Here is a 110,773-nt window from a genome sequence, read left to right as displayed (position 1 = left end):
TCACTGTTTTATAAATTTGTTAAGCGCCAACTCCAGATGAGTATCATATACATCAGCCGTTACTGACTGTACATACCTTATTTGCAGTCACTGTGATTGGTAGTTTACAATACAAATGTGTGCATAATCATTGAGCTTTCCATTTCGTTTCATTTGGATAACCCTTAGTTAAGATTTACTCGTTTTATAAATCTTAAGTTGTGAATATGGAAAGAAAGCTGCTTACTTCTGTTGTTTTTTCCATTTAAATGGCTTCACCAAAGGAAAACCTAAATCATATTGGATTTTAAGAAGTATGCTACAATCTATTCTACTATGTAAGATGTGTCTTTTTGATTCTGTCAATCCATATTCACTTTCCTTTCCAAATATATGCATCATCTTAAAGCACCTAAAGAATTAGCAACTGCAATGTTAGGGAACAGTCCACAAAACTACCCTTTCTTTAGGGGTTTCAAGAGCACCCTCAAATTTGATAACTTGCTTTACAAGGACTCAGTTCATTGAAAGATGTTATAGTCACGATTACAGTTTATTACAGGGAAAGAATACAGATTAAAATCAGCCTAGGGAAGAAACACACAGGACAGATTCTAGGAAAGTAATAAATGAAGAGCTTCTAGTAGACCTCTTCTGTGGAGTCATAGACTTGCCTGATATCACTGTCTGATAACATATAGTACTGCCAACCAGGAAAGTTCACCCAAACCCTAGGGTCCAGAGTCTTTACTGGGGCTACATCAGAATGGCATGCTGACCTCAGTTTCTAACCTTAAGAAGTTGAGCTGAGACTGCTTGATTTAAGGTTTCATTCTAAATCACGCTGTTACTATCTAGCTTGGTCCAAGGTCCCCAAGCTAACAAAGACATTTCTATCAGGCATGTAGGACACTCCAAGGGTATAGAGATTACATCCCCAAAGCCAAGAGCAAAGGGAAGATCTTCTTTTGGGCAAGTTTACATTCTTTACTACACTGTACCTTACCCTCTTCTATGTGTGGTCACTGCACTAAAAAGCCCTGACATTCCTTTTTACCTTACTGAGCTGAACTGCCACATTATGATATTGACAAAAATGTAACTACATGTAGATTTTTGTCATTAATGTGCTTTCAATACTGCTAGACTTTGATTAGCATAGTACTTGGGAAAAATCCATGTATTTGAAACCAAGCTAAGATTCACAGCTCAATCTTATTCTAGTATCACAGGTAGAAGGTCTTCTTTTTCTATATTGGTCTTCATTGCTGGGTCCTATTTTGCAAAATACTGCTCAGGATAATCAATCCATGACAGAATACTTTGTTTAAAATCACAATGAAAATCTGGCATTTGAAATACTACCAATATACTTCCAGAAGATGATTACTGTACCTTAAGAAAATTACTCAGGAGCTCTTTGAGTTTCCCAAGCCTGCAAAAATAACTTCCTAAAACTAGCTAAAAACTGAAGACTGCTACCTTTTAAACATCAGCTGTTAGTGTTTCTAAATCATTATGCTTTAGATCACTCCTACTGCACAAAATACTGATTTGATATGTGTGCATGTAACAATGGAATATCTCATTATCCTTTTCTTTAGAGGCACAGAAACTCCTAACTACATTTTTGGTTCAGTTACCTATCATAATGTCCTGTGCTGTATAATTTGTAATACATCCATACAAATGGTTGATTTCAGAGTATAAACATTTAAAATCTTGACAAAAAAAATAAATGTTATATTGGGAACAAAGACTATATTTTATAAATGAGAAATTCTGATATAATATTTTTGAAAAGAATCTTAGCAATATTAAAATTAGTAAACATACTTTTTCTAATGTTGAAGATTTCTTTTAGAAAAGCATTGACATATTTTTATAGCTTAAAGAGAAAAACATTCTCCTTTGAATACAAGCACCAACAAAAACCATTATCCAAATAAAACAGAAAATACATTTTGTCTAAAAATGCCAGAATTTTTAAATTACGGTATAATATTTAATGTAAGTAGTTAGAAAATATATTTCATCTAAAAATGAATGCCATAATTTTAATGAGGGTATAATATTTAATATAAGTAGCTAACAGTGCTTGCTTCAGCAGCACATATACTAAAATTTAAACAACACAGAGAAAACTAGCACAGCCCTACATAAGGATGATACGCAAATTTGTAATATGAGCGGCTAACAAAATTCTTATGGGACTACAAAACATATTTGACACTGTTTAGCATTATTTTCTGTCTTAAAATCTTAGAACATTTTTGCTAATAGAAGCAACTGCACTGAATTTGAAAATAAAGAAAACACAGCAGGAGGCAATTAAACATACTTTATCCATAAATAGATCATAATAATCACCATGAGAATTATAGACAGTAAATTTACATACGTATTTTTCCAAAACTTGAAGATAGATGTATATCTTGAACATTAGCTACATATGTGTTTAAAGAAATATCTATGTAAAATTAATGTATACATTAAAATTAAAATGTTTTAAAACAAGCCATAAATACTTTTACCTTGTGCTTGGCTACATATTCTCATTCCTTATTACGTTAATGAAATTCTGAACATTAAGTAAAATGCTAAGACTCAGGCTGAAATTTTAGAATATTAGTCGTTCTTAAGGATTTCCTGCCCTCCAGTGGTATCTGCCTTAATATTTTCACTGCACCTTTCAACATTACAAAGACACATTGCTTCTACATTTACATTATGAAATTATATCACACTGTATGGCAGCATCTAATTTTTTTTCCATTACAGGTTCACTGTCTGTCTGGACCCATGCATCACATCTTGCAACCTGTAGAATGCAGTTATTACTGGTTATATTCTGCGAATTGTGTGCTGAATTACACTGAGACTGTGGAAACCGATCTGTATTATCTTTCATTGAGAGGTGGTGAAGATTCTCATTTTGTTCATGAATTTTGGCATTGTTTTTAATAATTCCATCACATGGAGGTTTTGGCATCCTTTCTGGATAAAAATTACTAGTTATTTGTCTGGTTCTGATGGCTCTCCTATTTGATTCTTCAACGTGCTGCGATATTTTATCTTCTTCTTCAGATAGCTAAAAGAAATTCAGTAATTTTGCTGTAAATTTTTGCTTAAATTTCTAAAAATCATTCAATCACTTCAAAGCATTCTAAAATTCACACTATAGAAAATTTAAAATATAGAAAATATTGGCAGGCTGCAATTCAAAGCTGGTACACCAACAAATAGTCTTCAAACATTAATCCACTGCTTCCAGAGATTCCTCAAAAAATTAAAACTAGAACTACCATATGATTCAGTAGTGCTACTACTGGGCATTTAATCAAAGAATACAAAAACACTAATTCAAAAAGATATGTGCAGCCCTATGTTTATTGCAGCGCTATTTACAATAGCAAAATTATGGAAGCAGCCCAACCCAAGTGTCCATCAGTAGATGAACAGATAAAGAAGATGTGGTATATATATACCATGGAATACTATTCCACCAGGAAAAAGAACAAAACCTTGCCATTTGCAACAACATGGAGGGACCCAGAGACTATAATGCTAAGTGAAATAAATCAGAGAAAGATAAATGCCGTATGATTTCACTCATAAGTGGAATTTAAGAAACAAAAAAATTGAACAAAGAAAAAGGAGACAAGCCAAAAACAGATGCTTAACTATAGAGAACTGATGGTTATCAGAGGGGAAGTGGGTGGGGAAGATGGATGAAATAGGTGAAGGGGAATAAGAGTACACTTATCATGATGAGCATTTAGTACTGTATAGAATTGTTGAATCTCTATTATACACCTGAAACTAACATAAGACTACATGGTAATTATACTGGTATTAAAACTTAAAAAAATAATAACCTACTGCTTCCCCGGAGGTTATGGACTTTTAAAATAGCAAGAACAATAATCCTTGTATTAAAAATGCAGAAGAGCTAAGAAAGGAAAAGGGAATTTTGTCTGTTCTCAATCCTCATAATAGGCTACATCATCCCCCTACCATTTCACACAAAGAATTGACAAATAAATAATTCACTCATTGACTCATTAAGTTCAAAAATATCTAGATTCTATCTTTTATGGGTCCAGCTTCATGAAAAGTATAATTTAAGGAGAGTATCAGCTAATGGAAAATCAAATCAAATAGACAAAAGAAGTTAAATAAGAATAAGTATCTTAACTGTTATCTAAAAAAGTTAAATTTTAAGAACTTTTAATAGGTGTAGATTTCAATTTGCTAGTTCGAATGTTTCAACTTCATGAAAAATTTTATCTTTTTTTTTGAGAGAGAGCGTGCGTGCAAGCAAGGGAAGGGCAGAGAGAGAGGGAAGCAGAGGATCTAAAGCAGGCTCTGTGATGACATCATCGAGCCCAATGCAGGTGAGCTCATGATCTGAGCCGAGGTCGGGTGCTAAACCGACTGAGCTACCCAAGCACCCGTTGTTTTTGTTTTGTTTTTAGAGAAATTTATCTTTAAATTACTGAACTAACGAAAGTATTTTTTACTAAAATTCCAATATAAAAGTAATGACTGTTCTAGGTTTAAAAAAAAAAAAAAAAAAAAGCAAAGTTAACATAAAAACCCTGAAATAAGGTGTAGGCTGCAGTAGACTGGCACTAAAATAGAAAAAGTAAGCCCAAAAAATAACATTGACATTGGCTGGGCACAAATTTGAAAAAACAAGCTCAATACATTTATTCAAGAAAATAAATATCCATTTAGCTTCTGCAACGTGAGTGAAGTAGACACGGTTGCTGCCCTCTTAAAGCATACATTCTCACGGGTGGAAATAATACTAATCAAATAATCATGCATATGAATATCTAATTATAAATTGAGAAAAGCCTTATGAAGAACAAGTATGAAGCACTCTGAAAGCATAACTGAGAGGCTAGTTTAGATTGAGGAGCCAACGAGGGGCTTTCAGAAGAAGTGACATATTTGAACAGAGACTTAAAAGATGAATAAGAGTAAGACAAAGGAAATAGGATCTACAAATGCCCTGAAACAGAAAAGAGAATGATAAGCTAAGAAAACGAAAAGTCAAAAAGTCAGTACATGTGAAGTGTGGTGTAAAAGGGAGAACATTAGAAGTTGGAGATGTAGCCAGAGGCCAGATTACACATGGCCTGTAGCCACCCTAAGAAGGTTAGATTCTAAAGTAAAACATAAATCCACTAAATACTTAAACACAGAAATAACACGATTCAACTTAGGTTTTCAAAAGATCATGATGACTGCTAACAGAAGAAAGTGGGACAAGAGTATAAGTAGAGAGATCTCGCAGGAGACCATCACAATAGTGCAAGAACAATATACTGGTACCTGAGGCTAGCATACTGACAGCAAAAGTTAAGAGAAATAGATAAAATATGCAATTTATTTTGGAGATAGAACTGGCTGGATGAAGTGATGGAAACAATGTGGTTAAAAAAAATGATGAGCCAGAAAGAAATGGCAAAGTTAACTAAGTTTCTGGCGTGAGCAACTGAGTGGATAAAAAAGGTATCTACTAATATGGGAATTATCAATAAAACTGAGCTGGGGCAAAGACCTGTGGGTGTTCAGTTTAAGAGAAAGAAGAAAAGGAGGGGCGCCTAGGCGGCTCAGTTGTTTGAACATCTGACTCTTGATTTCGACTCAGGTCACGATCCCAGGGTTGTGGGATTGAGCCTTGCATCGGGCTCCACACTAAGTGTGGAGCCTGCTTGAGACAGGCTCTCTCTCTCTCTCTCTCTTTTGCTCTCTCTTTCGCTCTCTCTTCCACTCTCTCTCTCTTCCACTCTCTCTCTCTTCCACTCTCTCTCTCTCTCTCTCTCTTCCGCTCTCTCTCTTCCGCTCTCTCTCTTCCGCTCTCTCTTTCGCTCTCTCTCCCTCTCTGCTCCTCTCCCCTTCTTGCTTGCATGCTCTCTCTCTCAAATAAAAATATAAATGTTTCAAAAATAAAGGGAGATTTTGGTGAAATATCCAAGAAGCTATATCAAATAGGAAATTGGACATCTAAATAAGCATCTGGGCTAAAATGACAAAGAAGAAAACTGTCATGAGACAGATATTATATGTTGATGGAATACAGAACATCATCTAACATTTAGAGTACAGGTTTAGAGAAGAAAAGTGTCCTGTAGCAAACCCTAAACATTACATTTATATAGGGAGAAGGGTGGAAAAGAAGTCATCAAAGGCATAAAGTAGAATTCATTTTTTTTTTAACGTTTATTTATTTTTGAGACAGAGAGAGACAGACCATGAACAGGGGAGGGTCAGAGAGAGGGAGACACAGAATCTGAAACAGGCTCGAGGCTCTGAACGTCAGCACAGAGCCCGACGCGGGGCTCGAACTCACAGACTACGAGATCACGACCTGAGCCGAAGTCGGACGCTTAACCGACTGAGCCACCCAGGCGCCCCATAAAGTAGAATTCAAAGAGGTATGAAGGAAACCCAAGATAAGTGTATTATCACAAAAGCAAACAGAAAGAACATGTTTTAAAACAAGAAAATAATTTCTACTAATATTATTAGTTCTCATAAAATGAAAACTTAAAAATGCCCATTAAAATTGGCAAGATAGAGGCCACGGGTGTCCATCCTTAGAAAGAGCCGTTTGGACAGTGAGGCAGACACTACCAAAAAAAAAAAAAAAAAAAAAAAAAAAAAAAAAAAAAAAAAAAAAAAAAAGGCAGATTAAGTGAACATGGAAGAATTAATGAAGGAGAACTCCATTTAAACTGTGATTTGTGAGAAATGCAGCATTCCCACTGAGGACATAACATGAGGACATAACACTCCATTTATTCAGATTACATTCTTCAACATTTTATAGTTTTCTTCATCTAAGCCTTCAGACTTTTTCTATGTATTCTTAGTTGTTTTAGGTTTTTAATTATTCTAAGTGGGTTCTTTTAAAAAGCATTTCAAAAGAAATCCAACTTTATCCTTGATAAGAGTGGCTTTGGTAAATAATAATGAACACATCATTTTTATAAATGAATGAATGATATTTACATTTCAATTTTACATTTGTTTATATTTTTCTTACACTTGAAGTGTTTAATATTTTTAAAAAATTTTCACTATTTATTGACAATTTTTTAGAATGTAAAGGTAACCTATGAAAAATATAAGTAATTCTAAATTAGCAGAGCATAAATTAATAAGCAAAAAAAAAAAAAATGTAACTTACCATTTCTGAACTAGAACTGAAGCAACTATCTGTTGGCCTTGGAGAATAACTGGTAGATTGACTACTCTGTGAAGAATCAAGATCTGAAAATAAAGATTTAATTCATGAAGAATGGTATTTATATATACAAAGTATATACATAGGCAAAACTATTTGCCGGTAAAATACATTTAGTTAACATTCTACAGAGAGCTATAAAGTGTGTGAAAACTAGTTAAAATTTTGTATACTTGGGCAGCTTGCATTTCTGATAGTATTATGGATTTTATACTTAAAACATTTGTATCTATAAGTAAAATAAGAGTATATACATAAGGAAAGAAAGGATAATAAAGAATATTGGATTGTTTTTTCCCAATATATGAACCGTTTATTATAAACAAATAATTTAAAAAAAATTTTTAACATTTATTCATTATTGAGAGACAGAGACAGAGGATGAGCATGGGAGGGGCAGAGAGAGGGGGAGATACAGAATCTGAAGCAGGCTCCAGGCTCTGAGCTGTCAGCACAGAGCCCGAGCAGGGCTCAAACTCACAAACTGCGAAATCATGACCTGAGCCCAAGTCAGACAACCAACTGAGCCACCCAGGTACCCCATATAAACAAATAATTTGAAGTGTCAACTACAGAAAGAGGAATAAGTCAAGTTTATTAAATCCCAACATGCAGATATGCGCTAATCCAGTACATGAAGATTAATTGTACAATCAAAACTGTATGAAAAAAATCAATTCAGAGCATCCAGTATAATATTCTTTCATTATCTGGTTCATTATCTGGAACCAGGTAACTGCAACCAGATAACTGCAACTTGATTGCAAGTAAAGTTTAAAAGTGCACCTAAGAGGCAGGTCCTAACTCCCTACAATGCATAAATACTATAAGTCAACAGTAGCTTCAACAATTCTTGTCCCTTTGTCTATGAAAATGGGTTTCCTCTCAAGAAAAGCCCAAGGAAGGGTGCGAGGGCGGCTCAGTCAGTTAAGCACCCAACTCTTGGTATTCAGCTCAGGTCATGATCTCATGGTTCATGAGTTCGAGCCTCATGTCAGGCTCTCTACTTCTACAAGTAGGGAGATAAAGTAACCAAAGTCAACAACAACAGGGAGCAAGTAACACTCTCCAAAAAACACCTCCTGAAGGGCCAGGCCCTGGACATGTATGACTGCTCTTTAATATAGCAGTTCTTGCAGGTACAAGGCACACAACGAGCTTTTACAACACATAAGGGACAGAAAACTAGCCAAAATGATGAAACAGAAGAATTCTCCTCAAAAGAAATTCCAGGAAGAAATGACAGCTAAAGAATTGCTCCAAACAGATATAAACAATATAACTGAACAAGAATTTAGAATAACAGTCTAAGATTGATTGCTGGGCTTGAAAAAAGCATAGAAGACAGCAGAGAATCTATTTCTGCAGACATTAAGGAACTAAAAAATAGTAATGGTGAATTTTAAAAATGCTATAAATGAGGTGAAAAATAAACTGGAGGCAGTGACAGAATTGAAGAGGCAAGGGGGGGGGAATAGGTGAAATAGAAGATAAAATTATGGAAAAAGAGGAAGCTGAGAAAGAGATTAAAAAAAACTTCTGGATCATGACAGAAAATTACAGAACTAAGTGATTCAAGGAAATGGAACAATATCTATATCATAGGAATTCCAGAAGAGAGAGAAAGGGGCCAAAGGTGTACTTGAGCAAATCATAGCTGAGAATTCCTCAACCTGGGGAAGGAAACAGGCATTGAAATACAAGAGGCACAGAGAACCCCCTTCAGACGTAACTTGAATCAATCTTCTGCACAACATATCATAGTGAAACTGGCAAAATACAAGGATGAAGAGAGAATTCTGAAAGCAGCTAGGGATAAACAGGCCTTAACATAAAAAGGTAGACACATAAGGGTAGTAGCAGACCTATCTACTGAAACTTGGCAGGCCAGAAAGGAATGGCAGGGAATCTTCAATGTGATGAACAGAAAAAATATGCAGCCAAGAACCCTTTCCCAGCAAGTCTGTCATCCAGAATAGAAGGATATATAAAGGTTTTCCCAAATGAAAACTGAAGGAATTCATCACCACTAAACCAGCCCTACATGAGATCCTAAGGGGGATTCTGTGAGTGGAATGCTACAAAGATCACAAAGGACCAGAGACACCACTACAAGCATGAAACCTACAGATAACACAATGACTCTAAACACCTATCTTTCAATAATAACACTGAATATAAATGGACTAAATGTTCCAATCAAAAGACAGAGAATCAGAATGGATAAAAACCAACCAACCAAACAAACAAACAAACAAGACCCATCTATTTTCTGTCTACAAGAGACCAATTTTAGACCTGAGGACACTTTCAGATTGAAATTGAAGGGATGGAAAACCAGCTATCATGCTAATGGAAGTCAAAAGAAAGTTGGAGTAGCCATACTTATATCAGACAAACTAGATTTTAAACTAAAGGCTGTAACAAGAGATGAAGGACATTATATAATAATTACAAGTCAATCCATCAAGAAGGGCTAACAATAAATGTTTATGCACCAAATTTGGAAGCACCCAAATATATACAACAGTTAATCACAAACATCTTATTGGTAAGCAATCTTATTGGTAAGAATGTGGTAATTGCAGGGGACCTTAATACTCCACTTACAACAATAGACAGATCATCTAGACAGAAAATCAATAAACAATAGCCCTGAATGATACACTGGACCAGATGGACTTGACAGATATATTTAGAACTTTTCATCCTAAAGCAGCAGAATGCATATTCTTCTTGAGTGTACATAGAACATTCTCCAAGATAGATCACATATTGGGTCACAAAACAGCTCTCAATAAGATCATACCATGGACACTTCCAGATCACAATGCTATGAAACTTGACATCAACCATAGGAAAAAGTTTGAAAAACCTTCAAATGCATGGAGGTTAAAGAACATCCTACTAAAAAAAGAATGTGTCAACAAGGCAATTAAAGAAGAAACTAAAAAATACATGGAACACATGAAAATTAAAACATAACAATCCAAACCCCTTTGGGATGCAGCAAAGGCATTCCTAAGAGGAAAATATCCTGCAATCCAGGCCTAGCTCAAGAAACAAGAAAAATCCCAAATACAAAATCTAACAGCACACCTAAAGGAAATAGAAGCAGAACAACAAAGAAACCCCAAGGCCAGTAGAAGAGAAATAATAAAGACCAGAACAGAAATAAACAATAGAGAATCCAAAAAAACAATAGAACAGATCAATGAAAGAAACTAAGAGTTGGTTTTTTGAAAACAAACAAAATTGAAAACAAACAAACCCCTAGCCAGACTTCTCAAAAAGAAAAGAGGACCCAATTAGAAAAAAAAATCATGAAGGAAAATTGATTTATCACAATCAATCCCTCAGAAATACAAGCAATTATCAGAGAATACTATGGAAAAGTATATGCCAGCCAACAGGACAACCTGGAAGAAATGGACAAATCCCTAGACACCCACAAACTACCAAAACTCAAACAGGAAGAAATAGAAAATTTGAACAGATCCATAACTAGTAAAGAAATTGAATCAGTTATCAAAAATCTCCCACTGAGAACAAACTGAGGGTTGATGGGCAGTGGGAGGGAGGGGAGGGTGGATGATGGGTATTGAAGAGGACATCTTTTGGGATGAGCACTGGGTGTTGTATGGAAACCAATTTGACAATAAATTTCATATATTAAAAAAAAAATCTCCCAACACATAAGAGTCCTGGACCAGATGGCTTCCCTGGGGAATTCTACCAGACATTTAAAGCAGAGATAATACCTGTCCTCCTCAAGCTGTTCCAAAAAATAGAAATGGAAGGAAAACTTCCAAACTCATTCTATGAAGCCAGCATTACCTTGATTCCCAAACCAGTTAGAGACCCCACAGAAAAGGAGAACTACAGGCCAATATCCCTGATGAACATGGATGCAAAAATTCTCAACAAGATACTAGCAAATCAAATTCAACAGCATATAAAAAGAATTATTCACCATGATCAAGTGGGATTCATTCCTGGGCTGCAGGGATGGTTCAACATTTGCAAATCAATCAATGTGATACATCACATTAATAAAAGAAACGTTAAGAACCATATGATCCCATCAATCGATGAAGAAAAAGCATATGACAAAATTCAGCATCCTTTCTTAATAAAAACCCTTGAGAAAGTCGGGATAGAAGGAACATACTTAAACATCAAAAAAGCCATTTATGAAAAGCCCACAGCTAATATCACCCTCAATGGGAGAAAAACTGAGAGCTTTCCCCCTGAGATCAGGACCATGACAGGGATGTCCACTCTCACCACTTGTTTAACATACTGTTGGAAGTCCTAGCATCAGCAATCGGACAACAAAATGAAATAAAAGACATCAAAATTGGCAAAGAAGTCAAACTTTCACTTTTGCAGACATGATACTCTACATGGAAGACCCAAAAGACTCCACCAAAAGACTCCTAGAGCTGATAACATGAATTCAGCAGAGTCACAGGGTACAAATTCAATGTACAGAAATCGGCTGCATTTTTATACACCAATAATGAAGCAACAGAAAGACAAATAAAGAAACTGATCCCGTTCACAATTGCACCAAGAACCATAAAATACCTAGGAATAACATAACCAAAGATGTAAAAGATCTATATGCTGAAAACTATAGAAAGCTTATGAAGGAAATTGAAGAAGACACAAAGAAATGGAAAAACATGCCATGCTCATGGGTTGTTAAAATGTCAATACTACCCAAAGCAATCTACACATTCAATGCAATCCCAACCAAAATAGCACCAGCATTCTTCTCAAAGCTAGGACAAGCAATCCTAAAATTTGTATGGAACCACAAAAGACCCCAAATAGCCAAAGTAATTTTGAAGAAGAAAACCAAAGCAGGCAGCATCACAATCCCAGACTTTAGCCTCTACTACAAAGCTGTAATCATCAAGACAGCATGGTATTGGCACAAAAACAGACACATAGACCAATGGAACAGAGTGGGTCCGGAATTGGACCCACAAATGTATGGCCAACTAATCTTTGACAAAGCACGAAAGAGTATCCAATGGAAAAAAAGACAGTCTCTTTAGCAAATGATACTGGGAGAACTGGACAGCAACACGAAGAACAAAACTAGACCACTTTCTTACACCATACACAAAAATAAATTCAAAATGGATGGAAGACCTAAATGTGAGACACGAAACCACCAAAATCCTAAAGGAGAATGCAGGTAGCAAATTTTTTAAAAGTTTTTAAAATTTATTTTGAGAGAGAGAGAGAGAGAGAGAGAGAGAGAACGAGAACAAGCAGGGTAGGGGCAGAGAGAGAATCTCAAGCAGGCTCCACACTGTCACTTCAGAGACCTATGTGGGGCTCAAACTCATGAACTGTGAGATCATGACCTGAGCTGAAATCAAGAGTCAGATGCTTAACTGACGGAGCCACCCAGGCATCCCCAGGTTGATAGCAGCTGTAGCACCTTCTTACTACCTTACTTACCTCTTGAGGCAAGGGGAAACAAAAGCAAAAATGAACTACTGGGACTTCATCAAGACAGAAAGCTTCTGCATAGCAAACAATCAACAAAACTAAAATGCAACCTTCAGAATGGGGAGAAGATATCTGCAAATGACATATCTGATAAAGGGTTAGAATCTAAAATCTATAAAGAACTTATTAAACTAACACCCAAAAAACAATTAATCTGGTCAAGATGCAGGCAGAAGACATGAATAGATATTTTTCCAAAGAAGACTTAAGAAGTGCAACAGACGTGTGAAAAGATACTCAACATCACTAATAATCAGGGAAATACAAATCAAAACCATGATGAGACAGGGACCTGGGTGGCTCAGTTGGTTAAGCATCTGACTTCAGCTCAGATCATGATTTCACAGTTCGTGAGTTCGAGTCCTGCATTGGGGTGAGCTTGAGTCCTGCTTCAGGTGAGCTCGAGGCCCCACTTCTCTCTCCCTTTCTGCCCCTCAGGGGATTTTCTCTTTCCCATTTCTGCTCCTCACTCACTTGTGCCCTCTATCTCTCAAAAGAAAAAAAAGAAAACACTATGAGATTTTACCTCACAGCTGTCATAATGGCTAAAACTAACAACACAGGAAACAACAGGTGTTGGCAAGGATGTGGAGAAAGGGGAACTCTCTTGCACTGTTGGTGGAAATGCAAACTGGTACAACCACTCTAAAATAAAGAGTATGGAGGTTATTCAAGAAGTTAAAAGTAGAACTACCCTATGATCCAGCAATTACACTACTAGTTATTTACCCAAAGTATACAAAAATACAGATTTGAAGGGGGACATGCACCCTCATGTTTATAGCAGTATTATCAACAATAGCCAAATTATGGGAAGAGCCCAAATATCCATTGACTGATGAATGGATAAAGAGGATGTGGTGTGTGTGTGTGTGTGTGTGTACATGTATATGTATATATACACATATATACACATATGTGTATATATACATATATATATAATGGAATATTACTCAGCCATCAGAAAGAACCAAATCTTGCCATTTGCAACAACATGCATGGAGCTAGAATGTATGATGCTAAGTGAAATGAGTTAATCAGAGAAAGACAAATATCATGATTTCACTCACATATAGAATTTAAGAAACAAAAGAGATGAACATAGGGGGAGGGAAGGAAATATCTAATATAAAAACAGAGAGGGAAGCAAACCATAAGATTCTCTTACCTATATAGAACAAACTGAGGATTGTTGGAGCAGAGGTGGGTAGGAGGATGAGCTAAATGGGGGTTGGGCATTAAGGAAGGAATCATTCACAATGTATTTTTTTCATTGTTGAAAGAGTATACTTTCAACATGCATCTTCATTGTTTCTCTTTTTTTGCACTAGTTACAAAAAAATAATGTTTATTTTTTGGCAGAGACAGAGTGTGAGTGGGGCAGGGGCAGAGAGAAAGGGAGACAGAATTCAAAGCAGGCTCCAGACTCCAAGCTGTCAGCCCAGAGCCCAACGTGGGGCTTGAACTCACAAACTGTGAAATCACAACCTGGGCCGAAGTCAGACACTCAAACTACTGAGCCACCCAGGTGCCCCTACACTCATTAATTTAAATGAAAATATCAAATAACATTCATGCTGGAATGACAGCTGTTTATTAATTGCAACCGTAGCTAGTTGGCTACTGAAACAAAGATATAGCAAAATCAACAAAAGCATTCTGAGGGGCGCCTGAGTGGCTCAGATAGTTGAGCACCCGACTTGATTTCGGCTCAGGTCATGGTCTCATGGTTCATGAGATCAAACCCCTCACTGGGCTCCACACTGAGAGCACCAATCCAGTTTGGGATTCTCTCTCTCCCTCTCTCTCTGGCCCTCTACTTGCACGCTCTCTCTCCCTCAAATACATAAACATTAAAAAAGAAAAAAAACAAAAGAGGGGTGCCTGGGTGGCTCAGTCAGTTAAGCGTCTGACTTCAGCTCAGGTCATGATCTCACAGTTTGTGAGTTCAAGTCCCGCATCAGGCTGTGTACTGACAGCTCAGAGCCTGCAGCCTGCTTCAGATTCTGTGTCTCCCTCTCTCTGTCCTTCCCTGCTCGTGCTCTCTCTGCCACTCAAAAATAAATAAACATTAAAAAAAAGAAAAAAAAGAAGAAAAAAAATTGTGTGAGAATTAGCTATACACAATGTATAAGAATATTAAATCATGTTGTATACCCTAAATATATACAATTTTTAAAAATATTTATTTACTTATTTAATCTCTACGCCCAATGTGGGGTCTGAACTCATGATCCCAAGATCAAGAGTCAAATGCTCTACGAACTGAGTCAGCCAGGTGCTCCAATACATACAATTTTTGTTTGCCAATTATACCTCAATAAAACCAGAAAAAAAAAAAAAAGTATCTCTCCTTTGACTCAGCAATCCCATTCCTAGAAATTACCCTAAAAATATACCTCCACAACTCAGCAACATATGCACAGAGTTTTTCATTGCAACATTATTTGTAAGAACAAGATCCTGGAAACAACCCAAACATCCATCAACAGGCATTAGCTGAATAAACTATAATCCATCCATATTATGGATTACCATATGGTCATAAATAAAGGATGAAAAAATGTCTAATATTACCATGGAGAACACTTCAGGATGTTTTATTAAATAAATTAATCTATTCAATTAATTTATGAAATATCCTATGTTAAATAAAAAATCTACTATTACATTTAAAACGAGAAAGGCAAGAACTAAGTTTCATGTATATATGTGTGTTTATAAACTTTTAGGCTGTATTTTGGGGAAAAAAACCTGGAATGATAAAACGTAAACCAACAAAAAGCAGCTACTCATCTGATGCAGAAGGAAATAGGGCAGCAAAGATAAGGATTGCAACCAAACTAATGTGTTACATATTCTAAAGGTTAAATTAATTCCAAAAGAAAAAAAGTCCATAAAGATTTCTAGGTATCCTAGTAGACCTAGATATCCTGAAGAATCATTCTATCACAGAATATATAACAAGTGCTAGAAACTTTTATCAATAAAAAGACAGCATAGAATAAAAAGACCACTCAAATCTGAAGTATTTGCTATACACAGTTAATATCTAGGGATATACACATATAGGTATATAAAAGACACATCCCATAAAGAAAGCCCAACTTAAAAGAAACACAGGCAACAAACATGAAAGGCATTTCACAGATGAAACATGGATGGCCAATCGACCTAATTAATAGAGAAATATAAATTAAAAATACAATGCAATACCAGATTGCCAACAATGAGGTACCAGACCCAGTGTTACAATATTTAACAACTAAGACTCCTACCTCTCACTAGTTGAAGTTTAAAATGGCACAATTACTTTGGAAAACATTCTGCATTACCTGGATGAGGTGAAGATGTTCATACCATACGACTACTCAGTTCTGCTTGTAAAACTATATCACAGAGGAATTTTTATACACATGAGTCAGAAGAAATGTCAAGAATTGCCAAAGCAACACTGCTTATCATATCAAAATATTCAAGACAACCTAAATAATCACAGCCAGAGGATGTATAAATAAGCTGTGGTACATTCCCAAAATAGTCGTAAACGATATAGTAGTAAACAAATAATGAAATGTACCAGAGTCAAAAGTATCAAAGTGAACAAACCTCAAAATACATTAGTGGGTGAACAACAACATCAGAAAAATATGTAGAGTTGGCCTCAATTTGTAAAAAGTTCAAAACTAAGCAATGGAAAAGTCTATGTGTGATATCACAAAAAATAAATTCAGGATAATAGTTACCTCTAGGGGGCAGGATAGGAAATGCAATTGAGAAGACCTTCAAAAGTTCTGATTATACATTTCTTAAGCTACAAAGTACATATACGGGTATCAGTTTCATTATTCATTAAACTGTACATATATATTATATATACTCATGTATAATATATACAATAAAAATAAGTGTAATACTAGTATATTCTAACATATCTATGAAATATTTGGTGGCATAAATCTGAAAAAAAAAAACATTTAAAACAACTGATTTTCATTTAAATGTTAGTTCATTTTAAAGAATAAAATTCACTTGATAGTTATACTTACAGATTTTCTTAGATGTTGGCCTGTCTTTTAAAGAACAAGTTCCTCCTTCTTCCATCGGAATCTAGAAGAAAAACAAAATTTTAACAACTCCCAAGTATAAACAGTAATACCCCCTCATATCTCCCTCTTAATCCCACCAATTCATCTTACAGTACTTTTCCTTCACATTAATTCAACAAAGATTATTTTAATACTACAAAGAAAAATTTGCCTGTGATGAATAATAAAGTAAACAAAATTTAATAGGTTTTGAAACAGTAAGCAACAGAATAGACACTTGCTAAGAAACTTATGAAAAGTCTTGAAGTAATCATAGTAAATGCAGTTCAAAAGAGACAAATATATGAATGTAATTTGGAGATTTATTGTTATTCTCTAAATTTAAGTTGGATATCAATTTATTTATTTTCAGGTTTCTTAAATAATAAAGGCCCTCAGAAGTATATATTTTTGTATAGAACAAACCACTGATTTTGATTTTCATCAATTTCTATGTAATTTCTTATTTTCACTTTTTTTTTCTTTTAGTCTTTTTCTCACTAAAAACCAGAATGTTTCTTAATTTCCAAGAAAGTACGGGAGGTTAAGCATCTTCTGTTGTTGTTTTTGTTGTTGATTTCTAACTTAATGAATTATTAGAAAATGTGACTATGAATCTCTCCTTAGACAAATCTCTTAAACTTTCTTTACGGCTCACTACATGAATTATATTTGCAAGTGTATCATGGACTTACAAAAAAATATACATTCTCTGTTGGTAGGATAAAGTGTTTTAAGTAAGATAAAGGAGATTGGATAAAGGAGAAAGCTGCTTACCAAATTGTTTCCCTCTTCTCTTAGGCACAGAGCTAGAGTACATTTCCTAGCCTCCTTTGAAGTCTGTTTGGACATGTGATTTGAATTCTGGTCATAAGCAAAAGTGGTATATGCCACTGCTACCCCTCACCCATAAAAATTTTCCCTAAAACCTCCCACTTCTCTTCCCTTCTGCCATCTGATGTGAACATACATTTATAAACATGGAAACCGCCAGTTAATGACAGCAAAGTCCCCACCAGCTCAGGTTCCTGAATAACTTTATGCAGTAGAGCCTTTTCTCTAATCCCACTACTCAATCATTTAGAAAGTATTATATGTTCAACTCTTAAATAGCACGCAAGCCCCAGACTTGCACCACACACAAGCTGAGAAGGTTATATATACACCAAGGCAAGCACATAATACCAATAGCCACCTCAGATCTGTTTATAGAGGATAAATGACAGAAAAGATCATTCCAAAGAGAAAAAAACTAAATTGTTCAAAGAATTTCCCCCCATAATCCAGGCGAGCAAGACTTCACAATGCCTGCCAAGCTGGATTTCATAATTGGTATGGATCAGTAACTCAGTATTGCCTCTTCTTCTGTTTTAGAATTAATTTTCTATTGCATTTATACTGTCTTTACTCTGACACTATATATTTTATGTATATCTTCTGCTATCTTTTTATTTTCAAAATTTGATTATATTCTACATGTTTCTCTCTCCAATTTAATATTCTTTGAATCTTGATTTTTAAGAAATCAGCTTCTTGGGGCACCTGGATGGCTCAGTTGGTTAAGCATTTTTTCTCCACTTCATCAGGTTTCCTGGTGTGACATGGCAAATTCTGTGAATTCTGAAATTCTTCCATGTGTCTCCATCTCTCAAGTGATTACCTTCCTATTTTTAACAGTCATATTTAAACCTTACTCCTTTATTTAAAAGAAAAATTATTATGTGTTATTTATTTTGAGAGAGAGAGAGACAGAGTGTGAGTGGGGGAGGGGCAGAGAGAGAGGGAGATACAGAATCTGAAGCAAGGCTCCAGGCTCTGAGCTATCAGCACAGAGCCCTGACATGGGGCTAGAACCCATGAGTGTGAGATCATGACCTGAGTCGAAGTTGGACATTCAACCGACTGAGCCACTCAGACACCCCAAACCTTACTCCTTTAGAATTGGTACTAGTTCAAGGTGGCAATGGAGAAGAATGCTTAACTCACCTCCTCCCACAAACACACCAAATCTACAGCTACATACAGAACAATTTCCTTTGAAAAAAACCCAAAAACTAGTTAAAAGACTCCTTCACAATGGGTGAATGTGAAAAAATCCACATGGAAACAAGTTGTGGGGTCCTGGCTGACTCAGTCACCAGAGCGTGTGACTCTTGATCTCAGGGTCATAAATTTGAGCCCCATGCTGGGTGGACAGAGTATTAAAACAAACAAACAAACAAACAAAAACAAACAAACAAAAAAAACTTAAAAAAAAAGTTGGAGAGGCTGAGGCACAATTTCACCACAAATCCTGTCATGGGCTGATAGCAACCCACAATTCAGAGGGAACCCACAACTCTAAAATTCTCCCTGAAGAGCAAGTGCTTTGAACCCTACAACTAATACCTTACCTTTTAAGACCTGCACCTGACAGACAACAACAACAAAACATCAAGTTCTGTATGCCAATGGGACTTGTGTCTATGAGAATAACAAGGCTATGGAAAACTGAGCAACAGTTCTTAAGGGGCTCACACAGGCTCCCTGTAGCTACAACTCATGGTCTAGAAATGAGGCAGCCCACTGAAGTACCCAAGTGTTTTGCAAAAGAAGCCTATGATCATTATATCTGCAGCCTGGGGCTTCTAATTAAACTCACATTAAAGGACCAACTTTAATCCTTTCCAGAGACATCAGAGACTGGGTGCTATCTTTGTGCTCACCCTCTGACCCACTCCAGGTAACTAGTATCTCCCAATAAGGAGACCGTGCACATGTCTGGTGCCCTGGGTTTTGTGGCTGCTGCCCAGGGGACACCCTTGATTACTTAGCTCTGGCAGGCAACAGGTTCCAGGCTCAGACCTTGCATTTGTAGGTCCCATAGGACTGTAACAAACAGAAAAAGAGTTCTGAAACAGCTACCCCGGCAGGGGACAGGAGTGAGAGAAAGCAGAATGAAATGCAACCCCAATCTTTCTATGAAAGAGGCTTATCTAATTATCTTAAATCTTCAGCCTGAGGGGCAGGATTCTAAGTAACACACATTTACAGGGCTGCTGAAATATTCTCCCAAGACTGCAGAGCTCAGCAGGAACCACCTTCACACTCTCCTTCTGCCATTTTCCAGGCTGCAGGTACTGCCGGAAAACAATGCCAATGCACACGTAGAGCCCCAGTTTTTGCAGCTGCTGCCCAGGGGATGTCCTTTGATCATCAGCTCTGGTAACCCCCAGAGCTCTCGTAGGTCCCACAGGACTGTAACAAAGAGTTCTTAACCAGCTACCTATCCAGGGACTAATGATGAGGCAGACCAAAACACCTATTCTTTCTGTGGAAGAGGCCTATTAGCTTATATTAACACCTGTAACCAGAGGGGCAAGCTTGTAATTAAACACACATCTAGGGGCCACCTGCAATCATCTCCAGATACCGTAGAGGCCAGCAGGTACCATCTTCACACTCTCCCTCTGCCATGCCCCACATTGCTGGTGTCACCAAGAAAGGAACTTGTATAAACATCCAACATCCTGGCTTTTGTGGCTGCTGCCCAGAGGACACATCCTTTGATAGGCTGGCTCTGCTGGAGAGCAGGGTTTAGGTTCACAGATCCAACAGGATTACAGCAAACAGAGAAACACTTCCTAACTGGCTATCACATCAGGGCTCAGAGCAGAGGGAACAGACAGATGCTCACTTCCAAGTCTTACCATCAAAGAGGTAAATTTGCATACTTTAAAAAATCCCACCTGAGGGTGTGGCTTCCAATCAAACAACTTGGTTACTGACTGAGATCCTTCCCAGTGGGACACTGGCAGGTTTTGGCATACACTCAACTACTGGGAGCTACTAAAAATAAAGCAGACTACTTGGAAAATCACAAAGGTTTGAGAGACAACAAAGAGATAGGGCAGGATTGAAACAGATTTTATTTCGCAATCAAGGCCCTACCTTCGAGACTAGAAGTGTCTGTTTTATCTAACACACAGAAACCAACAAAGTCAAAGCATTTGAAGACACAGAACAGCATATTCTAAACAAAAGAAAAAAAAAAAAAAAACTTCAGAAAAACCCATCAGTGAAATGAAGATAAGTGATTTATCTGGTAAGAGTTCAAAATAACAATCATAAAAATGCTCTCCCTGAGGTCAGAAGCACAATGCAAGAACTAAGAATTTCAACAAAGAAATAGAAAATATAAGAAATTACCGAACAGAAATCACAGAGCTAAGGAATACAATAACTGAAAAATGTAATAAAAGGAATAGAAAACTTGATGAAGCCAAAGGATAAGGAATTCAAAGACAGGTCAGTGGAATTTATCAACTCAGAGGAGCAACAACAAAAAGGAATTAAAAAAGTGTAAATAGTATAAGGGATTTGGGAACAATATAAAATAAACCAATATTTATATAATAGGAGCTCCAAAAGAAAAATAAGGACACAGGGACAGAAAACTTATTTGAAGAAATTATGGCCGTCAACTTCCCTAACTTGGGGAATGAAACAGACATCCAGAGCCAGGAAGAACTTGGAGTTCCAAATAAGCTGAACCCAAAGAGACCCACATCAAGATACATAATTAAGTGATCAAAGATAAAGACAAGAAGAGAATTTTAAAAGCAGCAAAAGAAAAACAACTTGTTACATACAGGAAAACCCCATAAAACCATCATCAGACTTTTCAGGAGAAACTCTGCAGGCCAGAAGGGAGAGGCACAATATATTCAAAGAAAAAAACTATCAACCAAGAATATTCTACCCAGTAAAGGTGTCCTTCAGAATAGAAGGAGAGATAAGCAAAAGCTAAAGGAGTTCATCTCCACTAGACTTGGCTTTATAAAAAATGTTAAAGGGATTTCCTTAAGCTGAAATAAAAGTTATCAATTAATAACAGGAAAACATATGAAGGTATAAATTTTACTAGTAAAGGTAAAAATATATTAGATTTCAAAAAATATTGTAAAGGCTAATATTGAAAAGTTAATAAAGCTAGTATGAAGGTTAAAGACAAAAGTAGTAAAAACAACAACTACAATAATTTGTTAATAAATACATAAGATGAAAAGAAGTTGTGACATCAAAAACATAAAATGTTGGGGGGTTAGTAAAACTGTAGAGCTTAAAAATGCATTTGAACTTAAGTTTTTATCAGCTTAAAATGGACCATTATCAGAAGTTGTTTTATATAACCCTCATGGTAACCACAAAGCAAAAGCCTATAGTAAATAAACAAGACATGAAAAGAAAAGAAACTAAGCATAACACAATGGAAAAATCATTAAATTACAAAGGAACAGAGCAAGAGAAGAAACAAAGGAATTATAAACCAACCAAAACATGAGTAAAATGGCAATAAACCCATGTCTATCAATAATGACAAATATAAATGGACTAAATTTCTCCAATCAAAAGAGACAGAGTGACCAAGTGGATTAAAAAAAAAAAAAAAAAGACCCATGTATATGCTGCCTTTGAGAGACTCATTTCACACATAAGGACACACACACACATACTGAAAGTGAAATGATGGAAAAAAGACATTTCATGAAAATGGAAACCAAAAGAAAACTGGAATAGATACACATATATCAGACAAAATAGACTTTAAAACAAGACCATTGTAAGAGGCAAAGAGGGTCATAGTATAATGAAACAGGGTGAATCCAAGAAGAAAATACAACTTTTGAAAATATGTATGTACCCAACATAGGAGTAGCTAAATATATAATTGTAGGGGACTTTAATACCCCATGTTCATCAACTGACAGATCCTCCAGACAGAAAATCAATAAGGAAACACTGGCCTTAAATGACACTTTACATCAGATGTACTAAACAGACATATACAAAGCATTTCATCCAAAAACAATAGTGTACACATTATTTTCAAGCACATACTAAATATTTTCCATGACAGACTGTATATTAGGCCACACAACAAGTCTTATTAAGTTTACTAAGATTGAAACCACATCAAGCATGTTTTGAAACCGTAATGATATGAAAATTTACAAGGAGGAAACTGGGAAATTGACAAATACATGGAGATTAGACAACATGCTCCTAAACAACCAATGGATGAAAAAATAATTTAAAAAATTTTAAATATCTTGACACAAATAAAAATGGAAATACAAAATACCAAAACTTTTGGGATGCAGCAAAAACAGATCTAAGTGGGAAGTTTGTGGTGATAAACACCTACCTTAAGAAACAAGAAAGATCTCAAACAACCTAACTTTATATCTCAGGGAACTAACAAACTGAACCTACAGTTAGTAGAAGAAAGTAAATAACAAAGATCAGAGTAGAAATAAATGAATTAGAAACTAAAAAGACAATACAAAAGATTAATGAAACTGAGAGTTGGTTGTTTGAAAAGATAAAAAAAAAAAAAACAAAAAAAAACCGATGAACTGTTCAGCCAGACTCAACAGGGGAAAAAAGAGAAAGGACTCAAAATCAGAAATTAAAGAGATGTTACAACTGATAACAGAGAAACACAAAAGATCATAAGAGACTACTACAAACAATGATAAATCAACAAACTGAATGACCCAGAAGAAATTAATAAAATTCCTAAAAGATGCAACCTACCAAAATTGATTCATTAAGAAATCGAAAATATGAATAGCACCAGTTACTAGTAAAGAGAATGAATCAGTAATCAAAAACTTCCCAATAAGCAAAAGTCCAGGACTAATGGCTTCACTGGTGAATTCTATCAAACTAACAAACTTTTAAAAAATTACTACAAATCCTTCTTAAAAATCTGCAAAAAAAAAAAAAAAAAATAGAGAAAGGAACACTTCCAAACTCAATGTATGAATATTACCTGATACCAAAAACAGAAAAGAACACAAGAAATTACAGCACACTATCCCTAATGCAACATATATTTAAAAATCCTGAAAAATATTAGCAAACTGAATTTAACAATACATTAAAAGGATTATACACAATGATCAAGTGAGATTCATTCCAGGAATGTAAAGATGGTTCAACACTAAAGTATAAAAATCATATGATCATTTCAAAAGATGCAGAAAAAGTATTTGTCAATATTTGACACTCATTCATGATTAAAACTCGCAACAAATGAGTATAGAAGGAACACATCTCAACAGAATAAAAGCCATATATGTTAAACCTGTAGCTAACATCCTACTCAACAGTGCTTAAGTTTTTCCTCCATGATCAGGAACAACACAAGGATGTCTACACTCACCACTTTTATTCAACATAACACTAAAAGTCCTAGTTAGAGCAATCAGGCAAGAAAAATAAATAAAATGCATACAAAACAGAAAAGAACAATGAAAATTATCTTCGTTTGCAGATAAAAGGATACTACATATAGAACACACTAAACATTCCACCAAGAAACTGTTAGAAATAATAAATTTAGTAAAGTTGCAGGATACATAACATATAAAATCAACTTCATTTCTCTACACTAATAATGAACTATCAGAATGAGAAATTAAAGAAACGATCCCATTTACAACTGCATCAAAAAGGATAACATACCTAAAAACATATTTAATCACAGAGGTGAAAGATCTGTACACAGAAAACTGTAAGACATTGGTGAACAGAAGACACACTGAAAAAAAGAAAGAAAAGACACAAAGATAATCCATGTTCACGATTGTAAGAATTTATCTTGTTAAAATGCCCATACTACCCAAAGCAGATCCAATGCAATCTCTACCAAAATTCCAAGGTACTTTTCATAGAAGTAGAACAAATAATTCTAAAAGATGTAAGGAACCACAAAAGACCCTAAATAACCAAAGCTTGAGGAAAAGAACAAAGCTAGAAGCATCACACTTCCTAATTTCAAACACTATTAAAAAGCTATGGTAATCAACACAGTATGGTACTGGCATAAAATAGGCATAGACCCAGAGAACATAAGAGAAATCAGAGAAGTAAATACATATATAATGGCCAACTAATTTACAACAAAGGAGCCAAGAATGTACTGTAGGGAAAGGACAGTCTCTTCAATAAATGGTGCTGGAAAACTGGATAGCTAAATGCAAAAGAATGAAAATGGACTCCTATATTACACCATACACAAAAATTAACTCAAAATGGAATAAAGACTTGAACATAAGGCCTGAAACCATAAAGTTGCTAGAAGAAAACCTAGGAGATAAGTTCCTTGACATTGATCTTGGCAATGATTTTTTGGATTTGACACCAAAAACAAAGGTAATTAAAGCAAAACTAAACAAGTGAGGCTACATCAAACTAAAAAAAACTTCTGCACAGCAAAGGAAACCAAAAACAAAATGAAAAGGCAACCTACAGAATGGAAGAAAATATTTGTAAACCATTTATCTAATAAGGGGTTAATATCCAAAATATGTAAATAACTCCTAAATCTCAAAAAAAACAAAAACAAAAACAAAAAAACAATCTAATTAAACAATAGGCAGAGGAACTGAACAGACTTTTTTCCAAAGATGACCTACAGATGGCCAACAGGTACATGAAAAGGGTGCTCAATACCATGAATCATCAAGAAAACGCAAATCAAAACCACAATGAGACAACACCTCACACTTGTTAAAATGGCTAATACCAAAAAAACAAGAACTAACAAGTATTGGCAAGGATGTGGAGAAAAGGAAGCCTTGTGTACTGTTGGTGGGAATGTAGATTAGTCAGCTGCTATGTCAGACAGTATAGAGCATCCTCAAAAAAGAAAAACAGAACTACCATGGGATCCAGCAAATCCACTTCTAGTAATTTTTCTAAAGGAAATGTAAACACTAACTCAAAGTGATTGTCCTCACTCCCTTGCTCATTGCCATTATTTACCATAGCTAAGACATGCAAATGAACTAAGTGTCCATAGATGTTTGAATGGATAAAGAAGATGTGGTATACATCTGCAAAGGAGTATTATTCAGCCATATTAAAGAAGAAAATCCTGCCATTTGCAACAGGGATGGAACTTGAGGGTATCATGAAGAATGAAATAAGTTAGAGAAAAACTAATACCATATGGTCTCACTTATAACGTGCAATGTGAAAAAAAATTAAAATACAAACTCAAAGAGAGGGGCCTGGGGCTGCTCTTTGGTTACGTATCTGACTCTTGATCTCAGCTCAGGTCTTGATCTCAGGGTTATGAGTTCAAGCCCCATGTTGGTCTCCACACTGAGCATGGAGCCTAATTAAAAAACAAAACAAAGTATAGATTCAGAGAACAGACTGGTGGTTTCAGAGGTGGGACTGGGTATGGGCAAAAAGGATGGATGAAGGCTGTCAAAAGATACAATTTCCACTTACAAAATAAATAAGCCCTGGGGATGTAATGTACAACCTGGTGATTATAATTAGTAAAACTATATAGTACATTTAAAAGTTGCTAAGACATCTTAAAAGTTCTCATAAGAAAAAACAATTTTTTAAAAAATGTTTATTTATTTTGGAGAGAGGGCTGGAGGGGCAGAGAGAGAGAGAGAGAGAGAGAGAGAGAGAGAGAGAGAGAGGCAGAGAATCTGAAACAGGCACTGCACTGTTAGTGCAGACCCTGATGCGGGGCTTGGACTCATGAACTGTGAGATCATGACCTGAGCGGAAGCCAGAAGTTTAACCAACTGAACCACCCTGGTGCCCCAGAAAAAACAAAATTTTTACTGTGGTATGGTAATGGATGTTAACTAGACTTATTTTGGTGATCATTTCACATTTTATACATCAAATCATGATGTATACCTGAAACTAACAAATCATTATATGTAATTAAATCTTAATTTAAAAATTATTTTTATACTCCTCCAAGACCCTGTTCTCTCCTATTCCCTTCCACATCCAACAAAAGGATCTTGGGAACACCACTTCTTCTCCATTCCCTACAATCTGCCATCCAAGATGGATTTTTGTTTGCTTCTCTGTCTTAATTCTGCCTCAGTAGGAACTAACTGTTTTGATTTTACCCAGCCAGTGGGAAGGCACAGCCCTGCCTTTCTTCTGCGCCTACTCCTTCCTTCTTCCTTTCCTGTGCTGACTCCTGCCTTGGTCGCTCTTGTAGAATTTAAGATTTTAGCCAAAGTTTCACTACACCTTTAGCCCTGTCCATGAGTCACAAATTATAAGCCCCATGTCTAGTCTATCCAAAGACCTCCTTATAGTACTTGATTCCCTGCAGGCTCTACCCTAACGGGCTTATTTTCTTTTCCAACTTGCTCTAGCCACATTTAACCTGTCATAGATATAGTCAAAAAGAGGTTTTTTGTTTTTTGTAAGTATTTTAACCTGCTGATAATTCCTTCTTTGAGCGAATATATATTATTCTTTTTTTAATGTTTATTTATTTTGAGAGAGAAATAGAGAGAGAGAGGCAGAGAGAGAGAGACACAAAACCTGAAGCAGGTTCCAGGCTCTGAGCTGTCAGCACAGAGCCCAGCGCAGGGCTCGAACTCACGAAGTGTGGGATCATGACCTGAGCCAAAGCCGGATACTCATCTGACTGAGACACCCAGGTGCCCCACAATTATTTCATTCTTATTTAATAATCTAAAATGAGTTTTTCAGGTCAGCAATTTTCTTCCAACTAGTGATTTAGAAACTCAGTCCCTCCCATCTTGTGGCTGCAAACATCCCTTAGGGCTTCACTACCATGTAGCTATCACATGAGGGGTAACATGGAGAAAGAATCCCCTCCTTTTACAGTGCATGAAAATGATGCACATCACTGCTGATAACATTCTGTTTGGAGATCTCACCACATGGCCAAATTTAGTTGAATGGAAGATTAGAAAATGTGCTCCTTGGGGCTTCTGGGTGGCTCAGCTGGCTAAGCATCTGACTTTGGCTCATGTCATGATCTCACAGTTTGTGGGTTCGAGCCCCATGTCAGGCTCTGTACTAACAGCTCAGAGCCTGGAGCCTGCTTCAGATTCTGTCTCCCCTCTCTCTCTGCCTCTCCCTTGTTCATGCTCTCTCTAAAAAATAAACAAATATTAAAATTAAAGAAAATGTGTTCCTTGACTGGGTAGCCCTTTCACAGTAACAGCTCTATTCTGTAAAAGAGGGCACATAAAATTTGATGGAGAGTTAACCTTTTCTGCAACCATCTCCCATGTTTTCAGTCTTGGTGGCATCATCCCATCAACCTTTACCCAAATCATAAATACAGGACTTCAGTTTTTCCCTTTTCACTTAACTAATCACCAAGCTCTATCAAAACTAGACCTTCTAATTCTTTGTGATAGCTCTTGTTTCCATCCTCACTGCCACTCCTCAACTTTTTAATACTCTGATGTTTGTAATATTCCTCTGCTAAAAAATTTTTAGTGGCTGTTTGATGATAGGGAATTAAATTGTTATACGTCCTACAAAGTCTTTTATGACCTGGCCCTTTATAATGCCCAGCGTTATCTCCTGCCATTCCTCCACCTTATAATTTATGCTACAGTAGAAGCAATAACAGTAAGTAGAATGAAACAACTTACTTACAGTTTCTTTTTTATTTTTCTTTTAACGTTTATTCATTTTTTGAGAGACAGAGACACAGCGTGAGTGGGGGAGGGGCAGAGAAAGAGACACAGAATCCAAAGCAGGCTCCAGGCTCTGAACTGTCAGCACAGAGCCCGACACGGGGCTGGAACTCACAGACTGTGATATCATGACCTGGGCCAAAGTCAGATGCTTAACTGACTGAGCCACCCAGGCACCCCCTTACTTACAGTTTCTAAAACAACCTATATTCCCTCACCTCTTAGTTTCTATCTAAATTGTTCCTTCTTCATAGGATAAAGGCAGTTTGTCCATTTGGTAAACTTACACCCAAATCAAAAATGTTCTCCTCTATCACATCTTCCTCTGACTGACCATGAAACTTAGAACCGTCATCTTTATTTTTTATTATTGAAGTATAACTGACATAAAAGATTATATTAGTTGTAGGTGTATAACACACTGATTTGACAATCCTATATATTACTCAATGTTCACCATAAGTGTAGTTACCAACTATCATCATACATTATTACAATATGATTGACTACATTCCCTATACTGTACTTTTCATTTCTGTGACTTATTTTTTTTTTTTAAGTGGAAGGTTTTACCCCTTAATCCTCTTCACCTATTTCGCCGATCCCTCATTAGCCTCCCCACTGGCAAATACCAGTTTGTTCCCTATATTTAAAAGTCCAGGTTTTTTGTTCATTTTTTTTTTTTTTTAATTTTTTTTTTTCAACGTTTTTTATTTATTTTTGGGACAGAGCGAGACAGAGCATGAACGGGGGAGGGGCAGAGAGAGAGGGAGACACAGAATCGGAAACAGGCTCCAGGCTCCGAGCCATCAGCCCAGAGCCTGACGCGGGGCTCGAACTCACGGACCGCGAGATCGTGACCTGGCTGAAGTCGGACGCTTAACCGACTGCGCCACCCAGGCGCCCCTGTTCATTTTTTTTATTCCACATATAAGTAAAATAATATGGTATGTCTTTCTCTGATTTATTTCACTTAGCATAATAATACTCTGTAGGTCCATTCATGTCACAGATGGCAAGATCTCATTCTTTTTTGTGGCTGAGTAATATTCCACTGTGTGTGTGTGTGTGTGTGTGTGTGTGTGTGTGTGTCCCTACACACACACACACAAACACACACACACGTACCACAATTTCTTATTCATTCATCTACTGATGGACATTTGGGTTGTTTCCAAATCTTGGCTACAATAAACAATGGGGCGCATATATCTTTTCAAATTAGTGTTTTTGGTTTCTTTGGGTAAATAACCCAGTATTTAGGACTGTATAGAGTTTTTATTTTTAATTGTTTAAGGAACTTCCATACAGTTTTACAAAGCAGCTTCACCAATTTACATTCCTACCAACACTGCAAGAAGGGTTTCCTTTTCTCCACATCCTTGCCAACACTTGTTATTTCTTATCTTTTTGATACTGGCCATTCTGACTGGTGTGAAATCACATCTCATTGTGGTTCTGTTTTGCATTTCCCTAATGATTAATGATATTGAGCATCTTTTCATGTGTTTGTTAGGTATCTGTCTACTCTGGAGAAATGTCTGTTTAGGTCCTCTGCTCATTTTTAAATCAGATTGTTTACTTTCCTGGTGTTAAGCTGTATGAGTTCTTTATATATTTTGGATAATAACCCCTTATTGGATATACCATTTACAACTATCTTCTCCCATTAAGAAGGTTGCATTCTTGTTTTGTCAGTAGTTTCTTTTGCTGTACAAAAGCCTTTTATTTGGGTGTATTTTGGTTCATTTTTGCTTTTGTTTCCCTTGCCTAAGGAAACAAAACCAGAAATATGTTGCTAAGGTCAAGAAGAACAAAGCTGAAGGTATCACAATCCCAGATTTCAAGATATACTACAAAGCTACAGGACTCAAAACAGTATGGTACTGGCACAAAAACAGACACATAGATCAATGGAATAAGATAGAGAGCCCAGAAATAAACCCACATCTATATGGTCAATTAATGTACAATAAAGGAAGAAAGAGTAACAATGGGGGAAAGTCTTTCCAATAAACCAGATAGCTACATGCCAAAGAAGAAAACTGGGCCACTTTATGTATACCATAGATAAAAGTGAATTCAAAATGGATTAAAGATCTAAATGTGAGAACTGAAACCATAAAACTCCTTTAAAAAACTTAGAAGAAGTGTCTTTTACTAAGTTTCTACAAACCTTTGTAATTGGAGCAATATATCTAAATGTACTAGGTTCTTTTTTTCTGTTTCAGGCTAGCTACCATAGCTTCCCTAAGATAGGTTCCATGCCCTTTCCTCTCTGTACCTTTCAGTGTCTGGTGCATAAAAGAATGTAAGCTTCAGAAAACAAAAACTTTTTTTCACCACTGTTGCAACAGTGTCTAGCATATAGGAGACCCTCAATAAATTCTATTATATGAATACATATTATGTATTCAATGCATATTCATCATAGAAAAAGAGAAAACAATTAGTATATGTGAAAATACAGAGTCAGGTAAGAGTCTGAATCCTGGTTTGAGTGTGTTACCTTGAACAATTTCTTTAATCTCTCTGAACTTGAGTCTCTTTTGCATTGAAGACCTTACAGGATCGGGCTCTTGGAGATTAGAAGTAAAGTACATAAAGCTCCTAGCACACAGCCTGGACTGTTGAAACAATCACACACCCTTATTACCTTATTATTACCAGTGGTTATAACTTACATAACCAGTGCTTATAGATCTTTCAGTATTCTTAAACATATAACTATGCTGACCATAGGATACTGAAACCTGATGTTTTCATCTTGGAAAAAATTTTATAGGACTTATAAGAAGAATTTTTTAAGTATCTAGATTGGTTTATCTTAAAGCATGTTACACTTTTTTAAAAGGTGGTAATTTTACGTCTAAGCTATAATTTCCCCAAAGTGAAAAAAAATAAAACAAAGAAAAAGTATTAACCTAAAAAGAAATTTTTTGATAAAAACTAACTTTAAATCAAACTTTAAACCAAAGTAAACTGCCAACCAGTATTATTATATTATCACATAATACAACTGACTTAATTGGAAAAATAATGTAAGATGTACTTTACCTCACCAAATCCCAAGTCCCATGATGGATTAGAATGCAATCCTTCCAAAGAGATATTACCCCTAAGGATCATAAATAAGATGCTTTTAAAGCGTGCTTTAATCCTACTGAAAACCCTTGTTCTAAATTATTGTTCCCAATGTTGGTTTCAGATCAGAATTACAAGGGAAGCTTTTCAAAAAACAGATTCATAAGCTCCAGCCTAAAGAGCTTATTTATTATATGTGGATCAAACTTGGCATTTTTAATTCAAAAAAATCACCCCTTCAAGTTATGTGGACCTTTAGCCAGATTTGAGGACCATGTTCTAAATCACTTTCATAAAGTACATTCAAAAATTCAAGGCCTACAATGTTTTTTATTCACACGTTTCTGAAAATTTGAGTATCTGTCAACAAAGTAGCTACTTTGTTGATTTTAAGTTGTGAATCTACATTTTAATTAATTTGTTGTGTCAATCCCATAAAAATAGCATTTATGTACTCTTTTTATAAATACATTTAAATGTTTCCATAAGAAATACTTTCAGAATAAAAATATATGCTAGTTCATGATTTTCAATGACCAAAATCTGACTACATCATAATCACTACAAAAAAAGTTTGTGCTCTTCTGAAACTAGAACTTTTGTTTAATTACCTATAATAACAGTCCCATAAACTGTTAATATGCTTGCTTATGCTATTAATATTTGAATTCTATCCCTCTCTTGTTCTGATTTTATACTAACCAAGCAATCTTCCCATAAAGAACTGCCAAAAGTTGGGAAATATGCTCACCATGCAAGGAAGCATTGCTATACATGTGACTCTTCTATTTCTTACTATAAATTAATAAACTGACACTATGGTGGGTACATAAGTTTCTTATATATACGTAAGTCAGTTTTCCCAAATCTAATTAATACTATCATTCCAGATATTTTTGCACTGCAAATATGAGCACCATACTCTCAAGTGGGGTGGTATTACCAAGATTCTGGTAAGTGGTAAGCCTTCCTTGAGGCTGGTCTACCCACTCTCAGACAGCTATTCGCCTACCTCATTTTGCATCAGGTCAAACCTTCAACATGCATCACACTAGATCCTGATTTGTATTCCCTGGATTTACCTAAAAACTTACATATAATTCACCGGATGTTTCTGGATTTCATTCTGTGGTGTCTTCTCTTGGCAATCACTTTCAAATTTTCCTTTAAAAATAAAAACATGCACTGAACCAAAACCTTAACATAGACCATCTCTGTTTTTTAATTTAAAGCTTATGACCCATACAGAGGGGAATTACTGATACAAAAAGTCATGTAATACAATGCTATTTTTAATTTCATAAGGCTTCCTAAACACACACACACACACACACACACACACGAGGGCACGCATGCACGCGCGCACACACACACACACACCTAAAACTGAAAACAAAAAAACCCCAATAAATTATGTTTTTCGTGTATGACACTCACCTTTATTTTCAGAGCTGGCTATACAACAATCCTTCTTAAAAGATATCGTAAAAGTATTTCTTTCATTATTGTTGTACTCTTTCTGATACTTCTTGTTTGGCTGACACCTCTCTGGATAATGTGTTTCATTAAAAGTCGAACAACTAAAAGTCAACTCTGGATCTGTAAAAATACTTCTAATGCATTGACCAGCTGAATGATTTTTATCAGAATTTGTGTTTGCGCAACTATCTCCCATACTGTCATAACCACACTTGTCAAAGGTTTTCTTTATCCTCTGTTGATCTGTGTTTAATAAATTGATCACATTTTCACTAATAAAAGAGTTACAATTCTCTGATATAAGGCTGGCTGTTGGCTGGTTCATGTCTTCAAGAAAATTTGAAACCTCTCTTCTATTTTCTCTCCAAATAGGTTGTACTGATTGTTTTTCAGTAATAAAGTCTGTTTGTCTTTGCTCATTCATGCTTCCACAATCTTCACCCATAACTGTAACAGGTCTTCCAGTAAGGAAATTCCTATTTCTTGGACTTTGGGATACATAAAAACATATTTAGAAAGAAAAAAAATAGGGCATTTTCATTTTGAAGCACTTAAATTCTTAGAGAACATATCAAGTAGCTACTAACAATTACTTAGACTATGTTTTAATTTTTTTTAATTAAAAAAATATTGCTTTGGGTGGAAATTTGTCTAATGTATTCTTCTAGTGCTTTAGTAAGTATAAAATTAATCTACACTTAGTTCAGTATTTCATCATGAAAAATTAGTATGGGTTCAATTTACTATTATGTTAATAAAACAAAATATGCCCAACCTATATATAGTTTGTTTTCTGTAACAAGATCTAGTGAATAACCTAGACACTGTGTGTAGCTGCTGCTTCATTTAACCAGGGAAAGATATTTAAAGACTGTACAGAGAAAAGTTATCCTGTGTTAAAACATAAAATCAAATAATCATGGGAATATTAGAACAGCTTTTTTTTCAACCTAACAATTCTAAAGTTCTCAAGGCAGAAAAACATATATACAAGTGCGTATATAAGTAATCTAAGATATAAGATAAATTAGATGAAAAGGTAAGACTAGATAACTTTTAAGTTCCTTCTAATGAGGAAATCATAATTCTAACATGTCCAATTTGTATCAGATCAAAACTATCATAGAACACAATTAGAAATCAAGATATTCTGGATTTTGTTGCCATTGACTATCAACAAATTTACCTGGGATTGAGTTGTTGCAAAGATTGGAGGTAACAAAGAAATTTAGAAAAGATATATAGACTACCAAAACTCTGATTTCCATTTTTTAAGTTATTTATTAAATACTTAATGAGCATGTATGTCTGCTGTGTTTCCAGACACTATGCCATATGTTGTGGGCAGAGAGATAAAAGAGTTAAGTTTACTTTTAAGCAGTGAGAGATGTTTTACCCATGTATGTTCATAGATAACGATCCTACACTGTTTCACAATATAGGTCTCATTGATGTTTTGGACAGAATGATGCTATTATGTTATACCAAAAGACATAACCTATACTATGCAGTAATATACATCTTAACACCAGAGAAATTTTATTACTCTAAATAAAAAAAAAAAAGTAAAGGAAGGCTTATTTATGTGTATTAAACACATTTAATGTATTCCTACTATGTAGAAGGAGACAACACAGCTTATATTCTAGTTCAGGAAAATTATAAATACATAACCATTAGGGCACCAGGGTGGGTCAGTCAGCCAAGTGTCCGACTCTTGATTTTGGCTCAGGTCACCATCTCACAGTTTGTAAGATCAAGCCCCATGTTGGGCTCTGCACTGACAGCACAAAGCCAGCTTGGGATTCTCTCTCTCCCTCTCTCTCTGCCCCATCCCCTGCTCGTGCTCACTCTAAACAAACAAATAAATAAACAAATAAAAAAAACTTTGGGGAAAAAAGGAAAATTCTTAAAATAATTAAATACTTAACCATCAATAAGTACAAAGGGTAAAAGAAATAAATAAAAAAGATAATTACAACAGTTATATAGATGCTACAAGATCACATGATGGAATAACTTGTGTTAGAAGTCCTGCATCAGATAGTTTGGTCAGGAAAGTCCCTAGTAAGGAAGTGATAAATAAGAGAAAGAAACAGAATGGCCAGACATGTGAAGAAAGGAGTAAGCATCATCAAGGGAATAGAATAAGCATAGATGTAAGACTGGCAGCACACTTAAGGAACAAAAAGAAAGGAATAAAGCTTGAATAGAATCAGTGAAAGAACACCTATGATATAAGGTTTTAAAAGAACCCAGAGTATACAAAACTTCACTTTTTTATTCAAGTATAATTACCATACAGTGTTATATTAGTTTCAGGTATAAATTATGATTCAATAATTCTATGCATACTCAGTGCTTATCACAGTAAATATACTCTTAATCTTCACCTATTTCACTCATCCTCCCCACCCATCCCTCTCTGGTAACCACCAATTTGTTCTCTAAATTTAAGTGTCTGGTTTCTTGCCCCTTTTTTTATTTGTTTCTTAAATCCCATATGAGTGAAATCATATGGTTTTGTCCTTCTCTGATTGACCTGTTTCACTCAGCATTATACTATCTAAATCCACTCATGTTGCTGCAAATGGCAAGATTTCCTTCTTTTTTATGGCGGGTAACATTCCATTATGGATATATACATACATCTTCTTTATCCAGTCATCTATGGATGGACACTTGGGTTGATTCCATAATTTACTATTGTAAATAATGCTGCAAGAAACATAGGGCCGCATATATCTTTTTGCATTAGTGTTTTAATTTTCCTTGGGTTAAGTACCCAGTGGTAGAATTACTGGATCATATGGATAGAGCTTTATTTGTTAAGAGAGCAATAAGAAACGCTGAAAGGTTCTACATACAAAAGTAAAACTGACTTGCATTTTGCCTTGAAAAATATGAGTTTCATTGTTAGCTGAATATAAATTTCAAAACTTCCAACTAGCCAGTATCAAGTAAGAGGAACTAGATTTCCCCTTTTAATTGACACAATTTAAAAAATTGGACAAAATACAGGACACAAAAGTTTTCAGACATCAACCATCTGGTAGAACAGGATAATGATCTTAGAGAGAGAGAGAGAGAGAGAGAGAGAGAGAGAGAGAGAGAGAGAGAGAGAAAACACAGCAAATGAGGTGAACCCTAGGATTGCTCCTAGCTTACTGCCTAAAGAGTATAAAAGCCACAAAACAGGGGTGACTGGGTGGCTCAGTTGTTAAGCATCTGACTTTGGCTCAGGTCATGATCTCACAGTTTGTGAGTTCAAGTCCCACATTGGGTGAGCATGAGCCCCACTTGAGGTAAAACACAAGTTCCGGTGAGCCCCACTTCTCTCTCTCTCTCTCCCTCTGTGCCTCACTCACTTGCACCCTCTCTCTCTCAAGAAAAAAAAAGCCACAAAATAAAAATAGACAACCCAGTCAGAGCTCACAGATTCCCTTTGTTGAAAAAAACAGAGCTAGACGTTCAGAAAGCATACAGAGAATAGAGTTCACAGGGCAAAGTATCATGAAGGAAAGTGCTTCAGAGAAAGAACTTTGGAGATCTACAGAGAGTTCTCAAATCTCCAGCTGAGTACTGATCAGCACATGCATAGGAAGTAATACCCAAGGCTGGGGTGTGGAAGGGGAATAAAACATCTAAAAGGAGAAGATGGAACAAGTCCAGAAACTCACACATAGATGGAAAATGTATTTCCATCAGCCAGAGTGGAAAACCTCATAATGCAAAAGGAATCAGAGTACTCAGAAGTGTACCTCAGCAGGGGGCAAAATTAACCATAGACTAAAGGCATATCTGGTCCCACTTAAAAAGTTAAAGCAAGCATCGGGGCACCTAAGTGGCTCAGTGGGTTAAGTGCCTGACTCTTAATTTGGTCTCAGATCATGATCTCACAATTCATGAGATTGAGACCTGTGTCGGACTCTGAACTGACAACACAGCCTGCTTGGGATTCTCTCTCCCTCTCTCTCTGCCCCTCCCCTACTTGCTCGTGCGCTCTTGCTCTCTCAAAATAAATAAACATTTAAAAAAATAGTTTTTAAGATAAGCCTCAATAAGATCATACTATTTTCAAGTAGCTGAACTGTATCAAGAAGAAAGCTTACAATAATTTATACAGATACAAAAATTTCCAGACACCCGAAGGACGAAATTCATAATGTACATAATTCAAACAAAATTACCAGGAATAGAAAGAAACCAAAAGTTACAACCCATAATGAGAAGAAAAATCGATTAGAAATAGACCAAGAAATGACACAAATGATAGAATTTGTAGACAAGGACATTAAAATAAGTTATTATGACTATATTCCCTATTTTCAAGAAGAAAGAGGAAAGACTAGGCATGTTGAAATAAATGCATGGAAGATATAAAGAAAAATTAAATCAAACGTCTATAGAGATGAAAACTATACTGAACAGATTTGAGAAGATCAAAGAATATACATCAAAGAATATACAATTAGTGAGTTTGAAGATAAAGCAATATAATCTATGTAAGGTGAAATAAAGGAAAAAATATTGAAAATATAAAAACAAAACATTAGCAAACTATGACACAACTTCAAGTGGGCTAACTTACATGAAATTTGTGTCCCAAAGACGAGAAAGAAATCAGAAAAAAAATATTTTAAAAGTTAATGGCTAAACTGTTTTCAAATTTGATAAAAATGGTAAGTTCACAGATTTAAGAAGCTCAACACAGCCCAAACACAAGAAATGGTAAGAAAATGAACATCCTAAGCAATGGATAAAATCCATAGTAGAAAGTCGATGGTAGAGAATACATGATGGAAAAATCTTAAAAACAGAAAAATTGTATACTGCATATACAGATATTAAAAATGACAGCACATTTCTTGTTGCAAAAATGCAAGTCAAAATACATCTTTCAAAAAGAATACAAGAGAGACAAATACACAAAAGATTAAAGAATTAATCACTAGCAGACCCTTTTAGAAGAAATATTAAAGGAAGTCTTTAGAAGGAAAATGGCACCAGATGGAAATCTAGATCTACACAAAATAATGAAGACCATCAAAAACAGTAAATTTGTACTTAAATATAAAAAACATGTTTTCTCATTTTTTAGCTCTTTTTACAGATAAGCAATAATATATTACTGTATCCGTAACATGTATGTAAGTAAAATATATGAATATAACTACACAAAGGCCAGAATGGAAAAATGGAAGCATACTATGTTATTATAGTATACTTGAAGTGGTAAAATTTTAAGATACTCTGTGATAAGTTAAAATATATACTATAAACTAAAGCAACCACTGAAAAACAAAACAGACATAACTAATAAGCCAAGAAAAAAAATAAATTAAGCCATTAAAAAAACCCACTCAAATTAAAAAAAGGTAGAAAAAGAGGAAAAATAAACAGATATGGGACAAATAAAAAATAATAAGAGAACCTATTGAAACCCTACCATATCAATAATCACAAAAAATGTAAACCACATTCTTGACCATAACACAAGTCTCAACAAATGTGAAAGGATTCAAGTCATACAAAGGATGTTTCCTGCCCACAATGGAACTAATTTAGAAAGATAACAGGAATGCCTTAGGATGTCTAGGAATCAAACAACAAATTTCTAACTAACTCATAGACTGAAAAAGAAATCAAAAGAAAAATTAGGAAGATATTTAACTGAATGAAAATTAAAACAAAACATATCAAAATTTGGAGAATACAGCAAAAGGACCAGTTAGTGGACAATTTACAGCACTAAAACACCTTTACTGGATAAGAAAAATGATCTCTGATGAATGACCTCAGCTTTCACCCTAGGTAAACATCTCTAAATAAGAATAATCTGGGGGTGGGGGGAGCAAAAAGATATATGCATTCCAATGTTCACTGCAGTATTATTTAGAATAGCCAAGATATGGAAACAACCTAGTGTCCATCGATGATAGATGAATGGATAAATAAGATGGGGAAAATATATATATATATGTATATATATATTTATATATATATATTTATATATATATATTTATATATATTTATATTTTATATATTATATATATATTTATATATATTTTTATATATATGTTTATATATATAATTTATATTTATATATAAATATATATATTATATATTTATATATTATATATATTTATATATATATTATATATATACATATAATATATATGTATATCTATTATATATATTCAATTCAATATATATATATATATATAATGAAATACTATTAGCTATAAAAAAGAATGAAATCTTGTCATTAACATGACAACATACATGGAACAGTAACAACATACATGGAACTTGAGGGTATTATGCTAAATCAAATAAGCCAGAGAAATAAAGAAAAATAACTTAATTTTACTTATGTACCTAAAAAATAAAGAAAAAAAACAAACAAGCAAACAAAACAAAACTAATGGATACGAAGAACAGACTGGTGGTTGCCAGAGGGGAGGGAAGTTGTGGAGTGGGTGAAATGGGTCAAGTTGGTCAAGAGGTAAAAAGTCCAATTATAAAATAAGTCAGTCGTGGGAATGTAATGGTGACTATAGCATGGTGACTATAGTCAATTAATATTGTATTGCGTACTTGAAATTTGCTAAGAGTTAAATCTTAGAAATTCTCAACATAAGAATTTTGTAACTTTGTATCCTGACAGATGGTAACTATACTTATTGTGATTATTGTACAATGTATACAAATATTTAATTACACTGTACCTTAAACTACTATAATGTTACAGGCCAATTATACTTCAATTTAAAACAGGAAAAAGAAGGGAAAGACATAACTTATCTGTATTAGCAAGGAGAGAAAAGACATCACTACAAATGTTAAAAATTTTAAATACATAACAAGAGATTATTATTAATTTCCAGTCAATAAATTCTACAACATAGATAAAACATAGATATAATCCTTGTATGACAAACTACCAAATTTCACTCAAAGAAAAAATATTCAGACTAGCCTTGTATTTAGTAAAATATGGAAATTATAGTTTTTAAAAAAACCTTCCCACAAAAAAAGACTCCATACCAATTGGCTTCATTGATGAACTCTATCAGACATTTGAGGAAGAAATTGTATCAATTCTACATAAACCTTCAGAAAATTACACATTAGGGAATACATCCCAAGTCACCCTACTACATCAACGTTAGGCTGATTTCAAAACCAGACAAAGTTATCACAAGGAAAGAAATATAGAAAATAATAACCCTCATAAAGATTAATGCAAAAATTCCTAATAAAATTTTAGCAAATCAAAAACAAGAATGCATAACAACGATAGCATGCTATAACAAGTGGAGTTTATCTCCTGAATACAAAGCTTATTTAACATTCAAAAATTAATCAATATGGGACAGACTCTTGGAGTAAGTGAAGTCTGGCAAATCCTGTCGCCCAAAAGCAATGACAGAAACAGGTAACACTTGCAGAAACAATCATTTCAGAATCTGGAGAGTAACCAAGGCATACAATAAACTGAGAAGCAGTACTTCAAGAAAAAATACGAAACCTTAACAGTGAACACTTACCACTGTGGAGCCCTGGGAAGTTACCTCCCTCCCACCCCCAGCTCCATGGCTGATAGCTCTACCAATGCTTAGTAGTCTAGGAAGGAAGACAGAGGAGCCCCATGCCCAGGGAATTTGCCAAAAATAACATTACCTTGGTGGCAAGCCCTCAGGAAAGCCCATCACCATAGCTAACTGAGGTTGCTATATTTGGAGCAAGCAAAAAACCATCCAGAAATTTCATAGGGAGATCGAGAAAACTCCCAAATACCCCAGCAGTCTGAAAGGCTGCATACATGTGTAAAGCTGTATACACACTCAAGAGAGGGCATCAGGTATCTACTCATCCCTGACTGAATGTGAGTTCTTGCACACAGAAAAAAAGCCTTATTAGCTCAATATGTTTAAACACAACCTCCAAGCAATCATTGGTTGACCTCTAAGCATTGGTTAGAGGGAAATTTACAGTTTTAAATACTTATATTAAATCAGAAGAAAATATCAAATCAGTAAGTTAAAGTTACACTTTAAGAATCTACAAAATACACACACACACACACACACACACACACACACACACACAAAGGACAAACTAAACCCAAAGCGAGCAGAAAAAGGAAATTAGGAGCATTAAGACAGAAATCAATGGAATGGAAAACAGAAAAATAACAAAGAAAGCAAATGAAATGCAAAACTTAGTTCTTTAAAAATATCAATAAAATCTTTAGCTATATTGACCAAGAAAGAAAAAGAAGAAATACACAGATCTAGAATTAAAGAAGGGACATCACTACCAACTTTAAGGAAATTAAAAGGTTTTCAAGGAAATACTATAAACAACTTTATCACACAGCTAACAAATTACACAACTTAGATGAAATGAATAAATTCTTAGAAAAACACACATTGCCACAATTGACTCAAGAAGAAATTAGAAAACCTAAAGACATTAAAAAATATATATAGTAGTTAAAAGTCATCCCATTAAGTAAAGCAGGTGCAAAAACATTTAAGGAAAAAATATAAATCCTCCACAAATTCCTTCAATAGAGGACACATTTTCCAACTCACTCTACCGTAAAGTCAGTATCAACTTTAGTACCAAAGCCAAAAACATCACAAGAAAAAAATCAGACCAATTTCTTCACGAACAGAGATGTAAAAATTATCAACAAAATAATAGCAAACCAAATCCCACAAGATATGAAGAGGATTATATACCAAGATCAAGCAGCTTTTATCCCAGGAACCTAAGGTGGTTTAACTTTTGAAAATAAAGTAATATACAATATATTAATAGAATAAAAGAAAAAAACCTACAAGATAATCTCAAGAGACACAGAAAGAACATTTGACAAAATCCATGCTAAAAACTTTCAAAGAACTAGGGATAGAAGGGAATTCCCTAACCCTGATAGAGGGCACCTACTAAAAACCTACAACTGACATCATGATAGTGTAAGGCTAAATGCTTTTCTCTAAGACTGGGAATAATACAAGTATGCCCACTCTTGCCTTGCTTGTTTGCTATTCAACACTATACTAGAGATTCTAGTCACTGCAGTCAGCAAGAAAAAGAAGTAAAAGGCATCCAGACTGAAAAACCATTAAAAATATCTCTATTTATAGACAACATAATCCAGTAATAGTGAAAAACCTAAAGAATCTACAAAACCACTAGTAAAACTAATAATGAGTTCAACAAGGTCACAGGAGACAAGATCAATCTTAAAAAATTAATTGTATTCCTATATACCAGCAAAGAACAATTCAAAAATGAAACTAAGAAAATAATACCACTCACAAAAGCATAAAAATAATAAAATGCTTAGGAATAAATTTAGCCAAGGAAGCACAAGGCTTTATTGAACACAATACATTACACTAAGAGAAATTAGAGATTAAATACAATGGAATATTGTTCAGCCATAAAAAAATAAGGAAATCCTGACATTTGTGACAATATGGATGAATATGAATGACATTACGCTAAGTGAAATAAGCCAGACACAGAAATATAAATACCATGTGACCTCACTTATATGTGGAATCTAAAAAGTCACATTCCAAGAAGCAAAGAGCAGAACTGCCAGAGGCTGGGGAAGGGGGTGGGGGGCGGGGGTGGAAATGGGGAGATATTAGTCAAAGGGTACAAACTTCCAGTTAAAACACAAGTAAGTTATATTTGTCACTAATGTACAACATAGGGGCTAGAATAATACATTACATATTTGGAATCTGTTAACAGAGCATCTCTTACATAGACTTAACACACACACACACACACACACACACACACACACACACACACACACAAAGGTAACTACATAAGGTGATGAATATGCTAGTTACCTTGACTGTGGTAATCATATCACAACATATATGTATATCAAATCATCATGTTGAACACCTTAAACATACGACTTATTTGAATTTATTTTTGTCAGTTATATCTCAATAAAACTGTGGGGGCTGGGGAGAGAGAACATTTCAAGCATACTGGAAGGTTTTCTCATGCTCCTCCAAGTTTATAACTCCCAACAGTAACCACCATTCTGTTTGCTGTCACCATACATTAATCAAGGCTGTCTTTGGACTTCATATACATGGAATTATACAATGGTCCTCTTTGGTATGGAGTTTCATCCATGTTGTTACTTGCTACTGCATGTTATCAGTAGTCCATTCTTTTCCATTTCTGTGTATTATTCCATTATATGATTATATAATACTCTATTCTTTGTATTGAAGTAGAGTTGACACACAATGTTTCACTAGTTGCACGTGTACGTATAATATTTTTTTAATGTTTATTTTTGAGAGAGAGACAGAGAGAGACAGAGAGCATAAGCAGGGGAGGAGCAGAGAGGGAGACACAGAATCTGAAGCAGGCTCCAGGCTCCAAACTGTCAGCACAGAGCCCGATGTGGAACTTGAACCCACGAACCGAAAGATCATGACCCAAGCTGAAGTTGGATGCTTAACCAACTGAGCCACCCAGACACCCCTTTAATATTCTATTCTTAATGGACATCTGGAACAGTTCAAATTTAGGATTACTATGAAGAAAGCTTCATTCATATTACTATGAATGAAATCTGCATTCAAAAAAAAAAAAAGAAACTAATAGGAAAAACAATTCATGCTTGTGGATTGGAAGAATCACTAATTTTAAAATCACAATTTTCCCCAAGTTGATCCCCAAATTCCAAGTGGGCTTGCTTTCTCTCTCTTGCTCTTTTTCTTTTTTTCTTTTTTTAAATAGAAACTGACAGGCTGATCCTATAACTTAGATGGAAATGCAAAGACCTAGGAGCCAAAACATTTTGCAAAAAGAAGAACAAATTAAAGGACTAATGTAGTTCCCAATTTCAAAACTTACAATACAGCTATAGTAATAAAGACAGCATGGCACTAATATAAAAGCAGACATGATTGATCAATGGAATGGAACTGAGATTCCAAGGGAAAAATAAATTACATTTTTCGGTGAACTGACTTTCAACAAAGGTGCCAAAACAATTCAGCGGGGAAAAGATTTTCTTTCCTTTCCACAAATGTAAATGATGAATTTTGAAATTCACTTCACACCATATATAAAAATTAACTCAAAATGGATCACAGATTTAAATGTGAGATCTAAAACTACAAGACAGGAGAAAACCTTCATGACCCTGGTTTAAGCAAAGATTCGTTAGCTATGACACCATATGCAAGATTCATAAATGAAAAAATTAATAAACTGGATTTCAATCAAAATCAAAACCTTTTTTTACTTCAAAAAGAAAATTACAGAAATAAAAAGGGTAAGCATTTCACCAAAGATATGCAAATAGCTAATAAGCACATGAAAAGCTGTGAACATCATTAGTTGTTAGGGAAATGTAAAATTAAAACCACAATGAGATACATGTATCCAGCCTTTTCAAAAGCTTACATTATGCCACTTCGCTTTTATGAAAGGATCTACGTTAGTACCTATTTTTACTAACCCAAGGAAATCTGAAAAGGATTTTTGCTTTTACAAAAAAAAAAAAAGGTGAAAAGTGAAAACAGCTGTCAGTCAGTGTTTGTTCTGCAGCAAGCTGTCAGAGACGCGGCATGCACACGGTACCCTGAGCAGCAAGAGTGGCACTGCCAGGCTCCTTCCCCAGAACTACACCCAGCATCTCAGCATCAAGCTACTGCAGCTTTGAACTGTGTCTGCGCGCATCTGTGCCTTATCCCAATTTATTTTGTGCATCATTGACAAGATGTGTCCTAAGGTATTAGAAAAACCTAAGGGAGATTATTTTTGGGGGTCTGGGAAAGCTCCAAAAATTTTCCATATAAGTTAATTGTAATTGCTTCTTTGCTTTACAACACCATTTCAATTTATGAAAGGTTTCATAGGAATGCTCTGCTTTCAGATAGAGGGAGAAAGCTGTACTACTACTGACTAAATCTTAGAAGACTGACTGTACCAACTGTGTCAACGAAGTGTTGCAACTGGAACTTTCATACATTGCTGACAGGAATGTAAAATGATTCAAATCACTCTGGAAAATAGTCTGTTGGTTCCTTAAAAAAAGTTACATATACACCTATCATATGACCCAGCCATTCCACTTGCAGATATTTACCCAAGAGAAATGAAAGCATATGTCCAAAGACTTTTATATGAACTTTCATAGCAGCTTTGTTTGGAATAGCCAAAATTGGAGGGGAAAAAACCCAAATGTCCATCAACAGATGAATAAATTGTGCTGTGTCCATACAATGGAATACTACTCTGCAATAAAAAGGAATGAATATCAATGTACACAACAAACAACATAGAAGAATCTCAAAATAATTATGCTGAGTGAAAGAAACTAGACCAAAAAGACAACGTACTATATGATGCCACTTACATAAAGTTTTAGAAAATACAGACTAATTAATACAGACTAATAGAAAGCAGATCAGCAGTTGCCTTAGGCTGAGAGTAAGGGATGTGAAGTGGCCAGAGGAAGATTACAAAGATGCCCAAAGAAACTACCAATGATGATGAATATGTTCATTATATTTGATACAGGTCAAAATTTAGCAAAGTGCACATTTTAGATAAATTCAGTTTGTTGCACGTTGATGATACATCAATAGAACTGTAAAAAAATAATAATAATAAATGGATCTCAGGACAGAGAAAACAAAAAGAACTGTTATGTGGCTATTACAATTATCCAGGCTATAGTCAGTAGTGGCTTAGACTGGGATGGAACCTCTTGAGGTAGAAATGTGAGTAGTTAACTTTAAAGTTTATTAAAGTACAGAAGTGGCAATACTTTGTTGATGTAACAGATATTGGCAGTTGAAGGAAAGGAAGCAATCAAGGACAACTTTAATTTTGGTGTAAGCAGGTGAGTGAACAGTAGTGTCATTTACTAAAATGAGGAATACTGGGATGGGATTACAGAGTCAAGGTTTCTCACCACGATTACCAAGAGTGATTCAAACTGGTTTTACAAGTTTAATGGATTTTAAAACAATGAGCCAGGATTTATATACAAATAGCTAGAAAATAAAAGTGGGGCACTGATCAACTACCACAAATATGAAAAATAAATATGTTTATGATACAGAAAAAGAACTAGCAATTTATGGATGTTATAAAACAAATGCAAACACGTTGGCTCAAAAGAGCTTTTTTAAATAATTGAAAGGTAGACTGTGCACATTAGAAAATAATTACTTAAAACTATTTTAATTAAATGCTTATTTAACTTCCAGTGTTTTTTCTAGAAGTATTACTTAGGTTTGTCTACATTTCTAAAAAAATGTGTCCATTAAAATCAAATTAATACTCAAAGAATGCTGCAGCCTCTTTATTTCCTTCAAAGACTGCTTTCCTGGACGCCTGGCTGGCTCAGTTGGTAGAGAATGTGACTCTTGATCTCAGGGTTGTTAAGTCTGAGCCCCATGTTTTGTGTAGAGATTACTTAAAAAATTAAAAATCTTTGCTTACCTGTTTAATCTTTCGAATAATGACCCAAATTGTGCTGTTTTATATGATGGACTGAGAGCATCTTGATTTTCATTTAATTTGGAAACCAAACTATTAGAATAATTAACTTTAATGAGCTGAAAAAAGAAAGAAGAATCTGCCAAAATGGTAAATGTACATATACACAATTTAAATTATTTACCATAAAATACCATTCAAGTGGATCTCTATATGCAAATAAAAAAAAGTCTTTTCTGGTTTAAAAGAAAGTAATTGTGTCCTTATTGAAAACAAAATAATGTGCTAGCAATAAAAGCAATACCGGTATTTACATGATTATTAAAATACAGAACTGATACTATGAGGAGTACCATTTTCTCAGAGGTTAACAAATATATATATTTTTTACCACCTTACACACCTGTCAGAATGACTAACATTAACAACTCAGGCAACAACAGATGTTGGCGAGGATGCGGAGAAAGAGGATCTCTTTTTGCGTTGTTGGTGGGAATGCAAGCTGGTGCAGCCACTCTGGAAACAGTATGGAGGTTCCTCAAAAAATTAAAAATAGAACTACCCTATGATCCAGCAATTGCACTCCTAGGTATTTATCCAAGGGATACAGGTGTGCTGTTCAAAGGGACACATGCACCCCCATGTTTATAGCAGCACTATCAATAATAGCCAAAGTGTGGAAACAGCCCAAATGTCCACAGATAGATGAATGGTTATATACAATTGAGCAAATTGTCTCTGACAGAAAATAATTTGTCTAAAAAAAAAAAAAAAAACTAGCTGTACTTATCTGTTTTTTCCATTTACTGAGTAATTTTAGAATGCTACTTTAATCTTTCTGAATATCAGTATCATTGAGTCCAAAATGGGGAACATATGGAAAAACTTGTGGAACCAGATGAGGTAATCCATGTGTTAATATGGATGGTACCATATAATGTATGACATTACAGTGGCCCAACACTAATCTATCCAGTAATAATAATTTATATTTGTAACACATTTTACTTATTAGCCATGAAACATAGAAATGAGAAGTCCAAAGACAACCAATGACAGAAAGTCAGTAAAAAACAAAACAAAATGAAACAAGGGAAAACAAAAGAGATATTCAGAAAAAGAGGGGGAGTCAAAAGTCAGGGAGAGATAGAAGTAATGTCTGGAAATACATCTCACATCTCAGTTTCAAAGAAACAGTGACAGAAATGCAGGGACAAAGTCATCTCATGAAGTGAGAAACAAAAACAGACCAAAAGAGAAGAGAATACTATATGTTGGCTCTATACTACTTTTTCAAAGACCAGCAAGCCAAAGCCTACTTCTTCTTCTAGCCTGTTTTTTCAACTCATTTTTGTTTTACAGTTCCATTTTAATTCTTCTCATTTTTTTCGAAACCACTCCAAATAAGCAATTAAAGAGTTCTCTAATACTTCACAATGTGACACTACATCCTGGACAAGAACATTAGCCTCTCTCTTTAATTTTCTCTTCTGGGTATTAAGTATATTATTATTTACCCCTCTGGAGATAATCACTAACCTGCAGCCTAAAAGCAAAGATTATTTAAGTAGAGATTACAGAGAGTTTTATTCTCTCTATCCCATAATCTATCTAGGATGCACATTTTAGTCTTATAAAATGCAAACTAATAACTAAATGGTTTTTATTGTATCATTCCAAAGTTAATGGATCCTTATATTAGTAAGGATAACATATCACTGGAATATAATACTTCATTTTCTCTTCTCTGGAAAACAGAAAACATATTTTAATAAATATCTTAATAAAACTGAATCATATCATTATATATTATATATAACACACCATATATAACTATAATTTATAAAATTGCAATTACAAATTTATAAATTATAAATTCATTTATAAGTGACAAATACAGAAATATGGCATAAAACCAGTGCATGCTAAAAAAAAATGGGAAAAATTCAAAACTAAATATTGCCATTAACAAGACATCATGTTTATATAACCATTTCCCCCCACTACCACTATACATTAGTATAATACATAATTTTATTTATTTTTTTAAAACTCTCTATATAATCTAATAAAATGACTACTTGTATGGCCTATGGCAGATATATTTAAGAATTTTAAACTCTGGATGTTTTTAGATTTTTAATTTTAGAGAATTCACTGACAGAACATTTTAGCACTACACATCTCTATCTATACAAAAAGATTTGTATAGTTTGAATTCAAGTGCACATAACCAGTTGTCACCTGTCAAATCATAAAAAAGAATCAAGCCATCCCAACTCCTAATTTAATGGATTACCATGACATCACTGAGATTATGTACTGCTCTTCATAGGGTCCTTTCCATATCATACAAATTGGGCCACCATGACATCACCAACTAGTCATTTACTGTGATTACCATCATCAGCTCTTATATACTCATACTGAACTATTTTCAATTTCACTGTCAATTATTTTATAAAAGGATGATGATTTCAAATATTTTTAAGGAACATTCCAGTTTTTGAATTCATAATCTTTTACAGTGCAGACAATTAAATTTTGACCAAAGAGGAATTATTATACCTGACATCCTAAATTGGCTATATCTATAGCAATTCACAACCATTATTTTTTAAATCCATCAGAACAGAAAAAAAAGAGCATTTCATAAAAATACAATAATATAAAATGCTAAGTCTAGTGATTTAAATGTACCTGCTCATCCTGCTTTTTTTCATATGCAACTTTCTGAGGACTAGGTGCTGTTCTGGGAATGAAATTTTGTTTTGTAATGTTTCTGTTAGAAGATAACTCTGCTGCGAAGGATGGTGGAGTAAAACTGCAATTTTCTATTCTGTTGAACTGAGGTTCAAACATTCTTTCTGAGTCCATTACTTGTGACAACTATAGGAAAAGAAGATACAACCATTCGATTTGCCAAAATATATAAACTAGAAAAGAGGAAAGTCAAATAGAAGTGGAAAATGTCATGGACTGCAGAAGAAGTTCCAAGGAAAAGTAAGTCATCAGTAATTAACAAGATTTCTTAAGACGAGAGAGGTTAAGACATGATAGGTTATCAACTAAAATTGTACTTAAGAGCTCCTTTCCGTCTGCCTTTCTTACTACTGATCCACCCTCAAGTTTCATGCCATCTCCAAATGACAGGAAATTTGAGTTTCACTGACCCACAATTCAGGTAAAAAGATTTCCAAAAGATTTTGGTATCACTGCCATTCTCTGATGTAGTTTAATTTTGGCAATTCAAAGCAAAGAAAGATAATAATGTAGCATTAAACCTTAAAATTTCAAGCTTTAATCACAATCTATAGATTTTCTAATTGATTAAAATTTTATTTACTAAAAAATCACTTGCAATACATTGAAAAAAATAATCTTGAGACCAGTGGAAATATTGAAAATAATTTGATATAAAATAATCCAGTCACTATGCTAGAAGAGAGGAATTTCTCAGCTTATCATATTAACCCAAATCAGGAATCCCCAAATGAATTATCCTTTGTAGCTCATCAGTAACAAGGAGAATCAATTGTTATATACACAGAGGACTAATCTACATTACTAGAACTCCAAAGGGTTCCTCATAAACAATCAGTTAAAATATTCTTAAGGTATAATTTTCTCATATTGAAAACTTTAGGGGCGCCTGGGTGGCTCCATTGGTTAAGCGTCCAACTTTGGCTCAGGTCATGATCTCACGGTTTGTGAGTTCAAGCCCCACATCAGGCTCTGTGCTGACAGCTCAGAGCCTGGAGCCTGCTTCGGATTCTGTGTCTCCCTCTCTCTCTCTGCTCCTCCCCCGCTCATGCTCTGTCTCTCTCTCTCCTTCAAAAATAAAAAATAAAATTAAAATAAAAAAAAAACTTTAAAAATAATTTAAGACTGTAAACAAAATTTTAAAGGACAATTTTCTCTGATATTTGAAAAATTTATATCATTTGATGGTATGTCACGATTGTTAAAGTAACTTAAAAATTTTTGTTTTAAATCTCACCTGAACTGGGGCAAGTTCTTTCTTGTTGCCTAGTCTTTGATAGTACATACAAATGAAAAGAAAATGTTAAGGTTAAAAAAAATAGCTGGCAATAAACTTATCTTTTTCTATATATTTAAAATGCATAGTTGTATACAAATACACAAAAACATATAGAACTCTAAATCATTCTCTAATTTTATAAAAATTATATTATTACTCAAGAGACATTTTTAGGATAAGGAAAGTCAAACTACACATAAAATACATAGTATAAACATTAGCTCATTTGATAAAGGTCTTAATAGTTTAATAATACTGTTAACAGCCAAACCAAAAAAAAAAAACAAAAACAAAAAAAAAACCAAACAAACAGCTAGAAAAGTAAGTCCTTTGTACATTTTCCAATGAATAAAACAGTACTGATAATGACCTGTTTAAATACCTAAATAATATACAACCTAGATAAAACCTACTTGTTTTCTACATCATCAATGCAGAGCTTAGATGGTATATAGTGAGGTGACATTGGAAGTTCTAAATCATGCTTTCTTAAGGGCATTTTTATATCTCTATGCATATTCACATGGGTTGGTTTTCTCACAGTTTCTATAATGAAAAAAATTATAAGAAATAAGAATAAAATCTTTTAAAAACAATGTTTGATATACAATGTTCATTAAATAAATGTACATCTTAGAAATCTACTAAAACTACCTATATTCTATATGTACTAGAAGTCATTACAGCACTAAAAACTGTCATAAATAATTCAAATCATCTCTTTTTCATCATCTTACATAGTCCTCATAAAAAGGGCCATAATAATTCAGTTCTATTGTTTTCTTCTCCCAAAACTTCCTTGACCCCCCAACTATATCAGATGCTATGTAATACATGTCCATACCACTACATATGTTCTCTATTATAGCACTTACAGCAGTTTATTGTACTTCATTAACTCTATCTCTCTTAATGGATTTTTTTTAAGTAGGCTCCACTGCAGGGCTCGACCTCACAACTGTGAGATCATGACCTGAGCCAAAAATCAAGAGTCAGTCACTCATGGGGCACTTGGGTGGCCTAGTCGGTTAAGCATACTCAACTTACTGAGCATTCAGGTGCCCCTAGATTTTTAAACTTGATAGAAACATAAGTCTTTTCTCTCCTTATACAAGATATCACGATTTGGTCTGCTCAGTACTTTTAACTACTTTCCTTTTCTGAAAAATGCTTTTTACATACACACCAGCTATATGGTTTGCATAGAGAACTTCCTATCTTCCTATAAAACCCTGTCTCTAGAAAAATGATTGATTTAGGGGCAGCCATCTGACCCAAGATGAATCAATAATAGGATCACATCCTTGTGGTTATAAATAATCGTTCCAGTGCTAGGACCTGGCACCAATAGGGCAAGGTAGTATCCTTTCAGTAAAATTTTAAAACTCAGAACCAAGCAACAACTCTCAGTGTTTCCCTTGTGGCAAAACAGGAGAGATGAACAATATTACTTTTTTAAGGTCAAGTTTTAAGCCTAAATGAAAAAGACAACCTGAGAGAATTAAGTTAATATCTAAAATGAGAAAAAAATCTTGATGATATTCAAGTCCCTGATTCTAGCAGTGGCCCAGCGGCACCAGTGCCTTCTTTTAGTAAAGAGTCTTAATCTATTCAGGCTGCACTAACACAATGCCATAGATTGGGTGGTTATAAACAACAGAAATTAATTTCTCAGTCTGGAAATTGGCAGTCCAAAATCAAAGTGTTCTCAGATTCAGGGTCTGGTGACAGCCTCAGTCCTGGTTCAGCGAAAGCTGTCTCTTCACTGTGTCCTCACACAGTGAAAGAAGCAAGAAGAACTCTCTGGGGTCTCCTTTTAAAAGCACTAATTTCATTCATGAGGGCTCCAACATCATGACCTAATCACTTTCTAAAGGTCCTCCTCCTAATACCATCACTAATAAACTTTTGCTTTTGTAGGGAAGGAAAAATATGTTTTTCCTCTACTCTTCTAAATTCTCAGCTAGGGACTCTATAACAGAAGACAAATTAATAAATAAACTTCATACAAATGAAGAGTTTTATTAAATAAATCTACTGAATAAATTTTAAATGGAAAACTTTATAAAGAAATAGAGACCCAAGTAAGTGGTTAAACCTGAGCACTTTTATACTAGGTTTGATGAAGAGTGGAAAGTAGTGGGAAAATGTGATTGAACAAAAAAGGGTATGAACTAAGTGAAGCATAATAAATGTTCCTCAAAAACAGCAAGGCTTGTTTGTTCAGATTGTTCTCGGCGTCCCTCTGTCTTGGAGATAAAGACGTTCCTTTCCTCAAGGTATAGGGAGGACAGTTCTCAAATGAGAATCCTTCCTGTTTCTCTGCTGCTTCTCAAATTCCTTCTGCTTAGAATAGTCAGTATGCCAAGGTGCCTTATTTTTGGGCAGTGTGCCCTGACCCCATCACTTTCTATTCTATTCCTAGCATCCAATATACTTCTTAGGGTAAGTACTCAATAAACATGTTGAATATATAAATGAAAAGAAAGTGAAGGAGAAAGGAAATATATGAAGGTAAATAAATCACTGGACAGCCTCATGAAAAATAAACTGGTCCCCTATCTTACACCATACACAAATTCACCTCAAGATGGGTTAAAAAGTTCAACATATGACCTAAAACCATAAACCTCCTAGAAGAAAACATAAGAGGTAAGTTCCTTGACATCAGTCTTGGAGATGATTTTTTTTTGGATTTGACACCAAAAGCAAACAAACATGTGAAACTATATCAAACTAAGAAGCATGGAGCTAATCAGGGCACCTGGATAGCTCAGTCAGTTGAGCCTCCAACTTTGGCTCAGGTCATAATCTCGTGGTTCGTGGGTTCAGGTTCAGCATTGGGCTCTGTGCTGACAGCTCTGTGCTGACAGCTTAGAGCCTGGAACCTGCTTCAGAGTCTGTGTCTTCCTCTCCCTCTCTGTCTCTGCCCCTCCCCTGCTCACGCTCTGTCTGTCTCTCTCTCAAACATAAACATTTAAAAAAATTAAAAAGCATGGAGCTAAAATGTACTATGTTAAGTGAAATAAGTCAGAGAAAGACAAATACCATATGATTTCACTCATATGTGGAATTTAAGAAATAAAACAGATGAACATATGAGAAGGGGGGGAGGAAGAAGAGAGAAGGAAACAAACTACAAGAGACTCTTAACAATAGAGAACTGAGGGTTGATGGAGGGATGTGGGTGAATAATGGGTATTAAGGAGGGCACTTGTGATGAGCACTGGGTGTTATATGATGAACTCTACTCCTGGAACCAATATTGCACTGTATGGTAACTAAAATTTAAATAAAAACAAACAGACAACAAAAAACGAAAACTCTTCTGCACAGCAAAAAAAATCTTTCCCAAAATGAAAAGACAAACTATGCAATGGGAGAATATATCTGCAAATCATTTATCTGATAAGGTTCAATATACAAAATATATAATGAACTCATACAACTCTTAGCCAAAAATGAACAAGCTAATTTTGTAAATGGGCAGTGAAACTGAATAGACATCTTTCCAAAGAAGACATACAAATGGTCAACAGGTACATGAAAAGATGCTCAACATCACTCATCTTCAGGGAGATGCATATCAAAACCACAATGAGATATCAACCCATACCTGTTAGAATGGCTATCATCAAAAAGGCAAGAGATAAACAAGTGCCAGCAAGGATGTAGAAAAAGAGAACTCTTGATTGCTGTTGGTAGGAATGTAAATGGATGGAGCTACTACAGTGAACATAATGTATGTTCCTCAAAATATTAAAAGTAGAACTACCATAGGACTCAGGAATCCCACTTCTGAGTATATATTGAAAGGAAATGAAAAGAGCATCATATGGAGATACCTGCACTCCCATGTTCACAGGAAAATTATTCACAATAGCCATGATATGGAAATAAGTTCAGTGTGTGTCAATGGATGAATGGGTAAAGAAGATGTGGTATACACATATGACAAAATATTCTTCAGCCATGAAAATGAAGGAAATCCTGCCATTTGTGACAACTTGGATGGACCGTAAAGGCATGTTAACTGAAGTAAGCTACAGAAAGACAAATAATGCATGGTATCACTTACATATGGAATCTAAAAAAGTCAAATTCATAGAAACGGAGTAGAAAAGTGGATGCTGGGGGCTAGGGGCTGTGGAGTAGGGGAAATACAGGTTTGCAGAGGGTGCAAACTTTCAGCTATAAAATCAATAAACATCATGACTGTGGCTGATAACACTGTATTACGTTAAGTGAAGAAAAAGAAGGTAAATACATCAATCATATTTACAACAAAAAATTTTATTGCTAAAATCCATAAATAGTATATTTACTTTTAAAGTATAACTAAATTTCCTTGTGTAAACCGTCATCTGCAGAGTAAGATACAAAAATGGCAGAGAAAGGAAAAGAGGATATACTAACAGTAGTTATAAGCAATTTCTATCCTCCTTTATGAACAGTCTTATTTCTTAGGCTCTCATTTTAGCACTTATCTTGAAGATTAAATATCGCACACAAGTTCCCTTGAGACAAAAATATACTCTGTCTAAACTTTTTATTTACTTGAAGACTCTAAACATAGGCAAATGAACTTTGTTTTGAAGTATTAGGCTACTATAGTTAACATTCTAAGAATGCCTAAGAAATTATTCAAGTTGTGATATATGAAACTAATCATTAATGGAAAAACCTTTTTCAGTGCCTCCTTTCAAACAAATTCTCTAAATACTGTAAGACAGTAAAGACATTTATTCCCTTAGCCCTTTAGCTAACTTTGGTAACTATCTGCCTAAGCAGACTAATGTAGTAACTAAAACAACTGCAATATAATGTTTGACCATACCTTACAAAGTTAATTGTATATAACACATAACTTAAAAATATGAAGCCACAAAAGATTTTAAGAATTAACAAAAGTACTAATTTATACTTTGAGTTCTAAAGTTACAATTTTATTAGAAAACTGAATGTTACGATTACATTAGAGTCAAAACAAAATGCTAATGAAAAGACTTACCAGGTGTTTTCTTCTGGCAAGATATGTGATTTACCATATACAAGTTAAGGAGGTCTAAACTGACAGTGGAATTTTTGACAGGGGATAAAACCCCCAGTAATTTCATTTTTGATTTTAACCTTTTCTTTTCAAAATATTCCTAAAACAATTAAAAATAAAAGTTATTACAACAGCCATATGATTTTAGGCAGAATCATAAAAATAAAAAAGCAATAATGCTATTAAATAGTTGACTTGACATTTTTATATTTTTGATACCCCCTTTATATGTTTACATATAAACTGAAATCAATCATGATGACTTATAATTTGCCCAAAGACTCTTAATTTCACAGCCTCTTAAAATCTTTCTTTTGTTAAACGTAATGACTTTAAAACAGAGCCATTCCCCGGTATCAAAAGATTAAAAATTATATGAAATGTAGAAAGTTGCCAATTTAATTCCCTTTGTTATCCTTCCATGACTCCTACTTTGCCATTAGCAAGGGTTGTACTGTGGAGAGGACTGAGAAGTGAATGGGAGATAAGAGTGAAGAGGCATAGCAGGAAAGGGAAAGGACCCAGAAAGGGAGCAAAAATTGTTTCAATAGGGGAAAATTAAGTATGTTTGAGTATCAGTGTAAAGCCTCCAGTTGACAGTGACTGGTGGAGGATATAAGAAAGAGAAGAATTAATTGATGCCATGAAGTCCCTGAGAAAGATGGAATCCAGATTGCAGATTCCTTTGACTAGAGGAAACTACAGTACTTCCACAGTCACAGAAGGGAAAGATTTAGTGAAGATATAAGATAGTTTACAGAACTGGTAGTAGAAATCTGAGATAATTCTCATGATACCTTCTATTGCCTCTAAAATATAAGACAAAGTCATCTAATGAGTATGAAAGGATTAAAAAATAGAGTTGGGGAAGAGTACTTTGGGGAAACATGACTTCAAAAATGTCATACCTTTCCTTTAAAAGAAGAGAAAAGAAGCCTAACTAGAGATCAACACTTTGGGGGAGGGCCATATGTCTTTTCCTTTCTTGTAAATATTCACAAGAATGATCCAGAGTTAGAATATAAAAAAAAAAAAAAATCTGGAGACAGACTATATTCATGGTTTATTTACTGAATGCCTACGTTATTGCTTGTCACAATTCCAGGCACAGGCGATACAAAATAAACAAAAGTAATAAAATCCCTCTTCTGATGAATATATGCTAATGAAGGTGAGGGACGACAGAACAAACAAACTTATAACTAAATACGAAATTATGAAAAAGAGTGAGGACTAAAAAAGGGTCCTAGAGAGAAAGTAACTAGAGAGTGGGGAGCTACTTAGATGCTGAGATCAGAGAAAAACAATGTTAAGAGGAGATATTTTGGCTGAAACACAAATGTTGATAAGCCAGGCATGCAAATATCTTGAGGAGGAATATTCCAGACAAAGAGAAGAATGGCAGAAAGAAGTTCAGTGTAGCTAAAACACAATGAATAACAGGGTGAGTAGTAGTAAGAAAGAGAAGTAGGGAAGGTGTAAATCCTTCAGGTCCTTTTCGGCTATGGTTAAGTCAGTATTACTCTAAAAGCAGTGGTGTGCTGCTGGGAGTTGTTTAGAGGTTGGCTGAAGGTCCTCAGGTGGAGCGATCACATCGCACAACCGCACAAACAGATTTACCATGCGGACAAATACAACAAGGAGGAGTTCCAGTACAGCATGCCATGTTGCCCAAGGGCATAGCCACACCAGTCTCAAACACATTTGATAGCTGAGTCTGAACTTGGAGGCATCTTGGCTTTCAGCAGAGTCAGGGATGGGTCCATTATATGATCCATGAACCAGAACCTCACATCTTGTTCTGGAGGGCACTGACCAAGAAGCCAAAGAAATGAAGCTAACATCTTTCTGACAACATTATTATGTTACTTTCTTGTTTCTCCCTTTGATATTGAAAGGATATTCAGACTGTTTGAATGTGCTGGTGACCTGCTCTGCTTCAAGTGAGCAGAGCCAACAGCACCATGGCCCAGCCAGATGAGTGCTATTTGGGCTGCAGCCTTGGCTGAGTGTGACCCCAGAAGCCATGCAGAGCTCTGTACCCAGCACAATACACTTGGTAGATGGAGGAAGCAACTAATCTAAGAATAAGGTCATGGCTATCACAGGGACTGTGTAAACTTGCTCTTTTGTTTTTTCTGCCAAGTATTGTATGTATGGTGGTTTATGTTTCATTGTATTGGAAACTTTCCATTTTACTCAAGAAATCTGTTCCATGTTACCTTGATAAAAGAGGAAGTTTTTATAATATAAAAAATAAAAAAATAATAAAATAAAAGCAGTGAAAAACAACTGAAGCTTTTAAGCAGGAGAATGACAAATTCTGATTTGTGCTTTTAAAAGATCATACTAACTGCTACATGAAGAACAGACTACAAAGGAATGAAAGATAAAACAGAAAAAAATTGGTAAGTTCAATTACATTAGAATTAGGAACTTTCCTTCAAAGACAGCATTAAGAAAAGAAAAATAAAAGCTACAGAGTACACGTATAACCAACAAAAAATTCTAAATATATAAAGACAATAAGCAAAAGACCAACACCACCAAAAAAAATGTAAAAAAAATACTTGGAAAAGTACTTCGTAAAAGAGGAAACATGGATGAAAAGATAACCTTATTAGTCCAAAAAATACAAGTTAAATTTATAGTGAGACATCATCTAAGTTAATAACTATCCTGCTTTTATTATAATCACTCCCTTTTCTTTAAATTTTATGAGCTTTGAACATATTTTTTTTCTGTTTTGGAACTTTTGGCAAACAGAATCCTACTGCTTACCTTGTGTGACTTGTGACGTTTGTTAAAAATTATGTTTGGGGGAGTCATCTACATTAATTCTATGTAGTTGATACATTTTCACTGCTGTACCATTACTTGGGTATCCCACAATTCAACCATTCTACTGCTAATGGACATTTGGATGGTCTCCTTCCCTCCCCAGGCTCTTGCCCTTCTCTTTTGCCTTCTCCTCTTTTTGCTGCGTAACAAAGATCCAAACAAGCTTGCATATGTCTCAAAGTACACATGTGGAAGAGTTTCTCTTGAATATACACTACTCAGTTGTAAGATACATACATGCTCAACTTTATATAATAAAATCAATGTAAGAAAAAGAACTAATAAAAAAGTTAGGAGACAGGTTCTAAGACCATCATAATACTCTAGGCAATAAACGATATGAATTGGGGTACTGATAGCACACGTAGTGAGAAGTGATCAGACGTGGGATATATGTCGGAGCTAGAATCAACAATGATCTTTAAGTCTCTACCTGAGCAAAATGGTTGGCTATTCAAGCTATCTATAAACAAAAAACTGGATAGTCAGTCTTTTAGTTACTTAGGTGAATTTATTAACTTTCAAAAAATATTTCAGAAGATCACTGTTCTCATAATGCTGATATAAATAAAAATATGTATTTTTTTTACCTTTTGCTTTCTCCTTTCCTGCTTGATCAGAACCCTGGTACTGAAAAAAGAAGCAAAACAAAAAAATATAATGGTTAAAAAAATAGTTTCTTAAATGATTGCCATTTTGGCTGAAGACTTGAAATTAACATCTAAAAGTATAGTAACAATTATTTTTTGAAAAGAAAACTATGAAAATTTTATTTATAGCATATACTACTTCAAAAAATTTTCTTAGAAAATTCAAGAAGTAATAAAAACTAACCTCTAATAAATAAAAAACATTAAAAAATCTGAATTATAAAATCAATATAAGCAAAGAGAAAGCAATGCATTGGAAAAGATGTATCCCTGAAACATTCTCATCTGATAGCAATATTCTTGGTCAAAACTGCTATTTTCCTGCCTTTCCTTGTATTTCAATATTCTAATAAAATCGAGAGGGATTAGAGAGAAGATCAAAATCTATATAGGATCTAAGGAACTGTTAAGTTTATTATTAGAGTAACCTGAGTTATATTAATGTATCAGCTAAGTGTTTTTGAAATCATCTAACTTCTTTAAAAAAAAAAAAAAAGCTAGTCATTATGGATGCACCTTATACCTATGATCTTTGTGCTAAACACTGCACTAAATCCCAATGAAAGTACAGTATTTAACAGTTACTAAAATATTTGCTCTCTTAGTAATACTGAAATGCTGTAAAACATTCATGACAATACAAGCAGATCTGCACAATATAGCTTTTTTTTTCAATATATGAAATTTATTGTCAAATTGGTTTCCATACAATACCCAGTGCTCATCCCAAAAGGTGCCCTCCTCAATACCCATCACCCACCCTCCCCTCCCTCCCACCCTGCATCAACCCTCAGTTTGTTCTCAGTTTTTAAGAGTCTCTTATGCTTTGGCTCTCTCCCACTCTAACCTCCTTTTTTTTTTTCCTTCCCATTTCCTTTCCCCCATGGGTTTCTGGTAAGTTTCTCAGGATCCACATAAGAGTGAAAACATATGGTATCTGTCTTTCTTTGTATGGCTTATTTCACTTAGCATAACACTCTCCAGTTCCATCCATGTTGCTACAAAGGGCCATATTTCATTCTTTCTCATCGCCACGTAGTACTCCATTGTGTATATAAACCACAATTTATTCATTGGTTGATGGACATTTAGGCTCTTTCCATAATTTGGCTATTGTTGAGAGTGCTGCTATAAACATTGGGGTACAAGTGCCCCTATGCATCAGTACTCCTGTATCCCTTGGGTAAATTCCTAGCAGTGCTATTGCTGGGTCATAGGGTAGGTCTAGTTTTAATTTTCTGAGGAACCTCCACACTGTTTTCCAGAGTGGCTGCACCAATTTGCATTCCCACCAACAGTGCAAGAGGGTTCCCGTTTCTCCACATCCTCTCCAGCATCTACAGTCTCCTGATTTGTTCATTTTGGCCACTCTGACTGGCGTGAGGTGGTATCTGAGTGTGGTTTTGATTTGTATTTCCCTGATGAGGGGGCGATGTTGAGCATCTTTTCATGTGCCTGTTGGCCATCCAGATGTCTTCTTTAGAGAAGTGTCTATTCATGTTTTCTGCCCATTTCTTCACTGGGTTATTTGTTTTTCGGGTGTGGAGTTTGGTGAGCTCTTTATAGATTTTGGATACTAGCCCTTTGTCCGATATGTCATTTGCAAATATCTTTTCCCATTCCGTTGGTTGTCTTTTAGTTTTTTTTGGTTGTTTCCTTTGCTGTGCAGAAGCTTTTTATCTTCATAAGGTCCCAGTAGTTCATTTTTGCTTTTAATTCCCTTGCCTTTGGGGATGTGTCAAGTAAGAAATTGCTGCGGCTGAGATCAGAGAGGTCTTTTCCTGCTTTCTCCTCTAGGGTTTTGATGGTTTCCTGTCTCACATTCAGGTTCTTAATCTGTTTTGAGTTTATTTTTGTGAATGGTGTGAGAAAGTGGTCTAGTTTCAACCTTCTGCATGTTGCTGTCCAATTCTCCCAGCACCATTTGTTAAAGAGACTGTCTTTTTTCCATTGGATGTTCTTTCCTGCTTTGTCAAAGATGAGTTGGCCATACGTTTGTGGGTCTAGTTCTGGGGTTTCTATTCTATTCCATTGGTCTATGTGTCTGTTTTTGTGCCATGCACAATATAGCTTTTAGATATACATGAAACTATGGCCTCAAATTCAAGATTTGTGCAAGAATTATAAGTAAAATAATCAAATGTATCTTAGCTATATGAAATAACATGAAAATAATACCTAATAACGAGTACCATATATCTTGTACCACTCTAAATACTTTAAATACTTTATATGTATAAACTCACTTAATCTTCACAGCAAATCCATAAAATTGTATCTATTTTTATCCCCATTTTACTGATGGAGAAACTAAGACACAGAAAGGTTAAGTAACTTACCCAAGGTCACACTGCTAGTAAGTGGTAGAACCAGGATTCAAATACAAGAATTCTGAGTGTGAAGTTTTTAACTAGTACACTACACTACTTTCCAAGTATGTTGACTGTGAATACATCACAAAGCCATTCATTTTTCCAAATGAAATTTTTCCAAATTTTCATAAACTACATGAATGACAGTTACTGAATACCCTCATATTTTGCCATTTATTGAACTTGTTCTTTAGCATATCTCCCAATAGCTATGTGTTAATTGACCAGTTTAAGCTCATTGATCAAAGAATCCAATCTATTCTGTTCTATGCAGCAAAAGTGTACTGCTGGCTTTCAAATTTTAGGGGAAAAAAGGAAAATAAATTACATTTCACTGGCATCTCAAATGCTAAGTTTGGATAAGACCAGAGAGATTAGTTTATTCTCCATCATTTTAAAGTTTACAAAAACTTGCACAGAGTACAAAGAGACTTTTCAAAGTTCAGAAATATAAGTAGTATGACAGAGCCAGCAATATTAAGCATTTCAGATTATAAACAGATAATAAAAAGAAATATCAATTCTATCAGCAGTTCTCACATTATGAAAATCAGCAGAATTAGGGACAAGTCAAAATCTAAATACAGTCTTTATATATGCATAGATGAAGTGCTTTTATTCCAGGTTGATTTTCCATTATCCAGGACACTTCTTATGGCTCTCACCAAATTCTTTGTACTACACAATCCCCATCACTATGTGCCTAAGAAAAGTCCATTAGGAACTCAAGACTAGCTCCTACATCAGCCTACTAATCACTAGACCATAATGAAAGTGAAAAAGGATCCTGATGTAGAAGTCAAAGGTAATTTCTTAAATAGGACATTTTAGATTGTTATAAAGGAAACCAATGCTACTCAACAGTGTCTAAATGTTTTACTGAATATAATCACTCTCAATGAGGTGCCCTAAAGAAAAAACATTGCATCAATTAGGATTCTTAGTTATAAGAAACTGAAAGCCCCTTTGGTTAAACAGAAAATAAATGTATTAAAAGGAAGCTGGGTAGCCAACAGACCTGGCAAGAAGGCTGAGAAAGCAAGTTTGGCAACCAGTAGGAAGAAGAAATCGAGGCTGTTGTGAGGTCACAGTAAAAAATCATGCCATAATTAGTTTCATAGGACACCACTGCTGACATGGTGAACCCTGGACACCACTGACTATATACCACTGTCACCAAAAACCCAAGTTTGGCTGCCTGTCACTTGAAAAGCCAATACTCAAGAGCTTTGATTGGAAAGGAATTTGAGCTTTATTCAGGAGGCTGGCCACCTGGGAAGAAGGCAGACTCCTGTGCAAAAACCAACTCCAAGGTTTCTGCCTGACCCAAAGATTTTTAAAGGAACTTTAGGGCAGTTAATCAGTAAAAGAAAAAAACCTACGACTATCTGGTCAATTAATCTTTGACAAAGCAGGAAAGAATATGCAATGGAAAAAAGACAGTCTCTTCAAAAAATAGTGTTGGAAACTAGACAGCAATGTACAAAAGAACAAAACTGGGGGTGCCTGGCTGGTTCGGTCAGTACATCATGTGACTCTTGATCTCAGGGTCAGGGGTTTAAGCCCCATTTAGGCATGGAGACTACCAAAAAAAAAAAAAAGAGAGAGCTAAAAAAATACAAAATTGGACCACTTTCTTACACTGTACACAAAACAAATTCAAAATGGATTAAAGACCTAAATGTGAGACAGGAAAACATCAAAACCCTAGAGCAGAACAAAGACAGCAACCTCTTTCACATCAGTCATAGCAACTTTTTACTAGATATGTCTCTTGAGGCAAGAGAAACAAAAGCAAAAATATATTGGGACTTCATTAAAATAAAAAGCTTCTGCACAGCAAAGGAAACAATCAACAAAACTAAAAGGTAACCTATAGAATGGGAGAACATATTCACAAATGACGTATCTGATAAAAGGTTAGTATCCAAACCTATAAAGAACCTATCAAATTCAACACCCAAAAAACAAATGATCCAGTTAAAATACTGGACAGAAGACATACATGTTTTCCAAGGAAGACATACAGATGGCCAACAGACACACGGAAAGATGTTCAACATCACTCATTATCAGGGAAATTTAAATCAATATTACAATGAGATAACACCTCACACCTGTCAAAACAGCTAAAATAAAGGACATAAAAAACAACAGGTGTTGCTGAGGATGTGGAGAAAGGAGAACCCTCCTGCACTGGTGGTGGAAATGCAAACTGGCCCAGTTACTGTGGAAAATGATATGGAGGTTCCTCAAAAAGTTAAAAATAGAACTACCCTGTAACCCAGCATTTGCACTGCTAGGTATTTACCCAAAGACTACAAAAACACTAATTTGAAGGGATACATGCACCCTGATGTTTATAGCAGCATTATCGACAGTAGGCAAATTATCTAACAGCCCAAATGTCCACTGATTGATGAATGGATAAAGAAGATGTGGTGTATGTATATGTGTGTGGGTACACACACACACACACACACACACACACACACACACACACACAAAATGGAGTATTACCCAGCCGTAAAAAAGAATGAAATTTTGCTACTCACAATATGTGGATGGAGCTAGAGAGTATTACACTAAGCAAAATAGAGACAGACGAACAGAAATATGATTTCACTGATACATGGAATTTAAGAAACAAATGATCATGGGGGGGAGGGGAGGAAGAAAGAGGAAAACTGAGAAACAGACTCTTAACTACAGAAAACAAACTAATGGTTACCAGAGTAGAGGTGGGTGGGGGGATGGATTAAATAGGTAATGGGAATTCAGGAGAGCACTTGTGAGGAGTGCCAGGTGTTTTATGGAAGTGTGGAATGACTATATTGTACACCTGAAAATAATATTACACTTTATGTTAACCAACTGGAATTTAAATAAAAACTTTAAAAAATTAGGGGCACCTGGGTGGCTCAGTCGGTTGATCGTCCAACTTTGGCTCAGGTCATGATCTCACGGCTCGTGAGTTCAAGCCCTGCATCGGGCTCTGTGCTGACAGCTCAGAGCCTTGGAGCCTGCTTCAGATTCTATGTCTCCCTCTCTCTCTCTACCCCTCCCCCACTCATGGTCTGTCTCTCTCTGTCTCAAAAATAAATAAACATTAAAAAAAAACTTTAGAGGCGCCTGGGTGGCTCAGTCGGTTAAGCGGCCGACTTCGGCTCAGGTCATGATCTCACGGTCAGTGAGTTCAAGCCCCACGTCGGGCTCTGTGCTGACAGCTCGGAGCCTGGAGCCTATTTCAGATTCTGTGTCTCCCTCTCGCTGACCCTCCCCTGTTCATGCTCTGTCTCTCTCTGTCTCAAAAATAAATAAAACGTTAAAAAAAAAAATTAAAAAAAAACTTTAAAAAATTAAATTTAAAAATTAAAAAAAAATTTTAAAAATTAGTAAAAGGGGACACAGTGGTAACACTCCTTGAATGCTTACAGACTCAATGGTGCTAGCTACAAATGTCATCGTGGTGGTTGGAGGTTGTACAAGAGGGTTTTATTCTGAGTCTTTCTAGGAAACCATGCATGATCTATAGATAAAGAAAGGTTTAGTTAATCATGAGGGCTGAAGGTGCTTGCTAAAAGTTAAAGACTATAATAGGTTGGCCAGAGGCGCCAAGGTGGCTTCACCCTCTCCACTGCTGAACAGTAAATACCTCCGTCTGGCATCATTGACATTACTGCCTCTGAAAATTCAATCCTGCTGCAGCACCTACAAGTGCCTACAACTACAATAGATGCTCTGTATTCCTTAACTACTATTCAATATACAGGACAAGTGCATCAAAGTCTGAACTTAGATCATACGCCCATTACGTAGCTGCAAAACAGACTGAAACAAGTATCTGGGTTTGTTTTGTTTTGTTTTGCCAGATTCTATAGAGGAATGTGGCCTATGCCTAGCACCAAAACTCAGAAGGTGGGAAATATCCCACATGCCGACAAGGGGCTCAGATGCTGGGCTGCCAAAGAGTGTAAACAGCTACTTAAAAAATGTTATACAATGAAATTAAGAAGTTAGTGACTCAAAAGTAATTTTTTATGTGGCTATGTCAGATGTGTGTGTGTGTGTGTGTGTGTGTGTGTTCCTAACAGTTGCATCTAATGTTCTAATGGATTTGCTTAGGTGAAAAGGTGAATATCAAAATAACAATGTTATTCTTTTTTTTTTTGCTCCCCAAGGGTTGAGCAAAATGGCAATATAGAAGGCTCCTGAGCTCCCCTCTTCCCACAGACACACCAAACGTACCACATTCCCTCTGAAAGAGATCCAGAAACTAGCTGAGTGACTCCTACATACTAGATAAATGAGAAAATACCCACACTGAAACAAGTAGGAAAGGCTCAGACACACACTTACCATAAACACGCCCTCCCCCCAGCCATAGCACAGTGCCATATAGTGAGGAGGGAACCCCCAACTCCTAGTTTTGACCAGAGAAGCAAATGGTTTGTACTCCATATACAGCATTCCAACTCTCACTGGAGAGTCAGGTTCCTAAAAATGTAGGTCTGAAAGCCAACAGGGCCTATGTCCAGGAGACCCACAAGACATAGCAAACAAATAAGCTATTCATAATGGGCATGCAGCATTCATCACAGCTATCCCTGAGGGTTCAGCATGGAGTGAGCAGGTAAATCATCTATCTCCCAGCCTTTCCCTGAAAAAGGTTTATCTGCATACTTTAAAAGCTCCCGCCTGACAGTCAGGCTGATCATTCCATCAGGAATTAGAAAGCCAGAGGATACCTCTCCTGCCTATTTCTAAACCACTCCAGTTTACCAGCATCTCCCTAGAAGAGGATGCTGTGCTCCAGCCAATATAGCTGTCACCCAAAGAACAAGTCACTGGAGGTCCTGACACTGATAACCAAAGGGGCTTCCACTCAAGAAACCAAAAGAACATTAGTAAACAAAGAAACAATTCTTAGCCTATCACCCCAGGGCTAAGCAAGAAGTAACCAGGCAAAATCTCTTAAATCCATTATTTCTCTGAAAAAGGTTTATCTGTTTACCTTAAAAAATGCTGCCCTGGGGCAAAGATCCTAATCTAGCAAGCATTAACAAGCTGTCTGTGATCTTCAGAGACCTTCGAAGACTGCAAACCTCTCTCATGCCTTCTCCCCACTCCAATGAAACCAAATCTCCAGTATCTACCAGGAAATAGCTTGTACAGCATATTTAGCACCACAACTTTTGTGACAGCCACCTAAAGGACTGGTCTCCAGATCACCTGATTCTAATAGTCAATGGAGCTTGCATTCACCATTCCCACAGAAATGTAGCAAACAATGAAATAGTTCTTTGGGCATAGAAACACAACCCAGAGGCTATCCAAGGAGCCCAGCACAGCTAGAGCAAGCAAAAAAGCTCACCTCTCAGTTTTGTTTTGTTTTGTTTTGTTTTGTTTTGTTTTTCCTGGAAGGAGCTTAAATACATGCATACCTCAAGGCAGTTAGCAACCAGGTGCTAACTGTATCTTACCCGCTAGGACCCACCTACTACTAAGAAACAGAACAAAGAAGGCTTGGACAATAATAAAAGTTTGAGAGACAACTAGGAGGTAGAGCCTGGCTGATCAAGGAGATTTAATTCCTTCATTAAGACCATTCTGTCAAAACTGGGAGAAAGAGGGAAATTTAGGGAGGATCAAGGAGTAGGAAGATCCTGAGCCTACCTCTTCACACAGACATAGCAAGGCAACAATTGTATATATACAACTCACTCTACAAATGACTTGAAGACTGGCAGAACAGATCCTCCACAGCTAATGCCACACTGAGAAGGGTAGCAAGGGCAGAGTTACAGCCAGGAAAAAACCCTCCGGTGAGACAACCTACAAACAGGAAGGATGTCATAGGGATGGAGGTCCTGGTGAGGAGTGAGGGAATCAATCCCGTTATCAGGCACACCCAGCACTGCTGGGGGTCAGGATTTCAGAGTCAGGGGGACTTTACTGCAAGAGAGCCAGAGGGATACAGGAAACTGATATTCCACTCTTAAAGAGCCAGCATACTAATCACTCAGTCCAAGACCCAGAATAAAAATAGCATATTGAAAAGCACCAGGGTTATAAATAAAAGATTTATTGACTAATTTTAGGGCATGTGCCAGAGGGGCAGGGATCTGTAGAAGCTTTCTCTGGGAATAGAAATGCTGGCACAACTTTTCTTGCCCTCCTTCAACCTAGCTGGTCAGATTCTTGCAAGAGCCAGTTCCAACACTCTCTGTGTGCTCTCTACGTGCTCTCCATGTACTTTGCTAGTACCACTGGTTCCACCCTGGCATTCCCTTGAAATTATGCACTACCTAACCCACCTGTCCCAACAGGCACCCCTCCAAAGCAGCTCCCACCCCGCCACACCCAGCAGCCCCAGAGGAGATTAGCACCACTCTAAAGCAGTTCTTGCCCCAGAGAAAGGGAAGTCAGGCCAAGCCACCAACATGCCCACCGCAGTTGCAGATGGGCCTCTCAGCCAGCCATTCCAGTGCCCAGTCCTGCCCAGCGGTGCACCCATAGCAGTCAGGGCCAATCATTGCAGACAGTTGGCTTGGGGGCCAGTCCAAACTACCAGGGAACCCACAGAAGTCACAATCACAACAGGAAGGCACATGCAGCCCATAAAGGGGATACCCCTAGAGTGTCTGGTTCTTGTAACCAGGGGCAATTGCACTACTGGGTGCCACAGGATGCCTTCTACAGAAGACCACTACTTTCAAAACCAGGAGCTGACCTCCCTAATACATAGAAACAAACATAGAATCAGAAAAAAATAAAGAGACAAAGGAATATGTTCTAAACAAAAGAACAAAACCACAGAAAACTAAACAAAACAGAGATAAGTCATCTACCTGCTAAAGAGTTCAAACTAATGGTAATAAAGATGTTCACTGAAGTTGAGAGAAGAGTGGATGAACTCAGAACTTCAACAAAGAGAAAATATAAAAAGGAACCATCAAAACTAAAAAAATAACTGAAAGGAAAAATATATCACGGTGAATAATAACAGATTAAGAGAATGCAGAAGGGGCGACTGGGGGGCTCAGTCGGTTAAGCAACTGACTTAGGCTCAGATCATGATCTCACAGCTCGTGAGTTCGAGCCCCAGGTCGGGCTCTGTGCTGACAGCTCAGAGCTTGGAGCCTGCTTCAGATTCTGTGTCTCTGTCTCTCTCTCTGCCCCTCCCCCACTTGTGCTCTGTCTCTCTCTCTCTCTCTCTCTCTCTCTCTCAAAAATAAATAAAATGTAAAAAAAAAAAAAAAAAGAGAGAGAGACTGCATAAAAATAGATAGCAATCTGGAAGACAGGGTAGTGTAAAGCACCCAAGGACAATAACAAAAAAGAAACAAATAGAAAAAAAAGGAAAAACAAAATGAGGATAGCTTAAGGAATCTCTGGAATAATATCAAGCATAATAGCATTAACATTATAAGGGTCCCAGAGAAAAAGAGAGAGACAGAATGGGGCAGAAAACTTATTTGAAGATATAATAGCTAAAAACTTCCTTAACTTGGAGAAAGAGATAGACATCCAGGTCCAGGAGGCAAAGAAAGCCCAAACAAGATGAACCCAAGAAAGTCTACATAAATACAATAATTAAGATTTCAAAAGTTACAAATAAGAGAGAATCTTAAATGAAGCAAGAGCAAAGCAAATCGTTACATACAAGAGAAATCATATAAGACTATTGGCTGATTTTTCAGGAGAAACTTTGCAGACCAAAAGTAAAAACATGATATATTCAAAATAATAAAAGGAGAAAACTTACAAGAATCCTTTACCCTGTAAGGTTACCCTGTAATCTTTCAGAATTAAAAGAGAGAGAGTTTCCCAAAAAAGGAGTTCATCACCACAAAGCCAGGCTTTCAAAAAATATTAAGGGGACTTCTTCAAGGGAAAAAGAAAAAGTCAAACAAAGATAAAGAAAATAATGGAAGGAAAAAAATTTCACTGGCAAAAGCAAATATATAGAAAAGACACTAGATCAATCACTATAAAGCTAGTATGAAAATCAAAAGACAAAAGCAATAAAATCAATTATATCTACAAATTAGGAAATACACAAAATAAAACATCTAAAATATGAAAAATGTATTTTAGAAATAAAATCTTAAAAGCCTCTAATATATATATATATATATATATAATGTGGAAAGGGCAATAAATATGTTTATAAATGTGTTGTAACTTAAGTCACATCCAAATTAATATAGACTGTATTATACAAAGGATATTATATATAAGCCACATGATAACCAGAAACTAAAAACCTATATGAAATACACAAAGAACAAAGAGAAATAAATGCAAACACCACTAGGGAAAATCTGCAATTCACAGGGGAAGAGAGCAAGAATAGAGAAGAACTATAAAAACAACTAAGAAAACAATGAATAAAATGGCATAAGTACCCAACCAATAATTATTTTTAAAAAGTTTTTAATGTTTATTTTTGAGAGAGAAAGAATGTGAGCAGGGGAGTGGCAGAGACAAAGGTAGACACAGAATCCAAAGCAGGCTCCAGGCTCTGAGCTGTTAGCACAGAGCTCTAGGTGGGGTCAAACTCATGAACCATGAGATCATGACCTGAGCCAAAGTCAGAGGTTTAACTGACTGAGCCACCCAAGCACTCCCCAATAATTACTTTAAATGTAAATGGAATAAACTCTCTAATCAAAAGACATATGCTGACTGCATGGATTAAAAAAAAAAAAAATTATACACTACTTACAAAAACCTTCAGAACTAAAGACACATACAAACTGAAAGAGAAGAGAAAGAAAAAGATATTCCAAGCAAATGGAAGCAAACAAACAAAAATTTGGGGCCGTAATACCTAGACTTTAAAACAAAGACTGTAACAAGACACAAAGAAGAGCATTACATAATGATATACACATCAATCCAAAAACTTTAATAGTTGTAAATATCTGTACACCCAATACAGGAACATCTGAATACATAAAGCAATACTAACAGACACAAAGGGAGAAATTACAGTAGTGGATTAATATAATAATAGTAGTGTATTTTAACACCTCACTTACATCAATAGAAAATCATCCAGACAGAAGATCAATAAGACAACAGCGAATATGAACAACACATTAGACCACATGGACTTGACAGATATATATACAAATACAGATTATACATTCTTTTCATAAATTTTTTAAAGTTTATTTATTTATTTTGAGAGAGAGACCATGGGAATGGGGGAGGAGCAGAGAAAGAGGGAGACTGAGAATCCCAAGCAACTCCATACTGTTAGCTCAGAACTTGACAAGGGACTTGAATCCATGAAATCATGAGATCATGACCTGAGCCAAAACCAAGAGTCAGTTGTTTAACCAACTAAGCCACCCAGGCACCCTACATTCTTCTCAACATAGAACATAGTATGTTCCCCAGAACAGGGTGCATGTTGGGCCACGACACCAGTCTCAATAAATTTAAAAAGGCTGAAATCATATAAAGCATTTTTCTAATCACAGCAGTATGAAACTAGAAATGAATTACAAGAAAAAACTTGGAAAAAACACAAATATGTAGAGACTAAATATCATGCTACCAAACAACCAACGGATCAATGAAGAAATCAGAGAGGAAACCAAAAAATATCTGGAGACAAATGAGAATGCAAATTTTCAAATTGGGGACATAGGAACGGCAATTCTAAGAGGGAATTTTATACCAATATAGGTGTACCTCAAGAAGCAAGACACATCTCAAATAAGTAATATAACCTTTTACCTAAGGGAACCAAAAACAAAACAAAACAAAAAGCCCAAAGTTAGTAGAGAGGAATAATAAAGCTTAAAATGGAAATAAAGAAAATAGAGACTATAAAAAAAGGAAAAAAAAAATCAATGAACTAAGAGCTGGTTCTTTGAAAATTTAAACAAAAACTTAAAAAAAACCCTTAAACTTAGATTCATTAAGAAGAATTTCAAAAAAATTAAATCAGAAATGAGGAACAACTGATACCACAGAAATTCACAGGATTGTAAGAGACAACTTCAAAAATTATATGGCAACAAATTAAAAATGAAGAAATTAATAAACTTCCAGAAACATACAACAATCTTTCAAGATTGAACAGGAAGAAACAAATTCTGAACAAACCATTACTAGTAATGAAACCAAGTCAGTAATCAAAGAACTCAACAAAAGGCCAGGACAAGATGGCTTCCCAGGTGAATTTTACTAAATAAGAGTTAATACCTATCCTTCTCAAACTATTCCAAAAAACAGAAGAGGAAGGAATGCCTCCAAATTTATTCTATCAGGCAAGGGTTATCCTGACACCACAACACAACGAAAGTAAAATTTTAAAAATACATTAAAAGGATCATTCACCAAGATCGACTGCATTTTAACTAAGAGCTGCACAGATAGTTCAATATACACATATCAACATGCTACAGCACATTAACAAAATAAAATATAAAAATCACACATCATCTCAATAATGGCAAAGAAAACATTTGACAAAATTCAACTTCCTTTCATCGTAAAAAGTCACAGCAAAGTGGGTTTATAGAGAACATACCACAACATAATAAAGGCCATATATGACAAACCCACAGCTAACAACATAGTCAATGGTGAAAATCTGAAAGCTATTCTCTAAAATCAAGAGCAAGACAAGGATATCCACTCTCACCACTTTTGTTTGACAAAATATTGCAAATCCTGGCTGTGGTGTTCAGACAAAAAAAAAAAAAAAAAAAAAGACATCCAAATTGGTAAGGAAGAAGTCAAACATCACTATTTGTAGATAACATTATACCTAACACAGAAAACTCTAAAAGCTCCACCAAAAAAACTATTATAATTAATAACTGAATTCAGTAAAGTTGCAGAATAAAAATTAATATGCAGAAACCTGTTGTGTTTCTATATACTAATAATGAAGTAGCAAAAAAAGATATTAAGAAAACTATTAGATTTACAATTGTATCAAAGAGAATAAAATACTTAGGAATAAATTTAACCAAAGAGGTGAAAGACCTATACTCTGAAAACTTTAAGACTTTGATGAAAGAAACTGAAGAAAACACAAATAAATGGAAAAATACTCTATGTTCATGTACTGGAAAAATTCTTATTGTAAAAAATGTCCTTACTACCCAAAGCAATCTACAGATTCAGTGCAAACTCAATAAAAATATCAATTATATTTTTCACAGAACTAAAACAAGTAATCGTAAAATTTGTATCAGGCTACAAAAGACACTGAACAGCCAAAGCAATGTTGAGAAAGGAGGACAAAGATGAAGGCTTCACAATCCCAGATTTTGAATATACTACAAACCTGTGGTAATCAAGACAATAAGATATTGATATAAAAAAACAACACCAGAATGAAACAGAGTCCAGAAATAAACCCACATTTTTATGGTCAACTAATCTATGACAAGGGAGGCAAAAATGTACATTAGAAAAGACAGTCTTTTCAATAATTAGTACTGGGAATACAGGACAGCTATATGCATTAAAAAAAAAAAAGAAGAAGAAAGAAACTGGACCACTCTTTTATACCATACGCAAAAATGAATTCAAAATGTATTAATGATATAAATGTAAAACCTGAAACCACAAAAAATTCCTATAAGAAAACATAGGCAGTAAACTCATGGACATTGACCTTAGCAATATTTTTCTGGATCTGTCTTCTTAGAAAGGGAAACAAAAGCAAAAATGAACAACTGGAATATCAACAAACTAAGAAGCTTTTGCACAATGATATATACCATCAACAAAACAGCAACCTTGTTAATGGGAGAAATATTTTCAAGTGATGTATCCAATAAGGGGTTAATATCCAAAATAGGCAGAAGACATGAAAAGACATTTTTCCAAAGAAGACATACAGATGGCCAACAGACCATGAAAAGATACTCAAAATCGTCAGGGAAATGCAAATCAAACCACAATAAGACATCACCTCACACCAGACAGAATAGCTAGTATCAAAAACACAAGAAATAACATGTTGGTGAGGATGTGGAGAAAAGGGAACCCTAATACAAACCAAACAAAAACACTACAAGGAAAGAAAATTACAGGCCAATAAACCTGTTGACCATGAATTCAAAAATCTTCAACATAATATTAGCAAACCAAATTTAACATAACGACAAAAGATCCTTCACCATGATCAAGTTGATTTAATCCAGGGATGCAATGATGGCTCACCATATGCAAATCAATGTGATAAACCACATTAATAAGAATCATATGATCATGTCAATAGTTACAGAAAAAGCATTTGACAATATTCAACATCTTTTCATCATAAAAACTCCCCAAAAAGTGAACACCAGAGAGAATATGCCTAACCAAGGCCATAAATGACAGCCCACAGCTAATCTCAAATGCAATAGTGAAACACTGAAACCTTTTCTTCTATGATCAGAAACAAGATGCCACTCCCAACACTTTCATTCAATATAGTAAGGAAGTCCTAGCCAGAGCAATCAGGAAAGAAAAAGAAATAAACAACACCCAAAACAGAAAAGAACAAGTAAAACTGAATTTATTTGCAGATAACATGAATATACGGAAAGCTCTAGAGACTCTACCAAAAGAACTGTTAGAATAAACAAATTCAGAAAAGCTGCAGGATATAATATCAATGTACAAAATCAGCTGTATATTAAAAAGAGAAATGAAGAGAATAATCCCACTTACAATAGCAGACAAAAAAAATACTTAGAATAAATTTAACCAAGGAGATAAAACATCTGTACACTGAAAACTATAAGACACTGATGAAAGAAATTAAAGAATACACAAATAATGGTGAGATATTTCATGCTCATGGATTGGAAAAAAATCAATACTGTTAAAATGTCCATATATTCAAAATAACCTACAGATTCAATGCAATCCGTGTCAAAATTCCAATGGAATTTTTCACAGAAATAAAACAAACAATCCTAAAATGTGAATGGGATCACAAAAGACTCCAAATAGCCAAGGCAATTTTGAAAAAAAGAAAAAAACATAGCTGGAGACATCACACTTGATTTCAACTATACAGATCTTCCTTGACTTACAATGGGGCTAAATTCTGATAAATCCATTGTAAATTGAAAATACTGTAGTGACGGGTATTGAGGAGGGCACCTTTTGGGATGAGCACTGGGTGTTGTATGGAAACCAATAGGACAATAAACTTCATATATTGAAAAAAAAATTATAAAATATACCTAATAAAGATCATCTCTTTCTTTCTGTGGAAAAAAAAAAAAAAAAGAAAATATTGTAGTTAAAAATGCATTTAACACACCTAACCTACCAAATTTCATAGCTTAGCCTAGCCTACCTGAAACATGCTCAGAACATTTTACATTGGCCTACAGCTGGGGAAAATAATCTAACACAAAGCCTGTTTTATAATAAAGTGTTGAATATCTCATGGAATTTATTACATGCTATACTGAACATAAACAACAAAATGGTTGTATGGGTACAGAATAATTGTTAAGTGTACCACTCTTAACCATCCGAGTGCATAGCTGACTGGGGGCTACAAAACACTGCCACTGCCCAGCATTTTGAAAGAATAGCATACTGCAAATCACTAGCCCAGGAAAAGATCAAAAATCAAAATTCGAAGTATGGTTTCTACTAAATGCATACTGCTTTTGCATCACTGTGAGGTCAAAAAAATCTTAAGGCAAATCATCATCAGTCAGGGACCATCTATGTTACAAACCCACAGTAATCAAATAGTATGGTCTTGGCATAAATGTAAATACATAGACTGAGACCCCAGGAAGAAATAGAGAGCCTAGCATGCACATATGGTCATTTATGACAAAACTGCCAAAAAACTATAATCGTGAAAGGACAGTCTTTAATAAATTGTTGGGAAAACTGGATAGCCACATGCAAATGAATGAAAGTGGACCCCTATCTTTTACCATATACAAAAATCCACTCAAAATTAAGTAAAACTTGAACATCAGACCTGAAAACATAAAAGTGTTACAGGGAAACACAGGGGGGTAAGTTCATTGACAATGGTCTTGGCCACAAATTTTTTTAACTTAATCCAAAAACAAAGACAACAAAAGCAAAAATAAATAAGTAGGCCTCCATCAAACTAAAAAACTTTTGCACAGGAAAAGAAATTATCAACAAAATGTAAAGGCAACCTAAGGAATGAGAGTAAATACTTACAAACATTCTAGCTGATAAAGGGTAAGTATACACAATATATAAGGAACTCATACTATTCAAAAGCACACACAACAAAAACAAACAACCCAATTACAAATGAGACAAAAAGGCAGCCCTTCCTGCCCAGTCCCCATGTTTTAATAAAAACTTTTGCATCATGGAAAACCCAAAAGATGCCATCAAAAAACTGCTAAAACTGATTCATGAATTCAGCAAAGTTGCAGGATATAAAAAACAATGCACAGAAATCGGTTGCATTCCTATACACCAACAATGAAACAACAGAAAGAGAAATCAAGGAATCGATCCCATTTACAATTGCACCAAAAACCATAAAATACCTAGGAATAATAAATCTAACCAAAAAGGTGAAAAATCTATACACTGAAAACTATAGACAGCTTATGAAAGAAATTGAAGACACAAAAAATGAAAAAATATTCCATGCTCCTGGATAGGAAGAACAAATATTGTTAAAATGTCGATATGACCCAAAGCAATCTACGTATTCAATGCAATCCCTATCAAAATAACACCACCATTCCTCACAGAGCTAGAACAAACAATCCTAAAATTTGTATGGAACCAGAAAAGACCCCAAAGAGCCAAAGCAATCTTGAAAAAGAAAACCAAAGCAGAAGGCATCACAATCCTGGACTTCAAACTATACTACAAAGCTGTAATCATCAAGACAGTATCGTACTGGCACAAGAACAGACACTCAGATCAATGGAACAGAATAGAGAACCCAGAAACGGACCCACAAAGGTATGGCCAACTGAACTTTGACAAAGCAGGAAAGAATATCCAATACAATAAAGACAGTCTCTTCAGCAAGTGGTGCTGGGAGAACTGGACAGTGACCTGCAGAAGAATGAACCTGGACCACTTTCTTACACCATACACAAAAATAAACTCAACATGGATGAAATACCATAATGTAAGACAGGAAGCCATCGAAATCCTCAAGGAGAAAGCAGGCAAAAACCTCTTTGATCTTGGCTGCAGCAACTTCTTACTCAACACGTCTCCAGAGGCAAGGGAAACAAAAGCAAAAATAACTATTGGGACCTCAAAATAAAAAACTTCTGCACAGCGAAGGAAACAATCAGCAAAACTAAAAGGCAACTGATGGAATGGGAGAAGACATTTGCAAATGACATATCAGATAAAGGGTTAGTATCCAAAATCTATAAAGAACTTATCCAACTCAACACCCAAAAAAATATATAATCCAGTGAAGAAAGGGGCAAAAGACATGAATAGACACTTCTCCAAAGAAGATATCCAGATGGCCAACCGACACATGAAAAAAATGCTCAACATCACTCATCAGGGAAATACAAATCAAAACCACAATGAGCTACCACCTTACACCGGTCAGAATGGCTAACATTAACAACGGAGGCAACAACAGATGTTGGTGAGGATGGGGAGAAAAAGGATCTCTTTTGCATTCTTTTTGGCAATGCAAGCTGGTGCAGCCACTCTGGAAAACAGTATGGAGGTTCCTCAAGAAACTAAAAATAGAACTACCCTACAACTCAGCAACTGCACTACTAGGCATTTATCCAAGGGATACAAGTGTGCTGTTTTGAAAGGACACACACACACCAGTGTTTATAGCAGCACTATCAACAATAGCCAAAGTATGGAAAGAACCCAAATGTCCATAGATAGATGAATGGATATATACAATGGAGTATTATTCGGCAATCAAAAAGAATGAAATCTTGCCATTTGCAACTACACGGATGGAACTGGAGGGTATTATGCGAAGTGAAATCAGTCAGTCAGAGAAAGACAAATATCATATGACTTCACTCATATGAAGGCTTTAAGACACAGAACAGATGAACACAAGGGAAGGGAAGCAAAAATAATATAGAAACAGGGAGGGGGGCAAAACATAAGAGACTCTTAAATATAGACAACAAACAGAGGGTTATTGGAGGGGTTGTGGGAGGGGGGATGGGCTAAATGGGTCAGGGGAATTAAGGAATTTACTCCTGAAATCATTGTTGCACTATATGCTAACTTGGATGTAAATTTAAAACATAAAAAATCTAATTATGAAAATAAATAAATAAATAAATAAAAACTTTTGCACCAAACAGAGAGAGAATAAAAGATGTTCTGGGGAAGACGGCAGGGTAGAAGGACTCTAAGCTCACTTCATCCCACAGATACAACTAGATAACACCCATATCAGTGTAAATAACCCAGAAAATAACCCACGACTGGCAGAACAGAGTCTCCATCTTCACAGCTAAATGTAGAAAAAAGGCAACATTGAAGAGGGTAGGAAGGGCAGAGATGCAGTCCACAGCTAAGAGGACGTGTGGGACTGTGTGTAGAAGGGAGGGATGGCAGCCCACAAGAGGGGAGAGGAGAGGACCCTGAGCAGGGAGCCATTGCACCTCAGGCATGGGGGACCCATATTGGGAAGACAAATCTCCATAACATTTGGCTTTGAAAACCAGAGGGGCATAATTCCATGAGTTCTTACAATCAGAGGGGTTTAACATCTGGAAGAACAAAATGAGTTGGCTTGGCTCTGGGATAGCAAAGAGGACAAGGGGAAACTGAGTCCCTGCCCTTAGAGACACAGCACAAGAAACAGCCAGGTGATACAGACTAACAGCAGTTTGAAAAAAAATGCCTGGGGAGATTTGTTTACTAATCTCAGAGTATGTGCTGGAGGGGTAGGGATCATTGGAAGATTTCTCTGGGAACAATATATCTGGCAGGTACCATTCCCCTCCCCCACCCTGCAGCCTAGACCCTAGGACAGCTGTAGGGACCAGCACAGTGCCACGACTAGCTACCTAACTTTCTAACTGCATACCTGCCTCTGAATTCTCCCACGGAACTGCCCCCTCCAATACACCTTTGGTCAGGTCCATCCAAAGTGGTGCCACAGCCTGGCAGTGTGCAAACAGCCCTGGCAGGGTCCAAGACCACTCAAAAGTGACTCCTGTTCCAGGGAGGGGAAAGGTAACTACACACACCAGTCAGACTGTGGCTCCAGAAGTAGGCTGGGGGCAGGCATCTTGCCTGACAGCAAGGCCCGACCATCATCAAAAGCTTCTCAGGGAACAAGAGAGGAAAAGCACCTGCAGTTCAGTCCTACTGCATCTCTGGCAAAAGCCTAGTCTGACACAACTCAAGTCCAAGGCAGCCCCAGACAGGCCCAATAACAACACAGGGATCTAAGTCTGTCCACAACAGGCAAAGGGAGCCATTGCAAATGATTGGACTGAAGGAAACATTGGCTCAGTGACAACAGCAGAGTGCACATGCGCACAGACACACACACACACACACACACACACACACACACACACACAGATACCCCTGAAGCACCGGATTCTGCTAAACAGGGGACGCTGCACTTCAGGGCAGTATAGGACCTCTTCTTCATAAGGCTACTACTTCCAAGAGCAGAAGATGGAGCTTCCTAATACAGAGAAACAGACACAAGGAATCAGACAAAATGAGAAAACAGAGGAATATGTCCCAAATGAAAGAGCAGGACAAAATCACAAGAGAGCTAAGTGAAACAGATAATAAACCTGACAGAGAATTTAAAGTAATAGTCATAAAGATACTCACTGGGCTTCAAAAAAAGAGTGGAGGACCTCAATGGAACCCTTAACAAAGAGATACAAAACATAAAAAAGAACCAATCAGAGACAAAGAGTCAGTAACTAAAACTTAAAAATACACAAAGGGAATAAATAGTAGATTAGAGAAAACAGAAGAACAGATCAGCAACCTAGAGGATAGAGTAATGGACAGCGATCAAGCTGAACAGAAGAGAGGAAAAAGCAATGAAAATTAAAATACACTTAGGGAACTTAGCAACACTGTCAAGTATAATAACATTTTCATTACAAGATATCAGAAAGAAAAGAGGGAAAAAAGAGGCCAGAGAATTTATTTGAAGAAATGATAGCCGAAAACTTCCTGAATTTGAAAAAAACAAATCCAGATCCAGAAGGCACAGAGAGTCCACAACAAAATCAACCCAAGGAGGTCCACACCAAGACACACAGTAATTAAAATGGCAAAAAAAAGTAGTGACATAGAATTTTTAAAGCAAGAGAAAATAAAACCGTTGCATACAAGTAAGATCCCATAATGTTATCAACTATTTTCAACAGAAACTCCACAGGCTGAAGGAAGTAGCATGCATGACATATTCAAAGTGCCAAAGGGAAAAATCTTCAGTCAAGAATACTGTATCCAGCAAGGCTATCATCCAGAATAGAGGGAATGATAAAAAGAGTTTCCCAGAAAAACAAAAGTTAAAGGAATTCATGACCACTAAACCAGCCCTATGAGAAATGTTAAAGGAGACTCTCAGTGGGAAGACCATGAGCAGAACTAAGAAAATTAGAAAACACAATAGTAAAATTAAGTGTATCTATAAAAACCAGTTAAGGGACTCACGAAAGGATGTAAAATAAGACACCATGTACCTAAAATGTGAGGGGGAAAGGAGTAAAGAATGGGTTCAAACTTAAGTGACCATCAACTTAATATAGACTGCTATATAAAGAATATGTTATATAGAAATCTAATAGTAACACAAATAGGAAACCAGAAGTAGATACTACTAAAGCAAAAACTGAAGCAAAAGGAACCCAAGGAGATCACTAAAAAAAGCCAGCAAACTCTGAGACAAGAGATCAAGAAAGGAACAGAAAAGAACTATAAAAACAACCATAAAACAAGTAACAAAATGGCAGTAAGTACATACCTATCAATAATTACTTTGAATGTAATACATTAAACACTCCAATCAAAAGACATAGGATGACAAAATGATTTAAAAAGCAAGACCCATTTATATATTGCCTACAAGAGACTCATTTCAGACTAAAGACACACGTAGATTGAAAGTGAAGGGATAGAGAAGGATTTATCATCCAAATGGAAGTGACCGGTTAGCAGGACTTACATCAGAAAAAAAAGATTTTAAAAAAAGATTGTACTAAGACAAGACACAAAGAAGGACACTATATAATCAAAAAGAGAACAATTCATGAAGACAGTATAACAACCGTAAATATTTACCACCCAGTGTGGAAGCACCCAAATACATAAAGCAGTTAGTAACAAACATAAAGGAAATAATTGATCATAATACAATAACGGTAGGGGACTTTTAACACTGCACTTACAACAATGGACAGATCATCCAAACATAAAATCAACAAAGAAACAGTGGCTTTGAATGACACACTGAACCAGGTGGATTTAACAGATATATTCAGAACATTCCCTCCCAAAACAGCAGAACACACATTCTTTCCAAGTGCACTTAGAATATTCTCCAGAAGAGATCACATATTAGGCCACAGAGAAGTCTCAACAAATTTAAAAAAAAAAAAAAAAAAAAAAAAAAGATGAAGTCATTCCATGCATCTTTACTGACCACAGCACTACGAAACCAGAATCAAACACAAGAAAAACACTGGAAGAATACAAAGTCATGGAGGTTAAATAGCATACTACTAAACAATGGGTCAACCAGGAAATCAAAGAAGTAAAAAAATACATGGAGACAATTAAAATGAAAACACAACAGTCCAATATCTTTGAGATACAGCAAAAGCTGTTCTATGATACAAGTCTATAATAATATACGCCTACCTCAGAAAGCAAGAAAAGTCTTAAATAAACAACAACCTAAAGGAGCTAAAAAAAAAAAAAAAAAAAAAAAAAAACAAATAAAACCCAAAGTCAGCAGAAGGAAGGAAATAAAAATTACAGCAGAAATAAAAGAAGTAGAAACTAAAACAAAGAAACCAGGGGTTACTTCTTCAAAAATATCAACAAAATTCACAAACCTTTAGCCAGACTCATCAAAAAATTTTTAAAAATTAAAAAAAAGAAGAGGATATGCAAATAAAATCAGAAAGAAAAGAGATTTAAACACCAATACCACAGAAATATGAGGATTTAGGAACACCAGGGTGGCTCAGTCAGTTGAGCAACTGACACTTGGTTTTGGCTCAGGTCACAGTCTCATGGTTGGTGAGTTCGAACACCGCATTGGGCTACACACTATGATAGTGTGCAACCTGCTTGGGATTTCTCTCTCCCCCCCTCCCCCCCAACTCTGTTTCTCCCCCCCCCCCGTCTCCCCCCTCTCTCTCCTCCCTCTCTCCCCCCCCGTCTCCCCCCTCTCTCTCCTCCCTCTCTCCCCCCCTCTCTCCTCCCTCTCTCCCCCCCTCTCTCCTCCCTCTCTCCCCCCCTCTCTCCTCCCTCTCTCCCCCCCATCTCTCTTCCCCCTCTCTCCCCGCCTCTGTCCCCCTTCTCTGTCTCCCCCCTCTCTCCCTCTCTCCCGCTCTCTCCCTCTCTCCCCCCTCTATCCCCCTTCTTTGTCTCCCCCCCTCTCCCCTCTCTACCCCCATCTCTCTTCCCCCTCTCCCCCCCTCTGTCCCCCCCTCTGTCTCCCCCCTCTCTCCCTCTCTCCCGCTCTCTCCCTCTCTCCCCCTTCTCTGTCTTCCCCCTCTCTCCTTCTCTCCCCCCTGTCCCCCTTCTCTGTCTCCCCCCTCTCCCTCTCTCCCCCCTCTCTCCCCCATCTCTCCCTCTCTCCCCCCTCTCTCCCCCATCTCTCCCTCTCTCCCCCTCTCCCCACTCTGTCCCCCTTCTCTGTCTCCCCCCTCTCTCCTTCTCTCCCCCCGTCCCCCTTCTGTCTCCCCCCTCTCTCCCTCTCTCCCCCCTCTGTCCCCCTTCTCTATCTCCCCCCTCTCTCTCCCTCTCTCCCCCTCTCTCTCTCCCCCCCCCTCTCTCTCTCCCCCCCCCTCTATCCCTCCACCTCTCCCCCTCTATCTCTCCCCCTCTATCTCCCCCTCTCTCTTCTCTCCCTCCCCTCTCTCCTCCCCTTCTCTCCCTCCCCTTCTCTCCCTCTCTCTCCCCCATCTCTCCCTCTCTCCCCCCTCTGTCCCCCTTCTCTGTCTCCCCCCTCTCTCCTTCTCTCCCCCCGTCCCCCTTCTCTGTCTCCCCCCTCTCTCCCCCTCTGCCCCCCTTCTCTATCTCCCCCCTCTCTCTCCCTCTCTCCCCCTCTCTCTCTCTCTCCCCTCTCCCTCTATCCCTCCACCTCTCCCCCTCTATCTCTCCCCCTCTCTCTCCCCCTCTCTCTTCTCTCCCTCCCCTCTCTCCTCCCCTTCTCTCCCTCCCCTCTCTCCTCCCCTTCTCTCCCTCCCCTCTCTCCTCCCCTTCTCTCCCTCCCCTTCTCTCCCACCCCTTCTCTCCCTCCCCTTCTCTCCCTCTCTCTCCCCTTTTCTCCCTCCCCTTCTCTCCCTCTCTCTCCCCTTTTCTCCCTCCCCGTCTCCCCCTCTCTCCCCTTTTCTCCCTCTCTCTCCCCTTTTCTCCCTCCCCTTCTCTCCCTCTCTCTCCCCTTTTCTCCCTCCCCGTCTCCCCCTCTCTCCCCTTTTCTCCCTCCCCGTCTCCCCCTCTCTCCCCTTTTCTCCCTCCCCGTCTCCCCCTCTCTCCCCTTTTCTCCCTCCCCGTCTCCCCCTCTCTCCCCTTTTCTCCCTCCCCGTCTCCCCCCTCCCCTTCTCTCCCTCCCCGTCTCCACCTCTCTCCCCTTCTCTCTCCCTCCCCGTCTCCCCCTCTCCCTCCCCTTCTCTCTCCCTCCCCTTCTCTCTCCCTCCCCTTCTCTCTCCCTCCCCTTCTCTCTCCCTCCCCTTCTCTCTCCCTCCCCTTCTCTCTCCCTCCCCTTCTCTCTCCCTCCCCTTCTCTCTCCCTCCCCCTCTCTCTCCCTCCCCGTCTCCGCCTCTCTCCCCTTCTCTCCCTCCCCGTCTCCCCTCTCTCTCCCCTTCTCTCCCCCCTCCCTCCCCGTCTCCCCCCTCTCTCCCCTTCTCTCCCCCTCTCCCTCCCCGTCTCCCCCTCTCTCCCCCCCCGCTCTCTCCCCTTCTCTCTCCCCTTCTCTCTCCCCCTCTCTCCCTCCCCTTCTCTCTCCCCCTCTCTCCCTCCCCTTCTCTCTCCCCCTCTCTCCCTCCCCTTCTCTCTCCCCCTCTCTCCCTCTCTCCCTCCCCTTCTCTCTCCCCTTCTCTCTCCCTCCCCTTCTCCCCCTCTCTCTCCCTCCCCTTCTCTCTCCCCTTCTCTCTCCCTCCCCTTCTCCCCCTCTCTCTCCCCCTTCTCTCCCTCCCCTTCTCTCTCCCCCTCTCTCCCTCCCCTTCTCTCTCCTTCCCCTTCTCTCTCCCTCCCCTTCTCTCTCCCTCCCCTTCTCTCTCCCTCCCCTTCTCTCTCCTTCCCCTTCTCTCTCCCTCCCCTTCTCTCTCCCCTTCTCCCTCCCCCCCCTCCCTCCCCCTCTCCCTCCCCCCTCTCCCTCCCCCTCTCCCTCCCCCTCTCTCCCTCCCCCTCTCCCTCTCCCTCTCCCCCTCTCTCCCTCCCCGTCTCCCCCTCTCTCTCCCTCCCCGTCTCCCCCTCTCTCTCCCCTTCTCTCCCCCTCCCCGTCTCCCCCTCTCTCTCCCCTTCTCTCCCCCTCCCCGTCTCCCCCTCTCTCTCCCCTTCTCTCCCCCTCCCCTTCTCCCCCTCTCTCTCCCCTTCTCTCTCCCTCCCCTTCTCTCTCCCCCTCTCTCCCTCCCCTTCTCTCTCCCCCTCTCTCCCTCCCCTTCTCTCTCCCCCCTCTCTCCCTCCCCTTCTCTCTCCCCCTCTCTCCCTCCCTTTCTCTCTCCCCCTCTCCCTCCCCTTCTCTCTCCCCCTCTCCCTCCCCTTCTCTCTCCCCCTCTCCCTCCCCTTCTCTCTCCCCCTCTCCCTCCCCTTCTCTCTCCCCCTCTCTCCCTCCCCTTCTCTCTCTCTCCCCTTCTCTCTCCCTCCCCTTCTCTCTCCCCCTCTCCCTCCCCTTCTCTCTCCCCCTCTCTCCCTCCCCTTCTCTCTCCCCCTCTCTCCCTCCCCTTCTCTCTCCCTCCCCTTCTCTCTCCCCCTCTCTCCCTCCCCTTCTCTCTCCCTCCCCTTCTCTCTCCCCCTCTCCCTCCCCTTCTCTCTCCCCCTCTCTCCCTCCCCTTCTCTCTCCCCCTCTCTCCCTCCCTTTCTCTCTCCCCCTCTCCCTCCCCTTCTCTCTCCCCCTCTCCCTCCCCTTCTCTCTCCCCCTCTCCCTCCCCTTCTCTCTCCCTCCCCCTCTCTCCCTCCCCGTCTCCGCCTCTCTCCCCTTCTCTCCCTCCCCGTCTCCCCTCTCTCTCCCCTTCTCTCCCCCTCCCTCCCCGTCTCCCCCCTCTCTCCCCTTCTCTCCCCCTCTCCCTCCCCGTCTCCCCCTCTCTCCCCCCCGCTCTCTCCCCTTCTCTCTCCCCTTCTCTCTCCCCCTCTCTCCCTCCCCTTCTCTCTCCCCCTCTCTCCCTCTCTCCCTCCCCTTCTCTCTCCCCTTCTCTCTCCCTCCCCTTCTCCCCCTCTCTCTCCCTCCCCTTCTCTCTCCCCTTCTCTCTCCCTCCCCTTCTCCCCCTCTCTCTCCCCTTCTCTCCCTCCCCTTCTCTCTCCCCCTCTCTCCCTCCCCTTCTCTCTCCTTCCCCTTCTCTCTCCTTCCCCTTCTCTCTCCCTCCCCTTCTCTCTCCCTCCCCTTCTCTCTCCCTCCCCTTCTCTCTCCCTCCCCTTCTCTCTCCCCTTCTCCCTCCCCCCTCCCTCCCCCTCTCCCTCCCCCCTCTCCCTCCCCCTCTCCCTCCCCCTCTCCCTCCCCCTCTCTCCCTCCCCCTCTCCCTCTCCCTCTCCCCCTCTCTCCCTCCCCGTCTCCCCCTCTCTCTCCCCTTCTCTCCCCCTCCCCGTCTCCCCCTCTCTCTCCCCTTCTCTCCCCCTCCCCTTCTCCCCCTCTCTCTCCCCCTTCTCTCTCCCTCCCCTTCTCTCTCCCCCTCTCTCCCTCCCCTTCTCTCTCCCCCTCTCTCCCTCCCCTTCTCTCTCCCCCTCTCTCCCTCCCTTTCTCTCTCCCCCTCTCCCTCCCCTTCTCTCTCCCCCTCTCCCTCCCCTTCTCTCTCCCCCTCTCCCTCCCCTTCTCTCTCCCCCTCTCTCCCTCCCCTTCTCTCTCTCTCCCCTTCTCTCTCCCCCTCTCCCTCCCCTTCTCTCTCCCCCTCTCTCCCTCCCCTTCTCTCTCCCCCTCTCTCCCTCCCCTTCTCTCTCCCTCCCCTTCTCTCTCCCCCTCTCCCTCCCCTTCTCTCTCCCCCTCTCTCCCTCCCCTTCTCTCTCCCCCTTTCTCTCTCCCTCCCTTTCTCTCTCCCCCTCTCCCTCCCCTTCTCTCTCCCCCTCTCCCTCCCCTTCTCTCTCCCCCTCTCCCTCCCCTTCTCTCTCCCCCTCTCTCCCTCCCCTTCTCTCTCCCTCCCCTTCTCTCTCCCTCCCCTTCTCTCTCCCTCCCCTTCTCTCTCCCCCTCTCTCCCTCCCCTTCTCTCTCCCTCCCCTTCTCTCTCCCTCCCCTTCTCTCTCCCCCTCTCTCCCTCCCCTTCTCTCTCCCCCTCTCCCCCTCTCTCCCTCCCCTTCTCTCTCCCCCTCTCTCCCTCCCTTTCTCTCTCCCCCTCTCCCTCCCTTTCTCTCTCCCCCTCTCCCTCCCCTTCTCTCTCCCCCTCTCTCCCTCCCCTTCTCTCTCTCTCCCCCTTCTCTCTCCCTCCCCTTCTCTCTCCCCCTCTCTCCCTCCCCTTCTCTCTCCCCCTCTCTCCCTCCCCTTCTCTCTCCCCTTCTCTCTCCCTCCCCTTCTCTCTCCCCCTCTCTCCCTCCCCTTCTCTCTCCCTCCCCTTCTCTCTCCCTCCCCTTCTCTCTCTCCCTCCCCTTCTCTCTCCCCCTCTCTCTCCCCCTCTCTCTCCCCCTCTCTCTCCCCCTCTCTCCCTCCCCTTCTCTCTCCCTCCCCTTCTCTCTCCCTCCCCTTCTCTCTCCCTCCCCTTCTCTCTCCCTCCCCTTCTCTCTCCCTCCCCTTCTCTCTCCCTCCCCTTCTCTCTCCCTCCCCTTCTCTCTCCCTCCCCTTCTCTCTCCCCATCTCCCTCCCCTTCTCTCCCCCTCTCTCTCTCCCTCCCCGTCTCCCCCTCTCTCCCTCCCCTTCTCTCTCCCCTTCTCTCCCCCCTTCTCTCCCTCCCCTTCTCTCTCCCCCACTCTCCCTCCCCTTCTCTCTCCCCCCTTCTCTCTCCCCCCTCTCTCTCTCCCTCCCCGTCTCCCCCTCTCCCTCCCCTTCTCTCTCTCTCCCCTTCTCTCTCCCCCTCTCTCCCTCCCCTTCTCTCTCCCCCACTCTCCCTCCCCTTCTCTCTCCCCCTCTCTCTCTCCCCCTCTCTTCCTCCCTCCCTCCCCCTCTCTCTCTCCCCCTCTCTTCCTCCCTCCCTCCCCCTCTCTCTCTCCCCCTCTCTTCCTCCCTCCCTCCCCCTCTCTCTCTCCCCCTCTCTTCCTATCTCTTCCCCTCTATCTCTCCCCCCTCTATATCTCTCCCCCTCTCCCCCTGTCCCCCTCTCTATCTCTATCTCTCCCCCTCTCTCTCTCTGTCTCTCCCTCTCTCTCGGCTCCTCCTGTGTGCTATAAATAAATAAATAAATAAATAAATAAATAAAACTTAAAGAAATATATATGAAGGCTAATATTTTGAAAAATTATATGCCAACAAATTAGACAACCTAGACAAAATGAATACATTCCTAGAAACGTATAACCTCCCAAAACTGAATCAGGAAGATTTGAGATTTCTTCTCAAATTATTCCAAGAAATAGAAGAGGAAGGAAAGCTTTCAAATCCATTCTATGACTCCAACATTACCCTATACCAAAACCAGATAAAGACACTGCCAAAAAAAGGGACCTAAAGGCCAATATCTCTGATGAACATAATTGCAAAAATCCTCAGCAAAATTTTAGCAAACTGAATCCAGCATTGCACTAAAAAAAAAGAAAAAAAAATTCACCATAATCAAGTGAGATTTATTCCTGGGATGCAAGAGTGGTTCAATATTCACAAAATCAATATGATAAATCACATCAATAAGTGAAAGGATAAAAACAATATGATCATTTTAATAGATGCAGAAAAAGCACTGGACAAGGTACATCCATTCAGGATAAAAACCCTCAACAAAGTAGGTTTAAAGGGAACATACCTCAACATATAAAGGGCACATACAAAAAACGCACAGCTAACATCATATTTCAGTGGAGAAAAGCAGCTTTTCCCTGAGGTCAGGAACAAGATAAGGATGTCTACTCTCACCGCTTTCATTCAACCTAATACTGGAAGTCCTAGCCAGCAATAATTTGTCAATTATATCTCAATAAAGCTAGAAAAAAAAAATAACAGAGCAAAAGGAAAACACAGCCCCTAAATAAAGGGGGAAGTAGAATTTTGTACCAGACAAAAATGTGGACATAATTAAAACAGCCAGATATAAACTATGCCAGATATAAACTATAAAACATGCCAGATATAAACTATGAATCCTAAGAAGTCATTTGCTGCTTTGACAACTGCAATATTATATAGCTAACTACTATAATGATATTTTAAAGAGTTTCCTGGATTTTATGCAAATGTTCTCCAATACATTTCACTACATTGGTAATCGCAATAAACCCATCTCTGTTTATCATTTAGGGACATGACTTCCATAGTCTGTTCCCAACTCAGATTTCAAACTTGTTTCTGTTCTTCTACTTCATGTATTCCAACACCCAACCAAATTAAAATATACAATTTTCTCCTCCATATATGGACACTTCTCCCATCACACTTATTTTTTTCCCCACCACACTTCTGTATTCAAAACTTTCAATACCTTCAAGGTCTTAATTATATTCAAGTTTCTTCATGAAATTTATATCTACTTTATAAAAAAATAACTTTAAGAGTTTCTCTAGTTTTTGCCTTAAAATTTAAATTACAAGTTATTAGAAGTGGGGCAGTGAAAATGAGGCTCATCTTTTTAATAGCAATCATTACTTTATTCAAGAAAGTAGACTTTTAAAGAAAGCTATTGTAACCATCTCTTTCAATAAAAGGATGAACAATATTAGTTGCCTTTATAGCTACATACTAAAAGAAAATCAGTAGTAGGTCATAACCCTTCATACAATGCTCTACAGGTTATTAATTCTGGAGAGCGGGAATATGGATATTTGTTACATAATTCTTTGTAAGAAAGAATAAAGTAAAATAGGTGTAAAAAGATTAAGGGAGGGAAAGAAGGTAAGAGATAGAAGGAGGGGAAGGTGGAAAAGGGGGACAGAGAGACACAGAAACACACTAAGAAATAAAAGCATGCTTTTATCATGAGTATTCTTCCCCTTGCTATTCTTTCTAGTAAGAATATATTTAAAGGAAAAGGCTAAAGAAATACTTCCTTAAAAAAAAAAAAACAGTAAGGTTGACAAAGAAAGATAAAAAAACAACACTAACACATTTTACATGGGAGGATGTAGGAGATATTGAAACTACATTATGAATTAAATACTATGGGTGTCATATGTCTTGTCAGTATTGAATTGCTTCTGTTTCTTTTGTTTTGCTTTTTAGTTTGCCGCTTAGTTTATTTTTCAGTGGCATGGTGCCATGCAAAGGAAACTTTCCAAATTGTTAAGATCTTATAATATTATCTTAAGTGTGATTAAAAGTGTAAAATGTAAATAAAATAAACAGAGCAATAACTAACCAATGAAAAACAATAGTTTATGGCTTGTGTTACATTGATACTAATTTAATCTAAAACATCATAATCCAACATTGTTAGCTAGCAAACTTATTAAGATTCAGGACAGTAACTAGCCTAGAAAAAGTACTTACATTGGCTTTCCACAAAACTAAAACAGGTCTACCTGATGTGTTAGGAATAGTAATGATATATGTTAGAACATTATGGCTTTTACATAGATTTTTCTCTTATAATACAAGAAAAAGGTTTTTAGAGATGTGTGAGTTATAAAAGGTAAGGTATTGAAAAAAAATTGTCAAATCAATTAAGGCAGAAATCTAATACTCAAAATACACAGCCTAATTTAAATAAGTTCTTGCAGACTGAATTTTTATAGTATTTTCACAAAGAAAACATTGTTTCACAGTCACAGTCTGTAATGATAAACATGAGCAGCCCTCTCCTGATCACATAGTGGAAGAGATTTTGGAAAGTGAATGATATCTCAACCTAAATGTATATTTCAGGCTATTCCCAATTAAATCATAAAAATTTTATTTTCAATAATTCACTAAAGCTTCTAAAGTTGAAGTTTTTCCATTCTATTTATAGAATAAAGATTTATTTATTTTGAATAAAGATGTTTTTGAACAAAATGTCATCAAAATTTAGGATATTTGCTTACAAAAATGTTCAAAACAATGTAGGACACATTAATTTACAAAGTCATTCTTCAAAATCTCAAGTGATTATGAAATTCAATTAATGAAAGGCAACAAAAAGAGAAAGCTTATAATGACACGCCAAAGTATTTTTTCAACATTAGTATTGTCTTAGAAACTGTAATTCAGTTATATTAATTGTGCATATATAAAATTGTTTGAAATTCTGACAACTGCAGTTTCTGTTCGGTAAAATATCAAGCTTCTTGGGATATGTAAACCACAATCAATCCAAGTATATATTAGTCACACAGATTGTAATATTTAGTAAGAATCCTGTTTTACACATGATGCTATAACCCATCAAATGTGTATCACTGCAGATATAATTTTGTCTTCAATGTTTTGCAGTTACACGTGTCAAATTATTTGCCGCTATGATCCTCTTAAAATAACTACTAAATCTGAAAGTAAATCTGGATGCTTTTTCAGTAGATTTTGTTTATTTGGTTTGTCATGTGCTCAATGATAAAACATAAGCGATGCTAAATGTTGGTAAAATTTTTGTGCCTAAGTCCACCATCAACTTAATTTGAAAACAAAGTATCAGTACATAATTTATTATTAAGCATTAATTTTCCTTTATGTGAGGTCCTTGCTACAAAAAGATTACAAAACCATTACCAAACAATATTAAAAAAAAAAAAAAAGTTGACAGAAAGCATCACAGCAACAATATTCCTATTACTCTTAATATGCTCTCTGGCAGGACTGATTAGCCTTGTATTCCTTACAAGTATTTCACTTACACCTAACCTGAAATTTCCCAAGCTTCATATTGACCCCACCCCCAGGTATGGCAGCTATACACATGTCTCAGACTTTAGCATGCAATAGCACAACTAGCTGGTACAAGTGGCCAGCAGGGACAGCAGCATTTAATACTTTCACAACCCCAACCAGTAAATTAATTGTCCCTAGCTGCGCGTGTCCCAGCACATTACCAGCTAGTGCCCTCCACACTATCTTTAAAAGGAGAGGTTAGGAGATCCGGAAGATGGCGGCGTAGGAGGACGGGGGTTCACAGCGCGTCCTGCCGATCACTTAGATTCCACCTACACCTGCCTAAAGAACCCAGAAAACCGCCAGAGGATTAGCAGAAGGGAGTCTCCGGAGTCAAGCGCAGACCAGAGGCCCACGGAAGAGGGTAGGAAGGGCGGCGAGGCGGTGCGCGCTCCACGGACTGGCGGGAGGGAGCCGGGGCGGAGGGGCGGCTCGCCGGCCAAGCAGAGCCCCCGAGTCGGGCTGGCAAAAGCGGAGGGGCCGGACAGACTGTGTTCCGACAGCAAGCGCGACTTAGCGTCTGGGAGGTCAGAAGTTAACAGCTCTGCGCGGAAAGCGGGAAGGCTGGAGGACAAAGGGAGGGAGAGCTGCTGAGCCCCCGGACGGCAGAGCTCAGCTTGGCGGGGAACAAAGGCGCCAGCGCCATCTCCCCCGCCCATCCCTCAGCCAAAATCCCAAAGGGAACCAGTTCCTGCCAGGGAACTTGCTCGCTCCGCGCAAACACCCAACTCTGTGCTTCTGCGGAGCCAAACCTCCGGCAGCGGATCTGACTCCCTCCCGCTGCCACAGGGCCCCTCCTGAAGTGGATCACCTAAGGAGAAGCGAGCTAAGCCTGCCCCTCCAGCCCCCGTGCACCTTGCCTACCCACCCCAGCTAATACGCCAGATCCCCAGCAACACAAGCCTGGCAGTGTGCAAGTAGCCCAGACGGGACACGCCACCCCACAGTGAATCCCGCCCCTAGGAGAGGGGAAGAGAAGGCACACACCAGTCTGACTGTGGCCCCAGCAGTGGGCTGGGGGCAGACATCGGGTCAGACTGCGGCCCCGCCCACTAACTCCAGTTATACACCACAGCACAGGGGAAGTGCACTGCAGGTCCTCACCACGCCAGGGACTCTCCGAAATGACCAAACGGAAGAATTCCCCTCAGAAGAATCTCCAGGAAATAACAACAGCTAATGAACTGATCAAAAAGGATTTAAATAATATAACAGAAAGTGAATTTAGAATAATAGTCATAAAATTAATCGCTGGGCTTGAAAACAGTATACAGGACAGCAGAGAATCTCTTGCCACAAAGATCGAGGGACTAAGGAACAGTCACGAGGAGTTGAAAAACGCTTTAAACGAATTGCAAAACAAAATGGAATCCACGATGGCTCGGCTTGAAGAGGCAGAGGAGAGAATAGGTGAACTAGAAGATAAAGTTATGGAGAAAGAGGAAGCTGAAAGAAAGAGAGATAAAAAAATCCAGGAGTATGAGGGGAAAATTAGAGAACTAAGTGATACACTAAAAAAAAATAATATACGCATAATTGGTATCCCAGAGGAGGAAGAGAGAGGGAAGGGTGCTGAAGGGGTACTTGAACAAATTATAGCTGAGAACTTCCCTGAACTGGGGAAGGAAAAAGGCATTGAAATCCAAGAGGCACAGAGAACTCCCTTCAGACGTAACTTGAATCGATCTTCTGCACGACATATCATAGTGAAACTGGCAAAATACAAGGATAAAGAGAAAATTCTGAAAGCAGCAAGGGATAAACGTGCCCTCACATATAAAGGGAGACCTATAAGACTCGTGACTGATCTCTCCTTTGAAACTTGGCAGGCCAGAAAGGCTTGGCACGATATCTACAGTGTGCTAAACAGAAAAAATATGCAGCCGAGAATCCTTTATCCAGCAAGTCTGTCATTTAGAATAGAAGGAGAGATAAAGGTCTTCCCAAACAAACAAAAACTGAAGGAATTTGTCACCACGAAACCAGCCCTACAAGAGATCCTAAGGGGGATCCTGTGAGACAAAGTACCAGAGACATCACTACAAGCATAAAACATACAGACATCACAATGACTCTAAACCCATATCTTTCTATAATAACACTGAATGTAAATGGATTAAATGCGCCAACCAAAAGACATAGGGTATCAGAATGGATAAAAAAACAAGGCCCATCTATTTGCTGTCTACAAGAGACTCATTTTAGATCTGAGGACACCTTTAGATTGAGAGTGAGGGGATGGAGAACTATTTATCATGCTCCTGGAAGCCAAAAGAAAGCTGGAGTAGCCATACTTATATCAGACAAACTAGACTTTAAATTAAAGGCTGTAACAAGAGATGAAGAAGGGCATTATATAATAATCACAGGGTCTATCCACCAGGAAGAGCTAACTATTATAAATGTCTATGCGCCAAATACCCGAGCCCCCAGATATATAAAACAATTACTCATAAACATAAGCAACCTTATTGATAAGAATGTGGTCATTGCAGGGGACTTTAACACCCCACTTACAGAAATGGATAGATCATCTAGACACACAGTCAATAAAGAAACAAGGGCCCTGAAGGATACATTGGATCAGATGGACTTGACAGATATATTTAGAACTCTGCAGCCCAAAGCAACAGAATATACTTTCTTCTCGAGTGCACATGGAACATTCTCCAAGATAGATCATATACTGGGTCACAAAACAGCCCTTCATAAGTTTACAAGAATTGAAATTATACCATGCATACTTTCAGACCACAATGCTATGAAGCTTGAAATCAACCACAGGAAAAAGTCTGGAAAACCTCCAAAAGCATGGAGGTTAAAGAACACCCTACTAACGAATGAGTGGGTCAACCAGGCAATCAGAGAAGAAATTAAAACATATATGGAAACAAACGAAAATGAAAATACAACAATCCAAACGCTTTGGGATGCAGCGAAGGCAGTCCTGAGAGGAAAATACATTGCAATCCAGGCCTATCTCAAGAAACAAGAAAAATCCCAAATACAAAATCTAACAGCACACCTAAAGGAAATAGAAGCAGAACAGCAAAGGCAGCCTAAACCCAGCAGAAGAAGAGAAATAATAAAGATCAGAGCAGAAATAAACAATATAGAATCTAAAAAAACTGTAGAGCAGATCAACGAAACCAAGAGTTGGTTTTTTGAAAAAATAAACAAAATTGACAAACCTCTAGCCAGGCTTCTCAAAAAGAAAAGGGAGATGACCCAAATAGATAAAATCATGAATGAAAATGGAATGATTACAACCAATCCCTCAGAGATACAAACAATTATCAGGGAATACTATGAAAAATTATATGCCAGCAAATTGGACAACCTGGAAGAAATGGACAAATTTCTAAACACCCCACACTCTTCCAAAACTCAATCAGGAGGAAATAGAAAGCTTGAACAGACCCATAACCAGCGAAGAAATTGAATCGGTTATCAAAAATCTCCCAACAAATAAGAGTCCAGGACCAGATGGCTTCCCAGGGGAGTTCTACCAGACATTTAAAGCAGAGATAACACCTATCCTTCTCAAGCTATTCCAAGAAATAGAAAGGGAAGGAAAACTTCCAGATTCATTCTATGAAGCCAGTATTACTTTGATTCCTAAACCAGACAGAGACCCAGTAAAAAAAGAGAACTACAGGCCAATATCCCTGATGAATATGGATGCAAAAATTCTTAATAAGATACTAGCAAATCGAATTCAACAGCATATAAAAAGAATTATTCACCATGATCAAGTGGGATTCATTCCTGGGATGCAGGGCTGGTTCAACATTCGCAAATCAATCAACGTGATACATCACATTAACAAAAAAAAAGAGAAGAACCATATGATCCTGTCAATCGATGCAGAAAAGGCCTTTGACAAAATCCAGCACCCTTTCTTAATAAAAACCCTTGAGAAAGTCGGGATAGAAGGAACATACTTAAAGATCATAAAGGCCATTTATGAAAAGCCCACAGCTAACATCATCCTCAATGGGGAAAAACTGAGAGCTTTTTCCCTGAGATCAGGAACACGACAGGGATGCCCACTGTCACCGCTGCTGTTTAATATAGTGCTGGAAGTTCTAGCATCAGCAATCAGACAACAAAAGGAAATCAAAGGCATCAAAATTGGCAAAGATGAAGTCAAGCTTTCGCTTTTTGCAGATGACATGATATTATACATGGAAAATCCGATAGACTCCACCAAAAGTCTGCTAGAACTGATACATGAATTCAGCAAAGTTGCAGGATACAAAATCAACGTGCAGAAATCAGTTGCATTCTTATACACTAACAATGAAGCAACAGAAAGAAAAATGAAGAAACTGATCCCATTCACAATTGCACCAAGAAGCATAAAATACCTAGGAATAAATCTAACCAAAGATGTAAAAGATCTGTATGCTGAAAACTATAGAAAGCTTATGCAGGTAATTGAAGAAGATATAAAGAAATGGAAAGACATTCCCTGCTCATGGATTGGAAGAATAAATATTGTCAAAATGTCAATACTACCCAAAGCTATCTACACATTCAATGCAATCCCAATCAAAATTGCACCAGCATTCTTCTCGAAACTAGAACAAGCAATCCTAAAATTCATATGGAACCACAAAAGGCCCCGAATAGCCAAAGTAATTTTGAAGAAGAAGACCAAAGCAGGAGGCATCACAATCCCAGACTTTAGCCTCTACTACAAAGCTGTCATCATCAAGACAGCATGGTATTGGCATAAAAACAGACACATAGACCAATGGACTAGAATAGAAACCCCAGAACTAGACCCACAAACGTATGGCCAACTCATCTTTGACAAAGCAGGAAAGAACATCCAATGGAAAAAAGACAGTCTCTTTAACAAATGGTGCTGGGAGAACTGGACGGCAACATGCAGAAGGTTGAAACTAGACCACTTTCTCACACCATTCACAAAAATAAACTCAAAATGGATAAAGGACCTGAATGTGAGACAGGAAACCATCAAAACCTTAGAGGAGAAAGCAGGAAAAGACCTCTCTGACCTCAGCCGTAGCAATCTCTTACTCGGCACATCCCCAAAGGCAAGGGAATTAAAAGCAAAAGTGAATTACTGGGACCTTATGAAGATAAAAAGCTTCTGCACAGCAAAGGAAACAACCAACAAAACTAAAAGGCAACCAACGGAATGGGAAAAGATATTTGCAAATGACACATCGGACAAAGGGCTAGTATCCAAAATCTATAAAGAGCTCATCAAACTCCACACCAGAAAAACAAATAACCCAGTGAAGAAATGGGCAGAAAACATGAATAGACACTTCTCTAAAGAAGACATCCGGATGGCCAACAGGCACATGAAAAGATGTTCAACGTCGCTCCTTATCAGGGAAATACAAATCAAAACCACACTCAGATACCACCTCACGCCAGTCAGAGTGGCCAAAATGAAGAAATCAGGAGACTATAGATGCTGGAGAGGATGTGGAGAAACAGGAACCCTCTTGCACTGTTGGTGGGAATGCAAATTGGTGCAGCCGCTCTGGAAAGCAGTGTGGAGGTTCCTCAGAAAATTAAAAATAGACCTACCCTATGACCCAGCAATAGCACTGCTAGGAATTTATCCAAGGGATACAGGAGTACTGATGCATAGGGGCACCTGTACCCCAACGTTTATAGCGGCACTCTCAACAATAGCCAAATTATGGAAAGAGCCTAAATGTCCATCAACTGATGAATGGATAAAGAAATTGTGGTTTATATACACAATGGAATACTACGTGGCAATGAGAAAAAATGAAATATGGCCTTTTGTAGCAACATGGATGGAACTGGAGAGTGTGATGCTAAGTGAAATAAGCCATACAGAGAAAGACAGATACCATATGGTTTCACTCTTATGTGGATCCTGAGAAACATAACAGAAACCCATGGGGGAGGGGAAGGAAAAAAAAAAAAAAAAAAAAAAAAAAAAAAGAGGTTAGAGTGGGAGAGAGCCAAAGCATTAGAGACTGTTAAAAACTGAGAACAAACTGAGGGTTGATGGGGGGTGGGAGGGAGGGCAGGGTGGGTGATGGGTATTGAGGAGGGCACCTTTTGGGATGAGCACTGGGTGTTGTATGGAAACCAATTTGACAGTAAATTTCATATATTAAAAAATAAAAAAAAAAAAAAAAAAAAAAAGGAGAGGTTAGTTATTTTTCGATCTGGGAAGTGTCTTTCCTGGGTTATCAGTGCAGGTCTTTGGATTTAACCACATGTTAAAGTGAGAAATCTCTTCATGGCACACGTGGCTCATGTACTAATTCAGACCATGGCAGAGGTTAAAAAAAATAGGCCATTCCTTGAATCTGTGTGGGCTCATTTTAACAGAAATAGTAATGGTAGTTTCTTTAGTTAAAAAACAAAAACTCCATCAGGGCACCTGGGTGGCTCAGTCAATTAAGTGTCTCACTTCTACTCAGGTCATGATCTCTTGGTTCATGGGTTCGAGCCCGTGTCAGCTCTGTGCTGACAGCTCAGAACCTGGAGCCTGCTTCGGATTCTATGTCTCGCTTTCTCTGCCCCTGCCCCACTCGTGCTCTGTCTCTCTCTCAAAAATAAACATTAAAAAGTTAAAAACAAAAACAAAAACTCCAAGACAAATGCTAAACTGCACATGCCACGAGGACCATAATATAAATCATGACTGCACCAGTCAAATGGAAATGTTCACTGTGCATTTAAGTATTATCCCCCATTAACAGATAAGGAAAAGGATGCTCAGAGACTAATTTACTATAAAAATAATTTATTGTAAAGTTAATTAAGGTTAAGCTTCAGGTGCCTTAACATAAAAATGTCCCTTCCAAGCCCTGTATCTAATTTTGCAGTCATGATTTTGCATTATTTTTCCATACAGAAGGTTCCTCACAACTTGGATCTGCCCTTGTATAGAGAGGTTTAGTAACAAACCCAAATTCACACAGCTCCCCCAAAACATACAAGTGAGTTAGGATTGCTGTTGATTTGGAGAATCACAGAATATGGAAAAATAGTATTAATTTTTCCCCCCCATCAGATTCCCAACTGGTATCACTATCTTAGAGTTTTTCTCCCACTGCATTCCAAACTACAAAATACTAATACTACAGTCATAAAAATACCATTTTTATTGTATTACTTCCAAATTTGTATGACTCAGTAGCTAACAGATCAAATTTCAACTTCTCAGTCTGGCTTTCAACCTCACCATCAAGTAGACCCATACACATTTTTAAATATTTAAGTATTATAATTTTATCTCCAACTACTTATGTAATGTTTATTTGCTTCTTTGTTTTCTCCATCTAAACTTGTTTCTGTCAAAGCTTCAGCTAAAACTATCCTATATTGTATCGTTCAGAGTATCTATTTTTTAAATCATATATTTTGGCCCCTTATCTTAAATGTTTTCAAACTTAATGGCATGTCATATCCCCACCCCCAATAAAATACGAATCTCTCAGAAAACAATTAAATTTTGTTACTTTGCACGCCCACCTGGCACAGTGCTTGGTCCACAGCACTTAACAAATATTCTGCACAAATGTTCCAGACCTACATTTATTAATGCAAACCTCTCCCTCACCTAAATTTAAACAGGATTTTATCTATGTTCCTCTTATGACACTGGTTGCATTATTCAATCTAAGGTACAAAAATAAACTTCCCCTAGGGGCACCTGGGTGGCTCAGTTGGTTAAGCCTCTCATTCTTGATTTTGGCTCAGGTCCTGATCTCAGTTGGTGAGATCGAGCCCTGCGTCAGGCTCTGTGCTGACAGTGCAGAGCTTGCTTGGGATGGTCTCTCTGCCCCCCTCTCTCTCTCTCTGCCCCTTCCCTGCTCACTCTCACTCCCTCTCAAAATAAACATTAAAAAAGTTTTATTTTAAAATAAGTAAGCTTCCCCTAATTAAAAATTTTTTCCCTTATACTTCATATATAGTGCTATATAGCCCATCTACAGTCAAGCTCATTCTAAAAGGCATGTTGTGGCCCAAAGACTGGCTACAGCTTTTTATTTTCCCTTCCTCTCCCATCTTCCTAACACCTTCATGTCTAAGGGGCTATGAATTTGGTGAAACAAGTCAGTGATAAATAAACAGGAAAATAGAATTGTTTCCAAACTTAAAAATATCAGTAGTTATACCTGTTCTGTCTCAAATTTACACTTCAACCTGACTACAAAAATACAGGCTCTTAGTATAAATCATACAACACAAGAATTAGAGTTGTAGGTCAATGATTTCCAGACAAGTAAAAAAAAATTTTTTTTTTAAATTGGCAAGACTCACATTGATATTTTAACTCTGTCAAGAAAGGACGTGGGGGGGGGGAAGGGAGGGGGTTAATTTTAAAATAAAAAAAATAATATAATTTTGGGAAAAAAGAAAGAACAGACCATTAAATTGAAAAACCTGACATTATCACTGATTAGCAAGTTTCAGAAAGTTGATTGGGAATTTCGATCATAGAGGTGTAAATTACTTTCAGCTTAGACCAAATCTCTACCCAAAATGAGATTGTTTGAAATGAAATGTTATGATATCTTGCAAAAATGTCCACAATCCATAACATTAAAGCCAAATAAAACAATTTTAGTAATTGTAAACAATTTTTTTGAGAGGCCTAAGAAAATTAAAACTTAAAAGCTTAAGTTATGGGAAACCGAAACCTAACCAAGCTTAACCAGCTTGTTCCGCTTCTGTACAATTGCTTGGCGCGCCCGTGTATTTCTGATCAATCATAGTTGCCTGGCATATCCGTGTATTTCTGATCAACCACTGTTACTTGGCACATCCGTGTATTTCTGATCAATCATAGTTGCCTGGCATATCCGTGTATTTCTGATCAACCACCGTTACTTGGCACATCCGTGTATTTCTGATCAATCATAGTTGCCTGGCATATCCGTGTATTTCTGATCAACCATTGTTACTTGGCACATCCGTGTATTTCTGATCAATCATAGTTGCCTGGCATATCCGTGTATTTCTGATCAACCACTGTTACTTGGCACATCCGTGTATGTCTGATCAATCATTATTGCTTGGCACATCCGTGTATTCCTGATTTCCCCATGACTTGTTTGTACCTGTCTATAAAAGGGGTGTAAAAACCTCTCTCAGGACCTCTCGGCGTCACCGCAACGAGGGCGCAGAGGTCCAGGTTCGAACCTGTAATAAATGACCCTTGCTGCTTAGCTTTGACTCTGAACTCTGGTGGTTCGTTTTTGGGGGTCTCTTAGACTCTGGGCGTTTCATTTGGTGCATTGGCCGGGAAGGCCCCCCCCCCACCCCAAACCCACCAGACCTCAAGTCAACGGGTCATTTCTGAGACCGATCGGTGAGTGAGCCGGCTCTGTCTGTGTCTGTGTCAGTTGTCTGTCCGTTTCTGGCTCTCCCGCGCGGGATCTGTATCAGTGACTGACCTAGCCCTGGCGGACGCGCTATAGGGAAGTCAGTCGGGACCAGTAGGAGACGTCCTCTGGCTCCCGTCTGGGGCACTATTTTGGCCCATCAGAACTCTTTGTTCGGGTTACGGACACCCGTTCTGTATCTGGTCTCTTCTCCAAGGCACTTTCTGTTTGCCGCCGCGCTTGCGATTTAACTTGTCTCCTCTCCCCTGCAGGTATATCCAACTCGCTTCCGGAACATAAACTAACTTGGCCCATTTATTTCCTTCCTATACAGGCTATGGGACAAAACCAGAGTACACCTCTCTCCCTTCTTCTAGCTAATTTCAAGGATGTTCAGGCTAGAGGCCATAACCTAAGCCTGGACATCCGCCGGTCAAGACTCATCACTTTCTGCCGGTCTGAGTGGCCCACTTTCGGGGTGGGCTGGCCTACTGAGGGCACTTTTTGTTTGCCTATAGTTGCCAAGGTAAGGGCCAAAACCCTCCGGCCAGCAGAGGAAGGCCACCCAGACCAGGTTCCCTACATCCTCGTCTGGCAAGATCTTATTGAGAACCCTCCACCCTGGATGTCCCCCTTCCTTTCCTCAGGGTCCTGTAAGATTCTCGCGGCCCGCTCCACTGGCCCTACCAAGCCGCGAACCCCCTCAGCACCCCTAAATCCCATATTGCCTGATAGCCAGGACCTACTATCCCTGGACCCTCCACCCTATCTACCCCCTCCCCTTGCACCCCAGGCCCTGCCCGCAGCAGCCGCCCCACCGGTTGCCCCGCTGGTTGCCCCTCAAGGGGAACCGGGGGGGGGGGGGGGCGGGAAGCGGCAGCTGTGCCAGAACCAGGAAGGCTACAGGCAGCGGCCGCACCAAGCCCTATTGAAAATGTAACCAACCATGAAGGGCCAGCCGGCCGAACTCGCAGGCGCACCCAGCGTGAAAGAAGCTCTCACTTCCCCGACTCCACTGTAGCCTTACCCCTGCGGGAAATAGGACCCCCGGATGAAACGGGCAATCCCCGACTCCAGTATTGGCCCTTTTCCACCAGTGACCTTTATAATTGGAAAGTTCAAAACGCTCAGTTTTCTGATAACCCTAAAGATCTTATAGCCCTCCTAGAGAGCATAATGTTCACCCACCAGCCTACCTGGGATGACTGCCAACAGCTTTTGCGAATCCTGTTTACCACGGAAGAGAGAGAGAGAATTCAACTTGAAGCGCGGAAGCTGGTCCCCGGGGAAGACGGTCGACCCACTGTTAACCCTGACCTCATTAATACAGCATTTCCCCTGACTCGGCCTGATTGGAACTACAACGTGGCAGAAGGTAGGGGACGACTGCTCATTTATCGCCAGACTCTAATGGCGGGTCTCCGGGCTGCAGCACGCAAGCCCACTAATCTGGCCAAGGTGTACTCTGTAGTACAAGGTAAGACAGAGAGCCCTGTCACCTTCTTAGAGAGATTAATGGAAGCCTTTAGGCAGTACACTCCCATGGACCCTGAGGCTCCTGAAAATCAGGCTGCTGTTGTAATGTCGTTTGTAAACCAGGCTGCCTCTGATATCAAAAAGACACTCCAAAAATTAGAGGATTTAGAAGGAAAACAGATCCAGGATTTACTCCGCATTGCTCAGCGAGTATATAATAATCGGGACGCTCCAGAGGACAAGCAGCTCAAAGCTACCAGGGAAATGACTAAAGTTTTAGCCGCCATAGTTCAAAAGGATCAAGGGCCCACAGGAGAACAGAAAACTTGCCCCCCTAGGCGCCCCCTAGACAAAGACCAATGCGCCTACTGTAAAGAAAAAGGACATTGGATTCGTGACTGTCCCAAAAAGAAACAACTGCACTCGGGGTCAAAGCCATGGCAAACCAAAGCGGCCCCCATCCTATTTACCCAGAACTCAGAATAGGGGAGATGGGGTTCGGACCCCCTCCCCGAGCCCAGGGTAATCCTACAAGTGGAGGGGACCCCTGTGCAATTCCTCGTGGACACAGGAGCACAGCATTCAGTACTCACTAGCCCTCATGGAAAAATCTCTGATAAGTCCTCCTGGGTCCAAGGAGCTACAGGAACTAAAAAATATCCTTGGACCACCCAACGAACCGTGGATCTGGGGACAGGAAGGGTAACCCACTCCTTTTTGGTCATCCCAGATAGTCCCTGCCCCTTGCTATGAAGAGATCTCCTCACAAAAATAGGAGTTCAAATTCACTTTCAGCCCGGAGGGCCTAAAGTAACTGACTCCCAGGACCAACCCATCTCGGTCCTCACCATACGACTGGAAGATGAATATCGGCTTCACCAAACTCCACCCTTCCCAGAACAGGATATTAGCTACTGGCTCCACTGGTGTCCCGGAGCCTGAGCAGAAACCGGGGGAATAGGGCTGGCAAAACATCGTCCTGCTCTATTCATAGAAGTTAAGCCAGGGGCCGACCCCGTGAGGGTCAAACAGTACCCCATGTCAGCAGAGGCCAGGCTGGGCATTACCCCACACATCCGTCGTCTTCTCGACGTCGGAATCCTTAGACCATGCCATTCGGCATGGAACACCCCTTTGTTGCCTGTGCGAAAGCCTGATAGTGGAGATTATCGGCCAGTACAAGACCTAAGAGAGGTCAACAAACGGGTTATGGACATACACCCTACCGTGCCCAACCCTTATACTCTTCTCAGTACCCTCACCCCGGACAAACGATGCTATACTGTTCTTGATTTAAAAGATGCCTTTTTCAGCCTGCCCTTGGCCCCCACATGTCACCACACCCCACGCGATCGAAGGAGTACTCAAGCAGCCCCCCGATAGGTGGATGAGCAATGCTCGGATGGTCCACTATCAGGGACTCCTGTTAAATCCTTTGCGGATCACATACACCCCTCCCCGAACTTTAAACCCAGCCTCGCTGCTACCCGACCCTGACCTGGACTCCCCGCTCCATGACTGTGCCGACATCCTAGCACAGATCCATGGAACAAGGGAAGACCTACAGGACCGGCCATTACCTGATGCTGAGGTCACCTGGTTTACTGACGGAAGTAGCTTCGTCCATCAAGGACAGAGGTATGCAGGGGCAGCAGGAACATCTGAGACTGAAGTGATATGGGCAAAGGCTCTGCCCCCAGGGACTTCTGCCCAAAGGGCAGAACTAATTGCATTAACCCAAGCATTAAAAATGGGGCAGGACCGCAAAGTGACTATATATACGGACAGCCGGTATGCCTTTGCCACGGCCCACATACATGGGGCAATATACCGTGAGAGGGGACTACTCACTGCTGAAGGCAAAGACATCAAAAATAAAGATGAAATTCTGGCCCTATTGGCCGCTATTTGGGCCCCTAAAAAATTGGCCATAGTACATTGCCCGGGTCACCAAAAAATAACTGATCCAGTCTCTCGAGGGAATAACCTCGCTGACCAGACTGCACGCCAGGTAGCACAAAACCTCATTCAAGTACTCCCTGCGCAGCTACCAGACCCAGGGCCCCGAGATTTACCCCCACAGCCTGAATACTCAGAAGATGATCTTATTTGGATGCGCAAGCTCCCCATGACACAAGTTACAGATGGATGGTGGAGGGACTCTAGAGACCGCCTTATCCTTCCCGAAAAATTGGGCCACGCAATCCTGACAAAAATACACCACTCTACCCATTTGGGGCCCCGAAGACTTCAGGATCTCTTCAGACAATCTCAACTGGTATTAAAAAATATCTCTGACCAGACAGAAAGGGTTGTGACAGCCTGTTCTACATGTCAACTCCAAAACGCGCACCCACATACCACAGCCCAAGGCCACCGAAAAAGAGGAACCATACCAGGAGCCCACTGGGAAGTGGACTTCACCGAGGTAAAGCCCGGCAAATACGGTTATAAATACTTACTAGTGTTCATAGACACTTTTTCAGGATGGACTGAAGCCTTCCCAACCAAGAAGGAAACGGCGCAAATAGTAGCCAAAAAGATCCTAGAGGAAATCCTGCCCAGGTATGGTTTTCCAGTCATGATAGGGTCAGACAATGGACCTGCATTTGTTTCTAAGGTAAGTCAGGGATTGGCTTCCGTACTTGGGGCAGATTGGAAATTACATTGTGCCTACCGGCCCCAAAGCTCAGGACAAGTAGAAAGAATGAATAGAACACTAAAAGAGACCCTTACTAAATTGACTATGGAGACTGGTGCTAATTGGGTAGAGTTACTCCCCTACGCTCTGTACAGGGTTCGCAACTCCCCATACAAGTTGGGCCTTACACCCTATGAAATCATGTTTGGCAGACCCACACCTATTATACCTAATCTTAAGTCAAACCTTATTCAATTAGACCGAGATAACAGCCTCTTGTCTTCTCTCAGGGCTCTACAGCGGGTTCATGAGGCCGTGTGGCCTAAACTAAAAGAACTGTATGAGACAGAGCTCCCACCCACTCCTCATCAGTATCGTCCAGGAGACTGGGTCCTCATCAAGCGACACAGGCAGGAGAACCTCGAACCCAGGTGGAAAGGACCTTACCAAATCATCCTGACGACTCCCACTGCCATCAAGGTAGATAACCTCCCCACCTGGATTCACCACACCCACGTGAAACCTGTCGACCCACTGTCTGACTTCGTGGGACACACTGATAAGAAGATTACTTAGACTGTAAACCAGAGTAAGAAAAACCCCCTCAAATTAACCTTGTGCCGTGCCTCCCCTAAACATGTTCAAGATAGTAATCCTTGTCCTACTAGCCCTCAACCTTAAACTCCTAGAGGGAGGACTAAATGCCCCCGTTGACAAACGGAAATTGTATGAAGCTCTGTATGGGAGGCCCTGTGATTGCAGAGGTGGCATAGTTAGAACCCTTACCCTGCCACATGGTAAAAGACTAATAGCCGGCTCTATAGGAAAGGGTGGTCACTATCAGCAAATATACACTCAAACCCAAGACTGTGGGACCACAATTGCTTACTTAACCCAGACCTATGATATCACAGGACCCCAAAAACAGCAGTGGTTATATGTTGACAAACCTAAACCCCTGCCCCCCACAGCAGAATGCCCTTGCTCTACTTTCCAGGAATCGATGCATAGTTCTTGTTATGACTCCTATCAGCAATGTATGGGGCCAGGCAATTCCACAACCTACTTTACAGCTATCCTACAGAGTGTCAGGGCAGCAAAAGCTAATGATAATAATATGCAACTTCAAGCTGGCTGCCGTGGCTCAGTTGGAAAAGCCGTCTGCTGGAACCCACGAGCCCCCATACATGTGTCTGATGGCGGAGGACCCCAGGACACTGTCAGACAGATAGAAACGCAAGCGAAACGTAAAGAAATTGCAAAACACATGTATCCACAGCTTAATTACCACCCCCTAATTCTCCCTAGGCACGACCCTTATGAATTAGACCCTCAGACAATGTCTGTCCTAGAAGCCACTTTCTTACTCTTAAACATCTCTAACCCGAGTCTAGCCCAAGATTGTTGGCTTTGCCTATCCCGGCGGACTCTCCGACCCATCGCCATCCCCACTGAAATTAATATCAGCATAACCAATGACTGTTTACCTTCCTCCCTACTTGACCCCTTCTCTGTTCAATTCATTAGCCCATTCAATGCCTCGTGCTTTATAAATAACCTTACCTCCCAGAATGACAACATAGATGTAGGAATCGTATCCCTTGCCCAATGCCACCAGTACGTCATTATCAACTCCTCGTTATGCAGTACCAACACCACCGTTTTCGTCTGTGGAAATAACCAAGCCTACACTTATCTACCTCATAATTGGACTGGAGTATGTATCCTGGCCACCTTACTGCCAGATATTGACTTGGTTGCAGGAAAAACCCCCATGCCCATTCCTAGTCTAGATTTTGTAGCTGGCAGATCCAAATGAGCTGTGGCTGTTATCCCCCTCCTGGCAGGCCTAGGAATTACAGGCGCATTGACAGCCGGGACAGCAGGATTAGGAGTCTCTATACACTCCTATCTGCGACTTTCTCGGCATCTAATTAACGATGTCGAAGCCTTGTCAGGGACAATCCAGGATCTGCAAGATCAGCTGGATTCCCTAGCAGAAGTGGTATTACAAAATAGAAGAGGGTTAGATCTGCTAACCGCAGAACAAGGCGGCATCTGCTTAGCCCTACAAGAAAAATGTTGCTTTTATGCCAATAAATCAGGAATAGTTCGGACCAAAATTAAACAGCTCCAAGAGGACCTCGCATGCCGACGAAAAGAACTAGCCGAGAACCCACTGTGGTCAGCACTCCATGGGTTTCTCCCTTACCTTCTCCCCCTTTTGGGCCCCCTACTAGGCCTCCTCCTCCTTTTTACCATCGGCCCTATTATATACAACAGAATAATGAACTTTATCAGAGATAGATTAAACACCATTCAGGTTATGGTCCTTAGGCCACAGTATCAGCTCCTCGACATGGAAAGCGAGCTTGATTAAGTAGCACTGTAGGACCCAAGATTGGGTCCTCAGGTACTTGAGAAAGGGGGGAATGAGAGGCCTAAGAAAATTAAAACTTAAAAGCTTAAGTTACGGGAAACCGAAACCTAACCAAGCTTAACCAGCTTGTTCCGCTTCTGTACAATTGCTTGGCGCGCCCGTGTATTTCTGATCAATCATAGTTGCCTGGCATATCCGTGTATTTCTGATCAACCACCGTTACTTGGCACATCCGTGTATTTCTGATCAATCATAGTTGCCTGGCATATCCGTGTATTTCTGATCAACCATTGTTACTTGGCACATCCGTGTATTTCTGATCAATCATAGTTGCCTGGCATATCCGTGTATTTCTGATCAACCACTGTTACTTGGCACATCCGTGTATGTCTGATCAATCATTATTGCTTGGCACATCCGTGTATTCCTGATTTCCCCATGACTTGTTTGTACCTGTCTATAAAAGGGGTGTAAAAACCTCTCTCGGGACCTCTCGGCGTCACCGCAACGAGGGCGCAGAGGTCCAGGTTCGAACCTGTAATAAATGACCCTTGCTGCTTAGCTTTGACTCTGAACTCTGGTGGTTCGTTTTTGGGGGTCTCTTAGACTCTGGGCGTTTCATTTTTTTTTTTACATTTTACTTATTTTTTTTTGAGAGAGAGAGAGAGAGAGAGAGAGACAGAGCACAAGTCGGGGAGAGGCAGAGGGAGTGGCAGACACAGAATCCAAAGCAGGCTCCAGGCTGTGAGCCGTCAACACAGAGCCCGACATGGGGCTCGAACTCACAAACTGTGAGATCATGTCCTGAGCTAAAGTCGGACGCGCAACTGACTGAGCCACCAAGGCACCCCTAATTTTAATTTTAAAAAGGAAGATAAGAGCCACCTGGGTGGCTCAGTTGGTTAAGTGTCTGACTCCTGATCTCAGCTCAGCTCATGATCTCACAGGTTCATGAGATTGAATACTTCATCAGGCTCTGGGCTGACAGTGAAGGAGCCTGCTTGGGATTCTCTCTTTTTCCTTCCACTCTGCTTCTCACCCTGCTCACTCTCTGTCAAAAATAAATAAACATTCTTTTTAAAAAGGAAAATAAGGGAAGCTTACTTCTTCCATAGCTACCAACTCTTTACCTTTTTTTATTTCACATAAAAAAACATTTTATGTATGACCAATAGAGTCCCTAAACAGAAGAGTAGCAAAAAATCATATGCCAAGTTTGTTTTAGGCCAAGAAAAATTGTAGACCTTTGCAATCCTAAGATTCTCCCATGAAATGATTCTGCAATTAAACTTAACAGATATCAGGTTCCTATCATATACAAGAATATTCTGCTATTTTGTGTATGCAATCAGATTGCTACAAGCAAAACATAAACTTGGCTATAGCCTGCTTCTTTAATTCCCTTAACAACATTGTAAAGCTTCTTCCTGTTTTCCTGTGTTAATGCAGACCCACCTGCTGTCTAACGAATAATCCTTTCAGTTTCTCTAATACCTCTGCTCTCAACCCATCTCTTCTAAGCCTTGCTAAAAACTAGGTCTCTAATCTGATTAATTATTTATCTCACCTACTTTTCAACTTTTAAGAACCTGTGCTTCATTGTTTCCCTGTGATGCTTGTTCTGTGCAATATTGCTATCTTTCAAGGCTTAATGTAATTTTGTTTCTCAGTTCCCTAAGTATCCACAGCCCTTTATGTGTGCCACTTTTACAATACTCATGTTCCCACACAGCATAACAGAGTGGTTAACCACTTTGTTTTCAAATCCTAACTCTACCACAGATTAGCTGGGTGACCTTAGGCAAGTCACTTAACATTTATCAGTGTGTAAGTTTCCCCATCAGTAAACTGGGGGTAGCATTTGTATACACCTCATTAGGATCTTGTTAAGAGTAAATGAGCTAGTTTTGAAAAAGCACTTAGAACAGTGCTTATTTTGGGGCAGCTGGGTGGCTCAGTCAGTTGGGCATCTGGCTCTTGGTTTCAGATAGGGTCATAACATCAAGTTCTTGGGATTGACCCCTGCACCTTCACACTGTAAGCTCAGAGCCTGCTTGGGATTCTCTCACCCTCTATCTCTCTTCCCCTCCCTTGCTCACTCACTCTCTCAAAATAAATAAATAACCTTAAAAAAAAAAGGCTCATTTTATTATTAAGTGCTATTTAACTATTCTTTTCAGTATAATAGTCATTTACCAAATTCTATTCTCACCATTCTACCACTGATTATTTTTGTGGCTCAAAATTATATCTTTTTCTTTTCTGAACTCCCCTCCCCCACGTAGGGCTTAACCATGTCCTAAACAGGTAGGCATGTGAAAATCTATTTGTTTAATTAATGTTGAATGCTCTTTGGGAGCAGTTCTAATGGAGCTTTGTAAGTGTTCTCCAATTATTTATCTATAAGTTCTTAACAGTTCTCAAAATTTTCAACCAAAACCAATCCTAATAACAGAGAGTAATAAACAAGTACTTCAAGATGGACTGGGGTATGGATTAAAATGTCTATTCTCTAATAGCTCTAATTAAGCTAGAAGTGGTTACTGAGCACTGTTGTGGATTCTGAGATCCTTCAGGCCTCATGATCATAAACCATGATCAACTCATCTTGTCCACCCTTGTCTACTGTGATAGTAGAAAGTAGAGACACTCATTGTTTCATTACCAATATAGGGTTTGACCTAAGGAGGCCATTCGTCCAAGAAAATTTATCTAAAATTTCATGTTATTGTAATATTCCAAGAGTTTTGCACTTTACTCCATAATGTATCCGTGTTTAAGTTTAAAAATATATTTTCAGGGCATCTGGGGGGCTCAGTCAGTTAAGCATCTGACTTTTGATTTTGGCTCAGATCATGATCTCACAGTTCATGAGTTCAAGCCCTAAGTGGGGCTCTTCGCTGACAGCAGGGAGCCTGCTTGGGATTCTCCCTCCCTCCCTCCCTCTCTCTGCCCCTCTCCTTCTCATGCTCTATCAAAATAAATAAAATAAAACTTTAATACATCCAGGCACAGCACTACCTCATTTTGAGAAACACAACTACTATTTTCCTGCAGTATTTTGCTTTTGTGTCCTCCTAATAGCAACTAAAATATTACTCCTAGAATAGCCAGAAGTTTTAAATATAGGACAGAATGGCACCTACATCGTAACAGTACTTAAGCATTTGTAAAATGATTTAATCTCATTTATTATTCACATTTTGAAGAATTTCAAATTCAAAAACATCAAATTATAATCATCTATCAACTAAAATCCTGTGAAACCTATAAGTGAATTTTCAGTTTCCTCCAAAGTGGAAGTGTGATGCTAGAACACCAGCCAGAAATAATTCAGATAAATTTCTAACATACAATGCTAACATATTCTTCAACAGGATAAATGCTCCTGCTAAAATTACTGGGCATAATTAACAATACTTGGTGAACACAAAAGCTGTCTTTCTCCTTACAAAATTCCTTAGAATGTAAATGTGTTACATTCTAACCACATCACCTGGGTCCACCTGTGACAAAAAAAAATTGTATTCAATGGCTTAGTGTTTCAATCAAAACAATTCTTTTCATCAAATGAAATTACAGGCCTACATTATTTCCATCCTAGTGGACTTTAGGCCAATAGGAATGAACATGTTATATATAAAACCAAATTGCCAACCCATCACGCTTTAGATGATTAATACTAAATACAAAACAAATCGCAAATTATCTTGTGAGTTATTGCCATTAGAAACTGTTCACCTTACCTCCCTTTAAAAAACAAACTAAATATACGATTGATACTGCCGCCCCTCTCCCCACCGAGGAACTCAGGGGCAGCAGGAAATGGTCTTTTCCGCAATACGGTCCAAATTCATGAAAAAAATATATACAGTCCTAGAAAGAAAACCTTTTCCAAGTGATTCCAAGTGAGAGGGGCAGGAGCGGGAAGAAGGTAGAAGAGGCCTCAGGTGGTGAGACGCCTCGTTAGAGAAGCAAGATGTGAGACACCTGGGAGGGAGAGCCGAGAGCTTCACCCACGGTGGGCGGCTCCACACGCGAAGCCTTTGAAGAGCCAGCGGGGAGAAGCCCACTTGCTTTTGGCTTAAGAACAGAGACGTGGTGGCTAGGGTCGCCCTTCCTGGCTCCCGATGAAAAGCCCCACGCCTACAAGTTCTCCCCAGCTAAAGCTATCCCCGCCCCTCGACGGCCTAGGAAAGAGGCGCCATTATGGGAATGAACGTCCAGGGACTCAAGGTC

General features: G+C 38.4%; 2 protein-coding genes and 2 pseudogenes across 3 annotated transcripts; 3 read left to right on the top strand and 1 right to left on the bottom strand.

The window, feature by feature from the left end:
• Nucleotides 1-2,073: 2,073 nt before the first annotated feature.
• LOC122240641 lies at nt 2,074-2,186 on the top strand (annotated as a pseudogene).
• A 120-nt stretch (nt 2,187-2,306) lies between these two features.
• Nucleotides 2,307-58,993, bottom strand: CB4H12orf40 (chromosome B4 C12orf40 homolog). Of its 2 annotated transcripts, none has more exons than XM_007090798.3 (12): nt 58,960-58,993; nt 55,490-55,628; nt 50,892-51,024; nt 50,437-50,470; nt 49,137-49,325; nt 46,440-46,555; nt 32,880-33,409; nt 32,537-32,606; nt 31,416-31,476; nt 16,819-16,879; nt 7,184-7,266; nt 2,307-3,070 (listed from the first exon to the last, which is right to left on the bottom strand). In XM_007090798.3, exons 2-12 carry the CDS (start codon nt 55,593-55,595, stop codon nt 2,708-2,710), a joined length of 1,746 nt encoding a protein of 581 aa, XP_007090860.3. In that variant the 5' UTR covers nt 55,596-55,628; nt 58,960-58,993; the 3' UTR covers nt 2,307-2,707. The 2 variants fall into 2 exon arrangements, with proteins under 2 accessions (XP_007090860.3, XP_042846739.1); XM_042990805.1 differs by lacking the exon at nt 2,307-3,070 and adding an exon at nt 30,868-30,985.
• Nucleotides 56,961-57,363, top strand: LOC107180430 (annotated as a pseudogene).
• Nucleotides 58,994-100,374: 41,381 nt separating the features above from the next.
• Nucleotides 100,375-102,455, top strand: LOC122240524. Its single transcript, XM_042993685.1, is given in 2 exon segments — nt 100,375-100,563; nt 100,773-102,455. Coding segments are annotated over 2 exon segments (1,872 nt in total).
• The last annotated feature ends 8,318 nt before the right edge of the window (nt 102,456-110,773 follow it).

Source organism: Panthera tigris, chromosome B4, assembly GCF_018350195.1.
Source record: "Panthera tigris isolate Pti1 chromosome B4, P.tigris_Pti1_mat1.1, whole genome shotgun sequence".
NCBI classification, from domain to species: Eukaryota; Metazoa; Chordata; class Mammalia; order Carnivora; family Felidae; genus Panthera; species Panthera tigris.
The sequence above is the reverse complement of the archived record's forward strand: the minus strand, read 5'-3'. Positions and strand labels throughout refer to the sequence as shown.

Bases quoted from the DNA above. Each gene is read 5' to 3' on its own strand.
- CB4H12orf40 (XM_007090798.3), bottom strand. From the start codon at position 55,595: ATGAAATTACTGGGGGTTTTATCCCCTGTCAAAAATTCCACTGTCAGT. The intron at 51,025-55,489 runs GTAAGTCTTTTC...TTTTCATTATAG, and splicing joins TTGCCAGAAGAAAACACCTG to AAACTGTGAGAAAACCAACC. The intron at 16,880-31,415 runs GTAAAGTACATC...TTTTTCTTCTAG, and splicing joins GGGACTTGGGATTTGGTGAG to ATTCCGATGGAAGAAGGAGG.